The sequence below is a fragment of the Chrysoperla carnea genome, chromosome 3, assembly GCF_905475395.1.
Source record: "Chrysoperla carnea chromosome 3, inChrCarn1.1, whole genome shotgun sequence".
NCBI classification, from domain to species: domain Eukaryota; kingdom Metazoa; phylum Arthropoda; class Insecta; order Neuroptera; family Chrysopidae; genus Chrysoperla; species Chrysoperla carnea.
The window spans coordinates 27,272,383-27,416,561 of NC_058339.1; the positions used below are offsets into that span (position 1 = coordinate 27,272,383).

At 28.9% G+C, this 144,179-nt stretch overlaps 13 protein-coding genes and 1 long non-coding RNA gene across 20 annotated transcripts; 8 read left to right on the top strand and 6 right to left on the bottom strand.

Annotated features, from left to right (window-relative positions):
* Window positions 1-1,096: 1,096 nt before the first annotated feature.
* Window positions 1,097-3,744, bottom strand: LOC123295576 (DNA primase large subunit-like). Its single transcript, XM_044876981.1, has 4 exons — window positions 2,984-3,744; window positions 2,318-2,607; window positions 1,750-1,982; window positions 1,097-1,439 (listed from the first exon to the last, which is right to left on the bottom strand). The coding sequence occupies exons 1-4, from the start codon at window positions 3,707-3,709 to the stop codon at window positions 1,258-1,260; spliced, it is 1,431 nt and encodes a 476-aa protein (XP_044732916.1). The 5' UTR covers window positions 3,710-3,744; the 3' UTR covers window positions 1,097-1,257.
* A 1,551-nt stretch (window positions 3,745-5,295) lies between these two features.
* Window positions 5,296-11,934, top strand: LOC123295229 (metallophosphoesterase domain-containing protein 1). The gene is made up of 4 exons (XM_044876489.1): window positions 5,296-5,588; window positions 9,906-10,176; window positions 10,242-10,468; window positions 11,520-11,934. Exons 1-4 carry the CDS (start codon window positions 5,321-5,323, stop codon window positions 11,645-11,647), a joined length of 894 nt encoding a protein of 297 aa, XP_044732424.1. The 5' UTR covers window positions 5,296-5,320; the 3' UTR covers window positions 11,648-11,934.
* Window positions 7,934-8,422, top strand: LOC123295231. The gene has a single exon (XM_044876490.1). The coding sequence runs from the start codon at window positions 7,959-7,961 to the stop codon at window positions 8,328-8,330; it is 372 nt and encodes a 123-aa protein (XP_044732425.1). The 5' UTR covers window positions 7,934-7,958; the 3' UTR covers window positions 8,331-8,422.
* A 2,278-nt stretch (window positions 11,935-14,212) lies between the features above and the next one.
* LOC123295958 (adenylate cyclase type 2-like) lies at window positions 14,213-22,836 on the bottom strand. The gene is made up of 17 exons (XM_044877420.1): window positions 22,580-22,836; window positions 21,973-22,113; window positions 20,746-21,120; window positions 20,512-20,661; window positions 20,096-20,220; window positions 19,770-19,914; window positions 19,558-19,709; window positions 18,837-18,986; window positions 18,081-18,500; window positions 17,318-17,485; window positions 16,755-17,007; window positions 16,560-16,640; window positions 15,812-16,051; window positions 15,452-15,575; window positions 15,062-15,240; window positions 14,561-14,786; window positions 14,213-14,499 (listed from the first exon to the last, which is right to left on the bottom strand). The coding sequence occupies exons 1-17, from the start codon at window positions 22,826-22,828 to the stop codon at window positions 14,213-14,215; spliced, it is 3,465 nt and encodes a 1,154-aa protein (XP_044733355.1). The 5' UTR covers window positions 22,829-22,836.
* A 3,000-nt stretch (window positions 22,837-25,836) lies between these two features.
* On the bottom strand, window positions 25,837-29,595 carry LOC123295224 (SUMO-activating enzyme subunit 1). The gene is made up of 5 exons (XM_044876484.1): window positions 29,388-29,595; window positions 29,155-29,326; window positions 28,143-28,399; window positions 27,259-27,575; window positions 25,837-27,009 (listed from the first exon to the last, which is right to left on the bottom strand). The coding sequence occupies exons 1-5, from the start codon at window positions 29,483-29,485 to the stop codon at window positions 26,681-26,683; spliced, it is 1,173 nt and encodes a 390-aa protein (XP_044732419.1). The 5' UTR covers window positions 29,486-29,595; the 3' UTR covers window positions 25,837-26,680.
* A 1,598-nt stretch (window positions 29,596-31,193) lies between these two features.
* LOC123295959 (SET and MYND domain-containing protein 4-like) lies at window positions 31,194-37,730 on the top strand. Its single transcript, XM_044877421.1, has 11 exons — window positions 31,194-31,432; window positions 31,521-31,755; window positions 33,569-33,752; window positions 33,944-34,112; window positions 34,173-34,331; window positions 34,425-34,683; window positions 35,099-35,349; window positions 35,474-35,660; window positions 35,771-35,936; window positions 36,687-36,957; window positions 37,577-37,730. The coding sequence occupies exons 1-11, from the start codon at window positions 31,239-31,241 to the stop codon at window positions 37,728-37,730; spliced, it is 2,229 nt and encodes a 742-aa protein (XP_044733356.1). The 5' UTR covers window positions 31,194-31,238.
* A 261-nt stretch (window positions 37,731-37,991) lies between these two features.
* Window positions 37,992-62,756, bottom strand: LOC123295960 (CUB and sushi domain-containing protein 3). Its single transcript, XM_044877422.1, has 18 exons — window positions 62,744-62,756; window positions 61,193-61,228; window positions 45,096-45,284; window positions 44,825-45,034; window positions 44,533-44,628; window positions 44,351-44,473; window positions 43,851-44,291; window positions 42,380-42,556; window positions 42,014-42,312; window positions 41,598-41,832; window positions 41,354-41,527; window positions 40,844-41,023; window positions 40,528-40,767; window positions 40,281-40,460; window positions 39,912-40,085; window positions 39,671-39,847; window positions 39,176-39,284; window positions 37,992-38,678 (listed from the first exon to the last, which is right to left on the bottom strand). The coding sequence occupies exons 1-18, from the start codon at window positions 62,754-62,756 to the stop codon at window positions 38,402-38,404; spliced, it is 3,330 nt and encodes a 1,109-aa protein (XP_044733357.1). The 3' UTR covers window positions 37,992-38,401.
* Window positions 62,757-70,440: 7,684 nt separating this feature from the next.
* On the top strand, window positions 70,441-71,184 carry LOC123296567. The gene is made up of 3 exons (XR_006535179.1): window positions 70,441-70,512; window positions 70,757-70,919; window positions 71,136-71,184. It is a non-coding gene; the product is annotated as an uncharacterized LOC123296567 (long non-coding RNA).
* Window positions 71,185-71,189: 5 nt separating this feature from the next.
* Window positions 71,190-73,252, top strand: LOC123295961 (protein phosphatase 1 regulatory subunit 36-like; the record flags this gene model as incomplete). Its single annotated transcript, XM_044877423.1, has 4 exons — window positions 71,190-71,333; window positions 71,770-72,293; window positions 72,814-73,014; window positions 73,070-73,252. Coding segments are annotated over 4 exons (1,044 nt in total), but the record flags the coding sequence as incomplete, so codon positions are not given.
* A 1,572-nt stretch (window positions 73,253-74,824) lies between these two features.
* Window positions 74,825-83,058, top strand: LOC123295962 (WD repeat-containing protein 81). The gene is made up of 9 exons (XM_044877424.1): window positions 74,825-74,950; window positions 75,022-75,133; window positions 75,387-76,726; window positions 77,517-77,701; window positions 78,066-79,093; window positions 79,190-81,568; window positions 81,707-81,997; window positions 82,076-82,335; window positions 82,827-83,058. The coding sequence occupies exons 1-9, from the start codon at window positions 74,850-74,852 to the stop codon at window positions 83,056-83,058; spliced, it is 5,928 nt and encodes a 1,975-aa protein (XP_044733359.1). The 5' UTR covers window positions 74,825-74,849.
* A 1,673-nt stretch (window positions 83,059-84,731) lies between these two features.
* Window positions 84,732-98,649, top strand: LOC123295236. 3 transcript variants are annotated; one of them, XM_044876500.1, is made up of 12 exons: window positions 84,732-84,796; window positions 86,172-86,311; window positions 88,033-88,124; window positions 91,191-91,297; window positions 92,789-93,043; window positions 94,774-94,940; window positions 95,000-95,163; window positions 95,586-95,730; window positions 95,798-95,988; window positions 96,367-96,555; window positions 96,748-96,804; window positions 98,152-98,649. In XM_044876500.1, exons 2-12 carry the CDS (start codon window positions 86,224-86,226, stop codon window positions 98,383-98,385), a joined length of 1,689 nt encoding a protein of 562 aa, XP_044732435.1. In that variant the 5' UTR covers window positions 84,732-84,796; window positions 86,172-86,223; the 3' UTR covers window positions 98,386-98,649. The 3 variants fall into 3 exon arrangements, with proteins under 3 accessions (XP_044732435.1, XP_044732437.1, XP_044732436.1); XM_044876502.1 differs by lacking the exon at window positions 96,748-96,804 and having other exon boundaries at window positions 84,734-84,796; XM_044876501.1 differs by lacking the exon at window positions 96,748-96,804 and having other exon boundaries at window positions 84,737-84,796; window positions 96,367-96,567; window positions 98,152-98,648.
* A 1,269-nt stretch (window positions 98,650-99,918) lies between these two features.
* On the bottom strand, window positions 99,919-101,663 carry LOC123294558 (malate dehydrogenase, cytoplasmic). Its single transcript, XM_044875627.1, has 2 exons — window positions 101,512-101,663; window positions 99,919-101,123 (listed from the first exon to the last, which is right to left on the bottom strand). Exons 1-2 carry the CDS (start codon window positions 101,512-101,514, stop codon window positions 100,119-100,121), a joined length of 1,008 nt encoding a protein of 335 aa, XP_044731562.1. The 5' UTR covers window positions 101,515-101,663; the 3' UTR covers window positions 99,919-100,118.
* A 6,431-nt stretch (window positions 101,664-108,094) lies between these two features.
* On the bottom strand, window positions 108,095-141,258 carry LOC123296498 (E3 ubiquitin-protein ligase HECTD1). Of its 5 annotated transcripts, XM_044877987.1 has the most exons (18): window positions 141,100-141,258; window positions 140,715-140,760; window positions 129,657-129,796; window positions 127,985-128,307; window positions 127,275-127,502; window positions 126,988-127,208; window positions 126,377-126,755; window positions 126,111-126,275; window positions 125,681-126,039; window positions 122,245-122,397; window positions 120,132-120,306; window positions 119,575-119,832; window positions 118,462-118,497; window positions 115,947-116,213; window positions 113,939-115,483; window positions 111,817-113,863; window positions 109,854-111,566; window positions 108,095-108,736 (listed from the first exon to the last, which is right to left on the bottom strand). In XM_044877987.1, exons 3-18 carry the CDS (start codon window positions 129,794-129,796, stop codon window positions 108,454-108,456), a joined length of 8,292 nt encoding a protein of 2,763 aa, XP_044733922.1. In that variant the 5' UTR covers window positions 140,715-140,760; window positions 141,100-141,258; the 3' UTR covers window positions 108,095-108,453. The 5 variants fall into 5 exon arrangements, with proteins under 5 accessions (XP_044733922.1, XP_044733921.1, XP_044733918.1 ...); XM_044877986.1 differs by having other exon boundaries at window positions 111,817-115,483; window positions 125,681-126,003; XM_044877983.1 differs by having other exon boundaries at window positions 111,817-115,483.
* A 1,044-nt stretch (window positions 141,259-142,302) lies between these two features.
* On the top strand, window positions 142,303-143,154 carry LOC123295963 (radial spoke head protein 9 homolog). The gene has a single exon (XM_044877425.1). It carries the CDS (start codon window positions 142,303-142,305, stop codon window positions 143,152-143,154), a length of 852 nt encoding a protein of 283 aa, XP_044733360.1.
* Window positions 143,155-144,179: the final 1,025 nt, after the last annotated feature.

The window sequence follows — 144,179 nt, forward strand, 5'->3', positions numbered from 1 at the left end:
TAATAAACTGTTCCGTGATTACTTATTATTCATTATATTTCCCTTTTACCTCCATTTTTCTGTATAGTTAAGTAAAAATTACTTTTCTACATTCTCTTTTATCATATTCGGATTAATTCGAAGAATTAAAAGATTTGATCGTAAATTTTTATTATTTAATTGTTAAAAAATATAGATTTTACTTATTAAAGACTGGAATGTATTTGAAATAACTTTTAAATTTTAAGATGAAGTAATAATTATACTTTAAATGTACTTTTGTAAATTCTATAAATAAAATTTATTAACTCAACATAATATTTGTGATTAATATTTTAAATTTCCACTTTTTATTATTCTTAAATGCTTTACATTGAAATTAAAATCCCGAAATAACATATTTTTCAATAGATTTTTTTTGAATATAGAAATACCGATTTAAAAAGGGTAAAACCCAATTAGAAAGTTGATACCCCAAGAGGTATATCCTTTTTCCTAATTTTGTACTTCACTTCAACACTCTAGCTCAGTTTGGAAAGCTGCGGATTACGAAGGTGTATAAAAAAGTGGAAGGGGAACTGGAAAGTGAATATCCCCAAAAGACACATCTTTGACACTAGCTCAACTAACACACACCGGTTTTAAATTTGTTCAGTTTGAAGAGGTTTTAAAGATCCTTCTATACCAAATATATTTGGCACTTTTATTGACCGCAAGAAGATACATGCTCTAAAATGGTAATTATAAAAAATACGATAAAGATTATCACTTTTTTTCATAAAATTATTTATTTATAAATTATTACATATTAAATTAAATATCTTTATACATTAACAATTAATTCTATTCTTATTTTAAAAAAATGTTTTAACACATGCAAGATAGATTCTTGTAAAACAATTAATGCAATTTTCTATATCGAGTATTCAAATAATTAAAATTTGTTTAAAATTTATTAAAATTAAAACTTTTTAAAATTATTTCTTTCTCGTACAGATCAGGATGTAACTACGCTTTCGCTTAATAAATTCATACATTTCTATACCAGATATTTAAATAATTAAACCATATTAGATATTCGAACTCTAATTTTTAATTAAAATTATTATCACGTATAAAAATTAAAAACTATTGGAAATCTTTTGGTATTTATTCTAAATTCATTATGAAGATTTGATTTGAAAAAATTAAATGTTTAAAATTCTGAATTTATTCTGAATTAAGTTGTTTTATTTTTTATTTAGAAGTTTATTCAATAATCTTTGAACTCTTTTGTATTTATTTTGAGGTGCCAGGTTGTGATTGTTGCTCCTTTGATAAATAGTATTTTCGACTTTCTTCGAAGAACTGATTTGGATGGTTAATTGCGGCTTGTGTTCCACCATGTGTATGCTCAAAAAATTTACTACATGCAATTTGTGCATGTCCGGCTTTTGCTAAATCGGTTATTTCAATTACACCTAAAATAAATATTAAATACTTTAGTAATTAATATGATGGATACCCCTCACTCACCCCCTTTATGGTAAATACACAGAAATGGAATGGAAAGTCAAATAAAATTAGCTTGACGAGTTATACATAACTAAAATTATGTATAACTCGATTACGAGGAATATGAATGGCTATTCTTAGTGGAAAAAAATATAATTGTTAGGGGGTCAAACCAATTTATACCAGATCCATAAATATATCTAAAAAAAAGAGTCAAATGGCTGAATCTCTTTTTCCATTTTGTTTTTGAAGTATTCCTAAATTTTGTATTCCTACCTTGGTTACTGATACCCAATCCAGCTAATCTTTTTTTTAACATTGGAGCATCCCATAGTCTAAACGGACATCCATGATATTCTCCTTGATTTGGTGGACTAGTATTCATTACATTAATACAACTTGGTGGATTATAATCAATTTTACTACCTTCTAAACCATAATTATGGCGAATACTGTACGTATATTCTTTATCAAATTTATTACTATCAATAACTTTAGTAAATTCACTCCTAAAAACAATAAATACAAATTTTAAAATGAAAACCATCCGCCATCTTTATTATTAAATTGCAATACGGTGGCTACTAAGCGGCCATTTATATTTTAAATATCAATCAACCTGAAAAAGTCTTAGAAACTATGAGTACCTCTGAATTTCTAAACATTTTTTGACTGTCTAATTGAGATTTATTCAGACTTATTCAGTCTGAATTAAACAGTCCAAAGTTATTTAGAAATTCAGTGTTATTCAGAGTTCCTTAGACTTTTTCAGAGTTTCTAAAACTTTTTAAGAGTTTTCAAGACTTATTAAAAATGAAAAATTTATTGTAATAAACGAGAATACCTGAAAAATTCCAAAGCATCTTGTACAGATAAACCAATACCCTTCAAAAACAATTGAAGTAACTGACGGCCATTATATTTGAGATGATGAAATCGTTGTAACGCTTCGTATAAATTTCTCGTACATAACGGAAATGAAGTTTGTGAAAGACTATCCAATGATGTTAAACTAACTGAGCCAGCATTAACTACAGGATTATATTCTGTAATTTTTGAACTGCTATTACTCATACGTTTAATTATTGGGGCTAAACGTGAATCGCAATACAATTTAAGTGCTTCGCTAAAATACTGAAACAAGTCAAAATGATTATTTACTAAATAATAAACAAAAATATTGAGGCTATCAACTGTGATTAAATCAAGGGCAATTTCTCTAAAATTCGTAAAGTAGGAAAGTAATATTTGCTAGCTGAATAAAATCGTAATCAAACTTAGCCCTTTAGTTTACGAAATTTTATACTATGATCTAAATATTTTTCAAAGCACCGGCTTTCAAATAGATAAAGAATCATCAAAATCGGTTCATCCAGTCGAAAGTTCTGAGGTAACAAACATAAAAAAAAATTACGATCGAATTGAGAACCTCCTCCTTTTTTGTTTGAAGTCGGTTAAAAAGAAAATATCACATAATATTGGTGTTATAAATCTAAAAAATTATTCTTACCAATAAACGACTTGTTAAATGTTCTTTAAAAACATTTTCTAATATACGTATCGCATCAAAATGAGGCACATACATAAAACCTCGCCGAACAAAACAACTTAAATCATGTAACAATTCCGGTGCCGACTTAAAAGGAACTTTATAGAAATCAGTACTATCAAAATTGCTTGCATTTAATCGAGGTGTACAATTTAATAGATCTTCACGATATTTATTCTTATCATCCTTAGAAATAATAGTTAATCCAATACCATTAATTTTAATAAATTCTTTTATACCAGTATCGGTTAAATGAAGAAATTTTAAACGAAACATATCGACTTCCAATTGTGTGAACCAACTGCGTTTTTCCTCCTCTTGACAAAATGCAAGCACTAATATATAATGTGATAGCACATCCTTACGACGTCTTCGAATATCCTCGTTCGTTAATTTAAAATCGGGATGATACAACAATCGAACATAATCTACATGGTTACCATTCGTTAACATTTCCAATATATACTTTTTCCATTCGTCTGAAGTGTACGCAAATCCTTTATCATTCGCACCTTTTATAATCATTAATACTTCTAATCTTTCTTCAGTTAGTTTTTCAATTTCTATTAAGTTCAGTTCACCTTCGGGACGATTTTCATATAAACATGCATCGTGTGGATATAATTTCAGGAATTGTTCTGGTATATTAATATTATTTACTGTTTTTGTTTTAGTATGGATCTCCATACTTGTAAAAACTTTTTTTTAATCTTTATCACTAATGAAAAATAAATTATTATCACTTACATTAAATTTAAAAGCTATCAGATGATAACTTTACATTAATTTTTCTATTTTAATAAAATAATATAACCTTACGAATAAAAATGTGTATTTCTTATGAAATTCTTTGAGTTCAAATGAGTTTTGGTAATAAAAATTGGCGGGAACTATATACGTAATCTGTGATGTTATGTTAATTCAAACTTTCACAACCAAGTAACTACACAGAATGTACAGAATGGAAGAAAAATAATATGCTAAATTCGATTGGATGTTATTGAGAATTTTTGCACTCATATGGCGATGCAGTGTATAAATTTTAAATAATTTATTTTAATTTAATTTAATTATAGTTGAACATGTACAGTGTGTCCCTGGATAGAGGTAACTATACTTGTAAATTTTCTTATTTTGCATTTTAAGAAAAAAAGTCATTCTTTATAAGAAGTTTTGCTTATTATGAAAAGTATGTAGGAATAATTAAAACTTCTAAATAATGTATAGGGCAGCCAAAAATTTGATATCACTATTTCTTTTTTTTTTGGGTAAACTACCCTTCGTTTTTAAAAGTTGACAAAATGTTACTCGAAATTAACAATTATGACTATACAAAATATCAAGAAGATCTTTCCAACTTTGACAATTCCATTCTTAGTGAATGTTTATCCGAGAAAATAAATTTTCTTTTAATTTTCTAAACTAGTCCACAAAAAATTACACTCTCGGATAGTACATGTTAATTGATTTATTATTATTTTCTGTCTTAAGTTTTTTTATAATTAGAGCTTTTGTTCAAATAAAAAATGATGCTATAATTAAAGTACACGGATCTTCTTTATATTTTGTATAGAGTCATAATTTTTAATTGCGAGTAACTTTTCTTAGTAGCATTTCACCAACTTATAAAAAGGAAGGGTAGTTTACAAAAAATAAAAATAGTGATTCCAAATTTTTGGCTACCCTGTACATTATTTAGAAGTTTTAAATATCCCTACATACTTTTCAGAATAAGCAAAACTTCTTATAAGGAATGACTTTTTTTCTTAAAATGCAAAATAAGGAAATTTACAAGTATAGCTACCTCTATCCGGGGACACACTATATATCAATATATCATTCAATGATTTTTTATAATAGGAAGATCGGCAATTTGGAAAATGACTTGTTGTATTTGAAATGAATTCAACTTCTAGTTTCTAGTTTTAAATAAATTCTAAAAGTGTAATCGTAGTTAAATTATATTTTAATACCTCGAAAAATTTTCTGTTATACCTTTTAATTCCTGTTTAAATTTTAGTTTTAGTACATTGTTCTCCTCCACTCTGTGAATGAGAATAAAGTCTCATAAAAATGATGCTAGATGACACTATAGAGTATAGACAACAACCAAACCAACTATCAAAAATTAATCTTGACAGTTCCAATCACACAAGTTGCATGATTTTTTTGAAGATTAATTTCAAATGTCAAAAACCTTAACTCATGTTTACATAATAAAATACAGATAAATTTGTGTTATGTTTACATATTATAATAGTAATGTAATTAACAAAATAAAATCAAAGTTTTATTGAAATGAGTATTGAAGTGCATCACTTAACAAATAATCCAACGGCTGCATGGCAAGAATTATCAAAAACTCAAAAAGTGTATAAGCTAAATGTGAAAAATCCAAAGGTACCCGTTACCGATGATAAATTACGTGTGGTGTGTATGAGTGATACACATTCGTTAACATCTCATATTAAATTTGATATACCAAATGGTGATGTATTTATACATGCTGGTGATTTTACACGCTGTGGCGGAGTCGATGAAGTTCAAGAATTTAATCAGTGGATAGGTAAATAAAACTGCAAATGGTAAAGTGAGTTTACTAGAAGCCTAACATTATAGACAAATTAATTATCGTTATTTTTATATAATTTTATCTTACACTTAAATTTCAATCTTACTCAATTCAAAATTCTCTGAAAATAATAGAAAATCAATAGATTTTATTGAAAATACTTCGAAGAAATGGTAATAATAGGTATCTAGTTTTTAAATAATTTAAATTTCATCTATAATTTTTACTCCTTTAAATTGTGACATTAACCTTTACCTTATGGATGTAGTACAGTTACTTAAACTGGAAAACTGTAAACGTTAACTTAAAAACATTAAAATTCTATGAAATCGACGAATTGTAACATCGAGAGATCATATTTCATATGATGACAAGGTCCGTAACTAGGACGTGGCAAAGGATTCACTCGCCACCAGCGCAACAAAAATTGAGGCGCAAAACTAAAAGTATGTTTATACGTAAAACAAAAAGTTGCAAAAAGAATCATGTAAAAGGCGCTCATTAATTTAGAATATTATAAATATCATAATTTGGTGATCGAGCAAAATTAAATGTTTTGAATTCTGATGACGTCATAAAGTTAAAAAATTTAATTTTTTTGATAACACAGGTAAATTTGATCCGACCTTATTGGAATTTTTTTTGAAACTCACTAATTTTGGGTCATTCTTTTCAGCTATGATGTTAGTTTTTCGCTAGCTATCACTTATGTGCTTAGTTCCGGGACCAAACCTCTACATTCTTGAAAACTATTAGAGCTAGATTAATTTTGATCACAAATTTGAAAAGTATGACCCAAATTTAGTAGAATTACATACTTGGCTGATCAAAATTGGATAAAATTTGGATGTGATAGAGCAAAATTAAATTTTTTTGATTTTGATGATGTCATCAAGTTAAAAAATTCGACTTTTTTGATAACTAAACCAAATTTAATCCGATCTTATTGGAATTTTTTTTGGAACCCACTATTTTTTGGTCATTCTTTTAAGCTATGGTGTTAGTTTTTCGCTAGCTATCACTTATGTGCTTAATTCCGGGACCAAACCTCTACATTCTTGAAAACTATTAGAGCTAGATTAATTTGGATCACAAATTTGAAAAGTATGACCCAAATTTAGTAGGATTACATACTTGGTTTATCAAAATTGGATAAAATTCGGATGTGATAGAGCAAAATTAAATTTTTTGGATTTTTATGACGTCATCAAGTTAAAAAGTTCAAATTTTTTGGTAACTCAACCAAATTTGATCCGATCTTATTGGATTTTATTTTGAAATCCACTATTTTTGAGTCATTCTTTTCAGTTGTGATATCAGTTTTTCGCTAGCTATCACTTATGTGCTTAATTCCGGGACCAAACGTCTACATTCTTCAAACCTATTAGAGCTAGGTTAATTTTGATTAACCATAAATTTTTGTTGTATCCATAACAGAGCAATAAAAAAAAATTTAACGTGTGAATAATTTTTGAAAGTTTTTGCGTGCGCGTTAGCGTGTAAATAGCCACGTAGTATTAAAAATGCGAAAAATAAAAATATTTATAATTTTTCCCATTTAAGGTAGTACCAGCATGAAATCACTTTTCGACAGATTTGGCCGACTTTTTTTTCTCGGGTTTATAATAGCTTTATTTATGAATTCCTAAAATTTCATAATTTTTGACCGTTTAGATCGCGAGATATTTAAAGACAAAGTTCGCGATTTTGAGGGTCATGTCCCATTTAAAGCATGTAAAATGTCCGGTCTCTCCAACTATTTTTTATGATATTATTATATATTGAAGAAAAAGTAGAAAAAAATGTTTATACAATACAATTCTAAAAAAAAAAATTTAGAAATTAATTTTCACTTTCGAGATATTAATTTTGACGTAAATTGATCGAAATTGGGACGTTGGCATAATTATTTCCCATTTTAAACGGTCAAAATTTCTGAAACTTTGGGAATTAATAGTAAGCATTATTAAATTCTTAAATTTAATTTTTCGTTAAATTCTGTCGAAAAAAAAATTGTACCATTGCTTTAACATAGAAACTGCAAATACCACGCTGGAACATCCTTAATTCTTATTCCCACTCATGGTAGAACTAGACATTCTACCAAGTTTCCACCTACAGCCACCGTACTATTGTTAAATATCAAACATCAACCAATACATGTGACAGATCATAATAAACGAATTATTAATGTGAAATAAAAGTTTCTGGAAAAGTGATTATTCTTGAATTATTGCAAATTTTTATGATTTAAGATTTAATTTGTGTTTATCGTAGTGCCAAAATATCAAACCAAGCATTATATCAATTATGAGCTTAGATCATATATTTTAAATTATGAGTAAAAAACCAAACGAAAGAATAATGACAAACTTTGAGGTTATGACATTTTTACAACAGAAAAAATCAAATCGAATAAAACCAAAAGGTCAATTGGCAACAATTATTTATGAAACAATGCGATATTTAAAATCAACAGATTGTGTTTATCAATCAGATGAAAGTATAAAAAATTTCTTAAAAGATGTTAGTCAACTACCTTTACCGAAAATGGAGAAATTAACATTAGTAAATATACCACCACGAAGTCCTATAGACGTTCAAACGGTTATACAATTCAGTGAAGATGTACTTACGGATGAAGGAGTCGATCAATTAATATCATGTGCATCATTACATTTTCCTGAACCTCAACAATCTGAAGAAAATTCAGAAGAGGACGTTGAAGCACAATAATTATATAATTAATATTAATTTATAAGACATACATGTTTACTGTGATTTTAGTAACGTTTAATTGTTTTTATTCAATAAAAAAGTTTACTGTAGAGAAGTTGTTATTAATTCCAACTGGGACTAAAACTACAGGATTTACATGCAATTTAAATGTTTCGAATGATTTCATTTACAGTGTGTCCCCGGATAGAGGTAACTATACTTGTAAATTTTCTTCTTTTGCATTTTAAGAAAAGAAGTCATTCTTTATAAGAAGTTTTGCTTATTCTGAAAAGTATGTAGGTATATTTAAAACTTCTAAATAATGTAGAGGGTAGCCAAAAATTTGGTATCCCTATTTTATTTTTTTTTTGGATTAACTATCCTTCGTTTTTAAAAGTTGACAAAATGTTACTAAAAAAAGTTACTCGAAATTAACAATTATGACTCTATACAAAATATCAAGAAGATCTTTCCAACTTTGACAATTCCATTCTTATTGAATGTTTATCCGAGAAAATAAATTTTCTTTTTAATTTTCTAAACTAGTCCACAAAAAATTACACTCTCGGAATGTACATGTTAATTGATTTATTATTATTTTCTTTCTTACGTTTTTTTTATAATTAGAGCTTTTGTTCAAATAAAAAATAATCCTTTAATTAAAGTACACGGATCTTCTTGATATTTTGTATAGAGTCATAATTTTTAATTGCGAGTAACTTTTCTGAATAACATTTCGCTAACTTATAAAAAAGAAGGGTAGTTTATCAAAAATAAAAATAGTGATTCCAAATTTTTGGCTACCCTGTACATTATTAAGAAGTTTTAAATATACCTACATACTTTTCAGAATAAGCAAAACTTCTTCTAAAGAATGACTTATTTTCTTAAATTGCAGAATAAGGAAATTTACAGTTCCCTCTATCCGGGGACACACTATATTTGCGAGTATTCATCCATAGGACGATGTTTAAAATACATTATTTTCTGATTTGAGTCGAGTTTAACAATAGTTCTTATGAGCGCTAGCTATAATAATGGATAGGTTAGAAGAAGAAAAGTTAAGAAAGAAAAAGTGTTCCTTTTTAAAAACAAACTTTTCTTTTAAGCTTTTTTTATAAACTAAATATATTGTCCACCATTGCTCCCTGCACAAATTAGAGAGGATACATATAATAATCTTTTGTATTAATTTCTCTAGCCTATTTTTTCCTGTCCACCCGATATTTTCCGTATTCCTTTATCAAATTTCGTTCTTATCGTGCTGGCTACTGACGAAAAAAAGACTCACAGTCTAAAAATGCAGCGCTTAGTACAACGGATTCAAAAACTGTATTTGAACTTTCTTAGAATTGTATACTCACATTACTCTGCTCGAGAGTTTTGAGATACCCTGTTATTTGTTTCATAAACAAGTGATTGATTAATATTAAAGCGATATAGGTTTTGAGATGAAATTGTGGCAAATCAATTACGTCTACGATTTAAAAAAAAATTGAAATAACTGTTGTTTGAATTCGAAATCTAGTAAACTCGCTAATTGTAATTTATAATAATAAAAATTGTATATAAACTATGTGAACCATCATACAGGTACTCTTCCTCATCAGTATAAAATCGTAATTGCTGGTAATCATGAATTGAGCTTTGATTGGAACTTTACACATCCATTTAAAGCAAGTACAGAGCGAACAAAGCATACCGGTGCAACTTTAATTGATCAAATTCCAACACTAGGATTATCTAAAGATTCTTTGACCGAAGCGGTTAAAGTTTCGAATATAAGAGATTATTTAACTAATTGTACATATTTACAAGATTCATCCATAGAGATAAATGGAATTAAGATTTATGGAACACCTTGGTTTGTATTTTTAACAAAATTCACGATTTATGAGTAGTTTTGTTAATTTATGTATTTTCTTTTAGGCAACCGGAATTTTGTAATTGGGCATTTAACATACCGCGAGGTGTAGATTGTCTGAATAAATGGAATAGCATTCCAAATGACGTTGATATTCTAGTAACTCATACACCTCCTGTTGGACATGGCGATTTATGCTGTTCTGGTATTCGTGCTGGATGCGTTGAACTTTTATCTACTGTTCAACAACGGGTAGTGCCAAAGTATCATGTATTTGGACATATCCATGAAGGTAAGCTAATTACTTTTTGATATATGCCTCTTTGTATATGCTTTAAGTAAAATTTTAGCTATTTAAACCAAAAGAACATAACAATTTAAATTTACAACATTCTAAAAGGGTTTTTCGCACGCTTAAATATTAACGGTGAGTTTAATTTGAATCGTGTCAAATATGTGTCAACAACCGCGCTTTAAGAGGGCCCAATTGGGGATGAAAGTTTATATGAAACTCTGTAATTTTGGTGAAAAAGGAATGATAGTTTGTATGAAAATTTGTCATTTTTGAATTAACTACTTAATCTATTTTAAAACTTATTGCACCTGTAATAAGTTACAACTTACAATGCAGAGTTTCTGAGATATTTGGATGGATTTTGGTTCGTATCTCAAAAACTATTCGACCAATCAACAAATGCACCCAGTTTTTGGGTCAAAATTACCTTATATACTGAGTTTTAACGAAATTGGACATAAAAAAATTTTTTCAATTTTTTGCAATTTTTTTAAGGTACCCCTTTGAAAAAATCGAGAAAATCGGGAAAAAAATTTTGTTTTGGAATTTGATGAAACTCAGTGGATGGGGTAATTTTGATCCAAAAAGTATAAAAATCCGGTTAATTTAATGATTCTATGCATAGTTTCTGAGATATCGCAATATTTTGATAGATTTTAGTCCGTATCTCAAAAAATATTCGACCAGTCAACAAATGCACCCAATTTTTGTAATTTTTGGATCAAAATTACCTTATATGTATACTGAGTTTTAACGAAATTGGACATAAAAAAAATTTTTCATTTTTTTGCAATTTTTATTAAGAAGTACGCCTTTGAAAAAATCGAATCTGAGATATCGCAATATTTTTTTCGCTACTTTTCGCTTTTTTGGACTTACCTTAGACAGCATATTTTACAAAATAAAAATATAATTTCATTTCGATTTAAGTATTTTAGATATGCATTTGTTAGTAATTAGATGTCTACTGATAAATTTAGCTGTAACTTTGATGTTAATATTTTGGTATTTATACGTTAAAATTGCACTAAGAAATTTTTTTTTTTAGGATATGGTGTAACATCAGATGGGAAAATTATTTATTTAAATGCATCCACCTGTGATTTAAATTACTTACCGAATAATCCACCGTTAGTATTTGATATTTCTTTACCGAAAGGTGTACAAAAAAATTGAATCTTATCAAATTCAAAAGTTGAGTTAGTATACCTTTTAATATCATTTTGGAGTTTCCAAAAAAAATATATTAGTGTATACGAAGTTTTTGGAAATCTTTTTTTTAACAATTAAAGAGTTTTTATAGTTGGTTAACACAAAAGAAATAAAGGTTACTCACAAAGCGATACAAAAAAAATTTTCAATAAATAGGTTCTTACTATCGAAGACATGGAGATCGATAAAAAAAATTATAGTTCTTCAAAGAAGATTTGGTTTTATCAATCCAAAAAAGTTAGTCCTCATCATACTCAATTTTAATAATTCATAAATTATATGTCGTATATTTAAAATATAAAAACTCATCCAAAAAAAAATCCCTCCATTTTTTAAGTAAAAAATTTACTTTTAATTTGGATAAAAATATGGTACTACATTAAAGCTTGCACAACGAATGAGTCGTATAAAAAATCAAAGTTCTATCAAAGTTGGACACTATTCATTGGATTAGGCAATCATGAGAAAGAGACTGGAATCAAAATATTGTATTTAACAATGAGATAATTTTAATAATATCTAATTTAATCATAAGAATGGCTTTTAAAAGACTGAATATACAAAGCGTAGTTCAAGAGATTTCAAGGTAAATTCAAATATATTGGTTGACAAAGTGCCACTCAAAAAATGATTTTCTAAATTTAATTTATAATATTTTTGCATATTTTGGATTCAGTTTCAAATACAACTAAATTTCATAGCTTATTTATTTTATGTTCAATGCTCGTTATAGATGTAAATATTTCTATTAAAATGCTGAAGAAATCAAGGACTTTTAATAAACATTTACACAAACTTAAAATTAATACGCATCAATTCACAAATTTTTAATTTTCCAAATGTATTTTTTAATTTGATGATTGCGTAACAGAATGTACATTTGTAAAGTCATTCAAGAATGTACAAGCACCGTACCTTTACAAAATATTGTTGGAGTTTTTCAATTAATTTAATATTAGAGTTGAAAAACGTTCATCTCTGTCATACATTGAATAAATTATCTATTAAGCCATGCTGATTATATTTACTGCAAATAAATTTCCAGTATAAAAGAAAATATAAGTGTGGAAAGATGGAAATATAAGTGCCAACTCTCTCTGCTATAAATATACATATAAATTCATTCCTTGTATCTCACTCTGTTTAGCGACAAACTTCATCTCAAAATCACTTCAACTTTTAGTTATGAAATCTCTGTTAATATCGTCAAAATTGATGATGCACTAGTAACATGCTATTTTTTTCCTTAAAAAATTCCTTTCTAGTACCATGCTCGTACATTCTTGATAGATGAAATGGCGAATTAGGTGCTAAATAATTGGAAATTATTATTGTGATGGCAGTAGAGCAGGGCTTCTTAAACTATGGGTCGCGACCCCATTTGGGGTCGCGTAGCAAAATTCTGGGGTCGCGAGAGGTAAAAATACAATTTAACAGAAAATGTTTTTTAACTTGTAAAATTATTGTTATAAAGATAAAATAACAATTATCGTAGATAAATATATCATAAATCTTCTAGTTCGGAAAGATTGTTTATACCTGCATTTCTATTAAGAGTATTATAATAACTTGAATAACATTTACTATGAATTATGAAATGTTATTGGAATTAATAAAAAATATAAAGTTATTTTTGTCAATCTCTAAAAGCCGAAATAATCCCGAGAAATAATTATCAACAAAATTTCTAGGTATTATTGCTGAAGAAACAGCTTTAACACATATTAAATCCCAATATCGTTCAGCGATAAAAATGTTGAAGAGGTCTTACGTCTAGCAGTTTCAAACATTCCACCAAGATTTGATTTGTTATGCAATAAAAAACCACATCCATCTCATTAAATTTTTAACTTATACTTTAATTTAATACCACGCAACTACTTGAATATATTCGAGAGAATTAAGACGGTCAGAATCCACTTTTATTTTTGAAACTATAATAAATACAATTTTATAATTTTTTGTGCAATTTTTAATTTTAGATTTTTGTATGTTTCAAAACGAATTTTAAACTTATATTTTTTCATATGTATATGTATATTGTTACCTAATAAATAAATCATCAAAAAATATTAATTTATATTTCCTTTATATTTGTATGGGGTCGTCAAGAAACTCGCAATCATAAATGGGGTCGTGAATTACAAAAGTTTAAGAAGCCCTGCAGTAGAGTCATAGAACACCGAATTAGAATATTAAATGTAAAACAATTTTCAAAATCAAGCAAAACTAATTTACATTATCACCGAAAAAAGCTCGAACGAAGTTGTTCTTAGCCAGCAAAAAGTTTTGTATATTATGTTAAAGTTTATATTATGACTCGAATACTGTAAATTTTTAGAATTTTTTTTAAGCGTAAATAAAAAAGTAATGTGAACTTAATTTTGTTTGATTAATTTACGCGTTTATGATCCTAAATCCTAAATTGTTTGTATGATCTAGAGAGCTTGGTCATCCACTAAAAGAACACAATCAACATGATAAGGTAAACATTCAAACAATATAAGATAATAATAAATAAATAAATGTTTATGTTAATGTTGAATTACAATGTACAATATCAAATTTTTCATTTAGTTTTATAAAATATGTTTGAATCATGCCTTTACCTTTTACAAAAATACCTTCTTTACTACGTAATTCACACTCAATGTTTTGTTTCTCAAGAACTTTTGCTGTTTCAGGTGTTATTTGTATTTTATTTGGTACACCTGTAGAATCCATACGAGATGCCATATTTACCGTATCACCCCAAATATCATATAATGGTTTCAATGATCCAACCACACCTGCTGATACAGGTCCATGAGAAATGCCTACAAAATAAAGGGGCGAAATTACAATAATCAATTGTATTTAAATCATTAAATGGTCTACCTATTCGTAATTGAAATTTTTGCTGCGATTCTTTATTAATAGTATCAAGTATTTTGAGAAATTTAACAGCCAATTTTATAATGGTTATTACTACATCGTTTTCAATTTCTTTATTATCAAACCTTACACTTCCTTGTTGTTCTGGTACTAAACCACATGCTGCCATAAAAGTCCATCCAGCCATTTTAATTTTTTCAACTTTTGTACCTTTATGTTCAATTAACAGCTAGAAATAATGTAAATGTTTTTTTTTATATCTTAAACCGTCTGAGTGCTGTTATGTGCATTTGCATGCATATATCTAAAGTTTTTTTTCAATATTTTTTTTAAGTTCTTCAGAAATTGTGATTTCTCTGTTCGCGAGAGTAAAAGGTGTATGCAAAAAAATATTAGCTTCGGAAACTTTTGGGCCAGTTCATGCACTTTCGTTAGTTTAATATAAATAGTACTCAGCACATTAAAAAACTTGTGATAGAAATATGGTGAAATTAATGTACTTACACGATCAAAATCACATATAATGGTATTTAAAACTCGTAACATTGTCAATTCTGAATCTTCGTTTTCGTCATCAACGCCTAATTTATATCCAAGTAATGAAGCAAAAATTACAGATACTGACGTATACTCTTCATAATATAAGGAATTGGTTTCTCTACGTGGATTCATATATATTTTAGCTAGAAAAAATTCAAATAGTTAAAAATTATTGAATACAACCTATTTACAAAGACACGTTTTTATTTCAATATTTTATTTACTATTGGATTTAAATAATTGGGTAAAAAATTCAAAATGCTATCGTAAAAAAAAACCTGTTACATTTTGACAATTTTTACTACATTTTAGAATAATTCTCATTTAAAGTTTTATACTTATATTTTTACTGACCTACATGTAAAGGTAAAATATTATGTAATAACATTATATTTATACAATCTGTAGTAGCTGCTTCGTCGCGTTCTTTAGTCAATCGAATCTTCCATTGATAATCAAGACGATTCATGAATTCTTGCTTAATAAAAAATAATATTTTATTAGTATAACTCTAACTTTAAAATAAATAGCATCATTTCATAATCTAAAGGTGAAAAAAGTTAATATTAAAATCGAAGAACTTGAGGATTGCTTCCTAATCTGTGACCCGAAATAAAACAAAAACTGTGTGAATAGAAAATAAGAAATGACCAAGCGGGAAACTGCAGCCTGAGTCAGCCTCTAAAATTAGAGAACCACAAACAATAATCTTACCTGTCGATCAATTATATGACCTGTTATGGTCAAAAATAAAATTGTTAAAGTATGTGACCATTGCGGTGAAAAATTAACATTCCATGATTCGCTTTCACCATAATATTTGTAACGTTTATCCCATATTATCCAAGCATATATGCTCGTAATCATTAAATTGATCAACAATTTTAAAACAAAATGTATTCGTAAAAACATAAAACTTGTCAGTAATAGTAATGAAACAGTTTGTGTTATATGCTATAAAAAATATTACACTACTAAGGATATAGTTGTAATGATACTTTTATTAATTTAAGGATGTGGATTACTACTTGAATATTCTTTTTAAGGCAGCTCCTTCCATTTGGTAGACCAGGATGCAGAAGACTGCCACTAGACGAGAATTCGTATTTGAATCACGTTTATGTAATGATTAAATAACTTTATCTAAATTAGCTCCTGCCAAAAATTGCTTATTTAATCCCTTCCCTTCCCTTAACATGAACAGAATATTATATAAGTTTTTTTGAGAAAAAATAATAGTTTTTCCCTGTGATTGCGTTCATTCAACACTTTTCGCATTTAATAAACATTTTCAAAAGAAATCAGTAATATTAGAGTTTACCTAGGAAGAGTCAACTCTTACTGCAGGATCAACCTGTAACTTGTGCATAAAAAAAGAATTCAAGTTTTAATCCACCATTGATTGTTTCAACACATTATCCAAAACAGAACAATGGACATACATAAAATTTATCTAAATTACCCATGGTTTGATACAGTGATATGATTCTCCCAAGAACTTAACATGTGGAACTATATCTGTTGGAAGCAATTTACAATCAATCTGAAAATATTAATTACATTTTTTTAAATTGTTTGAAGTTTAAATGTCGGCCATAAACCACAAATCGTTGTTCTTTTTGGACGATTTAGTCTGATGTTATTATCGTATACTTACTAATGGCGTTAATACGCAAAGCATCATTGAAACGCAAATAAAAATATAAATAATATAACGCCAAATTGTCTTATGAACAATAGCGTTTGAACAAATTTTGAAACGCTGCATAATTCGTTCTGTTAATTTTCTTTTGCTAGTCTCTTCAAAATTATTTTGGTCAATGCGAGTATAACGAACCCATGTTAATGGTATGAATAACAATAAAATTATTAAAAATGAAGTTGAAGAAATCCACACTATTTGATTATTTCTGAAAATTCGAAAGGTAAAATACTGTAAAAATATTTTTTTATATCATTAATTTATGTACAAACAAAATAAACAACTTGCTGGGACTCGAACCACGGCCTTTGACCACAAAAACTTGCTGGAAGACAGAAATATAAAAATTCTATAAAATCTCCCATGACAAGTTAACGATGACGCAAAATATAATAATAAATGCCTCATGTACAGGACAAAAAAAATCGGCGAGACTTTAGTCCCATTAAAAGTTTGATGTGCCTAGCTTTTAAATAAAAATTTGTTAAAAAATGTCAAGAAAATTGTTAATTACTTACCCTTGAAGGGATAACAGTTGAATGAAGAATATCGAAGAAAATGTTATAATGCCCGAAATTATATAAAATTTAAACATTGGGTCAGGTTGACTCAAATATAATTTTTCCCATTTATAAATATTAAAAAACAAATACAGATGATTAAAGTAACTGTTTTTAGATAAAAAGCTAGAAATATATAAAATGATCAACCAATATAAAATCAAATTACTAATAATGAATTTTGATAAGTAAAATTTTATGGGAAAATCAATTTACCATGCGACAATGGGTGGCTTTAAATTATTACTACGATAACAGACTTAAATTATATTTCAGCAGGCGTTGTATAAATAAATGTTTATTAAAGAAACCATATAATTTACAACAATACTGTTCAAATGAATGAATGACTGATAAAAAATAACCGACTCTTTTAATGCCTGCTTATGACTGCCATATTGACAGTTTGTAATCATTAGTGATTTTTTCAGGGCTTTCCTTTCAGTTTTGATATAAAGATTTAGGTCTATCACCAATCTTTTCACCGAATGACTTAACTTATTCAAAAGTACTACCCTAATTTGGATTAGTAAGAAAATAAAGCCTTTTGGATTTTTGAGCCTTGGCATCTCATGAATCTTATAAGTATATATGTTGAAAGATAATTGCCAAAATTAAGCTCTATAGTTGCAAACTACAAAATAACATCCGGGAACTGGACACTCAAACTTAGTTTTATGCACTGCCGTGCTGTAAGATCATTATATCATAGTCAACTTACTCAAATTTTCCCATAGGTAAATTATCAATTTCTTCATCCATTTTTGAATCAATCAAAGTAAACATTTCTTGATATTCTTTGTATGTATCATCCATAAAAAACTGCCGTCTATTTGATGTTGGTAATGTTTTTTCAATTATTGATTGTTTTCGTAATCGCATATTTGTTTTTGAACGATTACTAAATCGTGGTACATTGCTGGATCTTTTGCCAATACTAACACGTTTATCGTATAATTGATGTGACGACGTGGATGGTTCTTCAACACTCATTAACAGATCTATTTTTGGCAAGATTAAATATGCCACTATTCCATTATCAAAAAGAAATTGGTTCCTAGATTCAACATAGGTTCTTTCATAATTATATTCGTTTAGGCTATCCAATTTCATTAAGGTATCATTGGTAACGTGCACTTTTCTGAAAATAAAATTTGTAAGTAGCCAAGACAAATGATTGAATCCAAGTTAGGGGCTATTTATAAAATACATCACGCAAAAGGGGGATAGTATTACTTAGTGTAACGAAATGTCACGTCAAAGAAAACCTGACGTTTGGACTTAATTCCTCATTTAATTTAAAATTTTTTTTTGGGTAGTGTAGAAACTGTGACGTTATTTTTAAAAAGATTTGTAGAAAATGTGAAAGGGGGAGAGTGAGATTCAAAAAGACGAAATTTTGAATGGATTAGTTTATTAATGATGCCTTTCATTATTTGTTCCAATTCGTTGGGTATAAAATTAAAAAAATTCAAACCCTGGTTTTCCAGTTTGCTCCATTACATTTGCGATTAATACGTCTTTCGACCAAATATCATACTGCCACTTAGATGCCCCAACTAATCCACTAAGTATTCTTCCCGAATGAACACCAATTCGCATATCAATATCCACATCATGCTTATTTCTGAAAAATAAATTCGTGTAGAAAATCAGAACTTTGAGATTCATCGTTATTCATCAAATTGCAAACAACGACTTGCTTCATGAATGGTGCCAAGAACAAAAGCTAGTCTAGGAGTGTAATAGATTATGATTTATTAAAAAAGATCCTTGTTCAAAAATAAGTGACATCAAAAAGAATCTTATTCCTAATACGAGTCTTCCCATCGCGAAAAATACAACAAAACACTTTCAGTATTTTATCTCGTAATCGGAATTCCGGGATTCAAATTCAAATAAATCCCGCCAACTGGCGATAAAAATTCGTACTAATTAAAACAGGAAGTGGACCACTTTTTCAGTAGTTCCAATTTAGACTACCAGATTAATTTTACTATTTATCAGTAGTACTCCTCCTCAAAATATTACAGAGGAAAGGCTTAAAAAGTCTTAATAATAAAAAATAAAAAGTTTTTCAGAATTAGTAGGACGTCTTTTATCTAAAATATTTCTACATAGAACTTGTTGTTTTATATAACTAGTTAAAAAATCCTAAAAAAATAACTGTTATTTTGCCAGAACTCTATTATATTTACCTTACATATTGTATAATAGAAATCATATCATAACCAAATTCAACAGCTTTTTTTGCATGATTTAAATGTGCAGTGCTGTCAGCAACTTGCGGTATGCCGGCTACGCAATAATAACAATCACCCAAAAATTTTATTCGTAACAACTTATGAAACTGAAACATAAAACTTATTTTTATTTAATGGCTTTAATCGAAAAATACTATGTTGCTTACCCCAGAGGCATCATCAAATGCCCCAAATAATTCATTTAACACAACTACTAATTTTTTTACGGGTAATGTTGTTGTCATCTTTGTATAATGTACAATATCAGCATACAAAATTGTTACATCATAATGCTGTTCAATGTACAAATCCCTAAAAAAGTTAATAGATTTGTTATGTTACTTATTGTGTATTTTATGTATCGTATGGCACATTTTGCCAACACCCTTAGCGTCAAAATAAACACTAAGTACACGCATAGCATGAGCGTACTTAAACAGGCAGTAATAAATCGAAGAAATTTCGTAAAAAATGATTTTCAACAAAAACTTACTGAAATGGTTTAACACTGTTAATGATATTACTTTTTTTACTGTTCATTATATTAAAAATGGTTTCAATGTCGTTTTGTACACGTTTACAAACTTGTGGCGGTAAAATACTCAACAATAATCGTTCCTAAAATTAAGATCATTATTAAATTTCATATTATACAATTAATTCGATTATTGTAAAAAGATTCACAGAGTGAGACGCGATGAATTAGTTTAAAGGCTAAAAAAATAGTATAAAATAGAGGAGACAGCTCCCATTACTGGCAGTGTTAAAAAAGAGTATACAAGTTTCAATGCCTCCAGTGATTGACTCCAGTAATAAACGCTCTTCACCTCCATAATTTTGTTTATAATAATTATGTTAGCAGATTTTGAAACGAACTTTAGAGAACTTTTCTTGGTTTACAATACCAACCTCTTTATTTTTTTGAAAAGTTAATTTCATTGTTGTTTGAACAGATTGCCGTGCATCTAAAAACATTCTACGTGTAGTGATTTCACTTAAAAATCTTCGATAAATTCCCGATATATTTAAACATATTAAATACAGTATATCACATCCAAGCTAAACAAAAATAAATAATATTATAAGAAGTATCATGCACCTAGGTTCCCATATTTTCACAATTCTGGGGGCTTATCATATTACCTGAACATATAAATCAGTAATTAATTGATATGTTATAAATTTCAAACAAATTAAATAAGCAATAGCTATTGTAACACCCATGACAGTAGCTTGATAATTTTGATCAAATGGTAAAAATAAATAACAAGCTATGTAAACATGTTCAATAAATGTTGGACGTAAATCTGGATATTCTATATCATACTTCCTACTATTATTCAATGTTACTACAAGAACATCATTTGTTACGATTACTGTTAATATTACACATGATATGAGCGGATACAACCATTCATGTTTATTTGTTAATTCGCTTTTAATTAAAAATCCACCTAATGGAATTATACCAGTAATGCCATACAAGATTATCTCATATAATTGTTCTTTAATTTCTCCCTAAAAAGTAAATCATTTTTTTTAATCATATAGGAAATTACTTCAGTAAATAACGGCATTTTAATACAGAAAGAAAACCAAGAAGACTATAAATAAAGGAGAGTTATCTCTAGATCTCGGACAATGTATTCGATGGGACCATATACACCCGGCACTTGTAAGATCGTTTAGCTGAATTTGCCGGCGTTGATTATACCCCACGAGCTAGCGTATTGGTTCTGGGAAATTGCATATATCCGATGATGATTATACGCTATGGTCGGGAGATACAATCAGCGCTGACAAATCCAGATATACGAACTTACAAGTGTCGGACGTATATGATCCTACTCAAGACCCAGAGTTAACTCTGCTTTATTTCTAGTCTTCTTGAAGAAAACATGCTTAGATATCTACTTAAGATATGAGTTGAAAGAATGACTAATGCCTTGCAGCTTGAGGCACATAAACTATCAAATACGAGAATAGCGCTTTTAGATAAATCAGAGATATCAAAAAGCATTTAAAAATTAAAATAATATTACTTTAAAAGAGAAGGCATTTCAATAATATCGATACTATCTTTAATCAATGAAAAGGATTCTGCTAAAAATATGGGTTTCCACTTAAGAAATTGAGTTTCATTTGATCTTTGATCATGATCTTATAAAAACCTTATATAGGGAATGTTTTTTCCCTACTAAATGACAAAATTTATTTACAGAAAATTAAAAAAAAAAAAAAAAACACTTCTTAGAAGAAAAACGCCTAACACAATTAAAATGGATCAACATGTATCTCATCAAATACGTTGGAACATTGGAACGATCTTCCGCGATTTCTTTCTGTATTAAACTCATTTATTATTTTTACCTGTGTTGAAGTTAAAAGGATTAATATTTTAAGCATACAGAGAATAAAATGTGTAATAAGAAAAATTACAAAAAATCCGCAACGTATTTTTCGTATGTATTTTATATATTGATTTTCTAATTCTCGTTCCTGAAATTCTTTCTAAAAAGAAAATATTAACTTTATATATTTATTATACATTTTAAAAACAAAATCAACAAACAAATCATAGCAAACAAAATTTATATTAAACTTGGATTAAGCGTATTTATATGTTAGCCCATTGAAAAATTTAGTATGTTAGTTCAACATTTTCGTCGAACATAACTTATTTGTCTATTACAGGCTCTTGTTTATTATTTAGACAATACAAGTCAAATAATTTTTAAATTAAATAAGTATGAATAAAACTACACATCATTCCGAGAATCGACTTGCTATGCGCATTCACCAACATAAAATCAGTGAGCTTGCTGGTTTGAGTATTCATTCGGAAAGTAGAAGGCCTGTAGTTCGATTCTCGATCTAGTTTTTGCATACCTAATTTAATTTGAAAAATTAAGTTTATCCATGATAATTAGACTGCCTGGATCATATTATTATATCATTAAACCATAAAATTACTTACTCGTAAACTCTTTAATTGCCAATACTTTTCACTTATAACACTTTCACTAGGCTGATCTAATAACGATATTGCCGATTTATTACTGACGTTTCCAAATGAGTTTATACTATCTCGTGCCATTACCTCCAAAGCACCACTTATTGAATATGAACTAGTTGATACACGATTTGTATTTGGAAAACCATCTGGTTCAAAACATACCTCAGATTCTGAAGTAGATATTCGAAAACTATTTCCATTTAAAGTCATTTTATTATTTATATTGTATTACTTAATTAAAGTATATTTTAACAATTAATTGAGAGTTTTAATTTATTATTTTTAAAACTGAGTTCATAATTCACTTTGTTTTATCAATAAACGCCTTACATGAATGTTGATAACAATATCGAACAGTACATAATAGATTTAATAGTTTTTAATAATTGTTAGGTTTATTAAGGAAGAACGATATTAAATTTAAAGTTGAAAAAATAAGAATATATATTAGCAACTTCAAACAACAATCAAACACTTTGCTACACGATTGACTGAAAAATAATAAATAATTGTTAAAATATACAAATGTTGAGAGTAATTCAAATATTGAAATTACTACTTATAAATCATAATATTATTCAAAAGAAAACGAACTAATAAAAAAGATTAACTATAATCTTTTCACATTTTTAATAGATATCTTATTAATTAATGAACAATTTCTTATAGATAAGATTATATTATTACATTGATTTTTCATTTTTAAAATAGGTTCAGGTTCAGGAGTAGTATTTGAAAGTGGCTTCAGAATGGCTGAAAATATCTTATAAAAATTACCATGTTTAGTAGCCCGACAAAAAGTTTTCCTTTTTCCAAAAGTAAACCAAAAAATCTTTAAAAATAGGTATTTAAAGTCACACTTACATAAAAATGCTACATGAGAATTTAATACAAAAAGGCGCTAAAAATACAGTAGAATCTCGATAAGTTAAAGTCCAAGGAAAACACAAAATATTTTAAGTTATAGAGGTTTTAAGTTATCAAGTGTCTATGTTAGGTAAAGGTTAATATAGAGGTATGTACATGTTTCTATGTACCCTAGTTAATATAGAGGTATGTACATGTTTCTATGTAGTTACTGGGGGCCTATACAGAGATTATTTATTTAAGTTATAGAGGTTGCGTCTTTTAAGTTATAGAGGTTTTGGGCTCTGATGGGAAGGGAACATAGTATTTTTTGAAGTAACAAAGGTTTTTATGTTACCGAGGTTTAAGTTATCGAAATTCTACTGTATTTCTTTTATTAGAAAATTAATCGATTTTTAAACTTATTTTCTTACTTCTTTATCTACTAGAATACAATCAGAAAAAAACTTTGATGAATAAGCGCATATTAAAAATATATCAATTTGTTTTATCTTATCCATAAGTATTTTGTTCCTTAGTTCCAGTTTCGTTTGAAGTTTCTGTTAGGTATTATTTCTCAGAAAAAAAATTTAAATTAGTTAAAGTATAAAGTTATTTTTATTGGTACTCAATTTACAAAGTAGATAAATGTAGATATTATATTAATAGGGACTAACACTATGATGAATTCAATATTTTGGGTATACTTCAAAACAAAAGCATCGATCTACAAAAAAACTCATTTGTACAAAACTCAATTTCGATAGTATGCGTAGAATTTTTTTTTTTTTTTACTTAGTTAATCTTATGTATAATTTCTGTAGCCTATTTTTAGTGGCTCCGCGACATCTGTCTTATTCCTTTATAGGGTCCACAAAATAGGCTCACGATCTAAAAATGTATCGCACCGACTTGGTTATTAAGTTATAATTTTGTACAGTATGTAATATGTATATCATATCTGTAATAAAACTGCCTATACTCAATAAAAATAAAGTAAATTGCTGTTGAGATTTTGTATCACTTATATAGGGCTAGGTAATTAGATTACAATTCTTACATTCCAACAAACTATCGAAATAGATTTTTTGTCCATGATTATTTTGAAGATTGATACGTTTGATTTAAAAAATATACAATAACAGGTACAACAATTTTAATTACATACGAAATGAGGTATATACCAAATGTAAGTTTAAAATTGCAATTAAAAATTTCAATTAAATTACAATCTTTTGACAGATACTGCCCAAAAAATACGAATGCAAAAAGAGAAATGGTGTCTTAACCAAACGTGAAGACACATTATCATCACCTATAAATTATTAAACTTATATTGTTAAATTGTTGAAATCGATGAATTTATAAAAGTAATTACAGTAACATAACTTAATTATAGCTGGAGAAATATAAAAGGTGTCAAACCGTGAGATAGAATGGATTAAAAATTGCGGATGCTAGAATGACGTATTTTATGGGCAATTTTTTTTATTTAAGATATTCTTATTTTAGAATACAACTTTATTACTATATAAATCGAATTATTTGAATTTTTAATTTTCTTAATAAATACCAGCCCCAAAGACAAGTTATTTGTACTCTCTACATTACTAATTTTAAAAATAGTGAAAATTTTATTCTAAAAACTCTATAGTACAAGATCCGAATTAGGGTCGACCTTCACCCATCTGTTTACCGAATGAAAGTTATTTTTTATGAAATGTAAAATATTAACAAATATTCCTGTAACGGGTTGCCTTTAAAAATATGGTCCAGACCATTTTTAATATAAATATCAAAACTTGGAAAGCTTTTAAACATTATTTTTGACCAATATTTTGTGGCCAATCATATGCCACCGTAATTGTAACAAAATTATCTTTATTTAGATATGCGAGTCAATGAATTAACAGATGCACGTAATTACTATTTTCAACTTGTATAAATGCGATAATAGTGAACGAAAAAAGGCAGACAACATAGCTGCTGCATATTCTTTATGGCTTTTACTTTCGAGTAGATCAAAATTCGTAAGATATGCAAGTCAGTGAAAAATTTCTAAAAATTTTACTCTTGATATTTTCACTAAAAGTAGTCTGGACCACATTTTTTTAGGCAACCCATTGCAGGGATATTTGTTAACATTTTATATTTCATAAAAAATAACTTTCATCCGGTAAACAGATGGGTGAAGGTCGATCCTAATTGGGATCTTAGACTACTAGTAAACTTTACATTTAATATTTATTATTATTTAAAAAAAAAAGAAGATATTTATTGAAACACCACGATGGAAATCCCTTATAAAAAATTAATAAATTATGAAATAATGTTCATTTTATTATTGCTTGTATAAAAGAATTAAGTATTCAAATTTTATTTAAATACTTTTGGATGTAAAAATTGGCATTCGTTTTGGACTTTTACAGATTATTGTTTCTGTTATTATGTTTTAATTGTAAGAGCACTCTTAAATGTTAAAAAAAATTTATGAAAATGGAAGTAAAATGCCAACAGTACTTATAAATATAAAGGCTTGTGTTGTAAGTATGTATGTCCAAAAAGTATGCATCAAATAGAGTATTTTATAGAATTATTAAAACAAAATCTGGCCAATGGAATTTTTATAAAGAATACTTGCATCGATTGTGTAATTTTATAATAATAATTTAATCCTTTACTAGAACTATATACACCTTGGTGGGAATATGGAAACATAACTGTGGTATTAGAGCATGAACAATAAATATTACAGACGGCGCCCAATGTTTTTATTTATTTATTTAGTGATAAAAGCTGGTTTCACTCTGTGAAAGTCTGTTGAAGTCGATTAAAAATTGACCAGACGATGATTTAATAACTCTAATATTTTATTAGAATATTTATTTCGTTTAAAGTTCATCGATAATTGTACTTAGACCATAGAGCACATATGAATTTGATGTCAGATTGCTCACGTTTTTGGATAAGACATTTCATAAACTATAAATATGATATTGGGAAATCTGCTGAGTGTAAGAGCTTAAATTTTAATTATTAAAAATTATAAAAAGCTTCAAAAACCTCAGCAACCTTAAGGAAGTTGGGATTTAATCTTATAGCTAGCGATCTCTCAAAATCTTATTTTTTTAGTTAATACTCTTCGGCCTAAGTTCTGTAAACTTAAGTTTTATAGTGTTTTTAATTTTTTTTTTTTTATATAAATTATGTTTATTTTTAGGAATCATTATTTTCTTTTTGCGCAGGTCCAATATAATGAACGCGACCACCACATTGTATTGGATTGAATAAAAAGAAATTTTTATGTGGTGGTTCAGTACCTCCAATAGCGTGAATAATTTCTTGTGCAAGGACACCACCAGTAATCGCACATGTTGGAGAAAATTGTCCTATCACATTGAATAAATATTCTTTTGGAAAATAGTCAATGTTCACTTGAAATACTTGCATGATTTCTTTTCGAATTCGTAATAATCGACCAAAATCTTCTTTCCAAGATTGTTGTGCAGGATCACGTTTAAAAACAGTACGAAACCGTAATAATGCTGAAAGATTATGGAAAAATTTTGTTATTATAATTTTTAATATTTTTATTATGAAATTTTATTTTACAAAGAAACAAAAAATTTTATTTCAAATTTTTGTGTACTTTTTTGTTCGTTGATAACGAATTATAGAATCCGTATAATCGGACATCGGATTCGTAAACAGCGAATATTTTACTGCTTTTGTGCCAAAAAAAGTCAAATTCTTGGCCAAAAATTGCACGGTTTTTTAAGAACAAAATATCTTACCCATAACAGCAAAAAATGTTGGATCAAGTTTTTTTCGTCGTATTTGTTTTGCATAAGGATTACTTGAAAAATTCACACGTAAGGCTTGTTTGAGTGTTGGAAAAAGTTCAGTATTTTGTTGATATTCGACTTTTTCTTCTTTAATTTGTTTCATCATTACATGATTTACATTATTATGATTGTTATGATTCATATGATTGTTTGGTAAATTTTCATCAACCTCTTTTTCACCATCATATTGAACTTCTTGTTGTTGTCGACTTTTTTCCAAAAAGTAATCGTTTATTTTATTTATTGTAACGGTCTTTTTTACTTCTCTAAAATAAAAATTTGTTTTTGTTTTTAATTTTATTAATAAAGTAGTAATTTTGCAAATTAACAAGTAGGAAATGTTCGCTAAATGTGAGAAGAAACAGTTACTTAAAATAAGAGTTCAAATCGTACTGCTACCAGAAAAACCATTTAAGGTTCCATTAAAAAGCTTAATATTTGTTTATTTATTTACAATTTATGTTTATTTACAAAATTTATAAAAATAATAATGAATTTATTGTTTGTTTGTTACTAACTTTAATTTACTTATTTAAACCGGTACGATTTTGGATATTTTTGATTACTTTGTAATGTATAAGTTTGTAATAACAACAGTATACCATTTACAAACTAGTTGTCTAATTCGTACTTTTTAATGTGTTTTAATACATTTTTTTGCTCGAGAACGTAAAGACAAATCAATAATGTAACATTTTAGACATTTTCAAAGTAAATCCGATAGATTGGCAGACTTTAAGTGAGATGGTAGGATCGTAGCTACCTCTCTTCCTAATTTAAATCTCACACTAAATAGATGATCTAAACACAAATATTTATAAAACAGGACTTACTTCACATAATAATGTCGATGTAAATCGACAAAATAATAACCAATTTTACCCCAAACATGCCCCGAGTAAAACTTAATTTTGTGCTTACGACATAATTCATTTAATTTCGTGATATCATTTAGTGCACAGTTTGTTGCTAACACCACCGTAAATTTTTGAATAAATTGTTCATTGATTTCTGATACAGGTCTAGTGTCAGATGATACCTTTACGGTTGGATTCAGTACTTGAGTACGCTGAACTGATGATTCAGCTCTCTGTAAGTAAAAATTTTGCATATAAAAAAATTAATTAAAATAGAATGGTAGTAAATAAATAATATCATAACTAAAACATGGCTGTAATTTCGTTTTTGCTGCGTGAACCGTATTTTGTTGGATTATCCCAGTCTGCGATAGATAATCACATGCGGAATCTTTTGTTAGCTCTTACGGCAATTTAAAGTGTATCTGTTGTTGCTTTACTTTTAATGGGTGGTTATTATTGTATCTCGGTGTATAGAGTAAACAGAGGCGGATTTATGCGTAGGCAAAGTAGGCCTGTGCCTACGGCGGCAAAAAATTCGTTTCAATTATTAAAATTTGTTTTGTTTAATAAAAACTTAAAAAATGTACATTGAAATAATTGAAAAATGAATTGTTTATTTGTTTTGTAAACCTTACTTAAGATTAAAAAGTTATTTCATGTATTATATTAAATATTTTGCAATTTCCAAATAAATAAAACAGATTTTTGTTTATAAAAAAATGGCGACACTTTGATGCCTGCCTATGGGCGGCAAATTCGTAAATCCGCTCCTGAGAGTAAATAAATACTACAATAGTAAATAAATTAAATAAATACTACACAATAATCATACTGTATGACTATTTACACATGCCTGTGTGCTCGGGTCAAAAAAGGCCCACACAAGGCCAACTCAGGTATCACAGGGTGAACTCAAGGGCCAAAAAATAGTCACACAATTTTTAATTGAATATATATTATTATTATGTATCCTATTTAAACTTACATTTTTCCCCACACAAGTTGTAGGAATTAAGAAGTTTGCTTTTACATCGTCTTCAGTTGCATTTTCACTATCGCACAAGACAACCGACTCAAGTCCAGCTAAAACAATATTTTTAATTGCTTCACCACTTAAACCTTGTAACCCGATTACTAATAATCTTGTTTTTTTCAAACTAAAAATCAAAAATAAATTGTAAAAAATGCCGATAATATTTAGCGGTGTTTTAACTTTACCGTTTTTGAGCTTCTAAACCCCATAATCTAATTTGTCGGTCATAAAGAGTAGCTTCATCTTCGGATATTTTTCCTGCTATTTGCGATTCACTAACCATGGTGAAAATGAGTTAAAACTGCAATTTATTTAATTGTCGATGCGGCTTCGTAACGTTTATAAATTATAAACAAACTTTAGGTTATGAAGGTTATGAAAATGGAAACCTAGGCGCATACACATAAATCAAAAAGTCACACACTGAGAGCGTTCTTCAGTTTATATTTTTATGCAAAAAGCAAAGCAAAGATCACAAAGTAAAGCAAAGGAAGGGGACGCCCAAATGAAAATTGTGGTTTGAATTCTTTTTTATTTTAAACGATTTATATTCCGAAATATATAGAAGGACGACAGTATTTAAAGGAAAGAGCAAACAATCTGCAGTGGCGTATTGAAGAAGCATGCAGTAAATGCAACTGCAATCCTAAGGGGATTAAATATTAAGAAAAAAACATACTTTATTTTTAAATCAATTTCAAACACCGAATTTTGATTAGTTTTTCAATATTTTACAAGATTATGCCCTGAAAATAAATGGTTTACCATTATGAAATTTATTGTTAAAATTTAAATATTCTATAGTTTGGAGAGAAAATGGCGCTCGAATAGCGCCAGACTGGGATAATCCAACAAAATACGGTTCACGCAGCAAAAACGAAATTACAGCCATGTTTTAGTTATGATATTATTTATTTACTACCATTCTATTTTAATTAATTTTTCTCATTTAAAAAATGATTATTTTTTGTTTCGGGAAAATGTCAATCAAGTAATGGCATATCACATATCTTCTATGAAGGTCTATCTCGGGTCTATTTGCTATGTTATGTAACCACATAGTACTCGCCATTAAAATTTTAAACAAACTTCCCGATTATCTAGACTCTAGAGATTTGAAATTTTTACCATAACATAACTCAGAAGTGGATGAAAATACAATCACTTAACCCTAAATAACAGACAACTAAATAACGGGCTAAGAAGTTCAAAATAATGAATAGCTATTAAAATCAGGGCTGCCAGATTGTATAATCGGATACAAAAAGTGTACAATATGGTTATTTTATGTATCCAGTTTGCATAGCAGATTGCCTCGTATAATTGGATACAAAAATAAAAACTCAAACGTGAAGTAAATTTTGTGAGAGTTAAAATACCGATTATTTGAGATAACGAGAGATTGAACATTTCTTAATCGTAGATGGCGTGATGCGCTTGTCACTCTTTCGAAAACTATTCTAATCGAAATTATCGCTCACTGAGTAATATCCGTTAGCATTACAAGTAAACGTAAAAGTGACTTTTTAACGCAGCGCCACTTGCTACTGGAACTGTTTTTTTAACAATTTTGTCGCTTTGTATAATGAGATTTGATTTTGTATAATTTCAGTGACCGAGCGGTATAAAGTTGGCTCTACTGGCAGCCCTGATTAAAATACTTGTAAGATTAGAAACGAAAAACATGGAGCGCATGCAATACATAACTATATACCTAACGAATGTAGTGTCTGCTGCATGCGCCCCATGTTTTTCGTTTCTAATCTTACAAGTATTTTAATAACTATTTATTATTTTATACTTTTTAATCCGCTATAAAAACACGGTATATTAAAAGAAAATTTTTATTTTTATTATTATTTTATGTAATAAACTTGTAATCTGTGCTCCGAGTGAGAACCCAACCTAATCTAAATAGAACGTATCCATTGTAATTGTAATTCTTATTGTCAAACCCGGTACAATCATTAACCAACAGACTGCGCATTAGAAAATAAACGTTGGAAAAGATATGATCGTTAGTTATTCAAATCAAAATGCCTTATTCTAAACTAAATACATTGATTAAAAATCCTGATTTAGAACCATTACGAGAAAGTGATTTATCAGAATTGTGGAATCAAAAAAAAACTGAAGCATGGCTGAAAGTTGGTCTTGCTTTAAAATTGTGTAATAGAAATTTTGTAACAGAGAGTGATTACATAGATTTCATTTACGATGATTGTAGAAGGTACTTTAACAAAAACTATTGTAAAATTTGTAAAAAAAAAAACTATTATAAATCAAAAATTCTCTAAAACATTTTTTGACATTTGCAGTATTTTGGCTCCATTAACAAAACTAATTGATAAACATGTTGATCCGGTATGTAAAAAATCTAAATCTTTCGCGGAAACCTTCCGTGTGGAGGGAAATAATGCATACAAAGAAAAAAATTTTGAATTGAGTTTTTATTTGTATACTAATAGTATTGCAAATGCTCCTGTAGGAGAATGCGCTGCCTTGGCATATGGGAACAGATCAGCAGTATCATTCGAAATATATAAGTTTCAAGTGAGTATAATTATTTTACTAGATTTTTTCCTGTAGATTTAAGAGAACCAAGCCAACTCTTTTTGTAATCAGTGAAATTTAAAGTTATTAATAAACAGGATTTAAAAAAAAATCGTAAATCATTTTGATATTTCCACAGGATAATTACATTCTAAAACTACGGAATTTACCTTGATTTGTATCTTAGAATTTGATTATTTACCGGCTTTGGTAATTAAAAAAAAAATGACAGTGTGTTTATTCAACCTAGTTCTTAGTCACTGACTTAATTAAGGATACAGATTTTAATATTATTTAAAAGTCTAAGCTTAATGAATATAATTTAATATAGAGGTTATGTGTTATGTAACTTTTTAGCGAATTTGAGCATTGTAGGACCTCATAAGACTAAAAATACTGTTTTTTGATAATCGTATTAGTGGATCGGTATGACTACGGATCTAGTACTTATAGTAGGGATGTAGTATAAAATCCTACTTTTGATGAGGGGGGTGTATCACTCAGGGGGGAAGCAATGTGCATTCTTTTGCTTGGCTGCGGGTCTCATTTGCGGGAAATTCAAATAGAACGATAATATTTCGTGTGTTTTAGATTTTAATATTTCTATATCCATGGTTTTGGATTGCCTCAAGCAATATGCCTGCTTTTGATTGGCTGCGGCTATTAGCACTCTTAATTGCGGGAAAATTTAAATGGGTAACGAGTTCTGCGTGTGTTGTAGATTGGTCCGAGCAAAAAATCTTTCTATTTAAGAAAGTAAAATCTTTTACCCTAAAGAAAAAAAGTGAATATAGCTTTAATACTCCTATGAAAGAATATACCTTTAATACTCCTATGATCGACTAATTACCTAAATAATATATTGTAAATAATTCGTTAAAATAATAAGTATAAAACTTCACTTATTTAAATTAAGATTAGGTTCACGGGTACATAATTCAAATCATAAATAAGTTATAATTTCCCCAAATAAATTTTTACATTAATTTCATATTTTAAAAATTCTATAATACGTTGAAATTTAGTATTGACAATTAATCGACGTATTTTCGAAAACAAGCATAAATACTTCACGTATTTATTTTTTTTTACAAATTTTACTTTTCTTTTGAATATAAGACTATTTATTTATGTTGTCCATACACGTCAAACATGTTTCCATGCTTGCAAACGCATTAAAAACACTTAAAGAAGGCTTTAAGCATACTTCAGCATGCACCTAGTTAACAGCCAATAGAAAGTAGGCACTTCCTCCTGAGTGAGACTCACCCACTCGGTTATACTCCACCCCTTTTAAAATATTCCTATATCCATGGGTATGACTGAACACAATGACAAATTGTATAAAAAATATCAAATTAATTAACCCAAATTTGACTGAAAAGATGAGCCGAAAAGTAAAATATCAAATGGATATTTAAGGAAACAAATCCAATAAACTTGACTTTGTAGAATTAGATTTGAAAAGTGGTGTTTAAATACTATTATATGGCGCCGCCTAACTTTATTGGAGCCAAACTTTTCAGCAAAACCGTTATAAATATAGAATTTTACTTTACACAATACTCCCAAAAATTAGGTGAAATTTACTGAAGTTTTGAGTGCAGGAATGTCACCTATGCCAATATTTAGCTTTTTACGTGTAGAATGAAAAAAATCATGTGTAGCAAAAAAAAAAAAAAAATAATCCAGTTCAAATTTATCGGGCTTTCTCTTATATTCCATATTTTCTGAAAAATATATATCAATGTCCAATTTTTCGTGTTTTTGGTGGTTTTTTGGTAGTTAATGACATTAATATATTGTATTTTAGGATTGCATTAAAGACATACATAAAAGTTTAGAAAATGATTATCCGGTACATTTACGGTATAAAATATTTTTGAGGTTGGCACAATGCTACAGGCATTTAGGAAATATAGAGAAATGTATTGAAGCATTACGTGAATTGGAAGAAAATCTGAAATATGCCACCTTTAAACTTGATTCCATTAAAGGTAAAAATTATACTCTCATTACTGAATAAATGCAAGTTGGAGTTCTTAATCGTAATTAATTTTTCAAGATAGCTTTACCAAGTTAAAGTACAAAAGTTGTATTGTTTGAATAAATTAACTACCTTGCATTTCATTTTGTATCTTTGTTTTAAATACATTTATCTCAAATATGTAACATCTTTGAATTTTAGAACATTATGAGAATTCATTGCGAGAATTAACTCAGTCATTAGACAATGGTCATTTTACCAGTGAAGTATATGGTACTGAATCCATAAAGGATGATGAATTATGCGTTCCAACACCAGCATATGGAACAAGTAAAGATATTCCTGGAGCTTCATCCGCACTTTCTATCCAGTAAATTTAAATTTATTAATGTTTTTGAAGTCATTTCGAATATATTTAATATAATTTTAGTGAAAATGCCGAACTAGGGCGATATGTTGTTGCAAATGCAAATATAAAAGCTGGTGATATTTTATTTGTTGAAGAGCCATATTGTTTAGTTTCATCTTGTATTAACAAAGCAAAAATGTGCTCATATTGTAATGCCCACGATAAAATATTAATTTCACCGTAAGTTTTAAATCATACAAAATTTTGATATTACAGTAGAACTTCGTTAAGTCAGGCTTACATTTTATACATAGCCATAATTTAAATTATTAGGTGTGAAAATTGTGTTCGAATGTATTGTTCTGATGATTGTCGTGATAAAGCCTGGAATGATTATCATCGCTGGGAATGTAATGGTATATTAAATACATTCGAGGAACAAATTGGTGTGGGACATCTTGCATTCCGCATATTATTTAAAGGTGCACAAGTAAATTATGATATAAAAAATGATAATGACTATAAACCAGTTTATAATTTGGTTACTAATTTGGATAAAATGGACCTTGATGATGTTGGAGTTTATGTAGTGGTTAGTATTTTTAACTTTTGCTTCTTTTTGAATTAAAATTAAATAAAAAACCAATATTGGATGAAAAAAAGGCAAATTCAAGTATCTAGCTATTGTATGTGTCATTGCTCGATATATTAAAAAATATTGAGGATTATTAAACAAATACTTATTTTTTCGCAATATGGGATCTGGTTGTAGCTATGTTGAATTTTCATTAATAGCTTGTGTTAAGTGTCACTCGCAAGGTTAAGACAAATCGATTGACATAAGAATAATCGAAATCGGCTCACGCGTAAGATCTCAAGATTACCAGTTAAGTTTACACATTTCTAGACAGTTTGTTTTCTTTTCATGTCATTGGATTGAATTATGATGGGTTAAATTTTTTCCACATTTATAAGATGATTAATCGGTGAAAATTATTTTTTTGCAGATGTCCGTAACATTAGTATACTATTTAAAGACCAAAACAAATTTTTTTGATTGGTATACAAAGAAATCAAATATGAAAAAAGAATTAATATCCAGATTTTTGTCTACACTTGCTTTTAGACATCTATGTCAATTACAATGTAACGCACATGGTGAACAATTTGATTTTGAAGGCGAAAGATGCCATAGAAGCGGAATCTATCCTTCATCTTGTTTAATGAATCATTCGTGTGATTCGAATATCGTTAATGAGTAAGATATTTTTTGTTTTAATTTATGAAGACTCTTACTTATTTTTAATGTTGTAGTGTTCGTTCAATGTTCCGAATTGTTTCTAGGTTTCTTAATTCGTCTTTAAAATCATTATTTTTTTTAGTTACTTTAATTCAGTATTGATTGTACGAGCGTCAAGAAATATAAAGAAAGGCGAGGAAGTATCAAATTCATACGGTTATAGTTATAGAACACATTTAACAGCTGAAAGACAGAAGTCCTTAAAAGAGCAGTATTATTTTGATTGTAGATGTGAAGCATGTACTAGAGACGATTTGAAAATTTATTACGTATGTCTAATTAGTGTCACAAAATATGCACGAATTACATGTAATCCGTGCATTTATTATTATTATCATTTATTCTTTAAAATTAGCTTAAATTGGTTTTTGAATTTTAGCAATTGCATCATGCAATAAAATGTCCAGAGTGTGCTAGCAAATTAATTGATATTGAACAAAATGGTAATTATAAGTGTATTGATTGCCAGTATACATTACCACCAGATTCATTTTTGTTATCGAAATACGAAAAAGCTTGTTTACGTGATATTTCATATTTAAAAAGTAAGTGTTATCATTGATTTTAAATAAAATTAAATTTAAGGGTACGGTAAAAAAATCTCTATTTTTTTTCTCTTAACTAAGGAAACTATAATCTTTTGAATAAATTTTTTAGTAGTTAACTGTGACCCTCGATACTGCTATACTACCTTGAACGCAATAGGGAATATTCATGAAATTTAAATTTGGTTCAAATATTTTTCTTCCGTAACTTTAATGACTGGACATTTCAACTAAACCATTATTTTAGTAATTAATATCTTTTTAATTACTCAAACATAATTAATAAAACTCAGTGACATACTGTATGATATTTGTTGACATACTGTATGATATTAATTACTTACATTTTATATGGTATTTCATTAAATTATATTATATTACGACTTTTTATTAGAAAACTTAATAATAACGAGTGTAAATTCTGTGTTGTAAATTCATTTTTTTAAAGTATAAATTATATATCGAACTGTCAAAAATTGACAGATCACGTACTTGTACGTCATCAACAGAGAGCGCCAAAAAACTGCGTTTAAATATCTCAAAATTATAATGTATTTTAAATATTTTTTTACACTTAAATACAGCATTTTTATGCAGTATTTATATTTTTTAGTTTGTTATACCGGTGTAAACAATGAATTAAAAATATAAAAAAATTCATGAATATTCCCTATTCTTTCAAATAAATAAAATTTTATTAAAGTTTTATCAAAATTATTTTGGTATGATATAAATGTATATGATTTTTAGAAAATAGTGCGGTAAAAGCTATAAATTTATTAAAAGACTGTGCCTATGAAGATAGTTATGAATTTCTTCGATTGTATCATGAAATTTATTTGAGTTATGAAATTAAAAGTCAATATGATGATAGTATTTGTGTAGCTAAAAAATATTTGGAATTAATTATTAAAGAATATGGTTTATATAGTCATGTGACTGCTATAAAGATGCTGGGAATTTCTTCAGTCATGTTACAGAATATGCAACACTTAGATTCAGTTAATTCGTCTAGATTAAAGTAAGTATTGAATTTTCTTTTGTATGGTTAATCAAGGCATTATTTTCTTTTCCTAGTTATAGTAAAGTTTTACTTTTCACAAACGGTTTTATTTACAACTACATGGAAACACACTCTTATTTTCAATTTTCTTCATAATTTTTAAAGTATGCATTTTTAATTAAAAAAAATTTGTATTTTCCTCATTCAAGAGCATTAGCATTTAATACTTCACTAGAAGTAGGTGAATAAGGTATTTTATTTTATTTTTATGTGCGCCCCAAAGTTTGAATTTGTTAAGTAATTAGAAGAAGGGGGGGTGGAGTCAAGGATATTCGATTTAAAATTTTTGTAAAAAGACGAAATTGCATTCTATAAGATTTGTAGAGTTTAAATTTTCACTGGAAACCGAAAATATTGGTAGGGAACCTTTTTCGTACTTGATCTGCTTTTAAAATAATAGGTAGTAAGAAATCGGCAAGATATTCGGTTAATACAAAAATGAGGACATGGAGGGAGAAACCTTAAAGATTTATATATATTATTTCTAGCTAAAATAACTTTTTTTGCGCATCCGGTATACAATTTTTTAATTTCTTATATTATAAACTAATATTATGTTTTATTATATTTGATTTAGCTCATTTGGTTTAGAGTCATTACAATTCTTAAATGAAACAAAGCAACGATTAAGTGTTTTTTATGGACCATGGAATCCTCGTATGAAATTAATAAATCAGTATTTATCAAAAGCGAATGCATTATGGGATTCATATTTACGATTTAAGAATTAAAATGTGTGTTATTAATTAATAATTAATAGAATATGTTATATTTTTGTTATTTTTTTTATAATAATAAACTGATTCAGATCAATCCCCTTTTTTTTTTTTAAATTCTATTCCCATTTTGCATTTGGTCGAATTACGAAATCGTATGTAATTCTCAAGAAAAAGTGATAATTTTCTTTTTGGTTGTAAATAATTCTATGCTACGTACTAGAAAATTTTCTATAAATATAAATTTATTTACTAATTACAATTATATGTACAATTATAAATACAGTCAACAAAAAAACGTGTTTGATAAAAACATTTGGTATTTTGGATATTTTCTATGTCTAGAATTCTCTAATTAATAATAACTAAAAATTTAAATATAATGGCAGAGTACTTCTACTAGCTGGATGTTGATTGTTGAAATTTGTTTGTAAATCTTCGAACATTCGATGGACGCATTATAGTATAGTAAAGAAAAAATTAGGTCTGGTATAAAAAACTTTATAGAAAATTAAATAATGTTTGAGTATTAAGAAAAGAAACAAAATTAAAAATTTTTTATACATATGCCTCATGATTCGAAATCTATTTACATTAATATTAAAAAAATAAGCTGTGGATATAATTTTTTGAATATCCAAAGTACCGAAACAATGTTTATGAAAGAAGTGAGAGGAAACAAAAATTTAACGAACAGCTACACCATTTATTGTGATCACATTTCCATTCAGTCTACCGATGGGTTCCGGTTCATAAGTAGCACTCTCGCGCCCCGTTTCTTCATACGGTGCATCATATACATTATCTTCATTAATGTTATCATAAATATTTGAACCTAATGATGAATGTGTATATCTTCGATTTCCATTTAATGTTGCGTAACTCATTACCGCTGCATTTTGTTCTTCTTTTCTTTCAACTCCTTCAATATTTTCTGTATTTTTAATCGGTGTGGCTTTTCGTCTATAAAATTGAATGAAAATTGTTATTAAATATCTATTATTATTAAAATTCAAATTGCGATGGAATTGTGATCAATAAATTCCATATTCGCTAGCTATCGGCAGATACAAAAATTTCTATCTTTGATAATTTCAGCAAAAAGTTTATTTCTTTAAAATTATTAACGTTTTAGTAAAAAGTTTCTGGGAATTCTAAATAATGCATATACAGACTAGTAATCCTACATATTTCTCATGGTTCTTTTCGAAAAGTAGTGTATAAGAAAGGAACCTTGATGATGATATTACACTTGTCTTGAGCTTGTCAATCAATTTCATTCTAATCGGGCTTACAGTATTCGCGTGACCAAAGACTCGAGGGAAAAGTCGGTTGTTAAACCTAGCTTTTCCCCTTTCTCAAACGTTACGTATTCTTAAACGTAAAATCTCCTAATTTATAACTGAACTGCTGTGTAAGGCTTCTTCATGTTTCTATTATTGTTCTATTATAATACTTACAATCTCAAATAAATAATCGCCAACATTAAAAGTAAAAATAGAACTATTCCACATCCAATTCCTATAGTCATTCCCAAGCCACTTGAATCTTGCATTTCACTTGTCGCTACTGAAATGTAAAAAGTTTATAAATATTTAATTTAGTATTTTATACTTGATGAAATTCCATCTATATATGTTTAAAAGGGTTACACTTAACATCTATTTAATGGATTTTGATGCAACTTTTATTAATATACCATTTTTTAATTAATTTTCCAGTTAATCAATTTACACAAATAACATCAAATACATAAATAAAAATTTTAAAGTGTTTTAAAGGAACGTCCCAACTGATAACGATGAAGACGAACAATCCCTGTTATCTCTGCTGGCCTGAATAATTTTCGCTGAAACTCCGGAACATTCTGACTAGAGTAGCTGCAGTTCTAGTCTTTATATCGAAGTTAAGGCACATCGCTATTAGATTTTATACTCATTACGTAGTTTACTTACATAAACATTTAGGTTCTTCCCCAGACCATATTCCAGTGTCCATACATTTTCGTAAATAAGGCCCAATTCTATCATAATGTGGTATACAATGATACTCAATTGCACTATTATACGTTGTTCCATTCATAATGATAACTCTTCCATTTTCAATCACTCCTGGATCCTTACAATCAACCGCTAAAAATAAAGCCATTTTAATCTAATTGTTACAGTAATTGTAAATTTTCAATTTTATGCTTACGTGTACATATTGGTGGCGTACCACTCCAAGCACCTCGTTTCAAGCATATTCTTGTACTGTTACCAGCCATGTTATGTCCTTTTGGACAGGAGTAGTGTGCAATACCACCAATACTATGGGTACTAACTTCAAAAGTAGCAAGCCCAATTGTGTCAGGATCCCGACATTGAATTTCTAAGGAAAAGTATTTTTATTTATGAATTTTGAATTTATAGGATGTGAAAATGATTTGTTACTGTAGGGTTTTTTACTTTTAGCCTTTATTCATCTTCATTTCTAAGCTTGATGACGTATATTGTGAAAATAATTATTACAAATAATGTAATTAAATTATTTAAGTAAGCTCATTTAAAAAAATAATTTTGTTACCTCGACATTTAGGTGTTTCCGAACTCCATGTTCCATTTTCAAGGCATAATCGCCTAGATATGCCATCTAATTCAAAGTTTGGATCGCATTCATAAAGGACAGTTGAACCGTAATAAGTGACGTTTGATGCTAAATTATATTTTCCATGTTCAATTTTCTCTGGATTTTTACAGTCCACAACTAAATGATACAAGATAATATTTGGACTATTACATCTTGACGATTGATAATGAGTTTAAATACTTACAAATGCATTGTGGAATAGTACCACTCCATAACCCATTTTCCTCGCATGTACTTAAAGGATCACCAACGATTTTATATCCTCTTTCACAACGATATTTCACCAATGCACCAATTTTATAGCTTGTTGCTCCTACATTTGCTGAATCGGATGTACGAATCAAAGTACGTCCATACATTCTATCATTTCCAGTTACCGATAAAATACTATGCTCAGCTAAAATTGGTTCAGGACAACGAATTTCTACAAAAAATGTAAATGGTAAATGGTTTGCGGATTTGTAAATTAGTTTTACTTCTATCAATTTTTAAAAATATACCTTCACATTTTGGAGATTCGTGACTCCATTGTCCATTTTCTAAGCATATTCGTTTGTTAACACCATTCAAACGATAATTATTAACGCAACTATATTGAACTTCGCTATGTAAATATGTAGTGCCGTTGGTATAATTTGCAGTTCCGTATAATAGTGGAGGAACTTTGCCACAGTCGATATCTAAAAATAATTTTTTTTATTAACTAGAAGCAAAGTGAAAAATTAAAGTAGGACGGTATATAGTTTGACATTCGACAATAATCAAAATAGGTTTGTCATTTGGCGTTCGAGACGAGCAATATCGTACCAATTGGTCAGCGGGCACGTTCTTTTTAACGCCAGAGTGGCTCGGTACACAAATCATTCTGACTGTGTTATTCAGTTCCTGGAATCGATTATCCACAATTGAAATCTTGAAGCATCAGGGATCCGAAGGCGTATTCGGAATAGTAATAATAATACATATTCTGTGTCAGTCAAGTATTGTTACTTATTTTTTTTGAGGCTTACATTTGCAAATCGGTGTATTTCCAGACCAAACTCCATCTCGTGTACAGATATGATTTGATTCTCCAATTAAAATATGACCCAATTCACAATTATATTCGATAGTGGAATGTACATTAAAATCATAGCCTACAACATAACTACCTGCAGGTACCTCAGGTTCGTCGCAAGTAATTACTAAAAATAATAATAAAAACAAATAGGTATTGAATTTGGAAGAGAATATGATTATTTTTAATAAACTTACATTCACAAGAAGGTGTTGTTGAGGACCAAATACCATCACGTGTACACACCTGTGTTTGTTGCCCATCTAACCAATAATCTTCTTGGCAAGTATACTGCACAAAACTGTTGTATGTTGTGGTTCCATTTAGTAAAGCATATCGACCATTGCTAATGTTTGGTGGCGATCCACAATCAATATATTTACATGTTGGAGGCTTGTTTGACCACTTACCTCCCAGTTCACAAGTTAAAGTCTACAAATAAAATATACATAACTTAAACAGAAGTAAAATTCAAGAAACAACAGCAATATTCGTAATCATCTTAGAATCTCTACGGATAACAATCTTGAAAGGTTCAAAATTGCCTAAGATGATTTTGCATCTATAATTCCTATTGATCCAAGGATTTCAACTACTTATACCAAATACTTACTGGAGTACCAAATAAGATGAAACCAGAATCACAAGTATAATTTGCAATTGCTCCAACATGATGGCCATTTATAGAAACTGATCCTCCATTTGTTGACGGTGGTTCTGGACACCAGCCAAAAAGACATTTTGGTACTGAATCAGACCATACACCTTCTGAACCACATTTCCGTTTATCGTTGCCGATTAACGTATAATTTTCATGACATTTATATTGAACTATTGCATTGTAGGTTGTCCGTTGATCCATATAAAGAACGCTGCCATGTTCAATCTCATTCACTTCACCACAATCGATATCTGTGAATAAGAAAATCATGTAAGAATTTTCTCTCTCTAACTTTTATAAGACGAAAGTTAAAATTACATTTGCAAGTTGGTGCATTTTCAGACCAGAAACCATCTGATTGGCATATTCGTTTTGAAGTACCGACAAGTAATTGTCCTACGGGACAAACATATTCAATAGTAGATCCAATTGTATGATTGGTTCCAATAATTGTGGTGTTTAATTCTTTGTTTGGACTTCCGCATATTGGAGGTTCTAAAAACATAAAAGTAATATTAAAATAAGAAATTTTATTAATTTTTGATGCTTATATGCTAATTAAAAAGAAGACTTAAAAACGTGATAAGGAAACATTCTTCTTGCAGTGTTGCCTGATTTTTTGTTAAAACAGTAAATCTATCGTGTTTTGATCTTTATGCCGTTTTTTTCGTAATCTTCCGTTTTTTTAACCCCCCATTCAAAAAAGGAGTGTTATAAGATTGACCGCTATATGTGTCTTTCTGTCTATGGCGTCGTAGTACCTAAACGGATGAACCGATTTGGAGTGTTCTTAGCTATGTTTCGAGTGCGAATTTAGGGTTCCGTATCCGGAATAACTAGAAAATAGACGATAATTCTCAAAATAGATTCAGTTTGGAGAAAGTTCTAAGGAAAAAGGTAATTTAATGGAAATTGTTCTTGGATACGTTTCAAGTGCTAGTATAGGGTTCTGTATCCGAAAATTTTATCGAGGTTTTTTTAAATTTTGTAAATTTCATTTTTTATGATTTAGGTGCATTTGTAATAATGACAAATCATGCTAAACCACTACCTTTCGCGAATCTTTGACAGATATTTTGAATTTTATATTAATCAATTTTTGTAATTGAATAGGATTAATTTTGCGAGTTATGAATTTTTAAATTTGAATTTAAGGTAGTTCCTCCGCGACCGTCCAGTCAAAAAGTTTTGGACTAATACTATCATTCAGTGCATTAACTGTGCTATGACTATTATACATATACCATATATTATTTTCAAAAGACTGTAGTTACTCACAATTATATATTCTATACGTATACACACACATACTTTGACATATACCTTTACCATTAGTTTTTATATGCTTTCCACAAAAATTATCGCTAAAACGAGTTATTTATTTAAGTTTTTTATCGAAACTATATGGTAAATAATTTTTATTTTTATTTATATATTTTCTAAATATAGTATTCTACATTATATTAGTTTTTCATAGAGATGGTGGACGTCATTCATTGGTAAATAAATATAATATTTGTAAATTTGTGTATTTTTATACACTTCTCCCATGTACACGTACAAATTGCGTCACTTTTAATTGCTAATTTCTCATGTATGGCATGGTAAATCATCTTCTAATTTTAACAGCAAGTGTATTATGAATTAAATATTTTATATTCTGAGTTTTGAGAAATTCTTGGAATATCACTTTCGTGTAGGTACTACCTTAAGTAAAAGTACAGATTTTTACCGAATCTACCGTTTTTTAAAGTACCATATCTATCGTTTTTTGAGCGAATTGACTTACTGTGTTGACAAATCCAATGTAGATAATCCAAATTACAACCAACATCATTCCATTGCCAATTTCTTCCACCATCCAATACCACACAATTTTGTTCTCCATTGTAATTATTTGGTTGATCTTTACCCCATGTTGGATGTGCGATTAGATTACCGTTCACCCATTTCCAAGTACGAGCTGTAATTCCAGGTTCTTTTTGGGCACCAATCCAAACAAGTTGAGTTTTCATGGTTGGTTTTCGTCGATCTAATTCAGTAAATAGAAATCGTGCAGTTGGTCCTGTAAATTCATGTATTAAATCGCCAGAATGGGATATACAACTATCACGAGCATCTTTAAACGATCCACCACGATTAACACCGAACTCGTAACACGTGTGAAGAAATGATGATATTTGAGCATCTTCAGGTGCATTTGATGGTGTACATCTTTCATTGGATAATTCTGTAACAATGATTTAAAATCAATAAAAGAAGAACTAGTGAAAATCAAAAATATCTTACCATCCATTGAAAATACTTCTACTTCACACAGAGAAAGTGATCCTTCAACTCCCACTAATTGTAAAAAAACAAATTGCCCGATTAACGGTCGAGCACATGTAAATGTCTTAGTTGTTCCTTCATCTAAAATAAATTTATTTTTGTAAATAAAGTGACAAATTATGATAAATATTTGATCTTACCAACAGTGCCTGGAAACCATGCGCAAAGCGGATTTCGTTGCAGATCATTACTACTGTTACCCACTCGAATTTCTAAATCTTGTAAAGGTTGATGTCCTGAAAATTTCAAAATAGAACATAATATTACAATAATATCGTTTTTATGTTTAATTATGCTTCTAAAGGGAGAATAATTTAAAAAAATAGTTCGAAGCTTTTTAAAAAACTTCAACGGTGGTGGTATCCTTTTTTCTCCTCAAGTTCTAGAGCCTGATTTCAGGTATTTTCAGATAAAAAAGTTTTCCTGACTTACCACAACATCCTCGAGTTGTAACACGTACAACTTTAACTGAATATGCTTTTAATAAATCAACTGTCCACCATGGCGAAACTTCTTTTTGTGTTTCCGTACATCGTTTTCCATCATGCACCACAGTATTGTCTCCATCATTAGCATTTATTGCTGGACCTCCTCGTACAGTTGTAGATTGATTTGCAGGTTTTCGAAATGCAATGTTCGTTCCTAAAGTAATTTTAATTTGAATTACTTAAAAGTTATATATTTTTTTATAAGCCTAACTCACCACAAAATGGAATCTCCCCTAACCATTTTCCCGATGCTGAACATTCTAATGTACTATCTCCAAATAATTCGTAACCTTCATCGCAAACATAAGTTGCTTTAGTTCCACTTTTAAGATTTTTGTTGCTAAGAATTACTCGAGCATTTAATGGCACTGCAGGATCTCCACAAGTTATTTCTATTTCGTTTCCTGGGAAAAAAATTAACTTAGTATTATTATGAGCATGCTTCTTAATATTAAAGTATTTTAAGAGAAACATTGACCAAAACATGTAATTGGTTAATTTTTCAATTTACAACTTTTTGACTAAACTAATTATCAGGGCCCGATCTAGCCATTTAGCCGCTCCGGGCAAAAAATAAACCTCTCTTTACACTCTGACCATATACACTACATCGTGTCTTTTTTTAACTTGCCATATGTTTGAAACTCAATAAATTTAATCGAGGAATATTACTTTCAAAGGCAGACATCTTAAATCGACTTCGATCTAAATTTTCAGGTTCAATTGAAACCTCACTCTCACAGCTATAAAATATAGATAAGGGAAAGTGTTAGTAAAATGATATTTCTACTTTCTTGCATAGAAATAAGTTTTGTTTGAAATATTTCATTTAGTAAAAATTTAAAAAAAAATTCGCTTTCTTCAAATATTTAATGTAGCTTAAAAAAAACTATAAAACTTAAGTATATTAAATTTATTTTGTTTTATTAAATTTTAAATTTATTCTTAGTTTATTATTGAAGAAAAATTCCAGTTTGAATACAATTTCGTTGTAATAGGAAAACCATTGTTTAAAAAAATTAATATTTTTTTTAAACAGTAATTTATAAATACTAACAAGCTCCAAGGGCACCGATTAAAGCTATCAACAATTTTATACTTGGGAAAAACTTTAAAAACTTAATGAATCACATACCTATAATTTTATATTCATACTGACAGTTACCCACTCGCCTCGCCGGTTAGCTTAAAAAATGACGGAATTTGATACAAACTTTCATTCCCTATATTATTACCCCCTTAAAGAATGAATTTTCATTTCTTTAAAAAAGTGATAAGAAAATTTTTGTCTCAAACAATGAGCACATATATCAATATTTACGATCCTTCAAAAATGACAAAGTTTCATACAAACTTTCACCCCTTTTTTGAAAATAGTGGTACAGTAAAATTTCTAAACTTCAAAATTGACAAGTTTTATACAAACTTTCAACCCTCATTTTAACCGCTTAGGGGATGGATTTAAAAAAATCTTAGAGCACACTTGCGTCACATAAGGAATGCTTCTGCACCTGTGTGAAATTTTGGCTTAAGTTGCTAAAATTTAGAATATTCCGCCAATTGTTTGTTCGATTTTAAAACAAATGTTCAATTTCAATTTTAATATAGTTGGTTATCAATATTTTTAAGCGTTACAAACTTGGGACTAAACTTAGTATACCTTGATATATATTACATATATACATGGTATAAAAAGTACCCTGTGTATGTTATGTATGAGCACGTATCTAAACAATAACATATTATATTTATTTTATACATATTATAACATTATAGCACACACTGGTGACTTCAATGCTACAGCATATAATTAATATTCATTTTTATTTTTAAATGTTAATTACCTACATATTTTATATTACATATATTTCAAGGTTACATTTACACATACATATAGAGTGTGTCCCCCGGATAGAGGTAACTATACTTGTAAAGAAAAACGTTACAAAGACAGTAATATTAAATCAATTAACATGTACTATTCGAGAGTGTGGACTAGGTAAGAAAATTAAAAAGAAAATTTATTTTCTCAGATGGAATTGTCAAAGTTGGAAAGATTTTCTTGAAATTCAGTCATGAATTTGAATCTTGAGTCATAATTGTTAATTTTGAGCAACTTTTCTTAGCAACCTTTTGTCAACTTATAAAAAGGATGGGTAGTTTACCAAAAAAAAAAATAGTGATACCAAATTTTGGGTTATCCTGTACATTATTTAGAAGTTTTAAATATTCCTACATACTTTTCAGAATAAGCAAAATTTCTTATAAAAATGATTTTTGTTCTTAAAATGCAAAATAAGAAAATTTACAAGTATAGTTACTTCTATCCGGGGACACACTGTACATACATACATACACTAATGCAATACACATTTAGTTATGAAGGGAACAACACAACTAGGACTGAAGTTTTACATTATGTACAGGTCTTGAACAAGAAATTGTTTGCAAATCTGCTATTATTTTTGTAAGTTTTATAGCAAATTTAATTTCTATTGCATGATTGCCACCGGTGAAACCAGAAGTGATCTATAGACTATAGACTAAGCCAACAACGCCATAGTAACGCAGCACAGTGGATTATTAAGAGCAGATACCTGCCCGATTTGCTGGGCAATTTCTCCTATTTAAAACAAAGATTATCACGTTATAGCTCTCACTTATCCTCCCTTTGTCAACAATTTTATGGATTTTAATTTTTCGGTGGGGAACTCTAATTTTTTTGATAATGAAGTTTTGCTCATGATACTCACTGACGTTGTAATTTTCTATAGGTCCAATCATTAAATTAACCTGATTTTTATACTTTTTGGATCAAAATTACCCCATCCACCGAGTTTCATCAAATTCTAAAACAGCAATTTTTTTCCGATTTTTTCGATTTTTTCAAAGGGTATTCCTTAAAAAAATTGCAAAAAATCGAAAAATTTTTTTAATCTCCAATTTCGGTAAAATTCTTTATATAAGGTAATTTTGACCCAAAAAGTACAAAAATCGGGTGCATTTGTTGATTGGTCGAATAGTTTTTGAGATTCGGACTAAATTCGATCAAAATATTGCGATATCTTAGAAACTCTGCATCCAATCATTAAATTAACCTGATTTTTATACTTTTTGGACCAAAATTACCCCACACACCGAGTTTCATCAAATTCCAAAACATATTTTTTGTTTGCTAAAAAAGTGTTCACGCAGCTTTATAAAAGGAACAATTTGTAACTAGTCTATATATCATATCTCATTTGATTTGTTTTGTTGTTTGTTTAACGTTAAAATGTGCGCACAATGCACAATAAACAGCAAATAGTCTCAGTCTCAGTCAATAATAATAATAATAATTATTGTTATTATTAAAAAGATATACAGCTACTTGAATTCCGTTATTTTTATAAATGTATACGGTGATTGTGATATAATACGTGTATGTCTATGTACTACACTGCAATACAACATTTTAGCGAAAAAAAAATGTGTCATGATATTATATTAAAGGTATTAAAGTCTAAAAGGTCTACCTTCTTATATATATATATAACACAGTATACCATGGCGGATCAGAATCGAAAAATTTGGATAAAATTAATGATAAGATGATAATAAACATCAATTATTAACAATAACAATCAAAATCAAATTATATACAATTACATAACCAAATTTGAACGGAAGGGAGGGGTCTGATACTTTGTTTCAATTTGTTACATAACACTAAAGAGAGTTCTAAAAATTCTTCAAAATGTTTTACGCAATTTATGAATGTTCCCTGAGTGGAAGGGTAAGAATTATATCAAGACTAATTTGTTAACTGCCTGCTTCACTGGTATTAAAAGTAAAAACCACCACTTTATAGCCTCCACCCTCTCTTGATATACACAGTTTTCAATTTTGTTAAATGTAAAATAGTCATAATTCATTGAGTATATCAGAAAAGTTGGCCATGATGTGTTTGCCATTTACTATTTTAAATTTTTACAGAATTCTTTAATTTATGGTTTAAAATGATGATCATAGATCTAGTAGATCATAGTTGAACCATAAATTAAAGATTTCTGTAAAAATTTAAAAAATGGTAAATGTCAAATTAAATTAAGTTTATTATTTTAAAAAATATAAATCTTTATAAATTATAGTTCATGTGTTATTCTGATATATCAGCTATATTGCTGTACAGTTTCATCAAAAATCATTCGCTAGTTTTAGCATGAAAGCGTAACAAACATGCTTAATTTCACATTTATAATTATATAGGGGTAGGGATAGGGACTATAAACGGTTATGTTTTGTTAGTTTTTTTTCTATTTGTTCAAAATGCTGCATATAGAACCTTTAAAAAGCTATAGATTCTATACTCTTCTAGATTCTAGATCTATTCCCGTTGACTTTTTCTAACCTTTTTATTATCCTCGACGTTGAACAAATACTTAAAAAAATTGTAGAAACACACGAGATCTCATGTTTTTTCATGAGATCTGGAAACCGTGGTTGTAGTCTACTAAAATACAGTTTTTTTAAAGATGAATGTTTACTGGCAACAAAAGAGAAACTGCGATACAGAGATAATTTACTTTTCTGAGATATAATATTAGAATAATCTCCAAATGTAACAAGCCATAAGTAAAAAAAATTGAAAGCATTATACCCAAATGATTTTCCATGAGTATATACAGTGTCATACTATACTAGTCTATATATATATATATTAATAATACATCTCACGAAGTTGTCACAACATGCGTTAACACATAAATTTATTATTCTTGTAAATACCTATTATTCATTGAATGATATTTATTTGGCCTAGAAGGTTAATAGTTCAAATATTCATTGTTAAATTTTATAAAATTATCTATGAAATTTTACTTCCTATAATCTATATTATTAGGGAATTACATGCGACAAACGATAAAAGAGTAAATTTATTTCCTTATAAACTGCTTCTTAAGTATTTGTAAAGTTAATAAGAGAGATTAAAGATCATTCCATGTAGATTTATCTGAGATCAAATTTCTCAACACCCACATTTACTTGTCCGGCTAGATTTATCTTTTATTGATACTTTTAGTTTTTCAAAATTTAAAAAACACGCTTTATTGAAATGAGAAAAAAATGGAACTTGCTTATAATTTCCTACAGCATGGTATTTGATCAATACTTATGGAATTTTTTCATACCATGAAAAAACAACCTGTTTAGTACATTCTTAGGAAAAATGACCATCAAAATAATTTGTGGATTCACAAAAATTTTTATAAAAATTTATAAATGATTGTAGAAATAAAGTAATTACAAATAAACTATAAATTTTTTAATTACATATTAAATAATTCATAATAATGTTTTATTTTAATTAATTTAGATACCAAAAAAATTAAAGGTATTTTTGGTATTTAAATAGCACGTGTATCAAGGCTACCGCATTTTTGAGGGAAATTATTTTTCTCATAACGTGAATAATTACCTCTATATCTTTATACCATGCATATATGTATTATGTAATATGCAAGGTATATTAAGTTTAGGATCAAGTTTGTAACGCTTAAAAAAATTAATGCTTTGAACAAAAGTTAAAAGTTAGTTCATTTTCGGTTGTCTGTTCGTCTGTCTGCCAACACGACAACTAAAAAACTAAGCTGAAATTTACAGCGTAGTCAGGACGTAAAAAGTGAGGTCAAGTTCGTAAATGAGTAACATAGGTCAATTGGGTCCTGACCTATGAGTCCGTAGGACCCATCTTATAAACCGTTAGAGATACAACAAAGGTTTAAACGTAAAAAATCTTTCTTATCAAAAAATAAACAACTTTTGTTTGAAACATTTTTTCGTAAACATCATTGTTTACCCGTGAGGGCGCAAATTATGCGTAAATTGTATAGTATATATTATATGGGCATATCAGTTACGTACATGTGTGACATGAATGTATGTGTAATGTGATAGAATAATCAACACTGTCTATGCATGATATTTCAACAATTAACTCAGTCAATTGTTTGTTTTCACTTATTTTATTATATGTTAGTCTATTTTTACATTGTTTGACAATAATATCATAAATTAATCCTTTACATTAGATGAAAATTACATCCTTTATACTTACATGAAAAATTGTATAATAATTTGAAATAAAATACAAAAAGTTAAAAAAAGTTTAATTGTCTAATTTGCGAGGGATCAAATTAGGCCAGAACATAAGTTCCACTTCTTTAATCTGAAGCCACTGCTTCAGATTAAAATTATTCCGCCGTTCGTGTTTAGCATACTATTTTTTTCCAAATCACAACATATTATAAGCCATTACATTAATAAATAATAAAAAATTTATTATATTAATAATTATTATTTGTAATTATTTTAATTTATTTTTAATTATTATCTGTAATTATTTTTATTGAATTTTAAAATAGTGACATTAATAATAATAACTGTATATTAGTGCACAATTATAAATCTATTAGCTGTGGGCCTGTCACCGTGACCTTTAAAAAGTTTAAATTCATATTAGGAAAAAAAAGTATATCTGATTTAAGAATTAATCTATTACGTAATCTATCAAAAAATTTCTTTCAACATGTTAAAAATTTTATTTCTTTTAAATTAAAAAACCGGGTGTATTTTTTTAGAGAATTTTGTAAAAAACTTGAAGTTAAAAGAAAGGTTATTTTAAGGTCAACTAATTATTAATTTAAAAATAAATTTCAATTTTATATTTTTTTTTAATAAAGGAATTTTTAATAATATGTTACTTGCTTATTGGTAAAAACATCTAAAAAAAGTGAGGCTAGTAATTAATTACTTAAAAACTATGATTTTATAATGATTTATGTTCGACCTAAATTTGTGCCATGTCAATCTTCTTTATTCCCACTGCTATTTTCTACATTTGCTATCTTCAAAATTAAAAAAATCTTTAATTAAAAATTATAGCATTTTCAATTATATGGAATGGGAATTATCGGCCTTACAGTCTTGGTCTATCGTCTTGCAAACTTTTCAAGACCAATACCAAGACCTTATATTCGTTATGTGCGTAGTCATGGTAGGTACAATAAATTCGATGCCAGCGCTTCCAGTGAAAAATTTTGGCGATAAAGGAGGCTGTTATGAATAATTTGCAATTCTTTACATGTTAATGTTATAGAAAATTTCAAATTAAAATTATTAAAAATTAAAGTCAATGCATTAAAAATTGTGAAAATAAGAAATCAAATTGTACAAATATTATTTTTCAAATGTAAATTATCATAATTATTTATTTAAATTTGTTGAGACAATAATATTAAATTTTCAATGTAAGTCATAAATGCAATCCATACAATTATATATGCATCCATACAATTATATAATTAAAGTAGTGTATCGTTACCATGGAAACGCCTCCCATAAAACTCAGGCACGGTGCGAACATATGAATTAAGATCAAGACCAAGACCTAACTCTCCAAGACCAAGACTTATTTGTAGAAGACCGTGACCGTGAAAATTATTGATGAAAAAGATCTGAAGAACATTTTGGGGGTGGTTTGAAAAAGTTTCTCAGAGAGCCAGTTTCCTAGTCATATACTAAAAACATAATATATTCATAGCTTTGATCGCCCGCCCGTAGCTCGAAAACTACTCGTTCAGAATGATCCAATGAACATTTTAGGGTGGATTAGAAAAAATTTACCAGAAAGCCATTTTCCTATCTAATATTGCGGGGTCCTTTTAATCATAAATGACAGTTAGGAAAGTGGTATCTTTGAGAAACAAAATTACCATTTTCAAAAGTTACATTATAGAAGGATATCATTGAAGTATTAGCACCTAAAGTTGCTTAGATTCTTTGACCATAGTTAGCAAATTTTTGTGATTGAATCAACAATAAAAATTCATAACTATATTATCAGTCTGTATTATTTGACCCTTATAAAAAGGGTACATGTCTTATCATACCTTCAGTTTATTTTAATTAACCATATTTGGTATTCATATCACAAGTTTCAGACCCATGTGATAATATATATTGTACTTTTTATTAAATGTGATTAAAATATTTTTTTTAAATTTAATATTCCTTAAAAATGCACATTTGATGAGATACATGTGTAACCTTAAAGTGTCATTTAAGAGGTTGTTGGAAGATAGAATTCGATAATTTATTAAAAATAAAGGTCAGTTAAAAATCTAAAAGTAATGAATGATGCATTTCTAAAAGTGAAACGGTAAAATAATTATAGGTAATTCAAAGCAATAATTCAAAAGACCTAAGTCAACTCAAATATTTCAATTTTAAATAAAATATTTCCAAAAATTTGTCCCAAAAAATGATAGCTCCCTAAGTATCCTTTTCATCTCATCTGATGTCTTAGACCATCACTTTGATATTGATTAAAGAAGGAGTTTTATAAGTTTAAAGTGTTTATTTGTGCGTCTGTGTGTTTCTCAGTGACGCAGTCCCTAAACGGTCGAACCGACTTGATTGAGACCATTTGTCCCAAAAAATGATAGCTTTCTAAATATCCTTTTCATCTCACCTGATGTCCTTGACCATCACTTTGATATTGATCAAAGAAGGAGTGTTATAAGTGTTTATCTGTGCGCCCGTGTGTTTCTCAGTGACATCGTAGCTCTTAAACGGTCGAACCGACTAAATTAAGAACATTTTAAAGCTAAGTTTCCAAAAATCAATTTACAAAAAATAAATCGCATTTGTCGGGGGTTTTTTAAATTTTGTAAATTTCTTGTTAGATATTTTAAATTTTTATTTGCTTTGAGTATTTGTCTTATATATGAGAGTTAGTTTAAATCAATTTAAAAGCACTTATTATCTTTGAGTTTTAATAGAAATTATTATTAGCCTATTTCGATCAGGTAATAGCAAAACATCTTAACAGTGAACAAGGATGAAAACTTTGATTTTCAAGTGGTTCCTTTAGTTGACAATAAAAGAGCAAAACACAAGTGGTTACTTTAGTTGACAATTAAAGAGCAAACCACATCATTAATAATCGAATCTCTAATGAACTGTATAAATTATTAGTTTTTCATCATAGTTATACAAATTATTATAATATTTGCGGACATGGTAGTTGAGCTCCAATAACTTTTATACCTTCAGGTTATACAAGACGCAAAATCAAAAACTTTCCCGACATTAACAAGTATTTATTTTTATACGTATGATGATTATACAAACAATCAAAATGTTATTATTATCTCACGAAATACACTTAAATTCTAATAATAACTGTCTGTAGGCAAACACACATTTGGGAATACAAATTCAGAATTATTAACTTTAATTTTATTTCATTTTTATTTTTTAAATGGAAAAAAATAAAATATAATTATTGTGTTAATTAATTTAAAAAGTATAAAACTTAATTGAATTGAATGAACGATTAAAATTACTTATTCTCTTGTTCTTGTATGCAGAATAATCTGAATATTTATGGTTCCGTATCTAAAATAAGATAGATATTTGAAATTTAAACAATAAAAAAGAAAAAATTGGCAGTCATAGGGACTGTCGAATTAAAATTATCAACATCAATCTGATTTTCAAATCTATTGACACTCCGAGCAACAATTATATGCATGTTTATATGGTTTTTTATTATTTAAATATTTTACGATCTGCACAAGATTATGACGAAATATAAATACAATTCCATTGAAATACCAATTAATATACAATCATATGATTTGTGGATAGTTTTTGTATTTACATAAATTACAATGTACTTGTTATATACGCAGCACTAATGTTACACAATACATCAGCTTTACATTTAGTAGTTTTACATTTTATGGGTAATATGGCTAATTCGACATCTCTCAAAGAAATTTAAAAATTTGTTTCGAATTGTTTGTAATTAAATAACACTTTACCATTAAGTAAACATATAATTTTAAAGGCTGCTCGCTGTTTATCATTATAAATTATAATCACTGTCTAATACAACTTAAATTATAATTATTTTAATTAGCAACTAAACTGAATTGGTTAATAGCAAAAAAAAAAATAACGTTATAAATTACTCTGTTTAAGATGTTTAAGAAAACTTAACATAAAAGTTATTTTGTTTTCAAACAAGCTACTTTAACCAATATATGGTGGAAGCGCAAATAAATTACTAGTATGTGGTTGAAATTGATATTATGTGTGATTTATTTGCACGTCCACCATTTCGATTGTATGTATAAAATAGGGATTAACCTCATCGGACAGAAGCCAATTTTATTTGTTTTAAAAGTTCTAATAAGACAAACGTTTACTAATTTTAATAATATACTTAAAAAAAAGACAAACATTGAGTAATTTTAAAAATATGTACTAAGAAAACAAACATTGAAAAGTTAGTTTTTTATCCATTGTGTAGTCAATAAAGAAGTTGCATGTCTTGCAATTTGATTTTTTCGAAAGCTTAATAAAAAATATTAGGAAATATTCAATAACAAATAATATAAGGTGTAATTTTTCAATTAAAGTTTGTTTATTTTGAAAATCGATGAAAATTCTATCTTTTTAGTAACACCATTACATGTAGAGATAATAAAATATCATGGAGTGGTCATATAAGGTTTCTTGCTAGAAGATACAAATGTATAGTGTCATTTCAATAGGCTCTGAGCCTCAACGGATATAATGACAATACAACCAAATGAGTTTTTTACACCAAAATTTATTTATACTTCAGAAAAATAATAGAACATATCAAAAGTACAATATTATAATAAGAATAACAAGTGAAAACAAACAATTGACTGAGTTAATTGTTGAAATACCATGCATAGTCAGTGTTGATTTCTTTATCACATTACACATACAAACATGTGACACATACATAACTGATAATCAAGTATAGTACATATTATAAAATTTCCGCCTAATTGGAATAAGGAACATTTTTTACATTTAAACTTCGTTCTATCTCTAACGGTTTACAAGATGGGTCCTGCGGACCTAAGACTCAATTGACCTATGATGCTCATTTACGAAATTGACCTCACTTTTTACGTCCTGAGTACGCTGTAAAAATTTCAACTCGATATCTTTTTTTGTTTTTGAGTTATCGTGTCCACAGACGGACGGACGGACGGACAACCGGAAATGGACTAATTAGGTGATTTAGTGAACACCTATGACAAAATTTATTTCCTAGCATCATTATTTTTAAGCGTTACAAACTTGGGACTAAACTTAATATACTATGTATATTTCATATATACATGGTATAAAAATAATAATTTTATTTGTCTAAGACCAATTACAGGTATTCAAATAGTCAGTATTTACATTTACTTAAACTACAGTAATATTGATAAATCGTAGGGTGCAATTTGAATTAAATATTTCTTAATTTTATCTTAAATTGATTAAAGTTTTCATTTTTAATATCTTCAGGTAGGCTCTGAAATAGTTTATGACATGTATAGACGGGAGTTATTTAAAAAAGAGTAGGTATATCTCGTATTTCGATAAATTTCAAAACTAACCGATATTAAACCATATATGTATAGTTTTATAGTGCAGAATCCTTAGTGAGGAAGTTAAACTCACACTTTCTTAATGGTGTTTTTTTGTTTGTTTATAAATATTAAATGTATTTGAAAGTCAGAGTTGATAATTTCTAATTAAAAAGAATATATTATACCTTTATACTTCATTAAATGGATAAAAACTTAGAAAGTTAAACATATTCGCAAGAGAAACCAATGAAAAATAATAATTGTAATAACAATAATAATAATAATAAATATACATACTTGATTATAAAGAATCGTTTTATCAATTCATTAATAAAAATAATAGATATTTAATTTTTATTTGTTTTATTTTTTTTGAAGAAAAATAAAAAACAAATCAGAAATATTTTACACCAGTTTTAAAACTCCCACACCCAATAAAGAATGGGTTGAACTCTTTATTCGTATACAAAAATGGTCACGATTTATATTTTATAACATTGTTCGTAGTGTGGGAATGGCTTATACAGTTAGTTCATTCTTTCCTCAGTCCTCGCCATTTTATTTACGTATACATAATCCTACAACTAATAATCTAGTTTAAAAAACGTCGAGGCATTCTGCATAATCCTAATTAAATTTTATGTTTTAAAAATATTCCACTTTTCATTTAAATCAAATCTGATGAATGTTTTTGTTTAAGAAAACCTTGAAATATTGTTAACAATTGAAATTTACAAAATTTTAATAAAAAACGCTATCTTAAAACCGTCGTCCTATGAAATCTTGTTCGTTAGTTCTGACTCTGTGCATAAAAGAGCTACAGCGTTTCGCTTAAATTAGAGCGTTTAGTTTTTAAGCCGCTCTTAGCTTAAATTAGATTGTTTTTCAGCTGCTTTAAGCACGAAAATCTTCTCTCACCCGAATAATTTGTTGCTAATATCTATGTATATTGTATATTACTTCCTGTTAATTACAATATAGTAATAATGGGATTTATTTTCCGTTTCTCTGACATACACGCCTATAACAGAGGCCACCCACATCATTATTTGTAAATCTTTATTTATTTAATTACAAACATATTTACAATTACATTTTGATGTGGGTGGAGTCGGTTACTTCGTTCTTATCCAATCGACGACAAAGTGATCAATTCTGCACTCCCATTAATTATAAATTGTTCACACTGCCGCTGCCTGGATTCGAACCCACAACCTAAGTCTAAATGCCTTAGACAGCTCGGCCATTTAGGCTATTATTATATGGCTCTTATCTTATTTTAATTACAATATAATGTAGCAAAACACCATGATTCGCTATTAAAGTATACCCTCGCGCGTGAACATATTACCCATTAATCGAATTGTCTCAGTGAGCCTAATAACATTTATGTAGGACTAGGTAAGACCTATTCAGAGAATAAATTGTAGTAATAATTAAAATAAAAAAAAGGATCAAAATGACTAAATTTAAATATTGAAACGCTATTGGAATATTTTACAAATTTATATCTACAAAAGTATGCTTTACAAAGCGTTCGATAGTTTTTCATATACCGACGTTGGATATTCCGATTCGGTATACTGTACAGTACCAAAAAAGTGCAGCTTTTGTAAAATTTTCGAGACTTCGAAAATTTTCCGCTTAAGGCTACATCCTACTCTTGGCATTTATTTACAGATATACAGATATGTGATAGGCTAGATAGAACAGATTGCGATAGGCTGAATAGAACATACGAATATAACAGGTCAAACAATTAACACTCATCGCTTCCACCATAATTATTACCAAAATTGTATTACACTAGCTGCCTTTAATCTGCCTTTCTCTCTGTTGTTTCTGAATATCAATACTGACGAAAATCTCAATTTTTGCAAGTAAGTTTCAGGGAAAAAACCGTGAGGTTTTGAGAGTCGAATGTTCCCATACTCATGGCTTAAGAAGTCTTTATTGAATCAATATATATCAAATATAAAATATTTTTTTGAGTTATAACGATATTTACACCTTTTATACTCGTCAAAACTTGTATCTATGATGTCAATACAGGTTTATTTTAAGTACCTGTCATATATGAATAAGTAATTAGCATTGTTTTTACAGTCAGTCGCCCGCAGGCGATTTTTTTTTTTAAATGGAAAAAAAAACATTTATCATAAGTAACAAAATATGTTTTATGCATAAGATTATATTTTAAACAATATCAATATATCATTTTATGATTGTAGATCAGACTTATATTAAGACCTTGATTTACCTACAATTTAGGAAACAAAAAAAAAAAGTAATACTTAATAAAAATTCATGGCTATTTTTATATTGATTTATTTTATCATAACGATCACTTTTAAGAATTGTATTTCCTTATATAACAAATTTGTATGGAGCCAAATAATTAATAATTATATAGGCGTGTTTTTACTAAAACAATCAAATAAATCTGTAAAAGCTGTAAAGGATCCATAACAATGACGTAAATCAATCAGGAAAATAATAATTTGTAAAAAAATATGTTCATTCGTATTTAGATATTATTTCTATTAAAGTGAGTGCGAACAGTCAACGCTACAACACATACTCTCAAATATTGTTCATGGTTTATACAGGCTGTATTTTTTAAGTTGGCATATGCTTGAAACTCGATAAATAAATTTAATCGAGGAAATTGTATTAAACGAAAAATGCTATTTTCAAAGGCACACATCATATATTGGCATCGAATTCAATCTAAGTTTTCAGATCCTATTATAACCTCATTCTGATTATATCACTCAAAACATTAGATGAACGCTTTAAATTAGAAATTTGTTCTTTATAAACACGCAAACAAACATTTGTTTGTAAACCGAAAAGATTAGACAGTAATTGATAGCAAAAATCTAGCTTTTTGTGCGTATGTTCAATTTGAACAGAAAATGGTCTTTATAGAAAAACAAACAACTTTAATTGGATTTATTGCAAAATTATTTTCGTAGAGTGACTAGATTCTGCAAAAAGTTTGATACAAAAAACAATTTTGAGTAAAATTTTTCAGTCCGTTTTTCCCTAAACTGTACGATTTGCGGAAAAATGTTTCGAATAACAAATGTTACTTTTTTAATAAATAACAACTTTCTAATTTAAAGAAAAATTCTAAGTAGAGTGAGCTTTTCATTGAGCTTGAAAACCTAAGTCAAGTTTAATGTTTGCTTAAGATGTGCGCCTGCACACAAAATATTTTTCCTTTAAAGAATATATAATCTAGCAACTGACATAACGATCCCTTACTTCACAATCATACGAATAACGGGAAAAAGCTGATGTAATGATGACAATAAAGCACAAATCATAAAATTGTAATTTCTTTGACAAAGAAAATGTAATTAATATGATTGTGAACTAGGGTATTGATTTGCAGAGGTTAATAGGGGCGAAAAAAATTGAATAGCCTACTGACGACAAATGTGTAAATCCGCCACTGATCCTGGAGGTTAAGAATTGCGCAAAAAATATTTTTATTGTAACAAGTACCTACACAAATAAATAGTTCCTTTCTAAGTAAATTAAAGTACAAAGTTTAATAACATTCATATATTAACAAAAAAAACGAAATTGTAAAAAATTTCTTTAATTTATGGTAGTATTTTTATAGCGAGGTTTTCGTGAATCTCCGTTTCATATGATATAGTTTGAAAGTAAAAATATCTCATGCATCCATCCCATCACTCATTCAAATCTCCAATGTTAAATGTATATGCAAAATATACGTGGATAGAGATAAATACATAATAATGTTTTTATACAACCAAATGAATATGACTTTCAAAGACCACACACATAACTTTCTGATTAAGTGAATTATTACCACTAGTTTACAAAAAAATAAAAAAGTCCGTAACAAATCAAGTCATAAATTCTAGTAAAGTTTATTTTCTACAATCTTGTCAATGGTCAGGTGATAATAAACTATTTCTATACTATATACATTAACCAAGAGTCAAATTTTGTGTCCAAGTTTTTCTTCTAAATCTTAAAGCCCTTTTTTACGACCCTATTTAATTATACCCTACTATTTAATAGGGTTGCCACAACGTCTCATATAGACGTCAAAGATTCATAATCAATCCAAATTTCAATTCTTCCGAGATGTATGTAGCATTTGACAAAATATATCTACTGCCCGACACATTAGGTCAAATTCTATTGGCTGTCCACGAGGAATACATTTAGAACATATCGCCCAATATACACATACATTTAGTAAGGGTTAGCAATAGAATAAACTGGGCTATATGTCCGAGGTGCCAGCCTTTTTAGGGCAGAAATTTTGAATGGTTGACAATTGTTACCTGGGAAATATTATACGAATTTCTATCTCCAATATAGTCAACATTAGTATGAATTTGTTACTAGTAATAGCTTTTACACTAAAACCCTTCAGAGTTTTCAAATTGGAGCGCCTCAAACCCACCCTTGTGGAAATATTTTAGACAAAAAACTATAAAAGTCTTACTAATTCTGAAAAACTCTTCTTTTTAGTTCTAAGACTTTTCTCTGAAATATTTTCACAAATACATTCTATGATATTACAGTTCACATTTTGAAGATCGGATTTCCGATAATTTTTTGTGGAAAAATTCATCCAATTAACTTGTACCTATCTTTGAGATATTATTCCAATATCAAAAGAGGCACATTGTTGTTGGTATAGAATACGGGCGTAGTTATTTAAAATCGGCATACATTTATTGTTTAAATATGCTAAAAGATTATATAGTGACCTTTAAACATTCAGATAAAAAACATTTTTAATTGTCGAGACGAATGCAAGAACTTTGTATCAGAATGATAACAAGCACATATGTTTAGGAAATAATTACCTTTAACAATACAACCATTAAATATTAATCCTAAAAATATTGTAATCCACAAAAAATCACTAAAACACAACACATTAAAAATTCTTTTAACTAATTCCAGCATTGCATATAAATAATTATATTTTCACAGCACAGTTACAGAGTACAAGCAAAAAAAACCATAAATTTGCTAAGAAAAACAATATCCATTTATTCAAAGTTACTTTTAAATATAGTTCAATAATTGCAACCCATATTTCTTCGTATTTGGGGCACTAACACTTGATAATTATATTACAATATACGATCACATATTATTGTTGTATTTTTTTTTATTAATTTTTTTGAATATTTTTATTTTAAAGTTGCCATTTTTTATATTTTATTTTAAATTAAAATAAAACAATACACACAGAAATATAAATGTTTATATGATACGTTTACTAACTTCAATAATGAAGTCATTTCAACGTTGTAGAAAGTCTCTCCATGCCATCTTAACCAGCAAGGTCTCCCTCTTTTACAAGAATATAACGGACATACAATAACATATTATTTTTTTAATTTAGAGATGTTTATAAAATTCGTTTACTTATTTCAAGAATAATAACTTTTATATAATAACTAACATATTAATAACTTTTGTGATTCGATTTGAAGTAGGTAATATGTGAACATGATTCATACAAATAACTTTTTATTTCCTTCCTAAACGGAAATGTGTGATGTGATAATATGTTATATAACAGAGGCAATTAAGGTAAATGTACCATATTACGGGATGTTTAGGCATAATGCACTTTGAAGCTGATTATTGAAATGAAATAAATATAAATCAAAGCTACGAATATATTATAGTTTTAGTATATGACTAGGAAAATGACTTTCTCTGAAACTTTTTCAAACCGTCCCCTAAATGTTCTTCGGGTCGTTTTGATTCTCTAAGACCCTACCTTTTAGAATGAATTTGGACAACGTCTGCAAAAGAGAGATTATTTTTGAATGAAAATTCGAAAAAAAAAGACTTTCACGAAATCTCCGAAACTATCAGTCCGATTAACTTCAAAGTTGGCATACTTACCTCTTTCGTGACATAGACGTCCGCTAAGAACAGATTTTATGGAATTCCCATCCCAACGGATTTTCTGTGGTCCCAAAGGATTTTCTGTAGTTTATAAGTCTGTAGATACAGTCATAGAGGTAGAAGATACTGTTCACTATCCTGTCGAGTTTCTACACACAGTCAATCCACCGGGCATACCACCTCATATTCTTCATCAAAATTGTGTAATAGCATCAGGCTACAGGTAAAAACCATGCAAAAAAACGTTATCGAAGCAACAATTTTTACAGGAAAGCATGAGGGTGAAAGTGTATTCATTCCGAGAATCCCTCTAATTCCATCGGATTATCATTTTGAATTTAAGCGTTTGCATTTTCCAGTAAAATTTTGCTTTGCGATGACTGTCAATAAAGCACGAGGTCAGAGTTTAAAATTAGCCGGTGTAGGCTTACGAAGTGATTGTTTTTCTCATGGTCAGTTTTATGTAGCGTGCTCAAGAGTGAGTTCACCTGATGATCTCATCGTTCTACAACCAGATAAATGAACGAAGAATGTTGTTTATAGAGAAGTTTTGTAAACAAGTATAGAAAGAAGAATAGATTCACATCCAAATGTTTAGTGTGTCCAGCGAAGCGGGTGGGAATCAGCTAGTACTTTCTAAATTGACTGACCATTGAAAACGACGAAACATGTGCTTAAATAATTGAAAATAGTGTACACAAACTTAAGAAATAACCTGTATACACCTTTACCTGGTACACCTTTACAACCACAATATCTGGTATTAATAATAATTAACTTTCAAATGTCACCGCCACTTATAGTTTCTGTTTAAAAACGTTTATGTTCGTTCATAGTTATAAAATTTTTGATTTATTTTTAATGTAATTCATTTACGCAGATAGTCGTTAGTTTAATAAATACTTTCGATAATATTTATTGATAACAATTTAAGACTTAAACGTGTATTCTTTATTATATGAGTATATTAGTCATTCATTTTGTGACGTCAGTATCATTTACTAATACGAAAGCGTGATAGTAAAAAGTTGCGTTATTATAGGGGAAAGTTGTCTTGGTAGACGCTCTGGCTAGGTCAATTCGCTGCCATTTTTTTAGTTCTCTTAGCCATAATAGGTTAATCAAATAAAATCCAGCGTTTTGAGGAATTAATTTCCAGTGAGCTGAAAATCGATTTAATACCTCCTAAATGCTTGAAATCCGAATTTGCACAATCCCAGAAGGTGTGTGACTGAATTTGAAAATTGAGGTGTCTATATAACGTAAAATTTTATTATCTACAACTTTTAATCTATAGACTTTTCGATGGGAATTAAATGAGAAACTTTCCTGGTTTCTAACTTTTGATTTCGGTTTTACCACTGAACCAAGTTTTAGATACTTATTCGACGCAAAATTTAACCTTCTTTTATATTGAATGAGATGAAATTTTCCATACGACGTACCGTTTTCGAAATAAAAGCAAAAAACTGAAAGAAAAGCAAAAATTTCGTAGTTATTTGATTTCCAATAGTTATTCACACCTCCTGGAATTTGGGTTACACGCGTTTAAGACTAAATGAAGGTATTAAAACGTTTTCCTGCTTGCTTTAAATTAATTTTTCGAAAAATTTGATTGGCCTTTAATATTTCCACCATAATATTTTTAAAACGTTGATCTATTTTAAGCGAACCAGAGTAAATTCCGCTTTAATCAATATACAAAAAAGTAGAGAAAAGATCGTGATTATACACGCGCGAAAACATGTATAAAAAAGTATACAATAAATGGGGCATATGGTCTTATTGATAGGTAAATGCATAAAACAAGAATGGTAATATATACCTAATTACCTCCGCGTCTGCCAAATATCGTTAACCGATATAATAAACAGGTGAAGAAACAATTGACTGAGTTAATTATTAAAATACCCTGCATAGAAAGTGCTGAATCCCAATGCTTGCATTATTTTTTGTAAATTAGAAGAATTTAAAAATTTTCTAGAATTCTTTTTCGTTCTTCGTCAATGTTTCAAGAACAATAGTTGAAGCTACCTGCAAATTTCAATTCCCTAACACACCAAAATTTTGTCCTAATGTGCACCCTCACGAGTAAAAAGTGATGTTTACAAAAAAATGCTTCAAACAAATGTTTTTACATTTAAACTTTTGTTCTATCTCTAACGGTTTATAAGATGGGTCCTAGGGACCCAAAGCCGAATTGATCTCTGTTACTTATTTACGAACTCAAACTCACTTTTTGCGTCTTGAGCACGCTATAAATTTCAGCTTGATATATCTCTCCGTATTTGAGTTATCGTGTTGGCAGGCAGACGGACAACCGAAAATGAACTAATTAGGTTATTTTATGAAAACTTGGGACTAAACTTAGTATACCTGGATACATATTTCATATATACAGTGTATAAAAATTATACTTAAAATAATTTTCAAAGGGTACAAATAAAACGGCCGTCCACAATGTTTTTATGTTTTTGTTGTAACGCTCGACTGCTTGCGGTTATTTACATAAACAATAAAAATTGGGTTATTATAGATCTTATTTTAAAATTTTTTAAATAAATATAATGTACGTAAAATATTATAAATTATATATTTAGGTGAAAATATTTATGGAGACTAAAATATCAATAGTATATTTTGCATATTGATCCAAAGCAAATTGGAAATTAATAAAGTACAATAATGTTAAATATACAGGAAATAAATTTAATAATAATTAACATTACGTTGTTAAGAAAGGCTTCAAAGATTGTGTATCAAAAAAGTTAAAATTCTGAAAATTGTTAACTTCTTTGAGATAGCCTTGATGAAGATATTATTACCTATTTGATATTTTTGTTTGAGTATGCGTTGAAAAGATCTTAAAAGCTGGTCTTATCGAAAATTCTTAAATAAGACTCTTCAATATTTTCTCAATATAGTTTAATCGATTTATTATACCATGCATACATATGTGTAATATGAAAGGTATACTAAGTTTAGTCCCAAGTTTGTAACGCTTAAAAATATTGATGCTACAAACAGAATTTTGATAAAGGTGTTCATAAAATCACTTACTTAGTCCATTTTCGGTTGTCCGTCCGCCCGTCTGTGGACGCGATAACTCAAAAACGAAAAAGATATCAAGCTAAATTTTTAGCTTAAAGATATCAAGCGTACTCAGAACGTAAAAAGTGAGGTCGAGTTCGTAAATGAGCAACATAGGTCAATTTGTTCTTGGGTCCGTAGGACCCATCTTGTAAACCGTTAGAGATAGAACAAAAGTTTAAATGTAAAAAATGTTCCTTATCAAAAAATAATAATTTCTTAAATTTAATATTTAATTTTTATAGTAATAAAAATGTACATACTTTATAAATTGAATGTCGAGACAAAACAGGCAGAAACAATTTTAGTTGTGGGGTGGTTGTGTACACTGAAGCGAAACGAAATGAATTGTTAAAATGACGTAATATGTACACTAAAATACAATTCAAATTAATCAAGTATGAGCTAAAATCACGCAATATGTGTATTGTTAATTAAGGGTGCTTTGAATTGGATAACTGAATATAAGAACGTTTAAATAAACACCAGAGAATAGTTGACTAAATATTATTATGCCATAAAAGATTAGAGATACTGATAAAATAAAACTTTAATTAAACTCTAGAGTTTTTTAGAATTAGTAAAACTTTTTAAGTCTTTCGTTTGAAATATTTCCACAAGGGATAAAAACTGAAAAGAAAAAACAACTTTTTCTGAATGATTTCCACAAGGGATTTAACGCAGTCGGGTTTTTTGTTTTTTCTGTTAATCACTTCTTTATTGGATATAATTAATATCTCGAATAATGATTAGAATATCTGTCCTATGCTATGTCCTATGTGTTTTATTAAAAAAATTTGATTTCTTAATTTTTCAACTTAAAAGAGAAAGCAGTAATGTATTCCTTTTTTAAATTTGACAATGTTTGTCACTTTATTTATAAGGAAAATGATATAAGTTATAATTTTAGATAATAACATTATAATAGATATTTATTATATTATTAAATGTTGATGAAATTTATTATTTGCGGTTATTCATTTTTGTTGATTAGTCCGGGTAAAGTGTAAAATTTTCTGATGTTTTATGGTATCTGTACGTCACAAAATATGCACGTGTTTTACCATTCTAAGTGATATTAATATATGATATGTTATAGCTATATCACTTAGAATGGTAAAACACATACATATTTTGTGACGCATACATATGATTAACAGGTTCACAGGTACATGCAATGTTTTGATTTTTTTAATTAATTCTTTTTTTTTTTATTTAATGCTAAAATGAAAAAATTAGTTATGAAAATGCAAGTATACCATAGACATACAAGCAAAAAATTACCATCATTTTTACCCGGACTAGATACATAAGATTATTATGTAAATACACTTAATATAAATAAATGAATCTAATTAAAAATGTTGAACACATATAGTGACTCTTCACTCCATATTTGTATTTAGAAAAGATATTACATGATATTTATTTTCCATCAAACAAAAGAAATTTCATAATATATTTATATAATTATATTAACTTTAAATCGCTTTAAAAATACGCGTTTTCGCAATTCGTTAAAAATCTCAAAATTGGACTCATTAAGAATAGGTTATCCAGATTATCGTATCTTAAATAGAAAACATTTTTAATGACCAAAATCCTTATTTACAAACGGATTAACATATTATGAAACTCTCCCTAAATTAATTTAAGCAATATGTGTAAGAGAAAGAATAATTTAGAAACACTTTTTTTGAAGTGAAAATTTCTTTAGCGACGTTGGGCACTTTTTAGTAGGGAAAAATGTTATGGGTTCGCGTTACCGACATGCTGTGCGCGCGTCGACAAGCTTATAGCAGTATATCTGTAACTATACAGCTGACGTATTGTGTAACATTAATTCTGCGTATATAACAAGTACATTGTGTATGCATTTTGTTAAAATATATCCCCTTAAGGACCCACAATAAAAATAAATTTTTATTGTGGGTCCTTAAGGGGGTATATTTTAACAAAATGCATAATACAGCCCACAGAAATGCTCATCTTAATTTGAATACATTGTGTATGTAAATACAAATACTATCCACAAATCATATGATTGTATATTAATTGTTATTTCAATTGAATTGTATTTATATTTTGTCATAATCTTGTACAGCCCGTAATATATTTAAATAATAAAAAACCATATAAATATGCATATAATTGTTGCTCGGAGTGTCAATAGATGTGAAAACCAGATTGATGTTGATAATTTTAAATCAAATATTAAGAAATTTCAAATTTTTATACTAAAAGTTCTAAGTTTTCACTTCTATCAGCAGTCCCTATGACTGCCTTTTTTTTTATACATTCGTGATCTTATAATGCTGGAGATCAAAAAACATTTTCACCAAAAAATATCTTGACCCTTCAATCTCTGCGGCTATATTCATATTAGGTATATTAAACTCTATTATTAAAAGTGAAAACTTTCAATTTAAAAAAAAATTTCAACAAATGTTATTAAAATGCTAGTTAATTTCAATTTTTTTATTAATATAATAAATTGATTAAAAAAAACTGGACAGAATTTGTGAAATTTTGAAAGTATTTAAACACATGAACTGTGAATCAACAAATCTACATAGTTAAAAATAATTTGATGATTAGAGGATGAGAATTAATTACATTTACCTACCAAGTTAAATTAACTAATTATCAAGTAGCTACTAGAGTACCGACAGTCAAATAATATTTATAACATAAAGGTTTTGCACACGAAGCAGCAAGATCTTAAAAATCAATCATGATCAATCATAAATTTATTTATCGTCTGCCAATTTTGTAGTGTATTGGACAGTCTTGGCTTTTATTTAAATGAATGGGCAGACTGTAAAAAGTTTGTCTATTTGATTTACGAATAAATAATAAAAAGCCACCAAAAATTTATTTCGGAAAAATACACACGCCTTCTTGCCAAAAACTTAAATTAAATTTTAAACCTTTTTTAAACTGTCAAAAACGCGGGCATCTAATTTGATGACGTAATATGGGTATCACTATACGAAGTAACACAAATAAGTTTGACAGGTATATTCATAGACATCTGATTATAATAAATATAAATACTTATTATCTATGTATATATTATACCCAGCTGTCTACACTGAACTAATTGGTGGTCTATGACTCATACCGCTATGACATCACAGCAGGGCTTACCCGCGTTTTAGGTCGCGTGATATACAGTTTAAAAATTACGATTTTTAATTTTAATATTTAATTTAATTTTAATAAAAGAAAAATATGCTTTTATGACTCGAAATCAGAATATTTAAGTATATTTTTACATAAATTTTAACTTTTTTCAAATTTCATGATTTATTTTTGACTAACGATAATAGCCCCTGTGTAGATGTTGAAAAATGTTTTGAAAGGTTAATATTCATTGACTTTCGTTAAGATGTCTTATGTATATGATAAAGTAAGAGTGTAATCGCATTCTAAATTTTTTTTTTTAATTTAAACTAAGAAACTTGGTGTCTCACAATGACGAATCATTGGGAAAGTCACTTTTGTTTGAATGAATGCCATGTGTATAAGTTAACACAACTTCTCTAGCCAAATCGGACGCATCCATAACAAGGGTCAAAAAAAAATACGTCAAAAAATCAGTCTCCCAATCATTTCTTCGAAACGTTGGTTTCTAGCTCTTAGTCTATATGATTTAAAGTAAAGATCAATAAATGTCATGTATTTGACATATTTGCTGATACCATGGCATCTCAATAATTGATTTTAAGTATTATTTTGTTATACATTAGATAAAAAGAAATTTATTACGAAAAAAAACTAATATTACATCGGAAAATCTTGTATGTTTTTCATACAAGATGGCCAGAATGTTAAACAGATAAACAGATTCTTTGAAAAGAAAAATATCAAATTTTAATTATTATTTAAACTTAATTAAGCGAACTCGACTATTTTTCAATTCTGTCAAATGTTTCTCAATAATAGTGGATCAAACATAAGTGGAAAAACCTTACAACATGCAGAACCAAAATGGAAAAAATATAAAAACCGTTTACGTATTTCATGGAAGAATTTTTTAAAGTTCCTCTGGAACAGAAATAAGAAAGGGCAGAAAGAACTATGTGGATTATCGTTTAAAAGTTGGAGTATGTAATTTATACTTATCTAAATTTAATCTCCCACCCATAGAAAGTAATGAAATGTCAACGAAATCGTCCCCTTATCGTTTCTATTTACGTTGTTTTATTTTTTACTTTTCAGGTATCGTAATAATTTATTATTTGATATTCTTGGGTTTTGTATTTGCACTAAGTATTACAATATACTTTTTTGGATATTATGTTTTACATATAGGTGGTATCAAAATAGAAGTAACTTAAACTATAAAGAAACATTTGATGATTTAGCTATAATTAAAAAAACAAATTATTTAGATTAATTAATTATGCCCTTGTCACATTGTTTTTATAAACAGACTATCCATTAGATGTACCTATAATATATGTTTGAGTCATTTTTGTAAATGTTAATAAAAATTTATGTTAAATAAGAGTTGTAATTACTTAAATATTAATCTACTTATTTTCGGGAAGAACGAAAATACTTATCTAGTTTCCGAAGGTTTCTAAAAATAGTTTGGATTCATAATAAAAAGTATTTAGAGTGTTATGGAAGGAGGATAAGATGAGAGCAAGGAAAGTGAAGGTTGTAACGCGGTAGGTATATTCTTCGAACTTAAATGTGGGTACCTGTGTGCATGAATAAAGAATTTTGATTTCAATTAGAATATATCTTCATGCACATACTTCATTCTCAGTTTCTTTCATTAATATTTCTAAGCTTTAAAAACTTAAGACTTGACTTAATTTAATGTACACTTCCTGTGATATTATCTAAATTCTATTCTATTACCTACTTATAAAAATAAGTAGTCAAATTTAAAATTAATCTTTAAAATTCGATTAAATTTTCATCCAAACCTCTATCTACTAGAAAATCCAAGAATTTTAATATTTCTATAGTAACATTATATTTATTAAAAAATAAATATTGAAATTAATTATTTTTATTTGTTATCTATTAATGTATCGTTTCAAATAGTCTTATTTTGTACTTTCTACATCATGGATTTTTCGGGTTGGAAATATAAAAATGGACATTGGTATTGGGACAATACTGCTAGGAAACTAGCATTTGAGAAAATGTACATTACACTTATTCTGGTTAAAAAATCTCATCTATTTTAATTTATAACCTTTGACAAAAACAGGAATAGTAACTATACTGGCGCAATAAGTCCTTCCCAGTGGCCAAAATTCAACCTTCTGAACTATCATATTTGGATGGATAATACAATTGTCGGAGGAGCATCTTTAATCGGATTTTTTTTTTTGCAGTTTATGTAATTTTAGATTCCATTACATTAATTAGCAATAAATTGTCCTTAGTAATACTTCCATTGAGCCAGCAAGAAGAGCAACAATTGAAAATGTAGTTACTTCAAAACATTCAATGCCCTTCCAAGCGTTAATATCACAACAAAAAACATTAGGATGTACACATGAACATTTAATTCTACATTTTAAAGAAACTGTAGATTCTTTGGATCAGGTTTATATAATTTAGCATAACAGTTCAGTAATTAAAGCAAAAGGGCTTAATGTAAAAGAACTAAGCTCTGGATTTAAATATGGCAGAAAGTGATGGGTATTCTCATCATGCCCATATGCGTGGATTCGCCTCTGACTAAAAGTCTATTTCTGATCCTTTAATTACTGAGCTCAATCAAAATAAAAAAGATTTATCGGTTATTATATTTTCTTTTAGGTGCGTTTTCGACGTTATCATAGAAGAAAAACAGCACCGCAAGAACCGGATGTTATAATAATTCAAGATATTAGAGATGTTGTCATGTTTACAATACCTAAAAATCAGCTATCTAAAGAAAATATTCAATATTTTCATTGTCGTTCAATGGACTCTCTTTTGAGATCTCTAATTATATACTTTCAATATTTTATGCAGGTGATTTTTATTCTGTATCCCTATCCCTATATATTATACCTAAATGTGAAAGTAAGGATGTTTGTTTGTTACGCTTTCACGCAAAAACTAGCGAATGGATTTTAATAAAACTATACAACAATGTAGCTCATACATCATAATAACACATGAGTTATAATTTATAAAAATATATTTTAGAAAATAAATAATAATAAAAAATTAAATTTATTCTGACATTTTACTGCTCCATCTATAATCATCATTTTCTAGATATTTCCGATAATTTTTTTTTTTTCGCTAAAAAGCACAAAAATATGTTTTTTGTTTTGATATTTGATGAAACTTTATATATAAGATAATTATGACCCAAAAAATACATAAACACAAAACCATTTCGGTACAAAAGCTGACAAATCTGCTTAATACAAGGAAATATTAATTTTTATGAATAGTACAGGTTTGGGAGGATTTAATAGCTAGTAAAAAGGAAGCAGAAACAAAACTATTTCAGCCGAGTATAATCGATAAAGAAAATAAGATTCATGATGAATTGGCTGATTTACGAGCAATGGTATCCAAAGCATATTTTAATTTTCTAATTGGTGCAGCTGATACAAAATCTTATCATCATATAAAATCAAATAAATCTGGTGTATCTGCTGGTGAAAAAGATGTACGTTTCGTTGAATTTCTATATCAAGTATGTGTACGTGTGGTTTGGATTGCATTATTACGGCGAAATCGAAGTTTAATTGAAATGGAATTAAATCGAATGTTACGTTCAGATACATATAATCATGTAGCGCGTACCCCATCTGGAAATAATACTACACCACTGTTAAAAGAATTCAATCGAGTTTTGTATGGTAAATGTAATGAGAATGAAAAAAAATTGCTGCAAAGATCTAATGTTGGCAAAGAAATATTTAATGGAGATCATGATTACAGAATGTTGGCTATTGGCAATAATACTTTGGAAAAGTAATTTTTTTTTTTTTAAATCGTTCCGTTTTTAATTTATGAATTTAGCACATACTTTACGCTCATAGCTACATCGGAAAAGCAACGCAATAATTTTTTTGTACTCACACGGGTGCCTAAATACTAAATTCGGACCCGATTATATAATAAACTGAATATAATGAAAGGCGTTGGGACGAAGATGTTATTCTTAAAGTACGTGATGGATGAAATAAGAATGAGAACCTTCGTTTCATGCTGCGGCCAGGTATGAAGGTGAACATCAAAGAAGAACGAAAATACACGGCATGGTATCATAAATTGATTCACTTTGCGATGTTATCCTTCCGTTTAATACTTGCTGCATGTACGTCTTCGTTATAGCTTAGTGTTCGCCGTTATGCCTTGTCGCAGTATTAAACTTATAAAAAAAAAGTTTCCATCGCATTGATACACGAAATTGAGCATCGGAAGTAAACATCTTTGGCGATTTAAGTGATAATTTAAGTAAATTACACAGCATATCATTTTATCTGTGCAGTGTTGATGAAAGAATCAAATATTTGGAAATAGCCTATTCTACTCCTGAAGAAAATCTACTTGAATTAAATGTACCTGTTGGTATATTAGGATATCCTCGTTCAGATTTTGATGAAATGCTAACCCTTCGTTTTGCGCGAAATGATGATGGTAGTGTTAAAGTTTGGCCCAAAATGGTACTACCGGAGAAATCAAGAACAAGGTTATACAAGTTAATTTTAATTCAATACTTCATTAAATAAAATTAACTTTTATAGATTTAAAACTGATTCAAAAATAAATCAATTCCAATTTCCAAACACACCAAGCAATATGCAAAGTCAAATACGAGTGCAACAGTGTAAAAAATGGATTGAATATTTATCATCGATGCCTAAAGGTTATAGTACTATTGATCAAAATGCTTACACTCTGTCTATGTCCACGCGATAATAATACAAATATCTGAGAGATAAAACCAAAGAATACAGTTATGTATCTGTATTCTTTAATAAAACAATAATAGCCATGAAATTTAAATTTAAATTTTCCCGCCAAGTATTATAAGTCCTAGGGACTTTTCAAATTTTATAAATTTATAACTATTACACAAAAGTTACTTCTGCCAAAGTGACAGTTCTTTTATATTTACATTTCAATTGAAATGAAAAGTTAACAATTGTTTGTGTTTTATTTATGTTTCAAAAACCATGTTTATTTTCAAAATTTAATAATGGTTTTGAAGCAAAATTGGTAATTATTGTATTTATAATTTACTGGAAAATTATAATTAAAATATGAAGTGTTATTAGAATAATATTAAAGTGTAATTTGAGCTTTGAAAAGAAATTATATTGCATTTATCATAATTTTACACGTTCTTATCTTTATTTTCATATATAGAAAAGAAATTACTGGACCATTAGCATTCAAATAAAGTCAAATCCTACAAGCAAAGCAGAAAAATACTTTCAATACTACTCAATATTTTCTAAGGAGATAGAAAGTAGGTTTAAATTAGCGTACAGTCATGCTAGTGGCTTGTCAAATTTTTAAATAGTTATCCGATACCTATATTTGATTTGTTATATCTCTCCAAAGCAATTTATCAGAAAAATCCCCGTGTCGTATATACCCGTGTACACGAGCACGGGTATGCCATATTTAACTCGTGGATCTCGCAGAATGAACGCTAAGGTCAAAAAATCCGCAAAGCCGTGCTATCTTGATCCCATTAAAGGCATAGCCAACCCGTGGATCATAGGGTGAACTCAAGGGCCAAAAAACCCATCGTGTCTGTGCACACGTATATGTGCAAACAGTCATTCCGTACCTATCTTTTTAACTCGATGTCCTGTCGAGCAAACTTGAACCTTAAGTACAGTAGTGGATTTAAAATTTTGCCCATGTAGATTAATCACCTAAGGGACTGTACTTAAATTACGTAAGGCATTTAGAACGTCTTTTCAACCCCTACATCCCCCCCTATGTGACAGATTGTAACAAAATATTGAAACCTCCCCCTATGTAACAGATTGTAACAAAATATTGAGCCCCCTCCTATCCCTGTTTTGTACGTAATTATTTTCTTATTTGAATTTTAGAGTATTATGGAAATTATGGTAAAAAATCTTTAACCATTTAACCAGGTTGAAAAGGAATTTGTATGTTGAGTAATCTCTTAATACCAAAAATGGTCGCAACGGCTACTTTCAAAATATTAATAGTTAGCTACAGTCAAGTCAAGAGCGCGAAATTTTTGATTTAAATTTTTTTTAAATCATCAAAATTTTCGATAATTACGTACAAGCGTTGAAGAACCCCCTCCCCCGTACTATAACAAATAGTAACATTATGATTTGATCCCCCTCCCTAAATTTGTTACGTAATTTAAGTACAGCCCCTAAGGAGGTTGTAGATTTAAAAAAAAATTCCTTTTGCATAATAATTTCTTGTTTATTTGTGTTTTTAATCAACAGCGTTTGCCTTTTAAACAATATGATTGTAAATTTTTGCAATTATAGTATAAATGTTTAAAATTGAAAATAATACATAATAATGGATATTATATCCATAGAATTACAAATACCAAAACGGTATTTGAAATCAACTACTCGTTCTGATAAATTTACATCAATTGTTCACAAATCTTGGATAAAGTGAGTAAATTCTAGAATTAAATTTTACATCTTGCTTATTATGTTTTAATTATTTTAATATATAATTTTAGATCCTTATATAAATATGGAATATTGTCCGATTTTAAAGAATGTGAACATTTTGAAGAATGGTATCAAAAGAATGATGATCTCACCAAAGATTGGAAGAAAATATACATTTGCGTAAGATACACAAATTATTTGTTATAACGGTGTAAACTGTGAATTAAAAATATTAAAAAAATACATGAATATTCCCTATTGTCGGAAATTTTGAAAAGTAACTACTTGAAAAATTAACTTCTAATTATATACCAAAGAATTGACACTTAATTGATTTTATTCGCGGCTGCCTGATATATAAATTCGTAAACACAAAAGCAGCGAAAACCATCAGGCATGGAACCTGCAAGTAACCAAAATATTTTAATTACAGGTTTATCGAAAGAAAAACGCAAAAGTAATATCACTTCCACGGCCACATTCCACATCGAATTTAAATGAAACAGATCTCACATTTTTCCAATTATTACATTATGTTATGCAAACAAATCATAGAAATTTATGGAAAGATGCATATAAAAAATATAATAACAACGATACAAATATACGTGATAGTCATATAAATTTAACTGATTACAATACTGTATTCCGTGAAATAATAATCCGTGCATATGGATGTCCAATCATAAATATTATTGATTCTACACAAAATATTCCACAATCAAAACATTATGAATCACATCCGAATTGGTTACAAGTATTATGTTGTATTGAAAGTAACACGTGTTTTTACACGATACATTTACCGTATGTGGAGCATACGTTACTCGATTGTTTAACATATAGCCCCGCAATACTTGAATCATCGTATACAAAACCACTATTTATTATATTTCAATTATTACAAGCATTACGAACAATGCATGATCGTGGTTTAACAATTGGTGATATATCATTAAACGATATTCATATCGATCAAAATCTTTGGATACAAATATTACCACAAATCGATTCAAATTTAATAATTCGAGATCATATTGAAAATAATACAACACCACGATTAAATCGATTACGTGTTATACCCGAATGTAACAAAAATATACATAATTACGAGAATTCCCGTTGCATTCATTGTAGCGCACGTAATTATGATAAAATTCAAATAACCAATAACATCAATTTAGAACAATTATGTACGTTATGGGTACAAGGAAAAATCAGTAATTTAACATATTTAACAGCGTTAAATAATTTAGCTGGTCGAAAGTATGGTGAGCCAAATTGTCATCATATATTTCCATGGATCACAGATTTTACATCTCGTTGTGGTAATAATTGGCGTGATTTAACTAAATCAAAGTATCGATTGAATAAAGGAGATCGACAGCTTGATTTAACATATGAGGGAAATTTAGCGGGGAATCAAGTACCACATCATATATCTGATGTATTGTCATCGATTACATATTATGTATATATGGCACGCCGTACACCGAAATCAATTTTATGTAAAAATGTTCGTACTGTTTGGGTTCCGGCTGAATATCCAAGTTCGATACAGCGATTACAAGAATGGAGTCCTGATGAATGTATACCGGAGTTTTTTACTAAACCTTCGGTATTTAAGTCTATTCATGAAGATTTACCTGATTTAGAAATACCGCCATGGAGTTCAAGTCCTGAGGATTTTGTTGAAAAACATCGAGAAGCACTAGAAAGTACATATGTGTCGGAACGCTTACATCATTGGATTGATCTTACTTTTGGATATAAGTAAGTTAAAAGATTTTCTAATTGTAGTGAAGAATTCAACCTTCTCATTAGAAGTTATCAGAGTGTAATATACTGATAACATGATCTTATTCTTATTCCAATTTTATTGAGCCGTAGGACCGTACTGTTTTCAGCTTCTACAATATATTGATATTGCCTTTACTATTTTTAGCGTATTATTTAACTTTAGGGCGAAAAACAAACGCGTAATCTTGTACATATCTCTTTACTGCCTGTCTCCCTTTATGTTTTTGTATTTGTTTATTTATTTTTATTATTTTTTTTAACTATATATATTTAAATTTTTGTATAAACTTGAAGTTCAGCTTACTATGCCGATTTGCAATAGGTTCGAATCCCATTCAGATAGGGATATTTCTTCAACGTCAAACACTGAACACACTTAATGGACGCCAAATTTACAAACAATTTAAATTTATACTTTCATTGTTCTTCCTTTTACAATCTCTACATCTACGTACATTTTAAAAACATATTAACTTGAACTACGTATAAAAAAAACATAAAAAATTATCTAATTGTAAATATTTAGACACGACAGTTTTATTGTTTTAAAATAACTTTGTATTTGTACATTATACTAGCTCGACCCGTGTTTAATTTCAAGTGCGGTAACCGTAGTTAACCCATGGCCCAAGAACATGTATATATAAGATAATTTTGTTAATACTGTTAATATTTTTTATACAAACATTTTTTACGCTCGCTGAATTAACCCCCGAATACTTATTGACTTTGCCTTTGTGCTTTTCATTATTTAATTTTGCAGATTATCTGGAACATCAGCTATAAAATCAAAAAATTTAATACTCCAACTGGTTGATAATCATCAATCTTTATCAAATTCTGGAGTAGTGCAGTTATTTTTTGTACCTCATCCTCCACGTCAAACATATTCATCACCATGGCTAGGCCGTGTACCGCCAAAGATACATTTTATACCAAATAAGCAAAGTAAGAAACAAAGTGTATGTAGAGTAAACAATAGCTGCAATCAGCCGATAAAAGCATTTTAGATTACTCGAAAGCTGCCTAAAATTCGATCTCCCTACCTTATATTCTATCTTGACGGGTTTTATGGATTAAATATGTCTCACTATGGAGCATCTACTATAATCTAATCTAGCCTACTCTATACACTTGATAAAACAAGTGAAGATAAGCCAAAACATGCATTATTTCGCCGTTAACAAGCAGTCTTCAGTGCATTTATCGGCTAAACACAAACTGTTATAAAGAGGGTGTCCCAATAATAACGCATGATATAATTTTTAAATAAACACATTGTTTAATAAATTTTTATTTTCTATTCCAACAGAAAAACGTGATTTAAATAAATTAATGGATGATGAAGATTTATCCACAACAGAAGAAGATGCTAGTTCACCACAACAAAGTAACAAACCGCTAGTACTATCACGGTTTCTTTCTAGATCAAGAACTTCTTTAAATGAAGAAATTAAACCTGAAATAAATCCACAAACATCTACAAAAGCAAACACTATAACACAACAAAAACTAAGTCCAAAATCACAAAAATCCCCGTCCTTTTTATCACATGTACATCCAAACGCCAATCAGCAGATTCATGACGCCGATAAGAAAACAACATTCCAATCATATATTTCATTAAGTTCACAAAAATCAAATTTAATATTGCCAACACAAAAATCAATTTCGGGGGGTACAATTTACTTACCCAAAGATTGCAACCTAATATCGAATCTATTTGCAATTGAAACATTTCATAATTTTGTGATAAAAACATTTTATTTAAAATCAAATAAAACATGGGAGAAAGAATCTCAAAAATTTGAAGTGGATAATTATTCTTTATTAAATAATCTGGATAATCATTATGAAGAATTAAATAATGCATTTACAAATCGTATTTTCATGGAAAATTATGAAGCCAAACTGGAAAATAAAAAATTAGATAATTTTTATGATACGTTACACTGTAAACAGAATCATAAACAAGCCGTTGCGACCAAACGTATGCGTGAATTACAAATTTTAGGATGTTTAATTGTTGAAATATTTATGTCGAAACAATTACGAGCTTTAGGATTAACAGTCGAACATGATTTTACAACTCGCTTAAAAAATGCACTAACTGTATTCAAATCATGTAAAGAAACTTTACCTCTATGTATTAAATACGCTGTGGAGTTATTGCTGCAAACAAATATACCAGAAAAAGAATATTTTGATAATTTTCGATATCCAACAGTCACTGAAAAAGGTTTACCACCTCCTTCAGCTCATCAATTATTACAACCGCTGTTAAATACAAGTATATTCCAATTTTCATTACATTTTTGGCCGATATATAAATTTCTACAAACATTGCAATATTTTACAAATTTAATAAATGAACATGATATTTTAACATTTTTCAATTGTTCAGGTGATAATTGTTTAAAATATGAAAATTTGGAACGTAACAAAATAAATGTATTACGTCATGTTAACGAATGTAAAGTGAAAATATGTGCAAATGAATTAGAAACATTTTTACCAAATATTTCTGTTGAAAATGTTGATTTAATTCTACCAAAGATTATTGAAATTATTGATGATCCATCCACGGGTGTTTTAGCTGCATGGTATTTATTTGATCCGATTGCGAAAGTTTTGGGAACTACTAAAACAAATCAAAAATTATTACAGCCAATATTAAAATTATATGAAGGTGATGTTGACTTGTTTATAATGCATAATCAAAAAATGGTTAAATTATATCATCATAGTTTTTTGCTACGGTTAATTGTACGATTTGGTTTGAAAAATTTCTTAGATTATTTTATAACACCTTTAGTTGAAGCTGTTGGTGGTTACAGAGATTTTGAAAATGTGGATGTACCTTTACATAGTCATATTATCGATAGACCAGTATTGATGCGAAAAACATCGAATTTACGTTATGTAGAAGAAAATGAACCAAATGATATTCTATCACCAATTGACGATGATTCTATTGCAGATTCAGAAAAAGTTACATCGTCTAAAAACATAGTATTTAATAATCAAAAATTAGAAGTGGATACCGAACCTGAAATGTTTTCATTTGATAAAGAAGACAAAATTTCACCCAATGAAAATGTTTATAATATTATCGAACATTTCTTAGAATCTGATATAGAAACTGGTATACCTGCATCTGAAGATGAGAATGATGAAAAAATATCACGGACTTGTGCAATGTCTCCAACTATTCCAATACCTTCGAGTAATAGTCGATCAGAATTATTAACAATTAACTGCGAAATTGGTAGCAAAAAAAGTAATGACATTCCAGTATCATCTCAAACTTCTAATGATAGTCCAACATTAGTTGAAGATGATATCAACACATTTCAGAAGCGTAAGCAAGATCATGTTGATGCAAAAATATCTGATGTTAGTTCGGATAGTTTAATTTGGTTATCACATAGATTAGGCCCAGTTTTAACTGCAAAATATCTATCAAGAAATTTACTTCGAATGTTAACATTATGCTATTTGGGTAAAGAAAATCAATTACGACAGCCTTTAGCTTCAAACGATGATTTCAATTCTATGTCGATTTTAAATGAACGTGTAACTGGTGATAATAATGCAGGCCGAGTTCTAGATTGCTTGATGTCGATTGCAGCCTTGTATGGAGAACAATTAATCATACTCCAATATTTACCACATATTACAGAATTGATTCTCTTGTGTAAACGTCGCCTAACTCCTAATTTAGAGGGTGGATTAATTAGTTGTATAGTCTTACTGAAACATTTAATACCATATCTATCTGATGAAAGTTTAAATAATAATTTACAAGATAATATTTTAAAACATATAATAATTCCATCAATTCGTTTGGTTGGAACAACACGCGCAACTTTTCCAAATGGTTCTATAGCGAGATCTGCTCTAACTTGTAAACTAATTGATACATTATATTTTATTATGCGTCGATCTGAAGGGAGTGGAATATCTCAAGATATATTTATGCCAGCATTACAAAGATTTTTCCTGATTTTTGATAAAACATTTTCTCAATTTAATTTTGAAAATTATGCAAAATCATCTGATTCATCTACAATTTTGGAAAGTTCAATTAAATCTGTAGAAGATTCAAACTATTTAGAACTTCGACGTGATGGAAGTACAGCTGAATGGGCTGTTAAAGATGGGCGAGCTAAAAGAGTTGGTCCAGATGTTGCATCATCTGAAAGCTGGTCACCTCCAACTCCGCTAACCAGTACAGAGATTACTATTCAGACTGAACAAACTGTACAGAATAAGGCTTTACTAGAATTAAAACAAATTTTCACATGCGAATTGGCCTATAAAACCTATATTCCATTAGCACAATACTTAGGAAAATCAACTCTAGATGTTTGTTTAAGAAATAGTCCTTTAGTCAAAGAGTTATGCTTTGAATATGAACAAGAAACAAATTTAAGTTATTCATTAAATGATAAATTAGATATAATCCATAAATCTATAAACTGTGATCAAATAGCTGGAAGTTTTGAAAGTAATGTTTCATTGATTGGAAATCGTTTAGAAATTATTGATAACGATCAATATAAAAATTCTTATTTTTTAAGTCATAAAATGGAGAATGTTAGTAGACATTTACGTGGTAATTGGTTAGCATATTGGGAACATGAAATTGGTCGAGCTGATAAAGATATTAAATTTAATTTTAAACAAATTAAATTGCAAACTTTTCAAGGACATATTGGAAGTGTTCGCTCTATATATGTTTTAGATAATGAAAATAGTTTTATGAGTGGAAGTCGTGATAAGACGATTAAATTATGGTCTTTACGTAGCCAAGTGAGTATATAAAATGAAAATGTTTAGCTTTAAAACATAAAACTGAAATTAAATTCCAAATCATGTTAATATTAGTCATAGAAAGTCATTTTCCTGTCAAATTGTCGGAATTACCTTTACGATAATAATCAATTTTAGGGTGATGGAACATCAATTTCGCAACCACAATGGACATACATGGGACATAAAAAGTCAGTACTAGCAATAACATTTTTAGAATCTCTTCGTTTAGCTGTAACTTGTGATAGTACTGTACATATATGGGATCCTTTCATGGGTGCAACCATCAGTATTTTGGATACTAGAAACTCTCCAGTAAATCTTTTGAAATCAATGCCTGCGCCCAATTCAACATTACTGGCAGCAACTACCGATGGCACCGTAAAAATAATAGATGCGAGATTATGCTCTTACGCACAAGAATATAAAGTCAGTATTTTTTATATGCTTTTTATATTAAAATTCATTTGCATTTGAAAATTAATTTTATAAAAAAATATTAATTAGGTTTCCACAGGACCTGGAAGTATAATTCGTTCGTTAGCGATATCATCAAATGGTAATACACTTGGAATAGGACATTCCACTGGAAATTTGAGTTTATTGGATTTACGATCTGGGGGTAAATTATTAGCTTCTTGGAAAGCACATGAAGGGGAATTATTACAACTTGTTGTACCTGATTCACAATCACTTATTAGTTCTAGTCTCGATCAAACAGTTTCTGTGTGGAATATTAACGACGGGAAATTTAAGTTTCATTTAAAGTAAGCCAAAATTTTTTAAGAGAAATCTGTGTTTAAACCTTATGCATCCATCTACCGTTTTACCATAAAACCAATGTTAAATATGCCTACTTTCAAAGTCATTTAATTATTTAAATAATCGGACAATCGCCTCTAAAATTTTCAGAATTGATTTAGATTTAGTCCGACTTCATATAAAAAAAATCAAGCTTTTTATTTAAAATTGCGTTGGTGGTCCTACACCCTTAAAGTACTAAGAATGCTCACAAAAATTTTTAGTTAAATATTTTATGAAGAGCAATTGTTTTATTGTTTTGAATATCAATTGGAAAAATTTCCTACAAATTTTCCTCAAAAAACGAAAGATTTCCACGTCATTAACATAATTTAAAAAAATAATTCCATTTAGTTTAAAAAGTAAATTCATAAAATCAAGTATTTATTTTATAATTATTTAAATAAATGTTTAACATAAAATATATACATATTAACAAAAAGTAAATTTTTTTTAGGGGTGCTACAGAACCAGTTCATTGTTTATGTTGTTACAACAACGAATTGATCTCGGGAACGACAGCAAATCGAATTGGAGTATATAGTGCAATTGATGAGAAAGTTTTATTTTCTAGTAATAGATTACGCTCGGAAACATTTAAAGGTGTATTAACATCTATGTCTATTCTACCATTAAATAAATTATTGTTGCTTGGATCTGATGGTGGAAATATATGTCTACTATGTTAATACATAAATCAATTAAATAAATACAAATTGTTATTATTTATACTATGTTGTATAATAAAATTAATTCTTTAAAATTTTATCCAATATTGTTTGTTTATGAAACATATTTATGAAAATGAAAATCAAATTCGAATGTTAGATGCTGTTAACATATGATTGAAAATACAAAATGGAAGATTCCACTATTGTGATGGGAGGAGGACATGAAATGATAGAAAGCTCCAGCTCAACTCTTAATCCATCTGAAACTACGAGTAGTACAGTGAATGTAAAATCTATCTATAAATGAAAATTACAGCTTGGAATTCTGAAACTGTTGATCAGTTTTGCGAGGTTAATGTGAATTACAGGAGGCCTAAAACAATGGCTCAAGCTCAACCATCTGAAACTTCAAGTACTATAGTGAATGTGAAGATCTATCTATAAATGAAAATTACTTGGACTTTTGAAACTCTGATCATTAATTAAATAAGATTTTTGGCGTTCTTTCTTGAATGCCAACGAGCGTTTTTTCTAAAACTTCCCCCAAATTCAAAATTGCTTAGACCTTGAAGGTCAAGGTCCAATCCAAGATGTCTATGAGTTACCCCTTTTGATACGAGCAATTTTTGCATAAAACATTTTTCTTTAACTTTGTGTTTTATTCAACACAAAATTATCATCGCTTTTGCTCATTTAAAATTTCTTTGAATATTTCTCCCTCGAGTTCGCATAAATATTTCGTTCTAATTGAATAGTAAGCTCCCAAAACTAATTCACTCTTTTATACGATATACTTACGGCAGGCAGCCCGCCCGCCCTGTAAGTATGGCGGGAGCTTCTTATTCATATAAATCTATTTAAAAAGACCTACCAACTTTAGAAAATTTTGCGCCGTTTATATACTTTTCACAATAGGGAATATTCATATATTTTTTTTATATTTTTAATTTATTGTTTACACCGTTATAACAAAGTAAAAAATATAAATACTCCTTAAAAATGCTGTATTTAAGTGTAAACAAATATTTAAAATACATTATAATTTTGAGATATTTAAACGCAGTTTTTTGGCGCTCTCTGTTGATGACGTATAAGTAAGTGATCTGTCAATTGGTGACAGTTCAATGTATAATTTATACTTTAAAAAAATGAATTTACAACACAGAATTTACACTCGTTATTATTAAGTTTTCAAATAAAAAGCCGTAGAATAGTATAATTTAATGAAATACCATATCAAATGTAAGTAATTAATATCATACAGTATGTCAACAAATTTGACAAGCCCGTACTATGATGTCACGTCCGTATAAAAATTTGAATTTCCGTTTTAGAAATTTTTAAATGCCCTCACTGAATTCGTACTTTTATTAATTAATTTTATGTAATTAAAAAGATATTAATTACTAAAATAATGGTTTAATTGAAATGTCTAGTCATTAAAGTTACGGAAGAAAAATATATTTACTTAATACAGTCCTGTTAGGTTATTATACGTCAAACGTCTATTATGTAGGTAAATGGGTTTATAATAAAATATGAATGATGAAATAATAAATTTAATGCAAATTTTACAAATTCACGTTGTTTGATTTCTTGGATTATTTGGTTAGGTTATAATAGATTTCTCTAGACTCGCTATGTCATTGTCATGCAATTTTTTTACTAAGGATATTTTATATAAAAACTTGATAAATGCTTACCATATAAAATATTATTAAAAAGTTTTAACCTGATTTGACAATTCTTTATTAAGGTAAGATTGCAAAATATTGTAATTTTAATAATCATTATTATTTTGTATTTTATTTAATTATCATTTAACAGTTTAATTGAATACTTCTTAAATTTCTGTTCCGAAAACAGACATCTATTATAGAAAAATCTTTAATAAAAGCCCAAAAGTAATACAAATTTATATATCATCTTATATTCGAAATTCGTTTTCATATAAGTTTTATTCCGCAACTCTTAAATTACTCTTTATGGGTTAAAAATAAAGGACTGAATGCCAAGACCGATACATCGAAATTTGAAAAAGTTAGCTTCTTTTTTTTCGCGGACTTATAATGATTTTAAAGTATATGGTTTTAGTAGTTTGTAGTTACATTTAACGCACATGGACACATGAAGGGGTTTCCATACCTCGCCATTTCTTCAGTATTTTTATACCATGCATGTATGTAATATGCAAGGTATATTAAGTTTAGTCCCAAGTTTGTAACGCTTAAAAATATTGATGCTAAATAAAAAATTTTGATATGGGTGTTCATAAAATCACTTCATTAGTCCATTTCCGTGAGTCTGTCTGCCTGTCTGTTGTTTATTTTTTTATAAGGAACATTTTTTACATTTAAACATTGGTTCTATCTCTAATGGTTGACAAGATGGGTCCTACAGACTCAAGAGCCAATTGACCTATGTAGCTCATTTACGAACTCGACCTCGCTTTTTACGTCTTAAGCACACTATAAATTTTCAGCTTGATATATCTTCGTTTTTGAGTAATCGTGATGACAGACGGGCAGACGACAGACATACGGAAATGGACTAATTAGGTGATTCTATGAACACCTAAACCAAATTTTTTTTCGTAGCATCAATATTTTTAAGTGCTACAATCTTGGGACTAAACTTAATATACTATGTATATTTATATACATGGTATAATTATTTACTTGTACTAAAACGCATATCTAAATTTTTGAAATTTTAATTAATTACTTTCATATTTTAATAAAATACGTCCGATTTAAAAATATGTATCATACATTCGAATTAGAATTAATTAACACGAGACAGGTAAAGGTCGCAATCGCAGTATAGGTATATTTAAATAGTACTAAAGGCTATATACTTTAGTGTTTAAGGGTTTAGTAAATTTTTAATAATTATATTTTAACGTTAATAATATTGCATTGCCTTGTGTTGTATCTATTTAAAGAATCAGGTGAATATATATGTTATTTAAAATAACTTGGAGAATGTATAATTTGAGTAGAATGTTGTTATTAATAATACAATCCATTCATCTATCTACGATTACCCAATATCAACAATAGAAATCGTTTATCGTTTTTATCTTATCGTAATTATTGTTTTTGATCGTTTGAATATATTTTAATTTATAGAAATTGAAGAGATAATTAATTCTTTCACTTGGGGAACATTAATTCATAAAATATGAGTGAAGATCATTCAAATCCCGTTGAATTATGGATTTACGATTTATCGCGAGGAGTTGCAGTTGTTATGTCACAATTATTAATTGGTATGTATCTATTTTTAATTTAATTAGTATAAGAGTTTTAGTTTTATTCATAATAATTGTTAGTGAATGCAACAATGTGTTTTTTTAGTATTAACAATTTTCTTTGTTTAAAAACTGTTATTATATTCGATTTGATTTGGCAGTTATTAGATAGGGGAAAGTTGGGCATAGTAAAATAAGAAAGTGTTTTTGTGCTTTTAAAAATAAAGTATTTGTTCCACTTAAAACGCATTGTAAAATAATAAAACTTAGTCATTTGCTTTAATAAATTAAAGTTTCAAAAGTAAGATAAATATTTCTAAAATGTTTGGCCTTTTTTTATCGAATTTTTGTTGCAATGTGGCTTAGGTCTGGGATAATATAAAATATAGTAAATCCTTTTTTATCGTCTTTAGTAAAAATAAATCTTAATTAAATAATACTGTATGATATAAGCCTTACTTATGAGTCTCTTCAGAAAAAAATCTTATTTTCTCATGAATACTAGCCTGTTTTAACCGAAAAGTCTACTTCTCTTATCAGACAAAGTCCGATCATTTTTAAGATTATAGATACCGATATTTTTCCAAATCAAATACTACTAATTCATATAAACATTCACCGGAATCGAAACAATTTTCAATAGGAATGAAAGTCATTAAGCAAAAATCTTATTTTTTTAAATGACAAAAATTGAATAAAAAGATTTGATGGACTAGAAAATGACAACTGCACTAAAATAAAGGCTCGAGCATTCAGTAAATCTGTACAAATTATTCCTAAATATTTTTGGAAACAGATAACGAATATTGCGGTTATTTCAATATGCGTTGTGTTGTTGTCACTATGCTCCATCCTCCCCTAAATTTTTTTAACTGCGCATATTTAATACTGTAGGCGGATTACAAACTTTTAAAAATACGCAAACAAAATTTTGTTTACATACTTATCTAAATACCAAATTTTGCGTTTTTTTTTAGCATTAGGCGAAATTATTTTGAAGCCTTATATAATACCGATAAAAGTTTATATTTTAAACTAACGCATAAATTGTAATTGATGAAAGTATACAATTTTTAGAAATTTATATTTATATATTCTTTAAACATTCATAATTTAAAAGTATTTGTGTCTAAATATTCATAAGTATAATTTCTCATAATTTAACAAACTTGATGATATTGGCTATCTACAAGGGTCACACTTTTAGGCTATGGCCCATTTTAATACTATCTTCCAGCTGATAATTAGCTCATTCATCCATATAACATGCGCTACATCAGGCCATCACAACTATTAATTAAATTATATTACGTTGTGACGGCGGGAATCGAACCCACTACCATACGAATGCCGCGTACGGAAGTGATTACTCTTTAACCAACAGGTCACCACATTTTGGTCTTAATACTCACTAAAAAATCCGATAACAGCACCTCGCCACTTTTTCAAATGAATTGGTGTACTGTTATTCTATCAAAAGAATAATAATGTAATAGCTTACATATAAATTAGTATAATAATTATATTTAGCAGAAAGAGTACTAAAGAACAAATTAATGAACGCTTTCTATCAAGTATGATATTAGCGCTCACGAGGGGTTGTTTCTACTAAACGCAATCAATAATTTGCTTTCTAAAAAATACTAGACAGATCTCAGTAAATAACTTCTAAGCGATATATATATATAATTATATATGCATTTCGAATGTTTTAATAATTTTAATAAATTATTTTTAAGGGAAAAAAATCGATGGAATTTGGCATACATCTATTGTAGTATATGGTAAAGAATACTTCTTTGGGAGTCAAGGTATATCATCATGTTTTCCTGTAAGTTAACTTTTTGTTTATTTAATTAAAATAGAAAATCTTAAAAGAAAGACAGTCACCTCTGATAATCAAGAAAATAATTCTTATTATAAACAATTTATAAAAATATTCATTATTTTAGCAATAATATTTGATATATTTAATTGTCCCAAATCTAGGATAATTCGCATAATATATTAACGTAAAGTACAGTGCGTATGCATACATTTGTGTTAGAATAATTTTGTACTCTTAGATTAAAAATGTATGTGTCGCAGCCAACTAGCTTAATTAGCCATTCAATTAACAACCTAGTCTTTATATCGAATCGATAACTTTTAACTACTTGCTCAGTTTAGTTCCATTTTCTGCCACTTGGCGCTAAAACTCACACATTATCAATGGTGTCGATTTCGATTGAAAATTTGCTGAATATGACGAATGGCATCAAGGCAGATTGAAGGCTACTGGAGGGCACAAATGTGATTCATGCAATAGTGTTGTACATGTAATATGCGGAATAAATGCGTATGAAGGAGATTATGATTCCAAGGGTGTATGCGTCGCGTGCCAGGTTGAACATAATATAAATGTAGAAAGGCGCACTTAAATGTGAGACTTTTCGGTGGCCAGGGATTCCAAAAATGTAATTGTAAGCTTATTGGGAATCACTGTCGCAATAATAGACAGATGTGCTTGTTTTAAAAAAAAAGTTCTGTTCGGATTCAAATGCCATGGAAGTTTAACTTACGTTAACAAATAATATTTTAATTATTTACATGTGTACTTTATTATTCAGTTACGCTATTTGATCTCATGATTACCAAATAACAATATGTTTTATTTGAAATTACTTAAAATTTATTATACTTTACGACTGAATATCATTCATCCAATAGTTGAATGGCGCCGTTTAGTAAAAAGGCTAGGCCGGTAGTAGAACGGCTAATTAAGCTAGTTGGTTGCGAGGGTGCGACATATACTTAATGTTAAATTTGGTTATTGTGCATACGTCCGACAATATTTATCCGATAACGTTTATCTGTAAAATAAGTTTAATAAATTTTAATGCACACAATTATTCGTTTTTCTAGAGATTTTAACGAAATTCGCAGAGGTGGCAGTTCTAGGCAAAATTTTTAACACATAATAATACATGACCGCATAGAATACTACAATTTTTAAATAATATAAAAATTATGGTATTTTAATTAACTTAAATTTTAATTTCACAATTGTCAACAAAATTAAACATAGTTCAAGCATCTGTTATAATTTCTAAATTATTTGCATATTGTCTAAATGTATATACATTAAATTTAAGTGCGAACTAAATTTATGTTAAAATGTAGGAAGAGATGACGAGAAAGAGAAGCTTTGGAATGTTATCAATATAAAAAAAAAAATAAATTTATTTTTCATTTCAGAATATTTTACGATACATTGATAATATTTGTGTAATAGTAACAGACTGATATTGCCATAGATTTAAGTAAATATCTCGATTTATTTTTAAATAGTTTTATTGCAAATCGATCTTGTTTTTTAATGACTAACATAAAATGCATTGTTATGAATGTATCGTGTGTTCAAATTTAATTTTCACGTTAGTTTTATACAATATACAGAGGAGGTTTAAGAAATTTGACGCCTCACGTCAGCTTTATAGCGTCGCGGATAAGATATAAATAATATCCGCAAAGATCATCAATATACTTTGAAAGTGACATTCTAATTTTCAACGTTCGTATGCTGATCGCTGAAATTTTACAATCATTCACTTATCTCAAACGTAACTGGCATTATTTATTAATTTTTAGATTCTCACTAAATGTCACGCGGAATTGGTGAGTGACATTTGTAAATTCTAATCAAATATTAGAAGATGAATTTTTTAACATTTGTTGTCAATTTATTTATTAATTTGACGTTATACTCTTTATTTGTATTTTCATTGTGTGAATACCGTCGAAAGCTAAAGGGAAACAAATGCTTCAAACGAAAAATGTTAGGCTAATATTACGCGAGAAAAACAATTTTAGATGAAACTTTGCAATCAGTTTCTGTCTTAACTCTGCGGTTTTCGAAAAATGTTACCAATTTAATAAGGAACAACTCAATTTCAAGTGTTCTTCTATCTCTTGCTAGTTATATATCAGAGAGAGCTGAAAACACAGGTTCAATTGAATACCTGTCTAATAGGTGCGCCTATGCCCTCAACATTTTTTGTTTGAAATATTGTTCTCGATAAAACAAAAATTTTTAAGTTTTGTGCATACGTAAAATTAAAAAGAACTCTGTACACCGAAGTGCTAACTGTCCAAAGAGAAAATCGTCGCTAAAAATACGCCATATTGGGTAACTACATCCATTGTCAACGATATAAATCGGTACCAAACACGTTAACTAAATATTGAATCGTTTAACTAACTTTATTAGAGAAACTCAAGACCGCTAAATATAATAAATTCATTCAAAATTTTCTAAATATTTTGCCAAAACAAAATATTTTTGATATGACTTGGAAAAAAAAATATTTCAATTAAAATGATTCACATCTCGAATTTCTTTAACCTACTAGCTAGTTAGTAACTGTTGAACGCGTTACATATCTTTGCGACAAAACAGATCAGCTGACCAATATGCATGATGCTAAATTTGGAAATCCAATCTACAATAAACATTTTAGTTTAAAAAAATTACCGACAAGCAGCATACATCTAACAATAAAACACATCACAATAATTATTACATTACACAATTATTATCAATCAATCGTTGGTGACTAATTAAGTATTATTAATTTATGTTTTTATTTATTTTGATTTAAAAAACTTTAATAAAAAAAAGTAAACTTTTAAAATAAAACAGCACATGTTTTATTAATATATTCTAAAAATAACATGATCACTCTCCTCTTGGTGAAATGTTTATTTTTAGTTTTATTTCATTTTCATGGAATGCATGTAATATATTATTGTAATTAGAGAGAGATTATTACTTTGGCGTGTATGTGTGTCGTGTTTAAATTTTTGTTACCTTAAAAAATTATTAATTTTAAGTGTTTTTTTTTATTATTATTTATAGGGAGAAGTTATTAATGAACCGGTGAAAAAAGAAGTATTAGGTCAAACACAAATACCGTATTCGATATTTATTGATTATTTGACAGGACTTGGAGAATCTACATATCAGTAAGTATTTTCTAAATAACTTTTTTTTTAATATTACATGATATCAAAACTAATTTATAATATGGCTGTAAAAACTTTTGAAAAATTTTCGGCATGTTGTAATAATATTACGAAGATTACATTTTTTTAGTAGGTAGTTCATTTTAACTTACAGATGTCGGGTCGATAGTGTGTTTTTAATAAATGTTTACGATTTTAGGCTAGAATTAGGACAATAGAATATGAACTTCCGTTTCCGTCTAGATAGAAAATGATTTTTGAGAATCGTTAAAATATTTCTACCATATGTGAGCAAAATTTTTTGTTGGATTTTGTAAATAAAATAGCTTTTAGTGCTACTCTTACTGACCAATAAAAGATGGTTAATCATCTATGCCAGATTAAATTAATTAATTATAAACCCATTAAATTATATTATTGATTTTTTTTAGATTAATAATTTTAGAATACATATATGTATTGTTTAATTTCTATTTAAATTATGAGTCAATATTTTCATGTAACAGTAGTCTTAGGTCAGTATTCTACTTCGAACAGGGCCGTAGCCAGAAACATAGTCCGGGTAGATTTCGGAAAAGAAAACATAATCTTGTTAATTGGCATCTCTTCAAAACGTGCTTTATATCTATAATAAAATTTTATAATATGCAGAATTTCAAGAGAAGTAGGGGGGAGGGTATTGTAATTTTGAAAACATCCCTAGGAAAACGAGATCTAAAGATAAACATATCCATGTCACTTCCCAACCAGACTAATTATGAGCAAAATAGTAGATCAATCTATGGTTTTATATTACTTCGTTATTACGCTTCTATGCTTTTTAAATCCAATAAGAGCTAATTATGAGTAAAATAGTCTAGGTCAATCTATGATTCTATTGGGGCATTACTTCGTTATTACATCTCTATGCTTTTTAATTCCAATAAGAATTTTTCCTAAAAAACACTTTCCTAGGATAAAACTTAGTCTACTCCACTTTTTAACTCTCATCTTTGTATCAAAAAACAAGCTGATTCATTTCTACATTTTGGTGTAAAAAAAAAGGACAAATAAACCGCCTTATACTGTTTTGACATTAAATCGACGAACAATTATTGACGAACGAACTTCCTTGTTAAAGCATGCTAGGCATAAACAAAGTGATAAAAACAATTTCCATTTTTTTGATAGTTGCTTCAAAGTACAAAGTAATTTTATTTTTATTGCCTAATGAATTTGCTTTTCTTTAAATAATATTTAAGAAATTCATATTTAAAATGCCATAATTTGTTTTGATGATGGAATTTAACAAATAATACAAAAATAGGATTAATTGGTTTTATAATGTTCTCATAAAGTGCAATATTGTACATGTGCCAATTACTTTTTACTATGATTGTTATGCTAAAAATTGTACACCCTCTTGTACTGATTAAATAAAATATAATTTTTAATGTAAAAACAAAGCACAACAATCGAACTTATAACTTTTAATTTATTTTTTTATTTTAGCGGAAGTACATACGATCTATTTTCACACAATTGCAATAATTTTTCTGAAGAAATAGCTCAATTTTTATGTGGTGTTGGAATTCCACGATATATACTTGAATTACCTGATGAAGTGCTAAATACACCATTAGGTCAACAGTTGCGTCCACTTTTAGAAATTACAATCAAAGGTCCAAATTCAGCACCACAACCAATTCGAGAACGATCACCATCACCTGGTCTACAACGGCTCAATCAACAAATTGAAGAGACGAGGTCAGAAAATAATCCGCAACGAAAACAAAACTAACATTGGCGTGTTGTGTTTTTTGTTTTTGTATAAAAGAAAAACTAATCAAATGCTTTATTAGTACAATTTTATCCCAAACCTTCCAGTATTTTTAATTAGAATTAATTTTAAAAGTCTCTCCTATGAGTGTTCAATTGAATTGACAATATTTTACTAACTTAATCGATAACTCTTCATTTTGATAATTCTTACATCAATAGAAACCTGCCCAGAATCTGATTTTACAAAAATATTGGAAAGTTTTCCACTTAAATACGCTTACCAGATTATAGGCTAATCCGGTTTTGATAGAAGGTTTTGGAAGCTAATCTCTTTTTTGTTAATTTTAATAATATGATTATATTTATTTATTTATTAAGAAAAGAGTCGTTACAAAATGAGTGCCGGAACAATTTTTCTCATTTAATTGAAACGAATAAATTCATTCTGCATAGAGCATAGACATTAACTTCAATTAAATTTTACATTATACTCTATTCGAAGTATACAACTTATAACCAATTAAAAATATACAAATTAAAATAGTACACTTTCCTGCCATTAAATAAAATCCGTTGCACTCGAAAATTCAGATTCGGCATCTAATCAAAAATCGTAAATGCCATGCAATATTTTGATTTAAAAGCGAGTCAAATATTTTAATTGTCAAAGAAGGAGAGTCGTAAACAAATTAATTAAATAATGCCGAATAATTTAAATGGACACTAATCATTTTCATTTATTTATAAGTGTAATCGAATATCAATTTGTATTATTTATATTTTATAAATAAATTATAAATTTTGAAATTTGTTTGCAATTATATTTATTTATTTCAAATCGAGACTTTCTCACTAAAAATCGTATCTCAGAAAACGCAAGTATATACGGGAAACATTAATTTATTTGTATACTAAAATGCTTTGACTTTCTTCTGTATAATAAATTTTCTGAAAGATCTGATTACGTCAAGAGAACCCTTGAAATATAATTGAAGTGTATTTTAAGACCTTTAGATGTTTAACGCCATGCTACTAAAATGTCTTGCTAATATTTGGAATGATATTAATTAAAATATTATTAATTCATATTAATATGCAATTTTTATTTATGCGTATAAAAAGAAAATTATGCTGAAATATCGGGCAATGCTATGTTTTTATACCATGCATATATTAAATATATCAAGGTATACTAAATTTAGTCCCAAATTTGTAACGCTTAAAAATATTGTTGCTACGAACAAAACTTTGGTATTGGTATTCATAGAATCTCCTAATTAGGTTCCGTTTGTCTGTTTGTGTACACGATAACTCAAAAACGAAAAGAGATATCAAGTTGAAATTTGTATAGGCTAATGAGTGAGGCTAATTACGCATATGAATAACATATCCAGTCCTTTTATCATCAACTCTTTTTAACTAGAAATTTTAGATTATTACTTCAAAAAAAGTACTGAATTAAATTTTTATTTTACTTTTACTGAAACAATCACCAAAGGGCGCGAAAATTTAGATTTATCATTCTATATCATCTGTAAAAAAGGATTTAAAAATTTCAAGGAATGTACATTTTTTAACTTAATAAACAAATTTTAACTTTTTTTGCTGATTTTGTGATTATTAATAAAACCTTTTCTTAATAATGTTTTCTGCTACGATGTTGGTATAAACAAATTCTATAAAATTTATATTTATATTTACTATATAAAAAATAGAATTAAATCCTTACAACTAAAAGAAAAACGGAATAATCTACATGAAAAATTAGCAAAAAGGGAGCGTAAAAAAGAAAAGAAAAGAAGAAAACAATTAAAAGAAAGAGGATATTCAGTTGAAGAATTTGAAGAGAATTGGTCAACCTATAAAAGAATGGCAGAATCAGGTAATATTAGAATTATGGATAAGTTCAAACAAGAAATTAATTTTTTATGATTTTTGTAGATGTTTCAGTTCCTGCTCCAGAAGAAACTAGAAGCAGCGAACCCAATGAACGCCCAGAGATTTCTTCTGAAATAGTTCGTGAACTCGAAGAAGAAGAACTTAGAGAGCGAGAAGAGAGAAAGAAAAATCGTGAACCACCGATAATTTTTAAAGATGCTGTAAATGTAAGTACAAATTATCTTAAACTATTGACAATTCCGAAATGTTTATTCGTTTGTTAGATTTTAAAGTTGTTTTTTTCAATCGAAATTCATATATTACCTCAACCTCCGTCTTTTAGCTTAAAACGTTTCCAATTTCGTATTAATCTACTACTCTGAGCTAATTAAAAAATTTACTTTGACTTGTAATGAAGTGTTTTCAGGTCCAATGTTTCTATGAAAATTTAAAAAAGCTAAGTCCGGGCCTGAAAGTTGTTGGGAATGTACTCAGTCGCGTCTCTTCATTCACGTTGCATTCCTCTGTAGGGTTTTCCTTTTTCGCAGTTGCCAGTTACTTATCTATTGTTTTGCGTTCAAAAGATCTTCTCTGTACGTTTTAACAGTTGCAAATTGTTATATATCTTATTTATAAATTATATTTTTAGATCCAAGTTGAATTCGATGCGTTAGTTGGGTTAGTCGATGGAAAATTAAATGAAGAAGAACAACATTCGCTGGAAGAACTTCATCAATACATGTTAGAGGATGAAGGAAGTTGGGCTCTTGGGGAAAACTTTTTGGGTTTCATTGGTAATTATTTTAGTTCAATAATATTAATTCTAGTATTTCTAATAATCATCATATATTTCTTTTTTAGGTCGATTATTACACGATAAATCACTACCAGTCGAAGTTCGTGTTCGTACTTTAAATGTTTTGGCACTTGCAGCACTAAAAGATGATGTAATTTTACTGCTACATCAAGACCGACGTGAACATATAATAATGAATTATGCTTACGATATTGATCGGAGTCCAGTTGAAGAACAAGAAGCTTTAGCTTTATTTGTAAGACAATTTTTTTATTTAATTCGTATTGTATTTGAAAACACCGGTATTTGATGACGTTTAAAACATACGGTACGTGATAATCTCTTACGCATAAAATACGGAATGTTTTGAAACAAGCGGGAAAAAATTGAAATTTTTCGGAGTTTTTTTCCCCAGTTCGACTAAAGATAAATATCTCGAGCAGAAATCCTATTACGAATCGTACGCGTAATACCACAATTTTATATTGATAGGAAGGCTGATTACATAAATTGTCATAAGTCAACCGAGCCAACTTACTAATGTGTCATTACTATTGAAACTCCTAAAGTAAAACTCATGCACGATGCGAATACTTTTATTTAATTTGTTTATTCTGGTTTTTATTATTTACAGATATGCAACTTGTTTGAAAATTTAAGTTCATCTGAATGGCTTTTATATATTTCCGAATGGACATTTTGTAATAATTCAATAAGTAATATTCGAGTAACAACCAAAGTTGCCGTACATTCATTATTATCAGATCGACCGACATTACAAGAAAAAGGTGTTGCCATCATTCATAATCTCGCTTGCAAGGAGGTAAAAACTGTGGTCTGTATCTATAAACTTAGTTCAATACCATAATACGCTTATGGGATAATGTTCAAAATAATTAATACTCTTTTAAATCTAATTTTGATCTAACCTAAACCCCTTTTTTGGTGATAACTATTTAAAAAAAAAAAGTTGAGTTTGAATAATGATACTCTGTAGGACGTAATATATTTACAGAAAATGCACAGGTGTAAAAAGCTGCGACGCATGCTACCCAAAGGCAGTATTTCTAAGGTATTATTGCTTAAATGAATAATTCTGGACATAAATGTTTTTGGCAATAGTTTTATTTTGATTTGTCTTCTATAACATATTTGATTAGCTCTTCTATAACATATTTGATTAGCAGTGCAAATATATTTCATTTTTTTTATGTTTATGACTAAAATTTGATCAAAATTGAATTTAAAAAAATTCACGCAGCTTTGAGAATGGTGTAGAAATTGAAATATTAAATTAAATTACTAAATAAAATAATAATTAAGGATTTTTGCGTCTGGCCTCGACAGAATCCTATAGTTTCATCTAATTTGAATAGCGTCTCTTATCCGAAGGCATCTCGTCTTAGGGTGACAGGTCGTTCTCAAGGAGGGCACAGAGGATTCTTGGTCTAGGCGCTAGGGAACCACAGATAAATTTAAATGAAAACTAACTCAACGCAAAGTAAATAATTGGCAAATTAATTCAATTTTTTCCATTATAAAAATTACAACAAAAATTTGAATAAAGTCTTATTAACTGAGTCGTGGTTGACATTCTCAAGAAATGTTCACAATAAAACTTCAATGCCTAAGCTACAAAATAATTTTTTTGTTATTCATATTTTAAAATGTATCATTATTATTGGTAGAGAAAACTTTTTCGTCATTCTCGGTTTATGCAATCCTATTCCAGAATAACCTATGATGCTTTCTCTTCCGTATATAGACATAATCTAGGAGATCTATCTCGATTTCGAACTTCATGAGATTGATAACATCTCATTTGTAATTATTTTGTTTGGCGGATTTTGATAAAATCTTAATATTTTATGTTTAGTTTTAATTGTAAACATTGTTTAACTGTACGTACTGTAGAATCAAATACCTTAAAGGCTTATAAGAAATTTAGAATTTTTCTCATGATAACTTTCACTGTTATGTCAGTAAATAGTTTATAGCAACCGCAGCAGCTCATAAAACACTATCATGTAATTTATGGTCCATTAATTAATAAAAGATGCTAATATATTCCACACATATGCTTACTAATTATATAAATTTTACGTACGTTATATAATCGTTACCATCCAATTGAATTGAAATTAATTTTAATGTTTCAAGATTATAATTTGAAGAAACTTATATAATATTTCATAGGAAGCTACAATCGATAACTTTTTGAACAATAAAAGCAGTGGTTATTTGGGGAACTCTATATTATTCAAGCATAAACTTCGTGTAATGAGCTTTCAATAAAATCTTACCTATAAACTTGTTTTCTAATAATACTGTATAAGTTTTTTTGAATTTTAATTATACAAAAATTATTACTTAACTTTGTTGTTTATATATCTGTCTAAATATTTTTTTTTAATTTTAGGTATTTGACGATGTTGCAGTAGAATTAACAATGGCAGTATTACAATTCTTTCAATCAAAACCATCTGAAGATCAACTATTTAATTGTATGAAAGCATTAGCTCGTTTCACACAAATAAGCGGGCAAGAAGTACCACAGCTCATTCAAATGATTGGACCTGATCCAAGATCATTTAAAGGAATAAATGAGCGAATTGATGAACAGATTGCTCTTGTTGCAAAAAAATTACGTTAAAATATTGAATATGTATATTGAGACCAAAGACTTTAATTACAGGACTGTGACATCTGTATTATGTGGTGTGTCTAAGAACGAGCGCCTGAGACGTACATAGCCAATAATTAAAGCCTTTGATTGGAACGATTTGATACACAAAAATTTTGTATACTGATTTCATGTGTTGTGTTTTTGTGCATGTGGTTTCATCTTTTCTAATTGTTGGTATTAAAATTGTTTATATAACTTGTTTTCAATTAAAAAAAAATTTATTAATTCGTATAATAAATGAGTTTTTATATGTATTTTTATGATACATTAAAAATATCCCTACACCTCATATATATTTTGACTTTTTTAGCAGAAATAGGCTGTTTGCAGCGCTTTCGCTTTTATGGGATCATAGTCATGTACACAACAGTAATTGGACTTGGTCAACAGAAATAGGCGATTCGTTTCATTTTTATGTGGCCGAATAAAAGAAAATGTCCTATACAACGCCTATTTTTGCTGGACAATTAAACTTTTTAAACTAGTTTTAGTGTAACTGCTCCTTTTCTAACAACGTTTTCTTAATTGGTAAAACAAAATTGAATCTTACGTAAGAAGGGGGAAGGGAGGTTCGAGAAATCTTATGTACGCTTACGTGAAAGGAGAGGGGGTCCAAAATCGTCAGTCTCTCACTTCTCCCAAACTCCCGAAAAAAGATAACACGATTTGATTAATATAAGTGGGGAAGGGAGGGTGTATGTCTGCTAGCATTACGTAACATTTGTGGGGTTGTTAAGGAACTTATTTGGCTAGGAGCAGAAACTTTAATTTTTACTCATTTTATTTCCACCTTCCCCTCAAAATAGTCGTTCTGCCATATATATTTCCTATGAGAAAATACTGAACATGGACTCAGAAGCTTATTTAACACGCTACAAAAAATAGGATTTATGGAATTTTTTTAACGTGCCTTATCCTAGAATATGAGCAAACATATCCAGCATTAACTTAGTATCGTTGACTATAGCTAATAGTCTCTTAAACACTCGAGCTTGACCATTGCGAAAAATATTAAAAAATTCACTTGCGTCTATGCCGCGTCGGTATGCAAAAACTGGATGATCAAACCGACCCACCGCTAAACGCGGTCTCAATAGATCTCTATTATAATTAATTAAAATGTAGTTCATCAACATTACCGATACTCGAATTAATATACATGACCATAAATTTCGATTATTGCCCCAATTTCCTAGATCAGTTTTTTGTATTTTTAAAATACGTATTTTCGACTACCGAGTAGTCATCTCATCAGTAAGAATTAGCTAGTGATTACTCTTATTATGAATGTTACTCTTTGCTAATTTGGTGGCGGACTAGGATTAACTTTGATCCAGGTTAAAAAGCTACTGAAGGACACAGTTGGTTGTCAAATTTTTATATGATAGGCCCCCATACTTTTAACCGCGGGAAGAAAAGGAACTAAATAAGTTTTATGTAATTATCAAATTTACGATTGAAAATTTATTAACGAAAAATGGTTCAAATAAAAACAAAAAATAAACCATATATAACCTACACCAACCAAGCCAATTAAACATTATATTCAACAAAAATATACTTTTATTTAATTACATAATAATTATATAGGTCACATAATAAATGCATATATTAAAAGCTTCTTAAAAAGTTTTATTATAAATTTTTTTTTTGAGTATGTAAATCAGTTGAATTTTTTACAATTTACTACCGTTTCCTAGTCATTGCTCACAGACTGAGTAAGCATCATCCCGTTCCTCAAGTAATTCTTTACCAGTAATTTCCAATTTTGCTTTAGAGAAATCATCAATTTGTAGATTTGGTACAATTTTCCATTGGCGATTACTAATTGTTACGGGGAAGGAAAAGACGACATCTTTTGGAGCACCATAGCTACCATCGCTAATAACACCCATTGAAACCCATCTATCACCAGTTCCTTGCCAAATATCACGCATATGATCAGCGGCAGCCTTAGCTGCAGACATGGCTGATGACATTTTTCGGGCAGCGATAACTGCAGCACCTCTCTTTTGAATTGTATCTACGAAAGTCTCCTTTAAAAATTTATCATTCTTAATGGCCTCAGGAACTGAAACTGATTGTCCATTTAATTCTACTGTAGCATAACGAGCATCTGGATATTGAGTGGATGAATGATTTCCCCAAATGACAACATTTTTTACTTTGGCTACACCAACTTTTAATTGTGATGCAATTTCTGCTTGTGCACGATTTTGATCTAATCGTGTCATGGCAGTAAAGTTTTCACGTGGAATTGATGGTGCGTATTTGGAACAAACTAAGGCATTTGTGTTCGCGGGATTTCCTACAACTAATACTTTAACATCCTTTGAGGCATGATTATTTAAGGCCTCTCCTTGTACTTTGAAAATTTTAACATTAGCGGAAAGTAAATCTTTACGTTCCATGCCTTGTTTTCTTGGCATTGATCCAACAAGGAATGCTGCAGATACTCCCTTGAATGCTACATTAGGATCATCAGTGGGAACAATACCGACGAGCAATGGAAGTGCACAATCTACAAGTTCCATAACTACTCCTTGTAAAACATCCATCATGAGTGGGATATCCAATAAATGGATAATGATTGGTTGATTTGCTCCAAAAACATCTCCTTTCGCAATTTGATAGAGTAAAGAGTATGCTATCTGTCCAGCAGCACCAGTGACTACTACACGAATAGGTTCTAATAATCCAGGTTCCTGGAAAAGAGATAAACAATTTTTAGCCATTCTTGAACTTAAATTTTTGTTTAAAACAAATGTTAAGTTATTAATATTACAAATAATTTGGCTTTACACATATTACAATGACACGAGTACACCGGCTTTGAAAGCCGGATTAAATCTTTTAATTGTAAACCCATTTTACAAACTTCATCAATAAAACAAAATAATACACTATATAATTAATCCACAAACTACTTTTTTACCAAATTTAAAACATTTGATATAAAAAAAAATGGGCAACATTTTTTTAAACTTAATTAAACACTAATTAATGTGCTGTGTTTTAAAACATTTTTCGTAAAAAAAATACATTTATTATAAACGTAAATTTAAAAATTATATTAGAAAAAACCCAACTAACCATTTTAAATTATTTAGATGTCGAAAATACTAGAAAAACTCAAAAATGGATACGTCTTTTCTATCTAAAACTTATCAAACGTATGATTAAAAACGTTTCATATGACCTCTATTTAAAGAATGACAAGATGTACAAAGTCAAAGTGTTTTACATTTTTATACTTTATGTATTTAACATCAAAATTACGTCATAAAAAACTCATGAAACAACAATGATAGCTATTGAAAACGTTCAGTTTTGTTACGGAGTCATGTTTATGGTTCACCAAATAGATAAGAAATTTTATTTTATATTTTACTTTCTTTTTTTTTTAATAATAGTATAGTGAATATAGATATATGATATTAAACACCGGTTTTAAGCTGTATGATATAAATTTATGCATGAATCATAAATTTATATTATGGTGTATGAAGTTAATACACGATGTGTTGTGTCTATTTATTCTTTTTAAAATTGGTTTCGCTACACATTGTGCACATTTATACAGAGATGTATTTCTGAATTTTGTGCACTGGGTATGATCATCAGCCACCTCTGTTCCCGATGGCAAAATTTCATCTCTAATTTAGTCTCCACACCATTGACACAACAAAGACATGTATTCGAACTGTCTAATAAACTGTTAGGAATCGTGATTGATGATTGTAAAAATTTGTTTCGTAGCTAAATATAGCCGGTATACTTAGGTGTCTATACAAGCCTCATGCTAAAATTTACGTTAAGAATTTTATTATCTTATCTACAGAATTAAGTCAAATTAATCTTATGTAAGTAACACAAAAGTAAATTAAAAATTTATAAACACATAGGTAAATTAGGAGTTTGTTTTTCGTTTTTTCGAATCTCTTTGACCCCTTTAAAATTATTGGATGAGTATAGTATGAAATTAAAATTAATAGACTCACTATTTGAAGTTACCTACCAATTTTCAGCTCTCTATTTTTTATACTTTTTCAGAAAATAGAAACTTAAGTTTTGTCCAAATTTGGACCCTTGCGGGAAAACAAAAAATAAAAAACATTTTTTGTATTGGAATTTTTGTTCTATATGTTACGGTTTAAAAGATGAGTCTTACGGACGCATAACCCAAATGACATATTGCTCGTTTACGAACTCAAATTACTAATTAGCAAATTTACTTACAGCTTTTATTTGTAGCATGAATATTTCTAAGCGTTACAACTTATTGGGCCTAATATAATCTGATATATTTCATATATCATCTTCTATACGGGTTTCTTCTAGATTTATGTATCTCACGGACGAATAATATTCATGAATACATTATCGTATGACAATATATCAAAGTTAATTCCACAATATTTATTTTATTGGAATGATAAGTAACTAGTTTGATTTTCAACTAGCTTGAATAAACTTTATTGGATCGATTTTGAATTTTCTTTGCATTTATTAGTGTATATTTTTCTTCAATTGAGTTAATTAAACGTACCATATGATAATTTTGATAAGTTTTCAAAAGAAAAATAATTCAGGCAAAAGAGAATAAAAATATTAATTTGTTCAATAATAATAGGGTACTCAAATTATATGAAATATTGTATAAATGAATAGCAATTTAATATCATTTAATAATATTTAATACAATTAAACATTTTACTAACAAATTCTAAACAATTAAAAACAATTTGTTCGATATTCCAATATATAATAAGGACTTAAATATGTTTGAATTATAACACATCCATAAAAACATAATTCTAACATAATCACCTAGCCTGCTGAAATACAATAAAAACATTAAAAATTATATAACAAAAAATGAAATAAATAATTTTGAGTACACGTAGTAGTTGTTTACATTTTAATTCAAAGTCATTTGAAGTAAATATTTTGATCAAACTTTTAATTTTAGCGTGTATAGAGAATATATCGGAGTGTACCTACTTCACTATAATCGTAAATGTACGTCAATTAGAATATATTATTTATATTAAAAACCTTGAATTGCTGCCTAAAATACATGCAGATTCAACTAGTTAGATGAAATAATTATTTTTTATGCATTGAAAAACAAAATTATTAATTTAACAGCTACTCAATGTAAAAGACTTTTCGCGATTATGATCGTGTATATATCATTTTTCTAACCTGTTTTTCCTACCCACGCGATATATTCATTATTCTTTTATCAAATTCTATGATTTACCCCTTATTTTAAAGGTTATTGTATTGGCTAATGACGAAAAATAGACTCGCGGTTTAATAATGTACCGCTTAGGAAAAAATAGACTAGAGAAATAATATTAAGATTTAATTTTGTTCAGTAGATATGCAATTTGTATATCACATTTGTAATAAAATTGCCTATCAATAAAAATAATTACTATCGCTAATATGATATACTACTATCGCTTATATTTTGTATAAAAACTTTAATAAGAAAAAAAAAATCTCTGTTAAATTGTTTTATGAAAATGTACAATACGATTTTTCATGAAAACTTAAAACATTTTTTTTTGTTATAATTAAATAAAAATTGTTATATATTTTAAATTTTGTTTTATTTTTTAAATTTTCTATCTTATTTTTTCTTTCAGAACAAAATTATCAATAAATTAATAATTTAGCAAACGTATTAACTTAATTATAGTATTAATAAGAATCCGGGTGGCTGTGTGGGTATAGCACTTGCCTGTGGAACGAAGGTTCAATGTTTCGTATCCTGGTGTAGCTAACATTTTTTACTTTTTAAATTTTTCATGAATGCTTTATGATATTAAAAATTTTCCACTCTTTTTATAGTTTAGATTGTCAACCCGCCCTCTTGCTATAAATAACGCCAGTTATACATATGTCATAAATCACTATTCTGTCAGGGGGTGGGAATTTAAGTAATCATAAATATATCTCACTCTTTAAAATCATGTTCTCCTGTTTCAAATATTAAAAGTATGTGCAAAAATGGCTTGGTTATGCTAAAAGTTGAAACTTTTTAATAGGAGGTCATGTCATATAGTTTATCTCACTCATATTCTCCTATTACAAAATATTAAAATTAGTAATTAATTATAAATTAAAAAATCGCTTTTTAAGCTCCGCGATCTTAGCAACTCATGTGCGGAATTTCGATTGACCAATTATACCATCTGAAAGGTCAGAAATTGGTCATAAAAGGTCAGTTGGTCTCATTAATTGGTCAGCATCAGAAAATTTTTTATTAAAGATTGAAGTTTTTCAAGGTCAATTAATAAGTTTAGCACCTCATTCGCAGAAAAAATAAAAAACTCCACCTATGCGCGATCGGGAAGCATTCGCTGATAATTGGTCAGCTAATAAGCTAATATAAATAATTGGTCAGTTTAATTTTTATTCAAAAAATAATTAATATAATTTCGAAAAAATTTTCAATTTTTTCAACATTTGTACTAGGAGAACATAAGTGGGAATTAGTAGTTCCTGATAAGGAGAAAGATGAGTAAGTGTTTTCACCCCGAAAGTCTAAAATTTTATTTTGGCAGAAAGTTATTGGTCTGTCCACTAGAGGTCACACTCACCAAACACGGGTGTGCAGACCACTAACTTTCTGACTTACGAGGTGACAACAATTACCTTGCTATCAGGTACTACTTATTCCGTCCGTCCTTGATGTTCTCCTAGTAGAAATGTGAAAAAAATTGAAGTTTTTGAACGAAAAAAAACTAATTTTTTCATCATTTACTAGGCAAACATGCTATGGTGGAAATTTGAAAAAAAATGAAAATAAAAATCAGATTTTGCTTAAAAGATTTAATGAACTTTTTTTTAATATATGTCCTCGCCTAGTTTCGAACCAAGGGACTATTTATTCGAAGGCAAATACGCTAACCATTATACCATTAGGGCTCTGTTATTCGTACTAATAAATAATTATATTCATATTTTCGACTTTCTTAAATTATAACAAAAAGTAAAACTCATTTTCGGAAAATTTTGAGTAGTATTATTACAAAAAAAATGGCAAACGAAGTTTGAAATGCTTACCTATCGTGAAGTTCGAAATACTTACCTATTTTTAACTGAAATAATATTGTATAGCTACAGAGAGATGGGGAAAAATAAAATAAAAACAGGGTTTGAGTTTTCAACTTTATTTAAATGAAATCAAAATACATAAAAACTATTTACGAATTACTTGCACATAATTCCATATAATTAATTTCATCTTAAAAAAATTTTTTTGCATCAACTTTTTTTTTACAAACCAAATACCACACAAAAATAAAATGAAAATCCAAAAAGAATATTACGTATTTACAATCCAACTTCTTTATCTCACCTATATTTTATAAGAATTTGTTTGTACCTTTACTAAAAAAAAATTAATTAGTTAATTAATAATTTTGTTCTGAAAGGAAAAATGGGATAGAATAAAATAAAACAAAATTTAAAATATATAACGATATTTATTTATTTATATTAATTTGAAAACGTTATCCCGAAAATTGATTTTTTACTATATAAAATAACCATTATTATTATTCATTCAAATTTTTTATTATATGTACAAATATATATAATACAAGTGAAAACAAACAATTGACTGAGTTAATTGTTGAAATACCATGCATAGTCAGTGTTGATTTATTTATCACATTACACATACAAACATGTGACACATACATAACTGATAATCAAGTATAGTACCTATTATAAAATTTCCGCCTAATTAGCGCCCTCACGAGTAAACAGTGATGTTTATGAAAAAAAATTTTACATTTAAACTTTTGTTCTATCTCTAACGATTTACAAGACCCAATTCACCTATGATGCTCATTTACGAACTTGACCTCACTTTTTACGTCCTGAGTACGCTGTCAAAATTTCAGCTCGATATCTTTTTTCGTTTTTGAGTTATCGTGTCCACAGACGGACGGATGGACGGACGGACAACCGGAAATGGACTAATTAGGTGATTTTATGAACACCTATGACAAAATTTTTATACTAACATCATTATTTTTAAGCGTTACAAACTTGGGACTAAACTTAATATACTATGTATATTTCATATATACATGGTATAAAAAGAGTGAAAAATTTAAATAAAAGGAAAAATTCATTTTTTTAAAAGTAAAAATTTTATCCATTTTTTTTTTTGTTGATATGTACTACTATCAAATATACATGTATATTTGATAGTAGTACATATCAAAAAAAAAAAAAATGGATAAAAAAAATATTTCCCCTACTCTGTCTGGTTTATAGTGAAGAGCTGTGCGTAAGTACTCACTGCCCTGATAAAACCATCCGGCTCAAAGCATGCGCGTTACGACAGAGACAACTTTTTTAATTTTTTTTAATATTAAATTAAACTGACCAATTATTTATATTAGCTGACCAATTATCAGCGAATGCATCCCGATCGCGCATAGGTGGAGTTTTTTATTTTTTCTGCGAATGAGGTGCTAAACTTATTAATTGACCTTGAAAAACTTTAATCTTTAATAAAAAATTTTCTGATGCTGACCAATTAATGAGACCAACTGACCTTTTATGACCAATTTCTGACCCTTCAGATGGTATAATTGGTCAATCGAAATTCCGCACATGAGGTGCTAAGATCGCGGAGCTCGCTTTTTAAGACTAAAATTTGAAATTTTGGAACAGGAGAACATGTTATATATTTTATCCCACTTTTTTATATCATATTCGCCTATTACAAAATATTAAAAAAATACTTATTTTGCTTGTTTTTTGTCGTACATGCTAAAATTTATTCTTATTAAATGAAATTTTATAAGATTTTGTAATAGGAGAACATGTTATTTCACAAAAATAAATTATCTACTTATGTCATAAATCACTCTTCTGTAAGAGAGAGAGAGGGGGGGAGGAGAAAAAGAGAGGGTGGGAATAAAAATAATATAAAATATACCCGCCTCTCTGACTTACTTGTCGCTTTTGGTTCTCATAATAATTCCAAAAAAAAAATATCTCGGCATAATTATTTAATTAAAATTATTCGGGGCAATGCCAGATACGAACCCAGGTACCATGTAATCAGAGGCGACTGAGCTAGCCACTACCCCACCTTTGACATATTATATTTATCAATAATGTAATATACATACCTTTAACTCACCTTTTTTGAATAAACTTGTTTCTTGAACTCAGTATTTATTTTCCTTTTACTAACCTTTCAACCTAATTAATTAATGATTGTTCAATTAAATAATCGTATGACTCGAGAATTTATTCAAAAATTTGAATCAAAATACTGAATTGAATAAAATTTTTATTTTTATGAAATAGAAAAATCAATCTTTAGAGGTGATTTTAACAAACACAAGAATGGATGTTAGGAAGAATAAATAAATTTTGATCGATTTTTATAATATTGGTGTATTATCATCATGTAAGTAAATAAACATTTACAACAAATGAAATGAATTTTTTAAACGTTCTCTCTATAAACTAACTTTTTTTTTGTTTTAATACACTTAATTATATAATAAAATATTAAACAAAAGAATATTATTTCTGCAATAAATTATCATATTTATCTATATTAAATTTTTATCTTTAAATATATAACACACATTTAGATCTGTACATAATAAAGAAAATATTATTCCAATTTCATAATTTTTTTTTTTTATAAATTAATTCTTTACCGTGTACAGTCTCTGTCTGAGTTTGTTATACAAAAAGAAGAAGCAAAAAATCACAATTGTTTTACAAACTTGATCTCTAAATACATAATTTTTATCGTAATATTTTGAAAATATTGCAATCTAAAAATCTCTTTTTCACACTAAGATTTCCCAAAATTTACTATGTTAGTAAATTCATTCATTAATACCACTGAAGCCTTTTTTTATAATTTTTTCTTAAAGGGTTTTGAATTTTGGAACACATACTAAATAATTTTATTTGGTATTTTTAATGTACAATATTAATATAGCAAACAACTTTTTTTATTTTAAATTTATTTTTTTAATTGAGATGAAAACCTTTTTCTCTAGTGGCTGCAATTAATCGTTCTTTTAATAATTCTTCTGTTGGATAGTCTGGTAACTTTAAGTAATGCACACATGTATTCACAGATGGATATGAACCTTCACCAGCATCTACTTTGCGCACCACAGTTAAACGTGGATATAAATTCGCTAAACCACCTGGTGGTAATGAACTACAACCAGTTGTGAATTGTAAAAATGCTTTACGCTCTTCGGGTGTCATATCCACTAGAACGTTGATGAAACGTTGGAAACCGGGACTGAAAAAAAATTTAATAGTAATAGTAAATAATAGTAAAAAATTCGAAACGAGCCACATAAGAAGTAAATCCTTGCATTATTCTATGATTGTAAACCTCATTGATTCAGATATTAAAAAAGCAATGGAAGTTACGATATTTCTGATCAATATCATGTATATCAAACGAAGTAAGTTGGTTATAAATCTTAGAAAAGGCAATTTTTATAAAAAATACAGGTTTTTGAATAGTAAAACTTTCCAGGGAAGAGAGGGATTCACAGTTTGATCCATTACGTTTCTTGGCTCCATAAAAAAGACATTATTGTTTCCCAGAAAATAAAAATTCTTTGAAGGAGCTAAAGACTACACAGTGTCTATATTGAAAAGCGCCTATCAAAATTGTTTGGAAGTTCGAAAAACGCTTATGTTAACATGTTCTACCAAAACAGGCTAATTTTAAGATGAATACATTTTTTTTAATTTACGAAAGACGTTTCGTTTATATCAAGTCCGGTACCGGGTACAAATGTAAGCAAATATTTGGTTCAAAATATCCCCCGCTGCCTCACAACATATTATTGCTCTTATAGTAATTTAAGACGTAGCTCTCTGGAAAGTATCTGGGTCGTCTTGTATGGATGCAGCTGCAGCCATAATATTTTGAATTACCTCATTTCTGGTGTATTGTGGCTGTAACTGCAACCATATGAGACTACCCAGATGCTTTTCAGAGATCCTTCAATTACTAAAAGAGCAGTTATGTGTTGTGAGGGAGCGAGGGGGCATTTAAATCAAAATATTAATTACATTTGCATTACTAATACAAAAATTTATAATTAATAAAACATTAAATTACTTTACTCAACAATGTCTTAACTATTGGGTTTTGGCCAAAAGAACATAAGGCACTTACGACATAAAATTGTTCAAAGAATACGCTTTTAAGTTATGTCCATCAAGTCACGGACACCCTGTATATCACGGACCTATATATTTACATTAACATTAAAGTAACTAGAATTTTAAGTTAATTTTCTACATTTTGTTAACATTTTTTACTTTCTCATCAAAAGTGTAAAACTTAAGAAATCAAAACGACAGACAAATAGATTTTATAAATATATAAATGTACATACCTATCTCGTGTATATCCTAATTTTGGCTCGGTATAATTTAATAAATCTTCTCTAGTCCATTTTGGATTTTGATCACCACATAACATAATACGAATTTCTTCTGGACTAAATGCAGATAATTTTTCAATAGGAAATACAGTTGAAAAACCTCTATGAAAAGCGTCTAATTGTCTAGAAATGCCTTTATCTAAACTGAACGCTGTTGTGAGATCAGAATACTCCTCAACATTATCAATATTCACTTCAATATCAGCACCATTTTCAACTAATTCCACTGATGTAAAACCAAATATTCGTGAACTAGGTGAATATGTAAATGTTAAAGCTAAATCTTCAAGTAAAATAGGTCCAGATGGTGTATTTAAACTTAAATTTTGTATTTGATGTAATTTTGTTTCAGTTGATAAACTATTATCCTGCATTATTTTTAATTTACGTTGTACAATATCATGAATTTGTTTTAAGAATGTTGCACGTATTGGATCAATTTCAAATAGATCTTCTTGTCCTAATATCCCTTGATACCACGCCGCAGATGTTCGATCACTTTCTGGATTAACTTTTGGTGGATCTAATTCTAATTCTTTTTCACTTTCTTCTGATATTAAACTAGATGTCATAACATCATCTTCAATATCTCGTCGTAAACTAACCAATCCGATACGTTCGTTAACATTATTTCGTATTTCACCATGACACATTAATTTTAAAAATGCATGCGATAAAGGTAAATCAACAAGTCTATTATCTTGTAAAACTTTAGCTAAAAATACACCCAAAAACCAAAAATACTTTATTACATTATCACATATGTCTGAATTTTGTGGGAGTGGTGCTGGGAATAGACCAGTTGAACGACGAACATAATATCCAGGTGGTTTTGTACCTTCACCCAAATCAATTGATTGTTGCATATAATCAGTTTCATCGTCACATATCCACATACCCAAATCACGACGTTGAAATTCAGCAGCTACTAATGCATAGAATTCTAAAGTTGGACCAAGTCCTGTACCTTCTTCACCGATAAATTCAACTTCTAATATTGATTTACGATCAGAATGTACTTTCATTACTTGGAAAGCCCATTCGAATAAATCATCACCTCGAGGTACTTTGACACGTTCATGTTTTAATCGACCTACACGGAATTCATGTGGATCATCTCGTCTTGGTGATAAACCAGGTGCTCGTTGTCGTTCCAATGTAACATCTCGTTGTGTTTGTAGCCAAACAATACTTCTTGATGCTCCAAATGCTGTACAATTGAAGTATAATTGTCGTGTTTCAAAAGGAAATAGGAATGGGCATGATTGATTTAATTCTTCACACCAAGTTGGTAAACTTGAACTAGATAACACTAATGGATCTTGGATTTGTTGTAATAATTTATTCGTTAATTTTTTACTCATAAATTCTTCTGGTGATAAGTCTCTAGATGATGATACTGTAGTATTTAATAATAATTCGGAACGTAAATTTTCTGAATATACCTCGGAAGAGGTGGTAATTACATATAAATGTCGTAACAATTGTAAAACATCTTCTACAGTACAACTAGATACGGATGGTGTTCCAGGAACTGGAGTGCCAGGTGATAGAGTAGTACCTGCGACACTTCCACTACCACTTCGTGAAAATAATGTAACAACTGGTGTAGTTCGGCCTTCTTCATTCTCATTGTTATCATCTTTAATTTCTCGATATATTATCCTGAAACAATATAAATAATATTTTACAATAAAAATATACGAAATAAAGTTTAGTTCCTAAAGATGACCAATTGAAGGGAAGAAGGGAATTATTTCTCTATCAATAAAATTTTTCTAACCACTACAAGCCCGTAAAAATTTTTTTTAGTCATTTAACTTAGCTTGGAATTGAATCATTTAAGTTTTACTATCTAAAAGAACAACTTTATGAATTGAGTTCTGCGTGTTTTAGAAAATAATAAAATACTTACACATAACTAGGTTCCCATATTCGTCTTAATTTCTCTTGTTTAGATCCTAATTCAGCTAATTGAATTAATTCTTGTACAGATTTAAATATTGTCCATGTTGAATCTGATAATTCAATTTCAACATCAGGTATACCAGGTAAATTTGGACCGCGTAATATTAATTGTAATCTAGGTTGTGGAATTAATTCATTTTCAGCATTATCACTCATTTGTTCTGAGCCAGGTGATGGAATTTCCAAATCAGTCGTTTGATTAACATTAGTTCGTCCAGGTCGTGGATCAAATGCAGGAATTAGCGCTGAAAAAGATCGACGTAAAACAAATTCATCATCCCATGATCGTCGTTTTCCCGATCGAGTTTCATAACAACTTCCACCTTCTTCTTCCATGAATGATAATAAATTACGTGACACCATTACTTCTTCGTAATCAGCATCGTCTTCATTTTCGTCATCATCGTTTTCATCATCATCACCCATTTCATCATCGTCATCCAACTCAGCTAACAGAGTTGGTGCACGACATGATTCGAGGAAATCTTCTAGAGATACTTGTTCACTATCACTGCTAGTTGATGTTAGGCTCATTGTGAGTGCCTGACCTAAACTACCAACAGCTTGAGATCCTTGAGCACCCACTCCTCCACCACCAGAACTTGCCACCGTTGCAACACCTGTAGCTGCGTTACCACTGGACAAACTTGGATAACTTTGAGCTGCACTTAACAAACCACTTGGAAAATTACTTGATAACGCTAAACGAACTAAGCTTGATACAGAACTTGGTCCACGTGGGAATAATGTGTTTCCACATGCATTTTGATTATTTGAAACATTCGTTATCATTCCGTTGTTTACATTATTTGCATTAACATTAGAAACGGTGCCTGAATTCACAGCTCCTAATGTTCGTCTACGGGCCATTGCTGCAAATGTTTCTAATAATCCAGCTGTGGCGGATGGTTCTATTTGACTTGTACTTTCGGTTGATGTTAGATTAGGTACACTAACACTCATAGGATTTGTAACAACTATTGGACAATTTGAACTATTTCTTGCGTTATTACTATTCGTAATTTCAACATCCTCCTTATCACACGCATCTTTTGAATGAATATCTGGACTTGTGAAAAATTTACGAGCTGACTTTGAATCAGGATTCTCATCACTATCTGTAAAGAACTTTCGTGTAGGTTTTCGAGTAGATTTTTCATCGTTGTTATCTGTTATTTCAGTTGTGGTACCACCACTTCCGCCAGTTCCTGCCATAGAAATTCGTACAGATGGTGTTAACGTTGTCATTAACCCAATTGAATTTGCGGGTTGTGTTGTAGCTTTTAATACTGTTGAAGGCAACATTTCACTTGATAAGAAATTATTTGTATTATTACGTAATAAATCAGTTGTACCAGTTTCACGAATTTTATCTAATGCTTCAACAGCTTCAACAAAATTGTGACTAGTTATCGATTGTTGAGTTGTTGAACTAGAACCACTATTTGATATTTTATTACCACGCTTATTAAAGTTAGATGATGTAATCGATGCAAAACTATATTTTCCACCATCATTTGATGAGCTATGAGGTTTATTGTCATCCACAGTTGTTCCACCACCCATACTCGATTGTTTTCGGAGTATATTATGATTATTTGTTTGTTGTGAACATTTAGTATCGGATAAAGATAAACTTTCAACAATTGTAGCCAAATCTCCGGAAATTGATGAATTATTGATTGATGATAAGTCGTTATGTGGATCACGGAGAGCGTGTACAACAACTGAGAGCTCTGCTTGATTATTACTTGCCTGAGAACCTTCAGATCCAACGGCAACAACAGCTTCTGCACGTGCTACAGATAATACACTTTCAGCAATTGCTTCTGCTGCTTGTTTTGCTGCTAAATTATCAGCAGATGCAGCTTGATCTGTTGATGCAACAGACGTTTTAATTTGATTTTCAGTTGCATCTGGTAAACTGGGAGTTGAACTTGATTTACGGCTGGTTAATACACTCTGTTTTTCCTTATTTTCTTTACTCTTACTACCTGGAATTATGGTAGTTTTTGTTGAAGTACCGTCGTCAATATCATAACTAGGAGCAAGTTTAACATCATATTTACCCTCAGCGCCCATTCGATATGAATTTGAACCACCATGATCCCATGTAATATCAACCCAACCATTATGCAATTCACTAGTTATAGTGCCTTCACCTGGAGGTGAACCATCTTGATCACGCCATTTCCAATCAATACCACGAACAACTTTTGCACCAGGTTGTATATGTTTTAACATTTGTGTACGAAGTAAACGTCGTTGTTTTCGTAAATTTGCTTCAACTTCTTTCGCTACTTTACCTAAATCTTCACAAACACTCACTACTTGTCCATATATTTCAAATCCTGATAAACTTAAATAATGTGTTTGTCCTGATGCATTTTTACCATATTGTTGAATACGTACATGTCGCCATCCTTGTTTCTCATCCGCAGGTATATCAATAGGCCATGTTCCAGTGGATCCAGGTTCATTCAAGGTAATATCATCTGTGTGGGTGTAAAGCGTTGTCCAATTAATACTATCACGAGACATTTGGAATAACCAATTTCGTAAAGCTGACCGACCATATCCACGAGCATGCCGTAATGTATAGCAAGTAGGTATTATGTACATTCCTAAATCAATCGCAAACCATGCTCGTTTATCATCATTTGTGTGACAATTTAATGCTGACATATCTCTAGATAATATATCTTCTAAACGTCCATATGGTAAATTTCTTCCTTCAGAACTTGTAATCATAACTAAGCCATATTGACCTGGATTCACCCATTCGGGACTAGTTTTACCATTAGTTCCAATAAAATATATTAAACCATTCTCATCGAAATCATGTTGATGATGGAATTGTTGATATTTAGATTCTTTTAACTTTTTCAAAAATTGAAATGTACCACGTTCAAAATCGTACCATTGTTTTGCAACCATTTTTAATAAATATCGTTCTAATTGTGCAACAGTACTTAATGGTTCCATTTTTAAACTACGACCAGATCGATCAATTAATGTACTTTCGCCAGATGCTTTTTCTAATTTAAATCGTAATCTACGTGTTAATATTTGTAAACCATAGCCCCCGGATCCAGGTGTATCATATAAATAAATAGGTAATTTTTCTATACTTTCTAAAACTGCGATTAATTTATGGACTAATATTGATATTGAATCAGTTTCATTGCTAAAACATTCTTTAAACACTTGGACACGTTGTTTTTGATATTTATTTGATTTGTGAGAACGTAATCCATGGTCCCAATAATTTGTTGATAATAATGCAAGTAATGCTTGTACTAAACCAGAACTATGCATTTCATATGCACTAACAACACCTTCTTCATGTAATAATTGACGTAATTCATATAATGCTTCTTGTAATAATTCTTTCCATATTTTACCACCTTGACTTTGTTTTTGACAAGCACGTTCCATTTGTGCAACAATATTACCTAATTTTGCTACAACACCACGTGGTTGTGATTGAGCTACTTTGAAGTATGTGTTATATATATTTAATGCTTCTTGGTGGACTTTTTGTTTTAATGCTTCAGCTTTTGAACGTAAACGTTTGCCTTTTTTGTTTGCCCACCCACCAGCAAATTCAGGTCCTGAAAATAAACAAAATATTATAATTAATTATAAGAACATAAATCTGCTATAAATAAAAAATGAGCGCTTTTTACCATAAGTATTAACTAGTTATACCCGTGCAAGAGTCTATTTTCCGTCATTAGCCAGCATGAAAGTTTGAAAATAGGGGTAAATCATGGAATTTGGACAGGGAAAAAAAGGTTAGAGAAATAATATATAAGATATATCGGCAGGTTTTAACAAAAGTTTTGTTATCAATCGAATCGAATATACCGTTCTGTAATTTCTCTTTTGTAGCGATTCACATTTTGTAGTACTTCATTAAAAAATTTTGTCGTTTTCGTAGCTTACAGACGAAAAAATCGATAACATTTAAGTATGTTGTTAAACTATTTTTAGACATTCCCTGGTTTTCAAAGAAGTTTACTATCCTAGATTCAGAAATTTAGGATAGAAGTTAATAAAAATATTCGTACTTACCTAAACTAGTTTCAGCTGTAAATGAATGTTTAGTACCACGATTTGATTCAAAAATAAACCCTGGTAGATCTTCACGTAAAATGGTGGCTTGCTGTTGTCCATCACAATTATGTATATGTAATTCGGCTTCTTTTCTACTTGTTAACGCCCAATTTCCAACTACAAGGCGTGTAGATCCAATACGAGATAAAATTGGTTGACTACCTCCAGACGGTTTGACCGCAGCTCGAGCGCGTTGTAATTTCTCTAAGAATTCTCCTCGATTTTCTAAGAAAAGAAAGGGTATGGTTAATAAAAATATTAACGTCATTTGAATTCAAATTTCCATGTTAATTAATATTGGGATATGGTTTTTCGCGGATATCATGTGAAATTTCTATTACACCTTAAAATTACATTAAAAAAATAAAATAAAAAAGCTTAAGAAAAAGCAAATCGTGCTCTGATTAAAACCTAGAAAGAGAAATTTGGTGTTAGTTGAATGAATAATGACGAAATTAGTGTTTAAAAAATATGGTGATGCAGTTTTATAAGAGTTTTCACTTAAAAAGAAATATATATACGTTGTGAGCATTAAACGAATTTTCGATGTTATTAATAGGATGATCAATGTTCTAGAAAAATTAAATATCGATGTGTTTTAAATAAACTTGAAAAAAATTCAAGCTCAAATTTTGTTTGACGGTTTTATAAAGACCTATAATACCGAATAATTCGATTTAACCCCAAATGCTGATGTGGCTACGTTTGTTGATTTTTATACACTCTGATAGTACATAAATTAAGGGTTAAACAGGGCGGGTTTAACCCATGTCGGTTTCCATAAGTAATGTTATTCTCCGGGGCCCCCCAGGCAATACGACAATTAGAGGCGGTTTATTTTTTTAGCCTTCGTTTATGCCGCACCGTGTGACCCTCTTCCAGTTAAAATTTCTCTTTTTTTACTCTTTTGTCTTTTTCTGTTTTGACCTTTCTCCGGTGTTCTTAGGCAATTACCTGCTCCACCTAATGGTTAATCCGGCACTGAGGTGAAAAGTAATTGGATTTTATTTGTAAAACAAAGTCGAACAGGTGATGTCAGGAATGTTCAAACAAATTACTTCGAAATCAAAGCAAATGCTTGACATTTCTGTTAGTAAAACATAACCTTAAAATGGCACTTTTACTAAAAATCATAAATATATATAACATATAGATAGAGGATCCCGTGTATTGAAATTGATCTGAATTTGACTGACTAGAACATATACCATTTGTGTTGAATGGTTTTATTTAGTTTCCAACCACTCACACTGAGGCATTGTTTTACGCCACAAATTTTAATTTTACGCCATTTAGATCCTCTATCTATATATTATATATCTATGCTAAAAATGAATGCATGGACGGTTTACAAAACAATTTAAATATATATATTATCACTAATCAGTAATTTTTTTTTATATCTCTATGTAATTCCAAGCTTGAATTAATTCCCATTTCTTATATATTTTACAAAAATCTATGTGATTTTCTATTTTAATATTAAATTTAAGATTGCGACTATTACATTAGTTGTCAACTACAAAGCTTTAAATTCAATGGGCTTTTCAAATTACTTGTTCTATTAAACTCAAAACTGGTATGCAATGTTCAAATAAATACCTTCGATTTCTGCCAAATTAAAAATGTTTTTTTATAATTTTACAAGAAAGAACTTTCAACTATATTTTTCAAACAAGAAATTGATTCAGCATAAATCGATTGTAAAAATTTTGAACAATTCATCACATTTGTTCGCGATATTAATTAATGCTTAAACAGGTTTATTTGGATAATATACTATTAGTACGCAAAAGAGCACCCTTTTACTTAAATGATCATTACATACTTGAAACTTCAAGAGTGGCTTCTTTTTGGAGAGTCTATCAATCACTGATCACTTGAATCAAGTTCATTTGAAAATGCAGCACTTTCGAAAAAACTCGTAGGGAGAAAGTTTGGTAAACTCGCCAAAAGGAAGCCACTCACGAGGTTTCAAGTATGTATTATTCATTTAAAAAAAATTGTGCTGTCCCGCAGGCAATATTATGTTGAATGCAATTTATCTCGTATTGAGAAATGAGCATTTCAATTGTATCTGCTGTAAATAATCCCTGCTAATTAATTACACAATAAATTATGATGTACTTTGGATGACTTCTACGGATATATCTAATTTTATGGCAATTTAAGCGATACCGTAAACGGATTCTTGAAAGGCGTATAAAAAAAAAAATTGAAAATCAGTGTAATTAACTAGTATATTATCCAATTAAATTTGTTCAATCATGAAAAGCGACTTTTGAAACGTCTATGTTTTTAATGCATATTAATGTTATGTAATATTAAACAAACAAAATCATACACACAAAAATTAATTTTTTTTTTTAGAAAGTTAACCTTCACATTTTAGCCACCTGTACTTTTTAATTATGCATGATTCAATGAACAAAGTTATGGGCAAATTATAGGAGAACATTTTAGTAATTCTTACCTTCAGTGGTAAGAGAATCGGTATTTCTTCCTTTGCCTATTGACATAAAGGGGTAATATTATTATCACAAGTTCTTTTTTGTTCTGGTAAGGGAAAATTAGTGTCTCAATCTAATAAAATGATTTACTAATTTTACATCTTGTTAGTTACAAATATAAAATGTGTAAATTATTCCACATTTTTTGTTTTATAAACTACATTTACTAAAAAATGATCATTCAAATACTCCAAATATTATTATTAATTATTGTATCAGAAAATGATTGGTGTGACAAGATAGGGGTAAATGTATACAAAGTTTCAAAAGTTCAATAATCGAAAAAATCTATTACTTGCAATAATTTTGACGCAATACTATAACTTATTGTATTTTTGCAAGATGAATTGCGTCCATTACAAAGTATAAATAATAAATATCACTAAAAGAGCGTGCGTGCACATATATAAGAATTTTAATTTCGATTAATATTTTTCAAAATTTTTAAAAGCTCATTTTTAAAAATCTCAATGTGTCCATGAAAATGAAAACATAGATAGCGTCAACATAAGTAAAACGGTTTTTGAATTTAAAAAGCTTTGCAACTTAAAATCGGTCTATTTTCCAGTTTTGATCATATATGGAGGGATTTTTTTTAATGAAAATGATCTAAACAATTTTAGTCCATTTATATAAAAATTTGATCGAAATGAAAATCTCCATATGATTTGTGAAAGGTCTCTTTTGAAGACAATTACATTTGCGAATCATAGTAGTTCCTTTATTCCAAATTGATTAATTTCAATAGAAATACATGAAGTAATTTTCGTATTGTACCGAAGCCGAAGCCGAAGTTACAAGCCGAATAATCCAATTAAAATCTAAATTACACTTACAATTAAACATATAAGAAATAAACATTTTAACCTAAACTAAGTGAAGGAAAAGTGAATTTTTAACAATAGATAAGCTACAAAGAAAACTTTAAGATTAACAGTCTCTTATTGAAGCTTCTAACATGTCTCTTTATTAAAAATCTTAATCTAACATTAAACAAAATATAATTTAAAAAATTGATAATTAAATTTAAATTACCTGTCTTGAATAATTAAAAAAAAAAAAAACACTGTACATACCTGAACTATCAGTTCCACCTTCTGGCGATCCACTAGAATACATTGTTGCTAATTTACCATCCAATATAAATCTAAACCAACCATTGGATCCATTTGATAATTCTAAAGCAGCTGCATCTGACCATACATATAGACAATCACGTCCACGGCAAATACTCCAATCACGCCAATGATATGCTTTACCAGGTAATATTTCTTTTGCATCCTCTTGATTGGCTAAACTACCTATTGCACTTGTTGATGATGCTTCATTTTGATCTGCAAAAAAACGGAAACGTTTCTTTTTAGATTTATTTTAAAATGAATAAAGATATATCGACAAAAAATCGCCAATCATAATAAGTCAGTTTTTAAAAGCTTTCGATTCGATGTACCAGTATCAAAATAAGTTGCGTAAATATTTATTAACGTTATTTATTTTTGCAAACTTATTATTGCCAATACACGCTCACAATTAGTCATTATATTCCATCAATCCTGGAAGAAATTGTGGTGCCTGGCCTCGGCAAATTCCTATAGCTTTATCTGCTTAATAATATATTTTCTGTTTATCATACCTTCAATAGTTATTTCAGGTGAATCTTTAATTTCTGGTGAATCCAATGGACCGGCTAAAGCTTGAACCTTTGAAAATACACCAAGCCGAGCGAAGTGATCTAAGAATATATCTTGTGCTTTTGCCATTAAATCGGATATTATTGATAAAACTACTAAGTGTCCATCTTCATCTTCCTGTAATTTAAAAATTTCCTAATTAGTAATAATATTCCATCGATTTTTTCTCGATTGTCAAATAATTTTTTCATTTTTTTTTTTTTTAATTGTGACAATCAATTCGATGTGAATATTTTAGAAAAAAAAAACACACAATAAGTTATGAAGATTATAAAAGAAAGTTTTGAATTTAATTCAAAATGTCCCAAAAAATTTGGATATTCTGGAACATTTTGTTTAGAAAGCTTTCCATACATTTTGGTGTACTTATTTAAAAGTATTTTATATAGGAGGCTTCATGTATTCATAAAGATAAATAAAGCATTGGTCTAGTTTTCCGATCATAATTAATCTAATTTTTAAAATAAAAATTAAATTTAAATGCTCCGGAAGTAAGAATTTCTCTTCACAAGGAGCCTTTTCACTTCAAAAATGTTAAAAAATGTATTTTATGTATTATAACAGCTATTAAATTTAATAAACGCAATGAATTAAGAATTTATTTTATGCTTCTTGTTCATACATTCTCTCAAAAAAGTAATAAATTTGTTTAATTTCTTAAATCATTAATCTTCACAAGGGCGTCATTTTTTTACTATGACGCCCTTTTTAATTTCTTAAATCAATAATCTTCACAAGGGCGTCTTTTTTTTACTATGACGCCTTTTTTAATTTCTTAAATCAATAATCTTCAAAAGGGCGTCATTTTTTTACTATGACGCCCTCAACAACAAAACGGGTTTGTTGATAATGTTAAAGGTGAATCAGTGTTATCAATTCCTTGAGTTTACTATTGATTCAAAACACCGAGGAGCGAGAAATTATGGTGAATTATATCGAATGAATAGAATATCTATTATTCTTTCAGAAAACAAAATTTCCACTCCTCGGTAACCGTTTTGAGTCAATCAAGTCTATCATTCGTTGAAAAAGTAGATTTATTGAAAGGAAGCGCCCCTTAAAAGTTTCGAAAACATGAAAAAAACACTGACATAACATGTTGCAACAAATCAAAACCATCAATCGAACGAAAATTTTGTTTTATTTAATATAATAATAGAGAAGTTGCATGTTTTTTTATTTTTTTCGATTGATTTTTTATGTAATTTTACAATTAAAATTATTTTCTATAATGGTTTTGTCTCTCAATTTGTTTTCACTATATTAAAACATAATTTTACATGGTAACAGCCCGAAAAATGTGCAATTTAGCGTGTTTTCCATTGGCTTCCATTGGCTTCCATCTTCAACGGATATCAAGGTTTCACAACCAATCACAAATCATTTTTTATTAAAAAATATAACCATTTTTTAATGCAATTTCTTTATTCTTGGTACTTTTTTGAGAGAAGGACACATGAATATTTAACTTAATATACGAAGGAATATTCATTCACAACTTTTTTTTAAATTACATAACTTGTGTGCTATAAAATATAGAACTTTCAACATTTACAATTAAATTTCTATAATTAAATACATTTACTATATGCAAACTGTCTTAAAATTAAAATCATGCTCGAATTTAAAAAATAAAAAATTTAAGTATTTAAATTTATTAATTGTTAATTGTACTCTACAATGTTAGTATTTTCTTTTTGAATTGAAGGTTTAAATATAAAATAAATACCAAGTATAAAAAAAACTTAAAATTACAATCAAATTAAAAATACTATTTTATACTTCAAATTGTAATTTTAAGTTTCATAATTCAATTTGTTATTGAGCTATGCATTTTGAGATAAGCAGAAATGTATTTCAATTAAAAATTTTCTACAATATTTGTTCTAGAAAATTTATAATCAAATACGAAAAAAAAAAAGAAAATCAAATTAGCAACACAAAAAAAATATTCACAAAAAATTGATAAATCATTATTAAATTTAAAAAAAAAAAAAAAAAAAATACACATAAAATTAGGAAAAATAAATGCAAATAAATTGAGGCATGATTTACCATGGGGGCACCGTGAACAATGAGCTTGTCATGCAAGGTGCGGACGCGAAGCGAACGCACTAACAACCCAAGCCCGGGACCCACCACTGGGGTCGCCTGGCTGGTCAATGGGGCAGGGGCGAGAGGGACAGCACACGGCCAACTATACGACATCTGCAAATATAGCGTACCTATTAAAGCCCAAAACCCTATGAATACCAAAATAAATACTATTATCTACAACCATGTGTTATATTATCATACGTGTATAATACAATTCATGCTATAAACATAAAAAATAGTTAATTAAAAAGTTAAAATTTATGAGAAATTACGATACACTTGTTTCTAAAATATCAATTTTTCACTTTAATAATTTATATTACAAAATCGTATGATTTTATTAAACAACTCAATTACTGTTGATAGTATAGTGTATTCAAAAACCCTAGTTGCGACTTTTGCTTACAAGAACAACAAAAAATAGACAATGATATGAATTGCTCGGAATTTTTTTAACGAATGCAATGAAAGCAATTTTCTTAACAAAATTCTTTCTATACACTCAGGTGCATATTTCCTCATATCACTTATGAATGTCAATAATGTTAAAAATTCATTTTTTAATTATTTTACCATTCTTAAATATTATTTAGTGAAAAATTGTTACTTTTAAAAACTTAATATTAAAAGAAATAATATAGGTATTATGAAATTATTTTAACGATATGAAATGCAGAGCGTTAGATAAAACTTTGTTTCATATAAATTATAAGATAAAGAATGTTTTTAAGCTTTAACAAAATCATCTGTATACGAAGCAATTTAAAAAAAATTTAGCACGAAAGTTATTGGTAGACTTCACTCATTCGCTTGCTATTTTTTCGATATAATTGTTCATAAACACCTTCATGGAATATAATTACTCATTGTTACTGCTATTAACGTTATCCATATTCATAATTTACTACAAACCACAATTCAGATTAGTCCGAGGGACAGCATTTTTTTGTTTGAATCTTCGTTGAGTGGCTTTCTTTTGGCCACTCTGCCAAACTTTTTCTCTAATATCATTTTTCGAAAGTGCTGCCTTTCAAATAAGCGATATAACGTTAAATTTAAACTACCGTTCTGAAAAACGGTATGACCACTTGATAACATTAATAATTATTAAATAATTTAGTAAACGTGAACTATATGTATTGAAAAACAAAACTACTACAAAATTACGGCATGTTTGAGTTGGTTGACAAGCTCATCGGTGCAGTATTTTTGTCGGAACAAATATTTTATTGTTTAATAATTATTAATTTTATCACGTGGTCATAGTATCTGACAAACCTCCTGCGTTTTTTCAAACCAATAGCTTAAATATGATGTCGTTGTTCTCATTTGAAAACGCAGAACTTTCTAAAAACAAATCGTAGAGAAAAAGTTTGGTAGACTCGTCAAAAGGAATCCACACACGAAGTTTTAATTATATATTAATCATTTTACAAAAAGGATGCTGTCCCGCGGACTAAATGATGTAAATTGGAAATAAAAACAATCAGTTATTATAATTTGTTTTAGAAACTGCGATGAGTTACTCGGCTGGACTATTTTCGTAAGGTAAAACTTGATATTAAAATCGTTAAAGAAATTTGGTTCTTATGTTGATATTAAAAACATTTTTTATCCTTTAAACGTAATTTAATTAAAAAAAAAAAGCATGATTTAGAATAAGCGTGCAGGATCTTTTGTTAATAAAGTGATGCTTAGTTTTTTATACAGAAAATTTTGACCTAGTCCTGAATATGGTTAATAAAATTTCCTATTTAGTAAGCCTTGTATATTAACGTAAGTTTTTTGCATAAATATCAATAACAACTGATAATGAACATGCTTTCGTTGCTTGCTTGAGTAAATTAAAATCATACAATTCACAAAAATTGATTAAGAAATTTTAATCCAAAAAATTGACCGAACAAACAAAAACATGTTTTTGTAATTAAACAATTACAAATATAAGTTCAAATTTTTAATATTAGTGTTCTCACTCTTCTCTGTTACAAATCTAATGTGTTGTTTTTTATGTGGAAGCGATATTTTAAAATTAGAAATGGGAAATGAAAGACGTGAATATGGTTCTAGTATTTAATATCCTAGATCTATACTAATTTATATGCAACATTTGGAATTATCCCAGGAGTATATTATATTATTTTGTTAAAACTTTCCTCGACAAATATTTACATGGAGGATTGTTTTTGTGTTTGTTTTCGAGTGTTACTTTATAATTTTATATTCTTTATAAATTTTGTGATAAGATGAAAACGTTTTATGTTACAATAAACAATGAGAAATTTTACGTTTAAGTTAAAAGCAGTCGATGAAAAAATTTTGTAAAATGTTAATGAAACAAAGTATTATGTAAAAGAAGCGCATAGCTCAATATTGAATAAATTTTTAAAGGTCTTGCTATGATATAATCTCAAAAATACAATTTCCAACCCCTCCCCCCACAATAACCAATTTTACGTTGTGAAGAGAAAAGACATGGGTGGAATTAGTTTAAACAATAATGTAGGCTTAAGATCATATGTAACATTCTAAAGATACGATCAAAATAGATTCGATTTAAACAAATGTTTTACGGACGTTTGTCAGAATTACATAGTGTTAAGTAGAGCTGTAATCTGCGTTAAAATTGACGTTACTATGACTAATTCTATTTAAAACAATTTATTGCCAAAACAAACGTTAAAAATGTGTGTTGTTTTGAAATCAGCGTGATCGAAAATTCATCAAATAAAGTCGATAAACCACTGCATTAATAATATTCTTCCCTGAAAAACAACTTTTTGTGTTTGATTAAAGTTATCTCTCTGGAATATAGTTTCTGAGTTTATCGTGTCTATAATACAAAATTTGTGAAAAGAACCGAAGGCGAATGCTATACTTATATCCGAAAGCGCCCATAAAAACTGATACGAAGACTGAAAACAGCCCTGGCGTTTGTTGCATACAATGAGGCATACTTTGATAGCGTAAAAAATTAATTATTAATGATTTAACGATAATTTTATATTAATATTTTATTTAACAATTCCCAAAATTTTATACAAAGCATTGCATATAATTTTTAAATTTTTTTCCAATTATTGATTTTCCACGAATTATGTATGCATGAATATGTTTTGGTTGAAGATAACTTCAAATATGCTTATTTTCCTCTTCCATTATCTATGAAAATTAGCAATTTGAGAATAGTTGCTAATTAATTCATATTTTTTTAATGAAGTCGAATAAGCAAAATTAGAAATTATTTTTTACAAAATAAAATTTGGATTACTAATTACGTGTATGCACTTTTAAAAGATAATACCATAGCAAAATATTTTAAATTGTTAGAAGAGAACTTTCAAAGGAAACATTGAATATAAAACATGCATCTTAAAATTGATTGAAAACGAACCTCATTATCTAAAACAACAGCGATTACTTCTACTAATGATGTAGCGACAGTATGTGTAGGTGATTCTGGACTACATAACTCCACCAATTGATTAGGTTGAATATAATGTACCATTTTTCTAATTAATCCTAAACTTCCACGTCTAACCGATCCTAACATACTCGCTTGAAAAGCATGACAAAATACGGGTAATAATGCACGTAAATACACTGGTGCCATTTCAGGATCACCTCTTGGTTCATTATTTTCACCACTTTCTTCACCTGTTTCTGATTCTGAACCAGATCGTTTATGGCTACGTTCGGAAGCCACCATCCACTCACCTGGAGATTGTAAAATTGTAGCTACTTCTCGATGGCCTATGCAATACGATTAAATGTTACTAAAATACTATTTTTTGTTCAAATTAGACATCGTTTGTTAAAATTACCTTCATCGACTCTTTCTCTAGCTTTATCTAAAGGTGTTTTGCCATCCTCATCTCGTAAATCTGGATTTGCACCATGACGTAATAACACACGAGCTATTCCTGGCCGTCCAAAACATGCAGCGTAATGTAGAGATGAACTGCGTTGTCCTTTATTCACATCAGCACCTTTTTTTTTTAAATAATAATACAAATTAGTTTCGAATAGACAAAATAGTGGAGAAGGTTTTTTGGAACTAATTTTGAGTACAACTTTTAAATTAACATACCTCTGTCACAAAGAAATTCAACCATTTCTTGGGTTCCAAATGCCGATGCCCAATTAAGTAAAGTTTGACCCACATCATCCATAAAATTCACATCAATACCACCAGTATCGATAGCCTCAATTAATGCATCAGTGTCTTTTGAGCGAATGCAATCAATCAATTGTCTATGTGTTTTTTCTGCAGCTGAATCTAAACGTCGTAATCGTGGAAGTAATTGCATTGAATTGGATGTACCAATATGTGGACGTCCAAGAGCACGTCGCCCTTCGAATAATAACACTAACAACAAATCTACAAGACGCATACAATCCAAAGCACAACGTTCATCGCCTTTTAATGCTTTTTCAATGGCATCAGGTAATTCAGACCTTAATAAATCCTGAAATTTGACAATAAAAATGCTGAAATAATTCATTGAAAATAAGATTTAAAAATAATTGGTTTAATTTTTTAAAATTAAACCAACAAACGATTGGAAAATTTTTTACAGTGAAAACGGTGAATTTTTCGATAAAATTGTTGGTGGCTCTTTTTATGGATTAAATTTGTTTCACCATAATTTGAAACAGTTCTATTAATAAAATTTTAAATAATTGAATAGTGAAACTTACATGTGTAATACTGGGTGAGCCACGACAGAGTGTTGATAATAAGCTAATTGTTGTAGAAATAGAAGCTGCAGTCACTTTTGATTCATTTGAAGGTGCTGACGATGTTGCTCCAGGTGGTGCTATTTTACCTGGTGTACCTTGATTTCCTCCACTTGTACCTCCAGCTCCCACATTTACTCCACCCGCATTCGATAATCTTATTAATAATTCATCGACCAACCCTAGATAAAAAAAAAATTAATTTAATAGCTCCAAAATTATTCTATGTATCTATAAACAATATTTACCATGTTGAGCTAATGGTGCTGGATCAACTCCACGTCGTGTAAATCTATCAGCAACAGATGCAAAACACCGTAGTGCACCTTCAGCAACATAATTATCATCATGGCGTAACAAAGTACTTAAACTTCGGACGCATGACAGTAAAGATGCATCTGCTGGTTCTAATTTACCACATAAACGTGTTACAACGGTCATAGCTGAATGTAATGTATCTTTATGAACTCGAGATCCTACGAATAAAAAAATCAGAATCGTTAAAGGAACTTTTATTGTAAAAATATTTCTTTAGATAACTATGTAAAGCATTGTCTAACTAGACTTAAATGTTGCTGAACACCTAGAAAAATTTATCCAATTCAGAAATTTAGTTTTAGAAAAATAAAATTTTATAAATTAATTATTTAAAAATATTTATTTATTTATTATAATTTGCAATTCCACTATTTTTATTTTAAAAAATATGTATCCCAATTCAGAAACTTTACTTTCAATTTGAAAAGGATTTAAAAAAGGGCCGGTATTCTTATCAATAAACTTTTCTTTAATAACCTTCCTCGCTCTAGTCTAAAGTATAATTGGTAAGAATTTTTGGGATAAAAGGGACTTTGAAACCAGTTGAAAACTAGTTTGCAAATCAATTTCTTCTATTCATATAATGAAAATGTGTATACTGTAATTTTACTAGATTAAAGTAGTAAAAAAATGAAATTACCATTATCTTTAATAAAACTAAGAATACAATGTAGTCCTCCAGCATCAAAAACAGCTCCAGCTTCTCTAGTACAAATTAATTCCAATACTTTAACACATTGTTCAGCTAAATCTCGGCTAGTGCGTGATGCAGTTTCAGCAACAGCAAGGCGGGAGCATATGGCACGTACAGCCCCTTCCATAGCAACAATACGTCGAGTACATTCTGCGGATACATCTAAATAGTAGGTAATCGCACGAGCTGTTACTTCCAATACAGAGTCTGGCGCACATTCATCCAAAAATATACGACACAGAGCTGGCAAAAAATTACGTGGTGGGCAACTGAAAAAAAAAAAAACACAAACACATTAGATTTTCGTTTATACGATAGAGTATACGAATTAGTCCAACTTTTTTCCATAACAGAAATTACAAAATAAAGCACAATTTACTTTGTTACGTTGAATTTGAATAAAATTTTAAAAATTATTATTTTTATTGAAAGATCGAATGGTTTTCAGTTAAATAAAAGCATGTACTTTATTTGTAAATTTTTCATTTAATATTTTATTTTAATACTTAAAATGATGGGTGATTTTCGACCCCTAATATTGGATATGGTGGTGCGAGCACAATAACTTCTCAAGGACAAAAAATCAGGAATTTTAATAATAAGCATAACTGAATATTTCTACCCAGTCTGAACACGCCTGTACCTTTTGCAAGGTGAACTTTTCATACTACTAGTAACTGGCAAATCAATTAAATAAGAGCAGGAATGACCGGTTCCGAAATAACACCCTTTCTTAGTTAGATAGCAACAATATTTAAAATTGTATTATAGAAGCGGAGCCGGTGTCAAAAAATCTGACTTACAATCACTCATCAATTAGGATTAACACATTTTTCAAACTATTCCAGAAAAATGATTCGACTTTGGTCCTTTCAATGACTTTTGATTTTCTTTTATAAAAGAGGGACTCGGTCGAATACATATTTGCGTACTACTGCAGTAACTATGATCATAATTTTTTATCTACTCCCGTGAAAAAAGAAGTACTTTTCTCACTTAGTATGCGTAGGAAAAATAATTCATTACCGCCCTACTAATGTGATAATGAATTCATTCCCGTACTAGGGCGGTAATGAATTCATTTACTATAGGCATAGTAACTTTTTTAGTCGTACGTTAATAATGCTGTCATCCCACTATTATCGTAAATAATTATTATCAAAGCCTTCTAGTTTTTTTGATTTTATACGAAAATCATTTACATTGAAATTTCTGTTCAAAATTTCATGACTTCATTGTAGTCCTCTTAGTGTGATTTAAAAAAAAAAAAACATCTTGGAGCGTCTCTACATTTTCTCAAAGAACTTGTATTCGAAATTTAGTACAGTAAATTGAATACAAAACCTGATAATTTAGTACCTCCCCGACATAACCAGATTCCCCATGTTATTTGCTTCCCAAAGCTTCCGGCTTTATTTTAACAATGTTCTAGCAATTTAAGAACTTACCACCAGTGAATATTAGTACTTCATACTGAGAATTAACAAATGTTTTAAAAAAAAGCAGGTTTGATTAAAATCATTCGATTTAATGACACTAGCTCTCGGACTATTATATGGTATATTTATTACATATTCATAACCTTACCCTAACATCTTAAAATTTAAAAAAAAATTACCTTTCAAAACATCGGTCAACATTATCCGACATTAAGAGCAGCATACATAGTTGTTCAAGTGCAATAAGTTGCATATCCCGTTCATCGCCTTGGCCCATGTTAAGCCATTCAAGCAATGTCTCCGGGTCCACGTCTGCCATCTAAAAAGAACATAACAAAAAGATTATTTAATTGTTTACTTGTTTATAAAAAAAAATTATAAATAATACTCGTTCACACTTTTTATTTATAAGAGTTTACGCATGAAAAACGTTTAACAGGAAAGAAAAAGAAACAGTTATTTAAATCGTTTTAAATAATTTTTTTTATTATCTATCGACAATAAAAAAAAACAGAATTAAAATCAAATTATAGCTGAGCAAAACTTAAAATATTTTTTATTATACAATAGTGAATATGGTTTCTATAGGTCTAGGGCTAAGCACTAAAATGTTGAAAAAATTTTCTGGGCTACTTTCAACATTCTGTCAAAATATCAACCACGTATCTGACCGTTGCAAAAAAAATTGTTTTGCAGCCTTGTCTCTTCCAGGGTGACTCAGAAACTCAGAACTACTCTTTTCCACATAATTTTCAATCGCTAAAGTAGTACTGGGGGGTCGCTATCTGCTGTAGAAGTATGCAAATTTGACAGGGAATACTACTAGAAAATCGTTTCTCATATTTTCATCTGTTCTGAAATGACTGCCAAATATTACGCACTAGCTCTAGCACTATTATTGTGTTTATACTTCACAATTTGTACCAGAAACGAACTGCAATTATGCGTAGTTAATCCACTCATCTTAGTAAAAAAAAAAAAGGGGTCAACCTCGGAGTCTAACGGGATAAGCTGAATGTTTATACCAACATTAATTTTGATAGTACAAATCAGCATCTTTAGATATTCAAGGTCAAACGTATCAAAAAATCAGTTTTTTGAGAATATCGGAATAAAAAACAAAATGGTGTAAGATATCAAGTATCAAGTTTAATCCCAAGTTTGTAACGCTTAAAAATATTCATGCTTAAATCATCTAATTAGTCCTTTTTCGGTTGTTTGTTTGTCTGTCTGACAAGACGAATACTGAAAAACGAAAAGAGATATCATACTCAAATTTTTACAGCGTACTACAGACGTAAAAAGTGAGGTCGAGTTCGTAAATAAGCAACATAGGCCTAGGTCTTGGGCTCGTAGGACCCATCTTGTAAACCGTTAGAGACAGAACAAAAGTTTAAATGTAAAAAATGTTCCTTATAAAAAATAATATTTTGATTGAGTAATTTTTTCGTAAACATCACTGTTTACCCGTGAGGGCGCAAATTGTATAGTATTATATCAGTTATGTATGTGTGACATGTATGTATGTGTCAAGTGACAGTGTAATCAACACTGTCTATACATGGTATTTGAACAATTAACTCAGTCAATTGGATGTTTTCACTTTTTTTTTTTTTTTTTTTAAATTTTAGGCAATCAATCATGTTATTTTTATTTCAAAATGATTTCATGTAATGTGTGGTAAACCGACATTTGTCAGAGTTGACTGTAATGTTGGTTGCATATGATGAAAAAATTTTAATTACGCATAGGTTTTTTTTTTCAATATACCGTTAGAAAAATTAATGTTTTCTTATTAATTTAACCTTCAATTTTAAATGATTATTAATTTGTGTGAAAATTATATTTTATTTTAGAAGACAATATAATAATCGTATGGGAATTATTATTAGTAATTTAATTTTAATAAAATTAATTTAAATTAAATTCACAAGGCTTTTTAAAAGTGAATCTGTGTACTTTTGTATATATAATAAGAATTTCAAACAGTTAAAGATTAAATTCTTATTTATTTTTGTAACCCAGTGTTTACAATTTTAGACTAATTCGATAATTTTTTCCAATAATTTGTAATAGTACAGCGCACTTACGTAAATCGTAGAGGAGTGACCCAAAAGTTTTGACACTAAATTTTTTTATTCATTCATTCAATAAGGGTTATTTTGAGACCTTTTATATCTGATTTTGCGTATTCAGGAAATTAATACTTTCGCCGCCATCTTGGAAAGAGACTTTTTTACGTTTTGGCCCATATCTTGCGTTCTGTTCATTCAAATTTGATGAATTTAATGTCGTTGGACTTGCCTGCGTTTTATCTTCACATTCATTTTTATCAAAGAAATTCACTAAAAAATTGTTGGCTTTGAACACGAATAACTTTTTTTCTATCAATTGTAGCGTGTACTTTAACATGAATAGGTATGAAGATAAAACGCAGGCAAGTCCAACGACATCAAAATCATCAAATTTTAATGAATAGAATGTAAAATATTTCCCAAAACGTAAAAAGTCATTTTCTCAGATGGCGACGTAAGGGTTAATTTCCCGAATACGCAAAATCAGATTTAAGGTCTCCAAACAACCCCCTATCGAATGAATGAATAAAAAAATCTAGTGTTAAAAATTTTGGGTCAATACGTAAGTGCACTCACTGTGCTATAATTAATTATTTTATTAATTTTGAAAAACTCTAAAATTTTATTTATTTGCATTAATTAAAAGCTTTCAAAATAACCTTTCTGGAATTTTTCCAAACATTAAATAAACTGTTAATAACTTACAAACGGTGAACTTTAGAGGAAAAATCACAAAAGTGCTTTTTTCACGTAAAATTACCCAAAAAACCACGGGTGCCTTTATTTGGTTCACAAAATTTTGACTGTTTTTATAGGGGGGAGGGTACACAAAAATTGGAACATTAGAGTTTCTCGCAACATCCGGAATAGTAATCTATAAGCTTTTGTGAACAAGAATCAATTGACAAAATGCGGTCTTTTTTTTTTGCACACTCAACTCGATTATCTAGTGCCTGCTCTATTTGATAAGTATTTTAAATTTTATAAATAATATACAAGGTATAAAAACTTTTTCTACATTCTCCCTCCCTTCGTCCCTTGTTCCGTAGCAATCCTAAAAATGTTATCATATTGAACATTTTTTAAAGTATGAATAATCATCACTTATTTGGAATATTTCCAAATTACAATTAGAAAATTATTGAAATTTAATCAAGTTTACAAGATATATATTTGTATTGAAAATCCTTGCCAAATTGCATCACTAACACATGTAATCAATTATATACTAAAACTTCCGTAATTGATTTGTATACATTCAATTTTTTTTTAATCGGAATCAAACATTTTTTAATGGGTATTTATTATCATTATCACTTAATTGACCCATACACGCGACGTTGTGCTATGTATCATACTCTTTGGTAGTGGTTATTTGTTTGGTAAATAGTCTAGGATACATTGGCGCATTAGTATAATAATATCTATTGAGTGGTAATGGAAATGTTGTAGCTGCATATTCGTTGTGTAGTCATGGTAGGGACAATAAAATCGATGCTAGCGCTTCCAGTGAAAAATTTTGGCGATAAAGGAGGTTGTTATGACTAATTTGCAGTTCTTTACATGTTAATCTTATAGAAAATGTCAAATTAAAATTATTGAAAAACACTTATTAATTAAACTTAATGCATTAAAAATTGTGAAAATAAGAAATCAAATTGCACAAATATTATTTTTCAAATATAAATTATCATAATTATTTATTTAAATTTGTGAGACAATAATATTAAATTTTCAATTTAAGTCATTAATGAAATCCATTCAATTATATATGCATCCATACAATTCTATAATTAAAGTAGTGTATCGTTACCATGGAAACGCCTCCTATAAAACTCATGCACGGAACGAATACTTACTATACATTTCCTATCAAAAATTTTTAAAGATGTTTTGACAATTTTGGGAATTCATAAGAAGAATTTCCTAATGATGTGTATATTACACAATTTGGTTGATAATTCTTAGAGTGTCCAAAAAAAAAGTTTTTCACCATGAAATCAAACAAAGACATTTAAAACTAATCTAAAATACATTTGTAACAAAAAATCACAGGTCAAGAACCAGAAGTATTATTTGACAGCAATTTCAAGACAACAGAAAATTTGAGAGACTGTTATCAAACTTGTGTCTAACAACATTTGCTTTAGGTAAATTTTCATACATGTGAATTGAGTTACAGAATACCAACAAAATTATTTATTTTGAGCGCAAGCTTAAAATTAATGAATATTTATTGAGGACGGTAATCAAATAAGATATTTGAATCCAAAATGCAAAATTAATAAATTTTCTAGTTTTAGAGAATCATACAAAATTAGGTATTCATATTTTAAATTAAAAGGCTCGCTTCGAACAAAATGTACGAAAATTGACCATTCTCCGCCTCTTTATCTCGGGGCGGAGAATAAAGGGGTGGAGTCTTTAAATTGACATTTGTTTTAATTTATAACCTGCAGATTTTCTCGTATTCGCTCCGTGCGTGAGTTTCGTTTCCATTGTAACGATACACTACTTTAATTATAGAATTGTATGGATGCATATATAATTGTATGGATTGCATTTATGACTTACATTGAAAATTTAATATTATTGTCTCACAAATTTAAATAAATAATTATGATAATTTACATTTGACAAATAATATTTGTGCAATTTGATTTCTTATTTTCACAATTTTTAATGCATTAGGTTTAATTAATTCGTGTTTTACAATAATTTTAATTTGACATTTCTATAACATTAACATGTAAAGAACTGCAAATTAGTAATAACAGCCCCCTTTAACGTCAAAATTTTTCACTGGAAGCGCTGGCATCGATTTTATTGTCCCTACCATGACTACGCACACAACGAATAGAAAAAAATTTCTAAACAGGACTTTGACAACAGCCTCTTAAATTTCCAGTCTATTTGAACCATCAAATGCTACGCAGGGCCCTAGACGAATTAGTTTAAAAAAATATTCATATTAAAAAAAAACATTCAAGTATAAATAATATTGTTTGGCAAATATCACGCAACTTAATTTCATATTAATATATAAATTTATATAAATAAAAATATATAAAATATTAAAATATAAATAAATAAAAGCAAAACAAATTCTTGATATGAAACGATCTATTAACATTATACTTTATACATTATACTAGTGAAAGTAATACGCACTTTCTTCTTTTTAATCATGTTCAAACCTAACTTTTAATATGAATATATGTATGCTTATTATTATACAAAAACCAGTATTTTGATTTCTAGTCATATTTTCCCTAGAAATGTAGACTTATAAACCGCGAGACAGCATCCTTTCTGTTAAATGATTAGGTTAGGTTAGGTTAGAGTGGCTGTCCTGGGTTGGGACACACTTAGACCATAGGGTCCGTTGTGATACCGAAATAGGGTTGGCCCGTCCACGGCCACTACTCCATGAACCATTTGGAGTTGTTTAAGAACACTAGGAGAACTTTGACGTCGACGGACTCCAAGTCGGAGAGGTCATCAAAGAGAGGTTGGCTCAAGTAAGTCCATCTCCTCATGACAAGAGCTGGGCAGCTGGGCACCACTGCCACAGCTCCTACAGTAGTCGTGATACACTGCCAGGTCCAGGCGTTCAGCTTGCCTGCCACTCAACCAGTGTCCTGAAACAGCCGCAACAACTTTGCGAACAGAGGCCCTTGGAAGATATAAGATCTTCGGAACGCCTGCGATTGTACTCAGACCATATCTGTCTTGTAGTACCACAAGAACGTTCCTCCCTCCATCTAAGATTGGCCCTTTTTAGGATATCCTCTTTGAAGAGCAACTTGCAGTTCGCAAATGGAACTCCCGGATATTTATTGATGCTTGTGTCCGGCAGCATTGTGCCATTTCTGGTAAGCTCGTCGGCTTCGCAATTTCCTGGAATGTCCCTGTGTCCCGGTACCCATATCAGGTTTACATTTATTTGTTCCGCCAGCTCATTTAAGGACGTGCTGTTAAATGATTAAATACTTGAAATTTCATTAGGCTTTCTTTCGGCGAGTTTACCCAACTGTCTCTCTACGGCTTTTTTTCAATAAAGCTGGGTTTTAAAATGAGCATAATAACGTCATATATAAGCTTTCGGTCTGAAAAAACTATAGAGAAAATACCAAAGAGCTACAAAGTCACCGTCAAATGATTGATCGCAGTAGCTGTCTTTGTCTCTTTCTACCTCTCTCACTGCGTTCAAGAATTCACTTGCGTAATTCATTCAATGCGTAATAACAGCTAGCTCTATGGTATTATCTCTATGAAAAAAATGTAGCAAGGAATTTGTCGGACGCTATGAACACTTGATTCCATAAAAACCATCTAACGATAAGAAACATACAATGAAGGAGAAATATGACTTAAGTGATGGAGTTCATCTGCTCACGAGTTTTTTAAATATATGTTATTTAATTACCAAAAAAATTATTTCAATTGTATAAATATATATGATTAATTATTAATTGACATTAATTTCCTTCTAAATAATCAAAATTTACTATTTTCTAGTCAACAAAAAGAAAGTGCTTTTTTTTCAAATCCTTTATAGATTTTTTAACATCTTATTTTTAGAAACTTCCATATGTGCATTTGAGAAATTTAATTTTTACATGTCAGAAGCACCACCTATTAGAAAATGATCACAACAAAAATTGTAGAGCATAATGACGAACATCATGCTGTGCCATCAGATTGGATGTAGTTCTTTCTTTGGGTTGCTGTAATAGCCAATAATTTAAAACAGTAAAAAATAAAAACACTTTAAATTATAAAGTTGATCCTTGTCAATTTTAGATCAAAGTAATGGACACAGGCGAATATCCTCTATTGCCCTTGACAACTTTTGGCTAAAGTATTTTTCCGTAGTTAGCGTGTTTTTTTTCGATTAAATGCAATTATAACGAAACAACAAAAATTGTTAGTTTTTTTATGAGAATCAACTTTCTAATTCAAAGTATTTTTCTATCATCTCTTGCCGTTTAGAATCTAAATTGGCTATTAAAGCAACTCCAAGAAGTAGGCCCAATCTGATGTCAGAACATGATGTCCCTCCTCAAACTCTACAATTTTTGTTGAGATAATTTTTTAATAGATGGCGCCTCTGGCGAGATATTCAGATGCATAGATTAACAAGTGAAAACAAACAATTGACTGAGTTAATTGTTGAAATACCATGCATAGTCAGTGTTGATTTCTTTATCACATTACACATACAAACATGTGACACATACATAACTGATAATCAAGTATACTACATATTATAAAATTTCCGCCTAATTGGCGTCCTCACGGGTAAACAGTGATGTTTACGAAAAAATGTTTCAAACAAAAGTTGTTTAATTTTTGATAAGGAACATTTTTTACATTTAAACTTTTGTTCTATCTCTAACGGTTTACAAGATGGGTCCTACGGACCCAAGACCCAATTGACCTATGATGCTCATTTACGAACTTGACCTCACTTTTTACGTCCTGAGTACGCTGTAAAAATTTCAGCTCGATATCTTTTTACGTTTTTGAGTTATCGTGTCCACAGACGGACGGACGGCCGGACGGACAGCCGGAAATGGACTAATTACGTGATTTTATGAACACCTATGACAAAATTATTTTCCTAGCATCATTATTTTTAAGCGTTACAAACTTGGGACTAAACTTAATATACTATGTATATTTCATATATACGTGGTATAAAATGGCCCACTTTGTATATTTAAAAGCTTGTAATTACACCCTTTCATTCGATACCTAACACAATATCATTAAATTGAAATTAGTTTCTAGTTCATGACTATGTCCTCTAGAGGTTGCCATATACAACTTAATGTGACATAGGTTCCAACCAGCGAACGATCAAGACGCTTTCTACGATACCTCATTTGTCAAATTACGATTAGTAGTTTAGAAATTATGAGGGAACGGATGAACATATACTGGGTGTTCCAAACCACCCGTCCAGGCTGATTATTCTGAATAGTTTTTAAAAAAAATTGAAACGAAAAAACACGTATCAAATATTTTTTGAAACTCTATCTAACCATACCAAAAACACCCTCCACCCTCAACCCCTGTTAGGGGTAGGGGGTGTAACTTGAAAAAATCAAATGGAAACCCCTATTTTTTTCTGCAGATTTGGATTCTTCAGAAGAAAAGACAAACATTTTGTCTAAGAAATTTTTCCCGATTTTCGGTAGATCGCGCTACAATCGACAAAAATCGTTCTTTTAGATTTGGCATAAGAATTGCGCCGTTCAATGACAAAAATCAAAACGAAAAAGTAAAAATAAAAATAAAAACACAAACACACAGAACCAAAACAAAAACAAAACAAAAGCAACACAAAAGTTAGAAATTCAACGAAAATAAAAGAGAAGCGAAAATGTCGAATTGCGGTAATTCAGGTAAACCACTAGACAATTGGGAGGATGCTAAATAAAGCTCTTAGAAAGAATTAGATATGAATCATTTTAGATTTAATTTTTTTTCAGACTTTCCAAAATAAAAAAAAACATTTTTACAAAAATAATTTTTCTAAATCATAATAAAATATGAAAAACAAAAACAGAATAGTCTTTTCTTCAAAAAAACAAAAACAAAATTGAAAATAACTATTCTCGACTCAAAAAACTTTTCTCGCCTTCACTTGAACTGCAATTCTAATGCCAAATCTAAAAGATCGATTTTTGTCGATTGTAGCGTGATCTACCGAAAATCGGGAAAAATTTCTTAGACGAAATGTTTGTCTTTTCTTCTGAAGAATCCAAATCTGCAGAAAAAAATAGGGGTTTCCATTTGATTTTTTCAAGTTACACCCCCTACCCCTAACAGGGGTTGAGGGTGGAGGGTGTTTTTGGTATGGTTAGATAGTTTCAAAAAATATTCGATACGTGTTTTTTCGTTTCAATTTTTTTTGAAAACTATTCAGAATAATCAGCCTGGATGGGTGGTTTGGAACACCCCGTATACATCCATACATACATATCAGTCAAACACATAATCCTCGGCGTCGCGCCGTCGGGATAATTAATAAATAATTTTTCAATCGTTTTCGGAGTTAAAAAGCCATTTTCACAGAAAATAAATTAAAGTACTATGACAAAGGTGTATGACAATTGATGTACGAATATACATGTTCTATTGTCTTAAGATATTTTTAATTATAATTCCTTTCAAATGATGATGGCTTATTTAAATAGGCTAAAAGGGCGTTCATTCATATTTATGCTTTTATCTTTTTAATTCCATGTTTATTTCAAAAATTTATTATAATATACCCATTAGGAGAATATTTTATAGAGCAGGAAATTGTCTAATTTTTGAATATCATTAATATCATTTACATTAATATTTTCCACTCTCTAAAATTAATCATTCAAAACTTGCATGCAAAGTGCAAACGGAAAACAGTCACCATTTCCACTTTTTTTAAAATACATAAATATATATCCCTTCTCTGAACGTATGGCCTTTATAAAAAATTTTCGCAACATTATTTACAGAGTCAGCCATCTGTTATTGAGTTTTTGCATTAGAAATAAAATATTCGTTTTGAGAGAAAATCGAAAATATTTATTGAAAATGAAAGGTTCTCTATGCTATGTACAGTGTGTCGCATTTAAGATGAAGACACCCTCATATTTTCGATATAAGGCGTCGCGATCGTCATATTGAATTTTCATTACTGCCATAGTGACCCTCACAAGATTAAGACAAATCGATTAACGTAAGAATCATCAAAATCGGACCACGCGTTGGGTCTCTAGTGTGCCAAAAAAGAACACACATACATACATGTATACACTCATTACCAATTCCGTCGCGCAGTCGGGTAAAAAAGAACCATGATTGACATTTGAACGATATTTTAACGTGTGAGGTATGCATTTTCTATACGAATTTCGGAAAAGTTAGAAAATGAAACAATCGATTCACAGCGTTTCGTCAATTTATTTTAATTTTATCAAGCTTGAAAAAAAGTCAAACAACTGAGAGCTTGATAAATGCAAATAAATGTTATAGAACTACCTTTCATTATCCATGATGATTTTCTTTCATCAGAAGATTGTTTTATTTCCTGTTTAAAAACTCAATAACAGATGGTCGAATATATAAAATACTTCAAAAATGTTAAACAGTTAAGCATTTCGTTGTTTAAGGCCCCCCGTGGCTTTATACCATTGAAATCGAATAAGCCTTTTCCGAAATTAGGACAGACAAATATATAGTAGCTTATATTAAACTTCAATAACTAATTATTATTTTAATCTAAAATAATTTACAGCTTATTTAATGAAATCTGATCAAAATTTACCAATAATTCAATATTTCTATTTTTTAAATCAAATTACAAAAATAAGTCAGAATTATTTATTGATTTTAAATTTTATTCAATAAATTTTTTTTATTGTTTAATCTTTTTTTTTTATAACGTATTTTTTATTGGATTAACTAAGGATTTCCTGTGTATATATTTTATTCATAGTCCTATAACTAAATGAAAAATTTAATATTTTTTAAATTTTTAACAGTTTCAAATATTGTACTTATTTTGAGTAATAAAAGAAAGTTAATTTTACAAATAAATCAAGATTAAAACATGAAAATAACTTTTATGTTTTTGAAAAGTTTATACATGACTCATAAAATGTTTACATGAGTTTTTAATTTTCTTAGAAATTCTTCAACATGACTAAGAAGTGTTTGAAAAATATTTATATTTCCACCCTGTATACAAAATGACTCCGAATAAAATGACATTAAAAAAGATTAGAAATTGTATCATGAAATAACATTTACAAATGTAAACTTCAGAATATAAAATCAATATTGGCTACCTAATCAAACTTATATAAATTTTCAATTTATATCTATTTATGGAAATCAACAGAAAAAAAAATGAGACAATTTATGAAACGCTATATGCTACCAGTACATAGACAAAATCAATTCTTTTCACAACAAAACATAATGATCCTTGACCTCGAAATGTTTCAATAATTTGTAACTCCTCCATACCAATACACAAAATAATAACAATTATGGGGAGCCACAATTACTTTTAATTTTCACAATCACACTTATTGACAATCTTAATAATAATAAAAAAAAAACTTATAAATTAATTACGACGTAAAAAAAAATTTGACATACCTTGTGTGAATATGTTCACCTCGAAATAAATTCGAAGTCCCAAAAACTATAAAAAAATTCGATATTTATTTAATGAACTTGATAATTAATACTGATCACCATTATTATGCTTCCAATTAAAATTTGACATTTTAAACTATAAATTTATAATAATTCACTTTCATGAATTTCCAATTCGATTACTAATTCACTAAATCAAATATGAAAATAAATTATAATTTGTGTTTTAAACAGAAATATCAAAATGCAATTGTACGCAATAAGCACTTTCTTGAATTATAATATTATTATTATTGCTACATAACAAAGACGATTTTCTTCAAGATAGAAATAATCCAAAAACAAATAAATAAATTGATTGGGGAATTTGGTATGGTAAACGCACCTTATAAATCACATAGCCATTATTTAAAAAACTATACACAAAATATTGTTTCAACAAATGTCGATTAATCTAAAAATAATAAATATACACCAATCACATAAATAAGGACTTTCACAACATACACTACGTTGCATTAACAACAGACGACCTGTGCAAATAATCGCTGAAATGATTTCCGTGCTCTAGCTGCCAACGCTGTCACGTGGAAAGGAAAAGGTGGAGTTTCAATAATACGCGCCATATACGAATGTTCTAGAAAACACAATATACAGTTTATAAAAAAATTCGATTTTTTTTGTTAATATATATTTTAATTCAGAATTAATTTTTTAGTTTTTTGAAAATACAATATTTTATTCACACAAATTATATTCGAATTAAAAATAACTCAATAATTTTGACAAAAAACATTGATGACTCTTGATTTTTGTTGAAAACAAATGAATAATTTTTTATGGAATATCATTAATTTTTCCGTCAAATTCATTTATATGAAGTGACTGAGAATTTTCAAATGTTTCGAGAAATATAAGAAAAAAATTGCCTCTTTAACGTCCTCTTTTAATCTTTATAGCCCACGAGGCAAACATTGGAAGTTCATATATATTGTTTTTTTGCTCCGAACGTGTGGGCATCCCCCGAACGTGTGGGAAAAAATTCCGATTAATTCCTTTTAGAAACTCATCCGTTGAAAAAAAAAAAATCTATCAGACTTAGTATGAAATTGAAGTTATGTTCTTGAGCAAAAGAGTAACTTTAATCTTGTGGATGAAAAAAAAAAACGATCCATATATTACCACAAAGGAATTTCAAGTTTCGTTTGCAATCTTTTTCAATTAGTTTGCCGCAATATTCGGGAATGTAACTGTTTACAACTCAATACATTTTTACGATTTCTTTGTTGTTATATTTCCAGTTTTTTAGCGTATATAAAGTGTGTATGTAATAATCAACTTTTAAACATTGTTTTTCTAATTTTCAAAACATAAAAGATAAGCTGATAGCCTGGAAATTCCGAAAAATTATAAGATAACTTTCAAATTTAGTTTATGTGACCCCTTTTGTACTAAAGTCTGAGAATCCGATTTAAAATTAAACTGCTGTTACCGTGGAAATATAAATAAACTTTACACTATTTAAGAAAGAAATATATTTACGCTGTCTAAAATTGAATGTTTTTTCGAGCGAAAAGTAAAAAAAATCATGAATATTAATTCATTCAATGATATAAGCAATACAGTTGGATATTCTGGGCTAACATTAAGTCTTGAAGAAATTGTAATACTTCGAAATTCATTAATAATTTTACAAAAAGAAAATCATTTTCTAAACATATTTCTTTGGGGCAAATTACTTGGTATTGCTAAAGATTATTATATATCATTTGGCTATAGAAACGATGCACTGCATGGTCAAACATATTTCTACAGTACGGATGGATTCGTTTGGGATTTGTTGCCAAAACCGAACATGCGAAGTCGATTATTAACACCATTATGTGTAAGTCGCTTACAAGGTGATCCAGCTCTGGTTGTGGATGTTTACGAGCAATATGCAAATACAAAACCATTCGGAACGGAAGTATTTAAAGATCATGGACGCTACTTTAAAGAGCTTAAAGAAGAGGATCGTTTATCATCCCTTGTTGAAATGTATAATGAAGATGCATTAATTAAACCACGTGGAGCGCTATTTAAACGAGCCGATGGGGTTGTTATCGAAAATAAAGTGTACGAAGGTTTATCCATACAAGATGCAAGAGAAATTAAATCATACATGCATTGGAGAAGACCACATCAACGATGGAACACGAATTTGTTAACACGTTACGATTATAATTACGCTTTAGATTTCTTGGATACTATCGATAAAGATATACCAAAAACAAGTTGGACATTACATATTGAACATGGTACTATAGCAATATTGCGCTCATTATATTGGCCTGGTATGACGTTTTATCAGAAAATTAACAACTCCGAACATGGTAGTCTTTATATTGGATATGGTAAACGTAATTTAGATATACCGCATATGTTACATAATTGGGGTTAAATTTAAACAAGAAATAAAATTTTGTTTACTCGTTTATTTCAATGGAACTTATAAAATAATAATTCTATTATTTATCATAATTTTTAAAAAATATTATCATCATACGAATATGATCGATTAAATTGAATTTTTAAAATGTTGTTGCATTTTCTTTCAAAATGATTGATGTCTCTTATTATACAGTAAAGGTTCTGGATAAATCGAATGCAAAAAAGCTTTTCGGTTGAATTGTTTTCAAACTCATAGAAAAGCGAATATTACGCCAGATATACTGTCCAAAAGGCTTGTACTATTGCCTATGCTTGAGCTTTAGACTTCCATATATCTCAAAAATTCGAATGTTTATGACTTTGTGCTTGTGAAGAGTTGTTTACTAAGACATAAACTGACTTTTCCTCAAGTTTCAGACAATTTGACCAAAAGGTCTTTTGAATTCTGTTTGTGCAGGATCCTATATGAAAAATTTATGAAAATATCAAGTCAAGCTTTTGATTATTATTGGACTCAAAATATTCAACCAGTGACAGTTTTAATGTTATTGGCTGATTATGCTGAATTTCTTATTATTTCTTAACATAATTATAAAAATGTGTTCACTGAAGTACTTAACTCGAACAAGCCATGATAGTAGTAGCATGTTTTCTTTAGTAAACCAGTAATTTACAAAGCAAATACTTTATTTTATAATTAATTTGAAATAATCATTCATGACTTTTACATTTAACTCTTACTATGATTCTTGTCTCAATGTGATTGTTGTTTAAAGAATGAAGATCTAAAATAATCGTCAATCTTGTAGTAAAATGATTGAGCTCTCGTTAACAATCAAAACCGAAATTTCTATCGATTCTTACAATACTTGGAATGTTTCATGCAGTTTAAACGTATCGGTTTTGCAATTAAAATGCCAATAATCATTAAAAAGATAAATTATCAGATATTATAAAGAAAAATAAAACTCTCTGATTATTTTTGAAGTCTTAAAAACAATAATAATGAATTTTTTTTAATAAACTTAACGATTA

What these genes read in the sequence shown, in the direction of transcription:
- LOC123295231 (XM_044876490.1), top strand. Translation starts at nt 7,959, where the DNA reads ATGACAAACTTTGAGGTTATGACATTTTTACAACAGAAAAAATCAAAT.
- LOC123295960 (XM_044877422.1), bottom strand. An exon ending in CGAATCTCCAAAATGTGAAG is followed by an intron (nt 40,768 to 40,843) that starts GTATATTTTTAA and finishes CATTTTTTGTAG; the next exon opens with AAATTCGTTGTCCTGAACCA. An exon ending in GCGATTATTTATTTGAGATT is followed by an intron (nt 38,679 to 39,175) that starts GTAAGTATTATA and finishes TCAATTTTATAG; the next exon opens with ACGAAAAGCCACACCGATTA.
- LOC123295236 (XM_044876500.1), top strand. Translation starts at nt 86,224, where the DNA reads ATGAGTGAAGATCATTCAAATCCCGTTGAATTATGGATTTACGATTTA. An exon ending in AAACTTTTTGGGTTTCATTG is followed by an intron (nt 95,731 to 95,797) that starts GTAATTATTTTA and finishes TTTCTTTTTTAG; the next exon opens with GTCGATTATTACACGATAAA. An exon ending in ATAATCTCGCTTGCAAGGAG is followed by an intron (nt 96,556 to 96,747) that starts GTAAAAACTGTG and finishes ATATATTTACAG; the next exon opens with AAAATGCACAGGTGTAAAAA.
- LOC123295958 (XM_044877420.1), bottom strand. Translation starts at nt 22,828, where the DNA reads ATGACTTTAAATGGAAATAGTTTTCGAATATCTACTTCAGAATCTGAG. An exon ending in TCCTTTTAACTTCAACACAG is followed by an intron (nt 21,121 to 21,972) that starts GTAAAAATAATA and finishes TTTACTTTTTAG; the next exon opens with GGAGAAATTAAAGAACAATT. An exon ending in AAAATTTCAATTACGAATAG is followed by an intron (nt 14,500 to 14,560) that starts GTAGACCATTTA and finishes TTTATTTTGTAG; the next exon opens with GCATTTCTCATGGACCTGTA.
- LOC123295962 (XM_044877424.1), top strand. Translation starts at nt 74,850, where the DNA reads ATGGATATTATATCCATAGAATTACAAATACCAAAACGGTATTTGAAA. An exon ending in GTTCACAAATCTTGGATAAA is followed by an intron (nt 74,951 to 75,021) that starts GTGAGTAAATTC and finishes ATATAATTTTAG; the next exon opens with ATCCTTATATAAATATGGAA. An exon ending in GGAAGAAAATATACATTTGC is followed by an intron (nt 75,134 to 75,386) that starts GTAAGATACACA and finishes TTTTAATTACAG; the next exon opens with GTTTATCGAAAGAAAAACGC.
- LOC123295959 (XM_044877421.1), top strand. Translation starts at nt 31,239, where the DNA reads ATGCCTTATTCTAAACTAAATACATTGATTAAAAATCCTGATTTAGAA. An exon ending in ATGTTGGAGTTTATGTAGTG is followed by an intron (nt 34,684 to 35,098) that starts GTTAGTATTTTT and finishes ATTTTTTTGCAG; the next exon opens with ATGTCCGTAACATTAGTATA. An exon ending in GTTAATTCGTCTAGATTAAA is followed by an intron (nt 36,958 to 37,576) that starts GTAAGTATTGAA and finishes TATTTGATTTAG; the next exon opens with CTCATTTGGTTTAGAGTCAT.
- LOC123295229 (XM_044876489.1), top strand. Translation starts at nt 5,321, where the DNA reads ATGAGTATTGAAGTGCATCACTTAACAAATAATCCAACGGCTGCATGG. An exon ending in AGAATTTAATCAGTGGATAG is followed by an intron (nt 5,589 to 9,905) that starts GTAAATAAAACT and finishes ACCATCATACAG; the next exon opens with GTACTCTTCCTCATCAGTAT. An exon ending in ATTTGGACATATCCATGAAG is followed by an intron (nt 10,469 to 11,519) that starts GTAAGCTAATTA and finishes TTTTTTTTTTAG; the next exon opens with GATATGGTGTAACATCAGAT.
- LOC123295963 (XM_044877425.1), top strand. Translation starts at nt 142,303, where the DNA reads ATGAATATTAATTCATTCAATGATATAAGCAATACAGTTGGATATTCT.
- LOC123295576 (XM_044876981.1), bottom strand. Translation starts at nt 3,709, where the DNA reads ATGGAGATCCATACTAAAACAAAAACAGTAAATAATATTAATATACCA. An exon ending in ATTTAACAAGTCGTTTATTG is followed by an intron (nt 2,608 to 2,983) that starts GTAAGAATAATT and finishes GACTTGTTTCAG; the next exon opens with TATTTTAGCGAAGCACTTAA. An exon ending in ATTGGGTATCAGTAACCAAG is followed by an intron (nt 1,440 to 1,749) that starts GTAGGAATACAA and finishes TATTTATTTTAG; the next exon opens with GTGTAATTGAAATAACCGAT.
- LOC123295224 (XM_044876484.1), bottom strand. Translation starts at nt 29,485, where the DNA reads ATGGTTAGTGAATCGCAAATAGCAGGAAAAATATCCGAAGATGAAGCT. An exon ending in CATCGACATTATTATGTGAA is followed by an intron (nt 27,576 to 28,142) that starts GTAAGTCCTGTT and finishes TTTTTATTTTAG; the next exon opens with AGAAGTAAAAAAGACCGTTA. An exon ending in AACATTTTTTGCTGTTATGG is followed by an intron (nt 27,010 to 27,258) that starts GTAAGATATTTT and finishes ATAATCTTTCAG; the next exon opens with CATTATTACGGTTTCGTACT.
- LOC123296498 (XM_044877983.1), bottom strand. Translation starts at nt 129,796, where the DNA reads ATGGCAGACGTGGACCCGGAGACATTGCTTGAATGGCTTAACATGGGC. An exon ending in AGCACCATTAGCTCAACATG is followed by an intron (nt 127,209 to 127,274) that starts GTAAATATTGTT and finishes TTTTTTATCTAG; the next exon opens with GGTTGGTCGATGAATTATTA. An exon ending in TTGTTCACGGTGCCCCCATG is followed by an intron (nt 120,307 to 122,244) that starts GTAAATCATGCC and finishes TTTAAATTACAG; the next exon opens with GAAGATGAAGATGGACACTT.